The sequence below is a fragment of the Dreissena polymorpha genome, chromosome 2, assembly GCF_020536995.1.
Source record: "Dreissena polymorpha isolate Duluth1 chromosome 2, UMN_Dpol_1.0, whole genome shotgun sequence".
Classification (NCBI taxonomy): domain Eukaryota; kingdom Metazoa; phylum Mollusca; class Bivalvia; order Myida; family Dreissenidae; genus Dreissena; species Dreissena polymorpha.
In genome coordinates this window covers 145,664,991-145,809,169 of record NC_068356.1, presented here as the reverse complement: position 1 = coordinate 145,809,169, position 144,179 = coordinate 145,664,991, and the positions used below count along the sequence as shown (strand labels likewise).

The 144,179-nt window shown below is 35.2% G+C and overlaps 4 protein-coding genes, 1 long non-coding RNA gene and 1 pseudogene across 5 annotated transcripts; 2 read left to right on the top strand and 4 right to left on the bottom strand.

Annotated features, from left to right (window-relative positions):
* Positions 1-4,797: 4,797 nt before the first annotated feature.
* Positions 4,798-8,321, top strand: LOC127870160 (uncharacterized). Its single transcript, XM_052412817.1, has 6 exons — positions 4,798-5,201; positions 5,858-5,950; positions 6,218-6,419; positions 6,556-6,757; positions 7,684-7,772; positions 8,150-8,321. Exons 1-6 carry the CDS (start codon positions 4,955-4,957, stop codon positions 8,319-8,321), a joined length of 1,005 nt encoding a protein of 334 aa, XP_052268777.1. The 5' UTR covers positions 4,798-4,954.
* A 34,627-nt stretch (positions 8,322-42,948) lies between these two features.
* On the top strand, positions 42,949-46,859 carry LOC127870466 (ATP-dependent DNA helicase Q1-like). The gene is made up of 3 exons (XM_052413054.1): positions 42,949-43,017; positions 45,477-45,585; positions 46,550-46,859. The coding sequence occupies exons 1-3, from the start codon at positions 42,970-42,972 to the stop codon at positions 46,768-46,770; spliced, it is 378 nt and encodes a 125-aa protein (XP_052269014.1). The 5' UTR covers positions 42,949-42,969; the 3' UTR covers positions 46,771-46,859.
* Positions 46,860-51,412: 4,553 nt separating this feature from the next.
* On the bottom strand, positions 51,413-95,125 carry LOC127870159 (uncharacterized; annotated as a pseudogene).
* An 8,396-nt stretch (positions 95,126-103,521) lies between these two features.
* On the bottom strand, positions 103,522-106,194 carry LOC127870465 (uncharacterized). Its single transcript, XR_008044834.1, has 3 exons — positions 105,194-106,194; positions 104,581-104,847; positions 103,522-104,459 (listed from the first exon to the last, which is right to left on the bottom strand). It is a non-coding gene; the product is annotated as an uncharacterized LOC127870465 (long non-coding RNA).
* Positions 106,195-114,780: 8,586 nt separating this feature from the next.
* Positions 114,781-116,178, bottom strand: LOC127870158 (uncharacterized). The gene has a single exon (XM_052412815.1). It carries the CDS (start codon positions 116,176-116,178, stop codon positions 114,781-114,783), a length of 1,398 nt encoding a protein of 465 aa, XP_052268775.1.
* Positions 116,179-131,994: 15,816 nt separating this feature from the next.
* Positions 131,995-132,903, bottom strand: LOC127870157 (zinc finger protein 862-like). Its single transcript, XM_052412814.1, has one exon. It carries the CDS (start codon positions 132,901-132,903, stop codon positions 131,995-131,997), a length of 909 nt encoding a protein of 302 aa, XP_052268774.1.
* Positions 132,904-144,179: the final 11,276 nt, after the last annotated feature.

The following is a 144,179-nucleotide window of genomic DNA, read 5'->3' as shown; positions in this document are numbered from 1 at the left end:
ACAGAAGAGGGTAAAGCCGGTTTGATACTAGTATAAGGTTGATGTAACCAAATACTGCCATTGTTGCGATTCGGAATACATGAGGCAATTTGGAATACCTGACATCTGCTTAGAAGATGCATATCGGTGGATGTTTTTTATGATACTTAAATATGAATTGTTTATTTAATACAATGACATTTGACGCGTTTTACCATAACGATACTGATACATGTATGTGACTTTGATGTGACACATTTTGGACGACCTTCTTTTAAACCAGTTATGCGTTGGCCACTATATTATAATCGCAAAAAGTGAATTTGTAGTGGATAGAAAGATTTGTGCAAATGCAATACACGATATGATTTCAGTAGAAGTGATCAATATAATTGTTATACATGTATGTTTTCTCTTTTATACCTATGTGAATACATATTATTTATGACTGTTGTATTGAGGGAATAAAGTATTGGTTCACTTAGAAAAATTATTTCGTTTGTTCATAACATTGCCTTCTAATCGTAAGTAATGTTAATATGTCAAATGCATAACGAATTAAATCCGACCCAAATCTTTTTTATCATGTATGTAAGTGCTGAATACAATTGAAAATTTATGCAGAGACGTCGTAGGAAGAAATTACGTAACACAGATAATGGTTTATTTTCATAACAAAGTAAGGAACTAGCATCATGACATATACGGAATAAAACGTGTAAGTAAGTTGCACTCATAGCAATTACCGGTATATGTCAGACGTGTCTATGTAGACTTTATAAATAAAACAAAAACACTACAAACATCAGCTGTACATGTTTTGTTATGTTCATGTTTTTTATTTGCTGTTTTAGTCCGGCTCTGTTGAAGGATATTTTCTTGCATATTCTACATTTAAACTCATGTGGTCCATGAATGGGGCATGATATCTCAATACTCCCCTGATGTAAAATTCCTCATAACATATACTGCAACGTAAGATGCACTTATTTTCGCCCTTTAACCTGCATCATCTAAAAAGACAGTAAAAGAATGGTTAAAAAAAAGTTCATAGCAGAATAAGTTCGACACGTAATAAAATACATGAAATTAATTATAATATTTCTGAAAGATAAACGTTCTATTATTTCGTACATCAGCCACCACACAACCCATCTTCTTGAAAATAGGTGAATTGATTCAATTGGTCGGCAGGTTTTTCGAACAGCATTATTATTATTCTACAGTAAGTAACATGATTAAGAAAACACGTATATTGCACCACGTAACATGCTATAAAACTATAATATTGAAGTACACATATACACTTTATTTAAGATGGGTAGGTATATCATGTCAAGCTCTTTTACATATGAAAGAGCTGTTTGTTATTTGGAAGTCAGGTCCCAAAATGTGCTTAAAAGGAAGTCAGTTCCAAATAAGGGGGTTAAACCAATAATGTTTGCCAATAAAATGATTATCAGTGATAAAACGGCGTCGGTAAAATAAAAAATTCATGATTTTATTTATACTTTACTGTTCACGTGTGTTAATACTGTGTATTATAAGAGAAAATGATATTTGTACATCCAATTTCTCGAACGTCCCGTAAGTAGACAACAGATTTGTGGACGGTTTTCCTTCAATAACTTTTGTATCCCGCCGTCTACGATCTTGAAACAAAAAACCGAGGGAAGCACACACACCGGAGAGCCGAAACGGCGTATTTATTTAAAATAATTATAAATACAAAGGAGCTTACCGGGTGAAAATATCCTCCCTTCCTTTAAGAAAATCCAACAAACGACGCCATCTTTGAAGTTTTGCAACAAATTTCTCACTTAAACGCGGTAAGTTCCCGTATACGCGTGCCCCCCCTGATTATGGGCATCTAACAGTTTATAAGTGTCTATCGTAACCGTTTTTAATTTTTTGTGTTTTCACTTCATATACACTTATATTTGTTAAAGCGGGTATATACGATTTTTTATATGTGTTTAATTGTAATATATTGATAAAATATGTTACAATAACATAAATGGGAAAGAAAAATTATACATTAAAGCCGAATTTCATAAAATGCAGCAAAGACAAATTAGCGCCCCGAGCCGATTTTGACGTACATGTTTTCCTACAATAACCGAAGCATTTGTCTTTGTATTAGGATCGGAGTTAGTGTTCGTGTGTCGTATGAATAGATATCGTTGCGGGAAATCAAATAAACCGTTAAACTAAGTTTAGATTCACATCGTACATGTATGGTATACATGCTGGCGAATTCGGCTGTACAGCCGTTTTCAATTTCAGAATTAAATATCTGGCTAATTTCGCATTTTTCGACACATGTTCTTCTTAACTTTTATTTTAATTGATATTGAAATATATATATGACGTGCGACGTGACAAAGTCCACCTTATGGTCAATGGGAAGTAACTGAGTAAATCGTCATGAAATGACGTCGTTAAATTCAAACACAATTTATAGCGCCATTTTAAACACGGAAGTGTATTTCTGTTTTCGTTCACTGTCAAAATTTCAAAGAATATGTCACAAGAAGAAGAAGAATTGCAGGTAAGACTTTATGTTTTTTACTTGTTATATTTAAACCGTGAAACCTTTAATTGCCTCTAAAAATAAACAGTATTTGTTTTTTTTGCAAAAAAAATCAGGTACGAAACGCAGTCAATCAAAAACATGTTTTGTTCGTGTTTTTATATATCGATTATTACAATATATTTTAAATTCGGTATAGCAAAGCTCTTTTAGCCTATGGATGTTGTTCAAAAGTAGAGATCTACTTTTATTCAAGTTGATTAAGATCGGACTAACAAGACAAGTTATAAATCTTAAATATACTGCTTACTTTGGAATGTGTTCATAGCGCAGTCGGTAAGCGCGCAGTACTTAGGTATAATGAAGATATCGCGTATTGTGATATAACGGAGATCATGGTTCGTTACTCCGCTGTGACAATTTTTCTTTCGTGTATTCATTGCAAACCGCGTTGAAACAAAATTGTTCACCGTCAAATGTACACCATACATAATATTTTACATTTTGCTTTCGCAGGGACTGGAACCGCTACTCTCGGATCACTTTGGAAGGACGCCCGCAAATTCCCAAGAAATACATGAAGAAACATCCGAAGACAGGGATGAACAGTCGTGACTTTCCTTTAGAAGGGGAGTGTGAAGTTGTCATTGGGTGTCGTGCTAGGTCGTACCTATCCTCTGTAGACCAGGATTCTGCTGAATGTAGCAGCGATGTAGAGTATGAAACCCATAATGAAGAAGTTAGTGCGAGAGATTTTATTAGAAATGTATGCGGCTGTCAATTACGTTGTAATACAAAATTCAGCTATGAGGACGTCCTCTCCCATATGCTTGATGTACAGGCGTTAGAAACCCAGGAAAAGGAGTGGAGTATAATGGCACTTCTTAAGGTACCAGACACCGAGAGGAATTCCAAGGGTGACAAGCGACAAAGGATTCGGCCAACATTTCGGGTAAATGGAACGGTAGTATGCCGACAGACATGCTTACTATTGTATTGTCTTTCTGTAAACAAACTTAAGGCTCTCTAAAAACATGTTCGTGAAAAGGGTGTTGTGCCGACAGTCCACGGCAATACTGGAAGAAAACCCGCTCATGCCATTTCATATGACGATGTTCTGCGCGTCGTTCGATTTATACAGATTACGTCTAATGAACGGGGTATTCCTCAGCCTGCTGTTCCGCGAGGCATTGACAATTTCCCTTTTGTTTACCTGTCTGCGGAAACAACCAAATTAGCCCTGCACGAAGAATCTTTTACATTATGCACAAAGCAGCAGGTGCGTGCTCTTCGACGGACGGCCTTCAAAGATGTGTGGCGTACTTGTTCGCCACATGTGCGCATCGCCTCACCAAGAAACGACGTATGCGCAACGTGCGAGAAAATGCGCCATCGCGTTATGGATGCAATTACGGAAGAGGAGAAGCTGTTGGCAGTCGACGCATTGAAAACGCATATTCTACAAGCGCAAACGGTAAATAAAATTTAATAAATTGTTTTTGCTTATCGTGAACACAGACCTGCTTTCTAGGATTTTTAAAACGGATCAATCACGACATCAACACAATGATCATCTAGAAATATCAGTAACTTATATCCTGAAAAACTAACTGCTTCAAACCTTTATCACACATGCCATCTTGGTACGGGTTATTTTAAACTTATTTATTTTAGCTCGATTGCATCGAAAGCCGTAGGCTTATGTAAACGCTTTCGAGTCCGTTTCCTGGGACTATAACCAGTACTTGGTGTCTTTGAAGGAGATCAGAGGAACGCTCCCAGTGGGGTTCGAACCCATGACCTCCCGATCGCTAGGCGGACACCATATCCACTACGCCATGGCGATCTTGGTACTGGTTGAAATTGAAAACATGAGCATACACAACAATGCATTGCTTCTAGAAATAAACACACATGGTTTTGTAATAGTATAGAAAACATTGTAACAAAAGAACGAAATGCTCATTATGAACAACTCCTTCTTTAAACACAATTTGTTTACTAAATAAATTTACTCTTTACTATTCATTAAAATTGCAGTCTATGACGCTATTTTAAACGTTTTGAAGAAATCAATTTCACAATGGAAATCTGGATTTCTCAGTCACCGCGCGTATCATAAATCTCGTTTGAGGAAGACGTTATGGAAGCAAGCGAATGCGAATTGTTTTTGTCTAGTCATAATTGCGAACAATCTTAATTGAATAGTATATAAAAGACTATATTTTCAGTGTCGGTCGGAAATGACATAACCCCAGCTTGTTGCAAGCTAGAGTTACGTCCTTTTCGATCGAGTCAGGTAGTTTGAAAGACACTATATTTTAACAGTAATAGGTATTGCTCATACCATTACAGGAAAGGGAAGTGTACAACGAATGCCTGCGTAAGAGTTCGGAAGAAAATTTTGTCCACTTCACCTTTGACTTCAGTTAAAGTGTGACTATGCCCCACCATGCACGCCAGATGGATACGCTGTACTTTTACAGCTTGCGGAAGGTCCATATATTTGGAGTACGGATAGATGGCCAAAGGAAACAGATCAATTTTCTGGATGATGAGGACCAAACCATAGGACAGGACGGCAGCCAGGCTCGTGGACCGGATTCAGTTATTTCTATGCTAGACTGGGTAATGTCAAATTATGAAACGGAAAACGACGTATGCTCCATCCATGCAGATAACTGTCCAGGTGCGTGATTTATTTGATAATGTAACACTATGGAAGTTTGAAGATTTTACTTATTTATTAATTCATTTAAAATTAACTACACGGTTTTAATAGTATATTTGTCGTTTTGCTTGATTATGGAGTCACTTTGTTTTCCGATGCAGTTAATGCAGTTTTCTTTTAATGAGTCTGATGTAAAACACCTTATACGGCCATCCAAAGTCATTTTACTCAGTAAAGCGGGCGGGCCATTCTATTTAGGATCGTCCTGTCTATTGTTTGATAGCATTAACGTGACAGACACAGTTTAAATGGCGTTTAATGCATGCGCGTAAAGTGTCGTCCGAGGTTAGCCAATGCAGTCCGCGCAGGCTAATCAAGGTCGACACTTTCCGCTTTTATGATATTTTTACATTTAAAGAAAGTCTCTCTTGAGCAAAAATCAAGTTTAGGCGGAAGTGTCGTCCCTGATTAGCCTGTGTGGACTTCACAGGCTAATCTAGGACGACACTCTACGCATATCCTCATCTATCCTTTTAAAGTGCATGCGCTAATTTATAAAAAGACCGACTAAGATAAGACTTTAAATGTAATTCATTTAAATAAAGAACATCCTACATATATCTAAGACAAAACCGTGTTGAGAAATTAATTGATATAGCATTTTTATTTTCTAGGGCAGAACAAAAACAAGTTTGTCGTGGGTTATTTAATATGGAGGGTCATGACAGGGAAACACAGGAAGATAGAATACCAAATGCAAATTCCGGGTAAATCGTTTGCATAAATAGTATGTCCATTGCTTACAAATATAAGTAAAATCCTTGATGCAATTAGTTTAAAATAAATGTTCAAATCACATTTCTTTATTTAGATCAAATACTTTTACAGATATAATCAATCGATAGGTCATTGCAACAATAACCCATGTGGTGTTAAATTGTGTTAGTATTGCACTTGCCTGACATAGTGTGTATTACTAATACCTTAATGTATTAAATAAATATAAAACTAGAATGAGTCGTACCATTTTACAGGACATGCTAGGTGTTTAGTCGACTCGGGTTTCGCGCAGATCAAGATGAAGTACCGCCGCCATGATTGTGAAACCAGAGAACAGCTTGCAGAAATATTAAAAGGGTCTTCCGTAGGTAGCATGGCTGTATCTAATCCACCATGGTCCTGGCGCGCTTGGAAGGAGTTTCTTGGACAACATTTCAAGTCCGTAATCGGCATACGGTAATTATTTAACATGTCAAAACAGATCAATGATTTAAGATTCATAAAGACATATAATAATTTTATAGAAAACGTAACGCAGTACTTGCACATTTGATTTATCTAAAATAGTTAACGCATTCTTGTCTCATTCCAGAAAATTCCAGTACTTCAGGTTTGAGGAAGACAAACCAGGTGTCGTCACTGTCAAAACAGCGACTGGTGCGGAGGAGACAGAAGTTAACATTCTAAAAAATAAAGACGTTTCCTTTGAATCTCAAGAGATTCCACGGGTTCTTCAGCCGGGTGGTTTGAGTGCAGCAAGGAAGACCTACTTCGAGAAGACACTGCGACCTTTTGTGCGGAATGCGAATAAAAAAGCCTACTAAATATCGATTTTGACTTAGTATTAAATAGTATTAAATTGAAAATACGGTTAAATCAGTTCATAGTGTGGTTGACTTGGAACATTTCGCAGCTCAGTGTGTGTGTGTGCGTGTGTGTGTGTGTGTGTGTGTGTGTGTGTGTGTGTGTGTGTGTGTTGATTACAAATGGCTATCACCTGTTATGGATTGTAACGTATAAGATATAGTCATTAAATCTGTAGTCCATGTGCCAATAAGCGAATCTTTTATCAATAACGTCAGTTAAAATAACGTCGCGGAGAATTTAACGTCACTTTGAAAATACGTTAACAACGTTTTTTTTATAAACGTTCATATCAATATCAATATTGAACGCATTAACAAAGTAGACATACCGTTGTAATCAGAAATCATTGAACTGCTCGAAAAAGTATAAAACTTAAAATCGATTTTTTTTTAACAAAAGGTGTATTTTCTCACGTCGCTTCCCATATATAATTTTTTACACATTTTATACAAATTCATAAATATTTGACAAAATCGTATATACCCGCTTTAATGCAGCATCAACATACTAAACAATATCCCGGAAAGAGAAAAATAATGCATTTGAATATAAACCGTACTTTCGTGTTGACAACTGATGACAGAAATGAATCGATCTACGATGTGAATCTTTATTTAGTTTAAGTGCAGATTTGTTCATACGACACAAATACACTTTTGTGTTTAACGGATCTTTTCGGCTTGGACTGGGTGAGTCATGTAAAATATCGAATATAATATATATTTTATATAACTGGTAGCAAGATGAGTTGCAGATACTTGGTTAGTTACCACATTTTAACTAACTCTTTTGACCTGCTAATTCTTTTGAGCTCAATTCAACAGTGAAAAATGCCCATAATATCACTTAAAAGAGAAATCCACCGCGAGTAGTCGTGTCCAGCGCTGAAAGACAAAGTGAAGAAGTACATGCGCACAAGGTTCCAGAAGACGGACTGAAAAGGTAGGCTTATGGCGCATTTTTTCAAGCATCACGTGCCTTTCGACCAAGCGCCTTTTTCGTGTAGTTTGTGCAGTTTTCACTGCCAGAATCAACGGAATCTGATCGACAATATAACGTAGAACGCGCCCCACGTTTAAGAGGCGAAAGCAATGAGAATCACAGACCTTATTAGATACCTGAACCGGTCTAAGAACCCTTACACTGTCTCGGAGGCTGATATCGAGAGAATATTTGGCTCTAGCCTGGAACAGTACATTGAGGATACCGATTAGGCGTGGTTCGCCGTGCAAGAGGAGACACCCCTGTTGCCAGACCGGTTAACCAGGTCACAGCCACCATGGTACAATCACAAATCACCCTTCCGTTACGCCCCGAAGCGAGCAGCAACATAGCAAGCAGACCACGCACAACATCTCCACTCACTATGGGCTGGGTTGTTCCCAGTTCTGTTACGGCTCATATCTACAGGCCGACACCAAAGGCAGCATGCCCCACGTTTGCACAAGTACCAGCTGTGAGCGTTGCTATCCCGACATCCGCTACACCTAGGACTCCTGTCCAAGACGAACCATTTTCGAGTCAAGATGATGATTTTAACCTAGTTTTTCTTGAGGAGGAGCCGCTAGTGCCATAGCTTTTACGGCATCCAGTTCAGCCACTACGGAGACCAGAAGGTGAGGCACACTCCAGCCAGGCAGGCTCGACTATCACCCATTTCAACAGCAAACGCCTGTAACGTAGAACCTAAGTGGTCCCAGGGTGATGCGACTGACGTACACGAGTCGTAGAAATTGCAGATCCTCCGCAACCTTCAAAAGATGGCCTCCGAAATGACCTCCGGAGTGGAACGCATAGCATGAGACATGAGCCTCCAGAACAGCCTGCTTGACAAACAAACCGACATTCTATACAGGATCACTAACGGAGTTCTCCCGATATGCGACGAAAAAGAGTCGCAAGGAAAATCGACCTCCTATGAAGAGAGTGGCATAATCTGTAAGGGATTGAAGTTTTCGTAATAAAGTTAGTATGTACAATCAGTTCATGTACTGTTAATACATTAGTTCAAAATTTAATTTAAATGTTTATTTATAAAATAAAATAAAACATTTAAATATGTATACTTTCATTCATGATTAACATACATAAACGTTGAGAATTGTGAATTGACTCAGGAGAGCCAATTTTGTGAGGGTGATTATGAAATGACCCAGCATTTCTGAATGACTTTGAAGATGTTTTTAATAATAGTTCTTACCTTTACAATGTTGTTGTTTTGTCATCTTAAACAGGCACCCACTGCGAGTAGTCGTGTCCACCGTTGTTTCAGTATAAAATATGCCCATCAAATTTTATTATTGTTTAAGCACAATTTTATAATTTTGTATGTATTTTATCAGGGGCTTGTTTTTTTTTTGTTTCAATTTTTCATTGCAAGTGACATTACGACGCGCGAAAAGTCATTGCATTGATCCTTTAAGCATTCACTCAACTTATTACTGACATTAGTGATTGGTTATATCCATTGCATGTAAACAATTCATACTTTGTCTTTTAATATGTTTTCTCCTTTATGCATTAGATCTCATTATCCCTATGCGATCGTAAAATCTCATTTGTTTGATATCACAATTGTTTGAAGTCGAGGTTATCGACAATGAATAGAAAGCGCCCATATCATTTCACGGTATAATGCACCGCTCTTGTAAATTGTCATAATTTTAACAACGCTCATTGCATGTTAACACAACCTACTTTGTCTTTTAATTTGTTTTCACCTTTCTGCATTAGATCGCATTATCCCTATGCAATCGTAAACTCTCCTTTGTTTGAAATAACATTTGTGTGTGCCGTCAGCCACCTTACTTCCTATTCGGAACGGTTTAATTGTTTGAAGTCGAGGTTATCTATGGCAAGCGAAATGCACATTAATTCCTTAAACCACGGTTTAACAGTTAACTATATAGTTAAGAGACTTTGAACCCGGGTTCAAAGTGCCGTTTGCACATTAAATCCTTAAACCCGAGTTCAAGACTTTGAACTGCAGTTCAAAGTCTCTTAACTCTATAGTAAAGAGAGAACCAATGAAATCGCGGCATTAACCTTCTATATATAGCTAATTAAGGTTTAAGCTCCGCTGATTGGTTGTCTCTGAAATATGTAGATAAGAGATTTGTATCTATTTTTAGACACACTTGCTCTGGGGCGGTCTCGCTCAGTTTTTTTTATTTGAACCACTTTCAATATAAATTAAAATAAAAGTTAAGAAGAACGTGTGTCAAAAAATGCCAAATACGCCAGATATTTAATTCTGAAATCGAAAATGTCTGTACAGTCGAATTCGCCAGCATGTATATCATGCATGTACGATGTTAGTCTAAATTTAGTTTAAAGTCTCCTATAACGCTCAAAATCAACGAAAATTTCGTTAACTGTTTTGTAAAATAAAGTTAACAACTACACAACCAGTGCTCCTTATAGCGATAGACATATTTTCAACGCTTGATGTGTAATGATTTTTGTAGATAAAAAATGCTCGTTTTTATTTATTTGTGACACATTTAATTCAATTTTAATTTCCCACGAATATATCTATTCATATATTCACAACGGAAAACAAAATCAGTTCAATCCTATTCGATGACCAACGAAATGAATATGTTGTCTGGCGGTTTGACCTTCTACTATCCAGAAGAAATCTTATTATTTAAATGTGCGATTTTCAGGCATTCTGACTAACGACATCAGTTAAAGCCTCTATAACGCTCACAATAAACGGACATTTCGTAAAGTATTTCGTAAAATAAAGTCAACACCTAAACTATCAGTGTATCTATAGCAATAGCCACACTTTCATTAGTATGATTGCATAGATTTGTGTAGATACAAAGGGTCTACCGCAACCGTTGTTTATTTTTGGTATTTTCACTTCATGTATATCTACTTATATTTGTTAATGCAGCATCAACATACTAAAACAATATCCCGGAAAGAGAAAACTAATGCAATTTAATATCAACCGTACTTTCGTTTGACAACTGATCATGCATGTACCATGTGAACCTTAATTAAGTGTGCAGATTCGTTTATACGACACAAAGACACTTTTGTTTTACGGATCATTTCGGCTTACAGGACTGGGTGAGTCACATAAAATACATAATATAAACTATATTTTTATAAACAACTGGTAGCAAGATGAGTTGCAGGTAATTATTCAGTAACCACTTTTTAACTGACTCTTTTGACCTGTTTATTCTTTTCAGCTCAATTCAACAGTGAAAAATGCCTATATTATCACTTTTAAACGGGTATATACGATTTTGTCAAATATTTATGAATTTATATAAAGTGTGTAAAAAACGTATTATATATATATTTCAATATAAATTAAAATAAAAGTTAAGAAGAACATGTGTCGAAAAATGCGAAATAAGCCAGATATTTAATTCTGAAATTGAAAACGGCTGTACAGCCGAATTCGCCAGCATGTATATCATACATGTACGATGTGAATCTAAACTTAGTTTAACGGTTTATTTGAATTCCTGCAACGATATATATTCATACGACACACGAACACTAACTCCAATCCTAATACAAAGACGAATGCTTCGGTTATTGTAGAAAAATATGTACGTCACAATCGGCGCGGGCCGCTAATTTGTCTTTGCTGCATTTTATGAAATTCGGCTTTAATGTATAATTTTTCTTGCCTATTTTGTGTAATTGTAACATATTCTATCAATATATTACAATTAAAAACATATAAAAAATCGTATATACCCGCTTTAATTCAACTCTACGTTGAGTGCAAAGTTTTGCATGAAACCAAGGGAATGTTTAATAAATAACAAATTGAATAAATTGGTTTAAATAAGGGCTTTTACCCACCTAAAAGACTGTCGTATAAGATACAATTGAATTAAGTTATTTTCAACATTGTAAGATAAGGTGTCTTCTCAAACAAAACATTAAACACGCAAAAAACCTTTGAAAAAAAAATTGAATTTGTTGTTTATGTGCATGTCATTTCAAATCACGTAAATAAGTTGGCGTGTATTATTATTGACGGACAATAGTGTATAATTCATGTGTGAAGCTTTCGAAGAGGAGTGGCTAAGAGCTGGATTTCTCAAGTCAATGATACAAACCGAATTCTAAGAGAACTTAAGTGTACATGCAAAAGCGAAAAGATTCAAAACATTCTTATCGAGCGCATGTTAAGCCCGTTGTTGCCATACTGTAATGTACATTTCACGTATTACATGTAAATATCACCCGAATTCATTCCAGATTTGAATATCGGTGCACAATATTTTTGTTGTTCGCATTTAGTCTATACAGTGTACTGTATTTAGCAAGATAATATTCTCCAAGATCTAATATATATTTATATTTATTAATTTATATATTTGTATTTACCTTGTGTTTAGTCCATTATATGTTATTGTTGTTAGAATAATCCAACATATTTGAAATTCATGTACTGTCATAATTGTTGCAGCAATTTATATTGATGACGTCATACGTAAAAATATGGTGGAGTGTTATTTCATGCGTTTGACTTTCAAAATAAAGAAATGAAATAGGCTGTACAATTCGAATATTTACTCCTCTATATGTATAAAAAGATTATATTTATTATAACTTGCAAACTGTTCATTCATATTTATTGATAACACATTATAGTTTACAGGGAACTATTTGAGACGCTGACTGCGTAAGAAATACTAAAGTTTTCATGCTGCAGCATTTAATATTGTATTGTTATCATGCATATTTAAAGATGTTTATTGTTTCAAATCATCAGACGTATTGCCTTCTGTGGTTTAGATGTGATATTTATGATGATTTTCGATTTGTTATAATTAAAATTCTATTCTTGTTTACACGTGGCCGCATTACTTCCATATATGCTGCAGGATTGTGATTGGCTGCAGACAAATCTTTGGCTACAGCCAAATCTGCAGCATCCGAAGAGTATATAAGGAGGTTCTTCGCATAGTTTTGGCAACAGTTGCTAACAACAAACATAACTGTTCGTTAAATTGAAAACCAATCAAAAAGTAAGAAACAATATAAAGAAGTGAAACTCCAGCTGCTGGAGCAGTATTGAATTTTCATTAAAAACAATTAGTTGGTCCTTTATTTAAGGCAAGTGACCGATTGCCCAAACAGTACAAAACAGCACAATACAGCACAATACAAACCAGCATAAACACAAAATATGAATAAAGCTAGGGTCACCGCCTTGGAACGGTCAATGCAAAGCATTGGGGGTTTAAACCTGGTTATAGAGCGCTCAACCTCACACTTGGCCCAGCAATATTCTTAATACATTTAAGTGTAAATAAAATTAAACGTCATAGCATTGTAACTCAAATTAAACAATAATGAAAGGGAATCAAAACGCATTCAATTTAATTACTATTTAATTACTCAATTGCATTGAAGATACAAGAGTAACAGAATTACAACTTTTTGACGAACGATCAAATAAAACTATTAACAATTGTCAACTACATTCCTTCTTTATAGAAAAGATTTGAGAATATAGAATCATGGAGTTAATATCTCAGATAATCATCGCGCGAATACAGAAAGAAGCAGCAATAATGGGTGTAAAAATTTCATATTACATAGCTTGGTTGTTTATGTGTCTGCTAAAAAAAATAAAAAAAAAAAATTAATAACTAAATCAAACAAGAAACGCCTATCAGAGAGAAAATATAAATAAAATGGAACGTTATAAACCCAATGACCTATGCATGTAGATTACAACTGGGAAAGTCGGTCATATGACGTCACAAAAATCCATAATGACATAATGACGTGAACAAATTCCAGGGGTAGTACTAAATAAAAATATAAATGGGGCTGTGCTACTAATAAAACAAGTTGAGGTTATTTAATATTAAGAAGCAAATGAATAAAAATGGTAATTCCATTAAAGCGACATTATTGGAATCAAACAGTATATAGGTGTTTTGACAACTGAAGACAGAAATGATTTGATGTACGATTTGAGTCCAAATGTAGTTTACATGCAAATTTGTTTATACGACACAATGACACAATTTTATTCAACAGTGAAAAATGCCTATAATTTAGTATTCATGCAGATTTGTTGATAAGACACAATGACACAATTTTATTCAACAGTGAAAAATGCCTATAATATCACTAATGATTCCAAATTATAAGGGAAGAAAGATATAGTGAATCAAAAACCATCAAACACGTGTTTTTAAGTACATAAGCATCGTATCCTTTTGATAAAAACAAGTTAATTAAATTGAAAAGTTTAATATGAACATTTGGTTTAACATATTTTAATTTGCGGACACGCTTCAAAACATCTCCGTAAAATGATGGATGGGAGATTCCATTATTTAAATGCCATTTTAAAGAAACATTATATTTTGAAATTAAATCACCATACTTAGAGTAAAATCTAGCAAATTTATTTCTTAGATTATGAAACATAAAGCCTTGTTTTAGCAATTTTTTAGTTAATATTATATTACGATCCTTTAGGGATGTTGCCATCTAGAAACGGAAAATTCACAATTTCAAAGTTAAAATCGTCCCGTTTGTCGTATAAACTAGTTTTGATCAAATTATTATTTATAGTTAAATGTAAGTCTAAATACGCAGCGTCTGTATTGGATATACACGATCTATTTAAGACTAGTTCTTTTGGGTAGATTTTGTGAATATATTGTTCAAATAATGGATTATCTAAATTAAGTATGTCATCAATGTACCTACTAGTAAGGTTAAAACAATTAATCAAATCTACTTGCTTAGTTTTAGATAATTCTAACATAAATTCGCTTTCATAACAATATAAAAAAAGGTCTGCTATAAGTGGCGCACAATTAGTACCCATAGGAACGCCAATAATTTGTTTAAATATTTTACCATTAAATTCAACAAACAAGTTATCCAAAAGAAAAGTAAGTGCTGCACAAAAGTCAAGACCAGTCCAAATGATGTAATTATCTAATATCTGATTAGTAAAAAAAGCTGTTTTAGTGTTTTAAGCTAGATACAAACACTTTTCTTTAGCAAAAGTTTTTTCAATCAAAGAAACAAGTTTGGATTTTATTAAAGCGTGAGGAAGCGTTGTATATAGTGTAGAAAAAACATAAGTACTTACCTGTGACACCTTATATTTTTTATTTTCAATTTTATCAATAACTTCTAAGGTGTTTTTTATTGACCAAAATAGGTTAATATAACTATTTTCATAAACTTTAGTACAAAATTTAGCTTTATGATATCTAATAGCACTCAATGCAGATGTAAGATACACTGATAATTGTTTGGTGGTACAAGACACTGAATTAGCGATAAAACGACTTGTATATGGCGTCTTATGTAATTTCGGTATCCAGTAAAGTGATGGCAATTTCTTGTCAGTAACATTGACTATTACATTTAACTTTATGCATTGGGCAATATGGTCGGTAATAATTTCATTAGGTTGCTTATTGTACTCACAATCTGATGTAGTTTGTGAAAGTTCTGCATTATTACTTCATCAAAATAACATTTTAATTTCACGAATTAAAAATATTAATAAGCATTTTTGTTACATGAACTTCTAACTACTGGTATTATAAGTAAAACGGAAGTTTAAGTATTTCATAAAATATCAGTACTATTTTATGATATCGACAATTTTAAAGCAGGGCAACTGTTCGCCAAACATCCATCATTTATTGGTCAATATCTGGGCATAATAGTTATAGAGCTAATATTTTATTAAAAACATATTTCATGCTTGCAAGAACAGGGCTTATTTTAGAAATCAAAAGTACGAGTCCCATGGACTGTTTTTAATATATGGGTCCCAGAGAAAAAGTATGGGTCCCATCTTTGAGCAGACGAAAAACTTAGTGTATCAGGGTATTTTAACAGCGTTTCAGATTGGCCTAAATTTCTTCAGGGCAGGTGTCCTAAATGGTATTTTTTCCGGACATTTGTCCTGAATCATGAAAATACTTTTACAGTTAATAAAAAAAGTCAAAACTAAATCCAATAACATTTTACATCCAAAAACACTTACCTATAGACTTAGGATAGTTCAATTTTTCATGGTCAAATCAATTTCCTAAGCACAGCTCTTTTCCATGCCTCTAAGACCGCTTCAAAAGAGGTCCTTAAGCCTTGCCACTAATACTTATCCATGCCCTGAGTGTATGGGTTTAGCCTGTGTCTCTCAAGGCTTTAGAGTTTGATTTTTTAACCGAAAATCCCCATTCACAGCCTGTTTCCTGGACATGTGATGGTAAACTGACCAATTTAAGAGGTTAGGAAATTTATCAATATGAAACTTTATTACCAAGTACCACAATGTAAATTCAATTGCAATAATCCAATTTTCAGCTATTGACCTTTCAGATGAGCTGTAGTTGTGTACTTATAAAAGCTCAAAGCATTCGAGGACAACTAAATGTAAAGAGAGAATTTCAAGGATACAATTAGTAGTGAGGTCTCTCTTCTGATGTCAACAGGTATCAGGCATAAAAACGCACCAGAATGCGCCATTTGATGCTAAAATTTGAAAAAAAATCAAGGGAAGTTCCCAGAACCCCCACCAACGGGAGAGACGGGAAGGGGATAACCCGTCCCATACCCACCCCATCCGCCGCCCCAATGTCAATTTGCTTCCGACGCCCCTGATGTGTAAGAGTTTATTTTATTCAAAACTCCAACAGAAAATAACTAATGCTTATACGTAGATACATATAACCCTTTATCCTGCCTCTGTTGCAAACATTGACATAATAAAGCAGGGTCGGCTAAACTAGCTGATCTCTGGCAGTACCTCACGTGACCGCGATCCAACCGTAAGTTTGTATTCCTACGCGCCGATTAACATGTTTTAATATTTGACCTTTTAAATTTATTGGGACGCATCATGAATTTTATCGTTATAGTATATATATTATTATTATATAATTTATATAAATTATTATTATATATTATTATAATTATATAATTTATATACACACTCCTATTTTAAATATATTACCGAACCAGCTTTACCTATTTATCATTTTCATTTACTTGATTACGCAATTTATGTCGTATCTAGTGTGACGTCATTTCTCAGATGAAACATACTATCTATTTTATCTCATGATTTTAGGGAAACAATTTTGACGTAGTAGACTAGTTTTAATAACAGTATTTTAAAAATATTTTTAAAGCATCGAACGACTCATAAACGTATTTCGGATTGTGTGTTTGCCATTCATAATTGTTAACTTCGATAAATGGATGTGTATATCGTTGTAACTTTATTGTTATACGCATTGGATTAAAGTTGTTATTGGGGTAAATAAAATTGAGTTTTTGTTTTGCTGTTGCATTTTTTTTTCAATTTTTACAAAGAAAAGTATCACATTTTCCATTCATTTGTTATTTCTTCTCATATTTTTAATTGGAAAGTATTAAAAGGAACAGTTTAATGTAAAACTATTTTTACGTGACACAATCGGTTGTTATTCGGTCGTCAAGAATGCTGTGTACATGTAGGAGGTCCGACCAAAATAATTATTTTATGTCAATAAATCATGTGTCTTTGATAAACTGTGTTAACGGCATAATTTAAATTAACGTGAAGCAGGATAAATCGAATACATGGTTTATGCCGAAATAACGAAAGTTTATCCGGTTCGGCCCGAAAAAGAAAAATAGGATTCGCTAAAGATCGCCTTTTTTTCTTTTTTTAAGCCTCACCGGTTAAACTTTCTCAATCTCGACATCAACCATGTATTCTCTATATCGTACGAATTGATCGATGGATGCAAACATGTTCCAACTCTATCCATTACCCATAATCCAGGCACGTTTACATTAAACGTCAAACATTAAAATTCTGAGGATTTTTTCAAATTACTAATTTTATTATGCCCATTTACGAATTAAACAAAACATTTACAGTTATGCAAAATCAATTCAAAGATAATTTGTTAAAACGCTTTACGCGTCGAATAAATGTTTCGACAATATTACGCATGAAATGCACAATTTCCACGAGGATTACACTTGGTTGCCATCATCAGTTTTCTAAGTAACTAGCCACGATTTAATCGTGGAGGTGTAAAACTTAGCGTCAGGTTAGAATGGTAGGTCTAACAAAGCAAACAAACTGTCACAAAACCAAACACTTATGTCAATTACGTCACGCGTGTTCTGCATAATTGTAATGCAGGTATAGAAGTTACTTACGAGTGCTGTCGCTCACCCAAAGCGTGCGCTCTCATTGGTCAATATTGATTTTCCAACACAACGACGCTCCGCCAATAGCGGGCTTAAGTTGGGTAAATAGATGCATGTTATTGACAGACGATCGTATATCGGCTCTTTAATTTTTGGCGAATTTAATATCGCTTTGATCTTTAAAAATACTCAAGGATATCGAGCGCACGAATTTTCTCGCACAGATGCGGCAAATGTGCGCGATCTTTGAAAAAATAGTGCGATTCGTTAATCGCGCGGTCTAGAATGCAAACTGATATTTGATGGTCCAAAAGACTTGACTTATTCCTACAGAAATGTACCGGTCACATTGTCTGAGGAACGTTTTTTTTTTGGTCCGCCCGATTTTCGCACTGAATTAAATTGCTTCGGCCATTTGTAAATTTTATCGACCAAATCTGAAACAATGCAACATTAATGATGACATCACATGGCTATCTAGTCGCAATTAAACAGGAAACTTTAATAGGCAACTCAACAGTTTTATGACTAGATTATTTTCAAGACTTAAACAGGCCATTGTACATCACATTCACGCGTATGTAGTGCGACAAACAATAACCCCACTTGACCATTATAATAGATGAGCAGTTTTACTTACATATCTCAACGACTGTAGCCATTAAGATGCAGAGTAATTTACATAAAAAGCTTCCACTTTAAAACAAAGCACTATGAGTTTTTACTCATCATTCAAATTAAAAGCCCAGGCTTTCCCCGAGGAAGAATTCCATGATTTCTTATTTTCGCATGTTTTACATGAAATGCACGAGCACTGTTAATTTGTTGCTTGAAAATAACAAAATTGTAAGAAAATATAGTGCTATGCAATCCATGCTCCGTATCATAATGACGCTTCCTTTTGTTTAATACAAAATTAAGCTTTTCAATGACCCGGATTATTGATTGCGCAATAGTAAAATGGAGGCCATTTTTGGTCGATTTGAAAGTTTTTTTGGTCTTAAATTCTGTTTTCTCCGTTCGCGAAACATTTTTAGTATCATAATTTATACAATTTTAGGATTTCGCGTCCGCGGGACGCATGCATAGCAAATGTTTGCGTCCCCTGCGATTTCTATGCGTTCAGGACGCAGACCTAAAATTATTCCTGCAAGAATAAAGAGGTAATATTTACTCAAACTACATTTGAGCGCATAGAGATGAGCGCATTTTCAGCAACTGTATCGTCCATGTAAGGTAGCTTACAAATTGGTGTCAGAATATGGGGATCATTTTCTAAAGTGATCCTCTAGAACAATACGTCTGGAAATAAAGAAACACCTTTACACAACAATAGACTAGTCTTTGCTATTTTTATTAACGCTATACAGACAAAGTAATCTTTATAATGGCTTCTCCTGATCCTGACGTTTACTTCAATGTCCCGTCGGACATAAAAACCGTTGATGAATTACGTAGTGATGCATCGAGCAACAGTGCGCATGTGCATGACGCACAGTCCCGGCGACGAAGCTACGATGCACCTCGTGTTTCTTTGATGAATGCACACAGTCCTGCGATGAGACGCTCGAGCTTTGATCGAACAAACAACAATCCACACGACTCACGCAGCACTTCTTTTAACCATGGCGACACTAGTTACACTCATTTCATTCCACCACCACCACCCATGCACCACACACTTATGAAACCGGACATGTATGACGGTAACAGTTCACACGAACGTATTGTTCGCATTTCGAGGACTGTTCGGAATTATCTGGTTGGGACAATCGCACAAAAGTATTAATATTGGCATTCAGTTTGAGAGACGTAGCCAGAAACATCTACATGAGCCTCACATACGACGAGCGCCGTAATTATTGTACGTTGACAACGCGTCTTTCCGAACGTTTCGGTAACGACAGCAAACATAAATGGTTGTGTCGGAATAAATTAGAAAACAGACTACGTGCGAAGGGCGAAAGCATTGCGTCACTTGCAGACGATTTGCGTCAGCTTTGTCAAGAAGCTTACTCCCATCTTGATCATCGCTCGCAAGAAAAACTAGCTCTGAAACAGCTTTACAAACTCGTTTCCACCGAAATGAAATGTCGCTGTATGGATCACAAGTGTTTAACCGTAAACGAGGCCGTCTCCGTAATTGAAAGGTACGAATCCATATTGGGAACGCCTTAAAATTCAAACATAAGGGCAGTTCATTCAGATAAATGATCTGACATTGAATCCGTTTTTAAGCGAATTGAAGCGCGCCTTGACAACATTGAAACGTCAGTCGTGCGTAAACAACAGGTAAACAGCAAGAGTGAAACATCTTGCTCCGAATGCAACTCTCGTGACCAGCTCTGGGCATCGTGTCCACAAAACGCAAATCGCGGCGTTATAGGGCAAATAGTACCCAAAGTGTAACCAATGACAGGTCCACTAAACTACAGCATCCAGTTAAGGGCAACCCATCTGGGGCTCTCGTTCAGGGAAACTTTTAAATGCTGACTCTGAAGGCCGACAGTCAGCATTAGTACAAAATAGGCCTACATCGTCAAGTAAAGCTAGCGAAATTCACACGGCGCGAACAGGTTCACAATTTAACAGGTTTGATTATGGTTTTTATGTTACATGTAACATAGGTTCAAAACCCGTGAATTTCTTAATTGATTGCGGAGCAACAACATCTCTTCTTTCTGATAAAATGTTTTCATCACTTGGCTCTGAACGTTCTTTTCAACTTAGATTGGCGCCAAATGTACTAAAACCAGTAAACGGGGAACCTATGGCAGTGACCGGAAGTGTTGACTTGATCGTTGAAATGTGCGGCGAGCGCTTTGATATTTCATTCGTTGTATGTGCAATCGACGCTGATGGTATCTTAGGCCAAATCTTCTTGAAACAGATGTTGATTTATCAATTATAAGAGGTCGTGTTTGGTGATCGGCAATTATGCGGTTCCACTGTGAACTGGCGGTGCAGCCAATCAAGTGTGTAGAATTGAAAGCATGCAAACCATATCTGTGCCAGCTCATACAAGGATGTCTTTCCCCGTCAAAATCCCCGTGAAAGAACATCTAGCTGAACTTGGCTATGAAGAGCCTTCATTTGATCGTAAGGCAAAGTCTAAAGTTGCTGTTATCGGTGGTATTGTTGATACATCTTCTAACACTCCGAATATGCATTTACTTAAATATGGAAATTCTGATGTTAAAATCCACAAGCATACAAATTTAGGTTTTTGTGAATCTTACTTTCAGCATGATCGTCCGTTTAAACGTATTGCGTCTGTACAGAAACTCAGTGATATTGTTTCTCTCCCTGACTATCTTACTGCCTAGTATGAACGGAGTTCCACACACCTGTCTGATAAACAAGGTCTTTATAAACTTCTTTGTAAATATCACACTAAATTTTCAAAAGACTGTTGACATTGGGCTTGTCCAGCACAGCATTAACACACAAGATGCTGCACCCATTCGTCAGCCACCAAGACGTCTGTCTCTGGGCAGGCGTGAAGTCAAAAGAGAAGAGATAAGTAAAATGTTGGAACGTGGCATTATTGAGCTATCAAGTAGTGCATGGGCAAGCCCAGTTGTGTTGATTACCAAGAAAGACGGCACCCCAAGGTGTTGTATTGATTATCGATAGTTAAGTGACGTAACTGTTAAAAATGCTTATCCACTCCCCAGGGTTGATGATTGTATAGATGCATTGTCTGGTTAAAAATATGTCAGTTCACTCGACTTCAATAGTGGATACTGGCAGGTTACCATGAAGCCTGAAGACAAGACAGCCTTTGCTACAACAATGGGTCTTTATCAGTTCACAGTCCTCAGTTTTTGTTTAGCAAACGCTCCGAGTACTTTCGAGCGGCTAATGGAGAACGTATTAAGAGGTTTGCAATGGGTTGAATGCCTTTTGTACATGGATGACATAATTAGTCCAAGTAAGACAGTCAGTGAAGGTTTATCCAGGCTTTAGCATATTCTGCAGCGACTTAAACAAGCCAATCTTAAGTTAAAACCTGCCAAATGTGTTTTGTTTCAAAAACGGGTGAAGTTCCTTGGTCATCTTGTTTCTGAGGATGGTGTAGCAACTGATCCCGACAAAATTACTGCTGTCCAAAACTGGCCTACTCCTCGTAACGCACAAGATGTCCGATCTTTTCTTGGACTTACTGACGGTTTGTCGAAAACTTTGCCAAAACTGCACGTCCATTGCATAAAGTTACAGAGAAAAACTGTAAATTTCCATAGTCTGATGAATGTTCGAAATCTTTTGACTCTCTGAAAACTGCTTTGACTTCAGCCCCAATCCTTGGTTATCCTACCCCAAATTAACAAGAAACCGTCGGAGACGGATGATGCTCCCCAAAGGTTTTGTTGTCACAATATTACACTATATATTCAGATAAAAGGAAACGTCTAGTAATTGGGGGTACAAGAATTGCACTATACAGTTACAATACAATACTTGTACAGTTAATGGAAATTTTCAAAGGGCAATAACTCTGTGAAAAATCATCCGACCAGAACCGGCTGATAATATGCACATCTCCACTTGGTAGTGAAGCTTCCCATAAAGTTTGATTGAATTCCGGTCATAAATTGCTGAGAAATAGCCCGGACAAACATTGTGCACGGACACACGCACGGAGGGAGCACAAACGTTTGTATTGGAAACTGATGCATCAGATAAGGCCACATGAGCAGTTTTGTCACAAATACAGAATTTTCAAGAAATTGTTATTGCATATCACAGCAAAAGTTTAAATAAACACGAGAAAAAACTACTGTGAAACCCGTAAAGAGCTTCTTGCAGTTATTCATTCCTTAAACGCTTTCCATCACTATTTGTATGGTCAGCCAGTCTTACTTCGTACAGAAAATGCAGCTGTATCATGGATGCGAAATCTGAAGTGTCCTACAGGCCAAGTTGCAAGATTTCTCATGACTTTAGGAACTTACAACTTAATAGTAAACCATCGTGCGTGTTCGAGTCATGGCAATGCAGATGCGTTATCACGGTCTCCATGCTCAAAGTGTGCCACACAGGAGTGTAGAAACACCACTAGCGATGATGCTGACGATCACTGTGAATCTGAGGTATGCATGGAAGTTCCTGTTGTTGCAGCAACAGTCATTGATCCATCAACAACGTTGCCCGATTCTTAAACTGCACGCGCTGTAACAAGGTCCATGTCCACGTCTGATTCCATTCCAAAACCCACCCCAAGGGTGCAGTGGCACGGTCCTTATTTGGTCACAAAACGAATTGACGATCTTGTGAAGAGGTCACTTAAAGCGGATATATACGATTTTTATATGTGCTGAATTGTAAAATATTGATACAAATATGTTATAATAACACACAATATGCAAGAAAAATGATACATTTAAGACGAATTTCATAAAATACAGCAAATACAAATTAGCGCCCCGAGCCGATTGTGACGAAGCTAATTCGTAATTATTTTCCTACAATAACCGATGCATTCGTCTTTTTAGTAAGTGTTCGTGTGTCGTATGAATCGATATCGCTGCAGGAATTTCAAATGAACCGTTAAACTAAATTTAGATTCACATCGTACATGCATGATATACATGCTGGCGAATTCGGCTGTACAGCCTTTTTCGATTTCAGAATTAAATATCTGGCTTATTTAGCAGTTTTCGACACATGTTCTTCTTAACTTTTATTTTAGTTCATATTGAAATATATGTATAATAAGTTTTTACACATTTTATATTAATAAATAAATATTTGACAAGATCGTATATACCCGCTTTAAGACTCCAGCCTGGGCCATTCACATCGATAGGCTAGTTCGGTATCTAGGGTCACATGTATCCGCATGGTTTCACAGAAAGTTCCTGTGCAATAAACCAAACACAAATATGCAATGCGTAAATGAAGCAAAATATCATTATTAGTTTTATTTAATGTTTTAGTAAATGCTGTTCATGTTTTATTAAAGTATTGTTGTCCATAAGTATAGTTAGATGATGCTTACATACATCAACATCCTTTTATTTTAGAACTAAACAACACAAGTCCATGTATTGATTGCGTGTAGTGGCATTCATTGATCAGGGATAAAAAACACACATATTGCACATTTGGGTACTGCGTCTAAGAGAGACACCTTACTTTTGAGCAGTTGCGATAATAGTTCGGCTGTGAGAACGGTTTATGGTCAACCGAGAAGGCAGCGGCCTGATCAACCGTGATCCTTTTTTAACTGTATTTGTCGATGAGAAACCGTTATTGCGAACTTGTACAGTATACATGCGTTTAAATGGATTGTGGAGAACGCTTCTATTAATGATGGATACTGCGAACAGTTGCTCAGTCAAAGGTTATGTGCATTTTAAGCCTCAAAACAATGTCATGTGCATCTCATGATATGTTTTTTTCCAGATTCTACCATGGATTGCGATGTGTGCAGCACTGCTTTCCACAGCAAACGAGACCTTCGAAATCATCTCGCAAAGACTGACCATCGTCGTATGAGATTCAGCTGTGTGTGGTGCATTGGAAAACACCCTAGGGAGTTTAAGTCTGACGGAGATCTACGGCGCCTCATTAGGGGTCAACGCCCACACGAGCTTGACGAACATCTTAATGAATTCCCGAAGTTGTTTTCGGAAAACACGTTTTTCTTCTCCACCAATCCTAAAGTCCACCTTCTGACCACTCCCGTCCCAAACCCATCTGCAACTGAGGCCATTGAAACCAGACGACAAGTAACAAAATGGGCTACCGGACGTGTTCCAGGGATCAACCAATGGCTGAGAGGGTGGAACTCCCTTTCATCATCTTCATCGACAACATCATCCACTACACCTTTAGCACATGTAAATTCTCATCTAGCCCTGAAATCGGTGAACATGGACAACACTGGCAGTACCACTATTTGCGCTACAGAATCAACCTATATCAAGGCCACTATTTCACTGTCTACGTTGACTGATGCACGTGTTATCAGCCGTCTAGTTCAGAGAATGAACGCTCTTCCTAAGGATGTCTTCATTCCTACAGGACATTGGGAGCCAGGCAACTCAACCTATCAGGCATCTGTTGCAACATTACTCTGACTTCAACCTGATCAAAGTCAGTCTGTAGCAGTACTCCACGACCATCTTTCACGACTGGCATCACATACAGGAATTCTACTGTTCCTGCCACTACAGTGTCTACACGAGCAAATAGTCTCGCACCCCATACCAGCGCCTTTGTTCCAACAACTGATAGTTCTGATCAAGTCACTTTACCTTTAACCCATCCTGCTTCCATCTCCACATCCTCCATCATTACTGATGTCACTACCTCATCAACGACCGATGTCAAATCCTCCAAATCTGATGCCCTTACAACTGCCGAATCTTCACATGCAACATTGGACACTACACCGAAACGTTTAGTTATCGAGGAACATCCAAATATTCAACCTGATCTAGATTACGACATCAGAAGTCCCATTCCAGTTTCTGCTGTCTCTCCAACAGCACTACTATCCTACTTGAGTTCTCCTTTCTACAACCCAGTTTCACCTTTACCCTGATATATGAACTCCCCAGCACCCACTCCAAACTATGAGCCTGAAGTATCGCAGCCATAATTACAGTCCGCAGTCGTGTGTCGTATCAATAGATATATTCACAGGAAATTAACATGTAATTTAGTGTGGTCACAAATAAATAAAAACGAGCTTTTCGTATCTACAAAAATCTATGTAATCATACCACATCTAGCATTGAAATTGTGGCTATGGCTTTAAGGAACACTGATTGTTTAGGTGTTAACTTTATTTTACGAAATACTTTACGAAATGTTCGTTGATTATTAGCGTTATAGAAACTTTAAATGTTGGAACTATTTGTAAAAATAAATCTTTGTTCTTTAGATACCGTTTCTCTTAGACGTTACAAAGGATGCTGTTAGCTATAGTTTCAACTCACAAGTTATTCAAACGCAACACTATATGGGAAAAACATAAAACTTTACTAAAAACCAAATTAACATCAAACATCAACGTTATAATATGTGACCTCTACCTTGCCGTACTCGACCGTGACGATCTGCCTACAGCAAGCGCTTCTCCCGATACCGTTCTTTTCATTGGCCAAATGCTGACGTCACAAACAATGACTCACTCGCTACGGTTCGGCCCGTGAAATGTAATCCGAACTCAAATGTAATCAACGTATGTAACTTGCAAATTTCGTTAAAGCGGATATATACGATTGTTATATGTGCTGAATTGTAAAATATTGATACAAATATGTTATAATAACACACAATATGCAAGAAAAATGATACATTTAGGACGAATTTCATAAAATACAGCAAATACAAATTAGCGCCCCGAGCCGATTGTGACGAAGATAATTCGTAATTATTTTCCTACAATAACCGATGCATTCGTCTTTTTAGTAAGTGTTCGTGTGTCGTATGAATCGATATCGCTGCAGGAATTTCAAATGAACCGTTAAACTAAATTTAGATTCACATCGTACATGCATGATATACATGCTGGCGAATTCGGCTGTACAGCCTTTTTCGATTTCAGAATTAAATATCTGGCTTATTTAGCATTTTTCGACACATGTTCTTCTTAACTTTTATTTTAGTTTATATTGAAATATATGTATAATAAGTTTTTACACATTTTATATTAATTAATAAATAAATATTTGACAAGATCGTATATACCCGCTTTAACCTATCGATGCATAATGCAAAACGGTTTCAAAAAGTAACAGTAACAGATATAATAACGAGATTTTAAACATCAATAAAACTTAAATGTGAATTCTTTGCTGATTTGTTTGTTCATCTTCGCATTTTGGGCACACGAACTTCGACTGACGTGTGACGACACGAACGGTTGTGCAGAAAACTAGATGCACCCAACAGTCGCATTTATCACACTATGCCCACTTGAAGAGCTTCAAATGTGGATGGAGACTTATGTTTAGAAGTGTAATCTGCTTGCAAACGCAGCACGGTACTGGGTCGTCGAGCTCATCATCATCAGTATCCGTCTCCATGGCAACATCGGGTCGATTTATTTGAAGACCACTCGTGGATGGTAGTTGACTGCTGAGCGTTATCTTGCTGATGTCGTTGAGCTCCTTACTCTGGCTAGTGTATGTTGCGAGCTTATTTTTATACGAGTCAGACGTCATTTCTCGTCCTCCTGACTTTGGTTTGTGCGTCCGTGGTTTTGTAATCAGTATTGTTGCACGAAGGGCATTTCATTTAGGTGTGGCAAATGCTGCATTTCTTTGATGACGCTATGTCGTTTTTTTTTAATTAACAAATGCGAGCACCGCATCTTTCCCGCCCTTCAGTGACGCTACTTTGCGAACAGGACTTGCTTCGCGGAATCCCTCACAAGTTATCAGCTTTTCTGCAGATATAGCGTTGCTTGACAGGGGATGTATTCCGGTTTTTCTGAATGCCGACTGGATATTGAGCGGCGTAATTGCCTTCAGGTATACCTTACATGCTTACTTGTCAAAACGAGTTATTTTCTGCCCCATGTGAGCATTCATGAAAGAAGCGCATTCATTGTAGTAGTATGATTTCAAAGGCCCAAAGATACCAACATCCAAGGGTTGAAGAACATGAGATGTGTGGGGTGGAAGCACAAACAAAACCACCCGATTTTTGCTTGCCCAATCAATCAGCTCTTGGTTCACATGAGATGCGTGGCCGTCGTAGATGACAAGAACTGACTGCTGCGGTCCACGGGCAGGGACGTGTTCAAGGAAGTGCGTCTTCAGGTACTCCAGAAATACGTCACCGTTAGACCATCCGGGGTCTGATATAACCCCACTGGCCCCCGGAGACGTACCTTTCATCAACTCCGGATTAAACATTTTGCCTTTGAAAATAAAATATGTGGGAGTGAGTTTTCTGAGACATTAGCGCACGCAATAACGGTTGTTGTTATGGATCTGGGAGATGTTATGGCATGTGGTTTGCTGCCGACGGGAGGGATAACATTGGGTGGTCTGTGTTAAGGCTGAATTCCAGTTTCGTCAATGTTAAATATAAGATGTGGCTTGTCAAGGAGATTGTGTTTCAGAAGGAAAATTTTTAAATTCTTGAAATACTGGTCTATCACGTCTAGGGTTGTTTACTTGGCGCGGTTGCTGTCTAATGCTCTCGGCTTTAATGAGACTATTCTGTCGTCCCACCTTTTTCTAAATCCGTATAGCCAGGTGTTGCTTATTGATGTGTTATCTGGGTTTTTTTCCAAGTAAGTGAAGCAATTCGCCGGCCAGCTGTTTAAGTTCAGCATTCGTTATACCATACCCCAACTGGGTCAACGTTGTGATGCGCTCAATTAGGGTTTCTTCTTCTTGGGTCAAAGCTCTCCATTTCTCATTCGGATTCTCTGAGTTTTTACAAGACCCTTAACGCGATCCCTCAATGTCTAAGTCGGAAATCCGAAATTGCGCAGTTTTAATTTTTAGACCATTTTCTTTTGTGATATTATGGGCATCTAACAGTGTATAAGTGTCTATCGCAACCGTTGTTTATTTTTTGTGTTTTCACTTCAAAAAATATTTTTATAAACAACTGGTAGCAAGATGAGTTGCAGATAATTGGTCAGTAACCACATTTTAACTAACTCTTTCGACCTGTTAGTTCTCTTCAGCTCAATTCAATAGTGAAAAAATGCCCATATCACTTTAATATCCCTTATTCTTCCGAAACCGTTGTTCTCGAGATACCATTACGTCACATATATTTCACGAATAACAGCGCGTGCGAAATTTTCATTTACCGACAACTACGCCATTTTTGTTTGACCAGTCAGCGCTAGGCAATTTAGCAGTTTCACGGTAGATATTTCCAGAAATGCAGAGCTTGTAGAGAGGTATTCTTAAAAAGTCCATTGGTATAGGCACCGTGAAAGTGCTCATTAAATATCTTGATACATGTAAACTACTTACATCGCCTACAAGTACTCACTGGGTTGACAACATCCGCGCATGGGTTCGACAGGAACCAGGATAACTGGATCAAATCACTGCCTTCATTACCAACTACGTGATGATAGCTTTGCCACGATGAACAATCGTTTTATCGTTGTTATTTTATTTATTTTTTTCAATTAAGGTAATTTATGTTTTCTTATGCAAACTTTTACACTATTTACAAAATATAAAAGATCATAATACTTTTCATAATATAATGCTTAAACAACAACACTACAAATCCTACGGGACCAAATCTGGAAATATTTTGTTTTGATGGCAGAGATTGTATGTGAGGGCAAGAAACGAAAACTCTGCGTGGAGATTGTGCATTTGACCTTTAACCAGAGGTAAAAGGCAAAACAGTAGTCCCTATGATCATGTACTACTAGTCAAACCAAGGCTCGCGCTCGCAACCTAAAATCCTCTCAATTAAACGCTTACCTTGTATTCTATTTAAAACCTAATATATACGTTCGAAAGCACGAATGTCATTAAACCATAGAAACAATGAACAGGAAAACCCAAAGTTACGTCTATACTTTCTTCATCAACATGAACCACTGTGAAAATGACACATGCATTTTAATGTGAAAATACTCCTTCTTGAAGGTACTGCTATGGATTAATCGAGTTAAAAAACTATAAAATCATTTTCATTTCGCATTTACGCCATTTTTAGAAAATGTTTTAAGAAGATCGCCGTCAATAAATCGCGAGAGGATTTTTCGGCCGTTCATAAACACGTGAGTAATAGCCTAATAAGAAAAGATAACCGCATTGAAAACATTTAACAAATATCAATTCACACTTAGTATGCATTTTAAGAATGTATAGCAGTCCTACCCGACTCAATTCCTCGATTCCACGTGACATTGTCCTTTAATCAATATCCTGCCTACTAATTTGCATCATTAGTGTCATGAAGTCTTACTTTTTTCTACAAAAAAATGGGTCTGTCTCTCGTAATTGTGTGTTATCTAAGCAAATATATGTTTGCGTCCGTTATTACGTAAAATACAGGATCATACATGTACATTGTAAGTATATCATTGTTTCGGCACGGCAACGCATTTGTTTTAGTATTGCATTATTAGTGTCTGCCTAGGAGAAGTAATTGGAGTGACCTTGTCAAATATGTAGATATATTGTCCCCAACAACATGTCTGGTATTTTATTAATAGTAGATAAAACCCAAAGAAAAAAAACTTAGGATAAATTGCCAGAGACAAGTGAGAGCAGAATGTACCTTCATTGTATTTATACGACTGATATCTGAAAAAATAATGAGCAATTAAACAAAAGATTTCCAATCAATAGGGTCCCCTACCGGTGAAACCTAACCATTGTCGGTAAATATTGCTTCATATATTTGTTGCCATAGCAATCAGAATTCTTAACGTAGGAACACAATAAAATGACGTGCAAAATATCCATATTGTCCTCTTTCCATGTCTCAAGTTTCATGAACAAATATGAAGAACTTTTAAAATTATCGCAGGATCCAGAAACATGTGACGGACAGACTGATAAGACAGACAGGCAGACAGAGCGCACACCATAAGTCTCCTCCGGTTTCACCGATAGGGGACAATAAATGTAGTTAATTATGTTGTGCATTATTATTCTTATTGATTAAAACGTGTTTATCGATAGTACTTAAAAAGAACATAATTACATGTTTTGTCGAAATAAAACTCCATAAGCCATATCTGTATATAGTCCAATCAGTAATACATTAAGCTCAGCTTTTTGTAATGAATGGAACGTATAACAGACAAAATGTTACCAAAAAGTAGCCTCTGTAAACAAAAACACTCATATTTAACCCGTATAAACAATGCTGTCTATTGTCGCCCTGCTAACCATACAGTGTTCAAATTGAAGCTTTAATCCGGAAAAAAACGGATACAAAATGTTCTTTTTTGTTTTTATTGCAAAACAATATATTAAGTGCATCTTCATATACCTAATTAGTGTTCGTGTGTCGTATCAATATATGTGTTCCAAGCTGGGAAAATCTGTCTTGTGTTAAAAAACATAATTTTGACAATTTTCGACTCTCTAAACATTGTAGTTCACAAAGTCGATATAGATTTTTATCACATTCAGATCTAATTTTATGACCTTCTTAACCCTTTACCACTTAGATATGTATTTTCACGCACTTGTAGTCCATTAGAAAGTTATATTTAATGTAAGACCTTTCTTACTAGATTCAAGTTTTAAGGCTTCATTTCCAACCCTTTGATACTGATGAGCAGCAAACAGCACAAAACCTGAACAGACTGTGAGTTACTCGCAGGCTGTTCTGGTTTTATGCTGTTTGCATATAGACATTTTCACTTCGCTTCTAAGTGGGAAAGGGTTAAGTGACCAACCCTACATTTTAACGTCACGTCATTTTATAAAAAAACAACGAAAACATTATTCAAATAACAAGCAAACTGTTTTAATTAAAACAATAATCTTTCTTTAGTCAAATACATAATTATAATGCAATAAACTGACAGCAGCATTACGGATTTTAAAATGTACCATTTGTGTTGCTGTGGTAATCTATCTACATGTTGATAATCACCAGAGCACACAATCACGACTTTTATAAATATATGAATTAACTTTTTTAATGAGTGCTATTGTAACGATCCGTCCCTTATATATATATATACAACAACGGCTAGCTCACCGGACGAATCGTACAGAATGGTTATAATGAATTTTCCTCGTGGCTACCTTGCCAAGTTGATTGGAGACAAACACAAATAACAACGATACTACACTACTCTAAACAGAACAAATATAATCAAAACCTATCTCCCCAAACTACTACCATGATTTCTCTCTGATAAATTTCGACCAGGAACCCTCAAGTTCGAATCTTTTACCATGAAACTGTTAGTATGAACTCACATTATACACAAAAATGATGGGCATTTAAACCTTTATCTAAAACATCATACACAAAACCACTCACACTAAACCCTATGTACTAAACGTCATGCATGAAACCCTATGCATGAAACACCATGCATGAAACCATTGGTATCAAACCCTATGCACGAAACGCCATGCATGAAACCCTATGCATGAAACACCACGCATGAAACCATAGGTATCAAACCCTATGCACGAAACACCATGCATGAAACCCTATGCATGAAACCATAGGTATCAAACCCTATGCACGAAACACCATGCATGAAACCCTATGCATGAAACCATATGCATTAAACACCATGCATGAAACCATAGGTATCAAACCCTATGCACGAAACACCATGCATGAAACCCTATGCATGAAACCATATGCATGAAACGAGGGAAAAAGACAGGTTCCTTAATTTCACACACTGACTGAAAATACTTCTAATAATGTAGTTCTTGTTAAGACGGTGTCTCAATGACCCAAGTCCTACTACCGAACCACGGGTTTGAAGGCCAGGCTCTCCTAAATGCTGCACGTATCGCAATGATCCGTACAGACACTATAACCAGGATTCCCTTCGTATCAGCCAATAATGTTAACATAATTCCCCTTCTTTCCGTAATGTGTGTGTTAGTGTATATGTAGTCTTCACGATGTTAATCAAGCGTCAGCTACGTTCAGAGAGAGAGAAATGACTGTCGACCCGCGCTTATATACCCCGAGAATTACTGGGCGATTCCATTATACGAGTCAAGTCTATTTAGACTGGACAGGGAGATCAACTTTGTGGTTGCTAATTGTGTAATTTAATCAACATTCCCTATGTATAAACGTCGATTGGCATGTAAATTACTGTTACAATCAATCTAGACATATTTTAAAAAGAATTTTATATAATTAAATAGCATTTCTAGTATTTTATTTGTCCTAGATCCATTTATAAACAAACGAGCAGTCAGTTACTACTTCGCATGATTTATCACCTTAAGCAGAATAACAACTGTAACGAATGGTATGATGATAATAAAATATGAATAATTAACACTTACGACTAGATTCTTTGTCCCTGAGTCCATCTAAAATAAGTTTTATTTTCAAGAAAAGTCTCCGTTTTATCCGAATTCTATGTCAGTTATAACGTATATAATGGATTTACGACAATGGTTTTCGACAATCAATTTCCGGATTTGGGGTTACAAGCCACCAAGAAAACAGTTAAGTGACTGGCAGCGTTTTCGCTACATTACCCACGCCTCCGGGAACATGCGTCCCGCATGTATTTAAACACACTGGTTTTGACTTTCCTAGCCATTTTAGTTATCAAAGATTGTAGGTTTGATAATTCGGGGGTCGGTTCTGGCCGATCAGCCGTCGTGACCCTCACTTGTTCCTGTTGCCTTCTTTCTGTACGAAAGAATGCCTCAAGCTCCACAGCATGCCTGGCTGCGTCTTTTAGATAAGTAGGTCGGGCCTGGTTAACTTTAAGACGGAGATCCGAATTGACCAGAGAATTAATAAACTTCTCCTAAGCAAGGGTATCACGGACTTCCGTAGGAGCACTTGGGTAGGCAAGGTTCGCAAATCTTCGTATATCCTGACCAAGCTCAGCCAAGGTTTCCGATGCTCGTTGTCTCCGGTCTCGTAACTGAACACGATATAATTCGGTTTGATTGGCAGGAGTAAATCTATCCTCAAGCGCTTGTGCTAGTTCGTGATAGTCAGTTGTTTTTGAGCCTAAATTGCCAAATACGCCTTGAGCCTGTCCTCGTAGAGAGACCGACAGATACAATCCCTTCTGCTCTTCTGTCCAATCATTTATTTTGGCACAAGCCTCGAAATGTGCCCTGTAATCATGCCATAAACCACTTCCATCATATGTGGCTGGTTTTTTATAGAATTGTAGCTTCGCTTTCTTTTATTTAGGAAGTCTTTTTCGGGCATATCTATCGGTTTGTTTTTATTCCGTCGGTGTGTGACAAATCTGTCCTGCCCCATAGCCGCCCCAACTGGTGTCTCGTTATGGTTGCCAGTTTCTATGATCCTTGAATCATCTGGCCGTCCATGTGGAACGCCTGTGTTACGAACAGGAGTTGATGTAAACAAGTTATTATACTGTGCCCTGGTACGATTTATTTCTTCATCTAGTACCGCAAGCTTTTTTTCCAATTCCAACTGCGTACTTTCTTCCTTGATCGCAATCGTTCCGCAACCGATTCCCGCATCAACTCCTGTTTTTCTTGGCCTTGTGCCATTGTCAGTTGTGGGTAAGAGCGTTTCTCTTAAAACACGTCTTGTGCCCCACGTTGGGCGCCAAATTTTTGTAACGATCCGTCCCTTATATATATACAACAACGGCTAGCTCACCGGACGAATCGTACAGAATGGTTATAATGAATTTTCCTCGTGGCTACCTTGCCAAGTTGATTGGAGACAAACACAAATAACAACGATACTTACACGATACTACACTACTCTAAAGAGAACAAATAAAATCAAAACCTATCTCCCCAAACTACTACCATGATTTCTCTCTGATAAATTTCGACCAGAAACCCTCAAGTTCGAATCTTTTACCATGAAACTGTTAGTATGAACTCACATTATACACAAAAATGATGGGCATTTAAACCTTTATCTCAAACATCATACACAAAACCACACACACTAAACCCTATGTACTAAACGCCATGCATGAAACCCTATGCATGAAACACCATGCATGAAACCATAGGTATCAAACCCTATGCACAAAACGCCATGCATGAAACCCTATGCATGAAACACCACGCATGAAACCATAGGTATCAAACCCTATGCACGAAACACCATGCATGAAACCCTATGCATGAAACCATAGGTATCAAACCCTATGCACGAAACACCGTGCATGAAACCCTTTGCATGAAACCATATGCATGAAACACCACGCATGAAACCATAGGTATCAAACCCTATGCACGAAACACCATGCATGAAACCCTATGCATGAAACCATATGCATGAAACTCTATGCATGAAACGAGGGCAAAAGACAGGTTCCTTAATTTCACACACTGACTGAAAAGACTTCTAATAATGTAGGTCTTGTTAAGACTGTGTCTCAATGACCCAAGTCCTACTACCGAACCACGGGTTTGAAGGCCAGGCTCTCCTAAATGCTGCACGTATCGCAATGATCCGTACAGACACTATAACTAGGATTCCCTTCGTATCAGCCAATAATGTTAAAATAATTCCCCTTCTTTCCGTAATGTGTGTGTTAGTGTATATGTAGTCTTCACGATGTTAATCAAGCGTCAGCTACGTTCAGAGAGAGAGAAATGACTGTCGACCCGCGCTTATGTACCCCGAGAATTACTGGGCGATTCCATTGTACGAGTCAAGTCTATTTAGACTGGACAGGGAGATCAACTTTGTGGTTGCTAATTGTGTAATTTAATCAACATTCCCTATGTATAAACGTCGATTGGCATGTAAATTACTGTTACAATCAATCTAGACATATTTTGAAAAGAATTTTATATAACTAAATAGCATTTCTAGTATTTTATTTGTCCTAGATCCATTTATAAACAAACGAGCAGTCAGTTACTACTTCGCATGATTTATCACCTAAAACAGAATAACAACTGTAACGAATGGTATGATGATACTAAAATATGAATAATTAACACTTACGACTAGATTCTTTGTCCCTGAGTCCATCTAAAATAAGTTTTATTTTCAAGAAAAGTCTCCGTTTTATCCGAATTCTATGTCAGTTATAACTTATATAATGGATTTACGACAATGGTTTTCGACAATCAATTTCCGGATTTGGGGTTACAAGCCACCAAGAAAACAGTTAAGTGACTGGCAGCGTTTTCGCTACACTATGTTTTCCCTAAACATGATAGCCGAAAATGCATCACAAAAGCATGGCACTGCTTCAACGTTGGATACAAGTTGTTTTTTTTTTTCATGACAGGTAAATTCAACGAGAGCCGGATGTACAAGAAATTCTACCACGGCACGTGACTCGTTTTCTATATACAAAGTGACTTGTTTTCTATATACAAAGTGACTTGTTTTCTATATACAAAGTGACTTGTTTTCTATATACAAAGAAGGAAAGTTCGTATCTGGAATCACCTAATCTGATGGCAGACCTCTTCGCATGTTTTGCCTCTACAGCCAGTTTCTGAACAGATAATGCAAATGCTCTTTATGATGGTCGATCATTACACGTTACCGATATCACATTTTCTATAAATACATTTGCAATCAGGGTAATGATACACTGTGTCTCAGCTGCCTTACAAAATCTATCACTTTCAGAGGTCCGAATATCTCTGTCTATGAGCAGGGATGTTGTCTCATCAACTAATGTGTTTTCAAGAATAAAGAAATAGCCGGTGGATAATGGTACATGAGAAAGGACTTGTTAATAATTTAAATGTACTTTCTTCCTTCATTAGTGTGCATTCAGTCTGTGTAGTGATGCTTTTAGCTATCTCAATGACCTGCAACAACTAAGTATTCTAAAAAGCATGCACAGCAATCTATCTAAGCATTGCCATACAGTCATTGAAATATTTTAAATATACCGTGCTGTCTCCATTTAAGTGGAATCTGCTATCCTTTATATTTTAATTGAGGCTTTCATGTCCAAAAGTATACAATAACCAAAAAATAATTTGAGAGGAATTTCGAATGACTGTATGAATGGGTGATTAGGAGAAAGAAGAAAAAGCGGGGATGTTAGAAGTAAAAGCAGTGATAGAAGTAAAAACAGTGATGTTTCTACAAAATTGATCTACCACAACACCAATATTCAGTTATTTTATACGACGCATAATGATATAATAGGTTCTCTGGTTATATTTATGCAGTATGATACGCAATCAGAAACACACTACTGATTATTTTGTACGACACACAATGATAGGTTCTCTGATTATTTTTTTCAAGTCAACAGTTTATTAAAGAAACAGAGGCCTCCGGCCCAAAATACTTATCATGTAATATACAGGAATTGCAAAGTTGTGTCCTAGTGGTATTATACAGATGTAAATGTTAGTACATGTATCTTGTCTTTTTTTCTAGAATTCATAGGAACAAAACATACATTGCAGATTTTCTACATACATATCATGTAATATATAGAAATTACAAAGTTGCGTCATAGTAATATTATACAGATATAAAGTCTCTAGTCTTTTCTAGAATTCATAAGATAGAAAACATACACTACATATTTTCTACATACATATCATGTAATATATAGACATTGCAAAGCTGTGTCATAGTAATATTGTTCAGATGTAAAAGTTAATACATGTATGTATATCTAGTATTTTATAGAATTTATGAGATAGAAAACATACATCAACTCTAGGCTCAGACTGGAATTCAAATCTGCAACGACAAAAATCTGCCGATACAATTTACAAATACATTTTGTTATAACAGCAAAAAATGGTCATGATCTGCATTAATCAAAAGGGCTTAGTATATATAAGATTTGTGATTATACACATAAACAACTATATCAATCACTAGATATTACGAGTTGCCTGCATTTGCCGATGATTTGGCCTCTTTTACAACATCGCGAAAACATGTAACGGGACAAACAATCTGTTACTTCCGGTTCGACATGACCTAATTTTAAAGGCCTGCCCGAGCCTTCCCCTCGACTTATCTGTAGTTTAAACCATTGATATGTAGTTTAGGGACTTTCTGGGGAAAACGCTGTCCAGTTAATTTAAATGATTTAAATACAAATTTTTGCATTACAAATCTTATTTTAACTAAAACTGGTATTTCCATTGAGTCAGAAGGGGATTTCAAGATGGCGGAAAAGTCCAACGTCACTTATAACGCAACACTCAGCTTTATAACCCAGAGCCGTCACAGCAATAATGATTATTTAAAAAAAAACTCTGGCAGTCTGTTAAGTACACGTATCTGTGTTTTTCTATGGGTATTGTTTGTACAAAAAAAAGGCTTACGTAAAGTTTCGCCGCACCTGGGATACCGGACAATCCAGCCGTGGTTTTGTAAATCTCGATTTTTATAGAGGATGTTGACCTCGGGTCACTTGTCGGTCCTCCGCCACCCGTTTTTGCCGACTTCTTCTTGTAATCGCTAAAATATTTTTTAGCATTTGGCGCCACTTTTCTTTACTTTCAATCCCCGATCGGAAGTGATTTCCAACCGGATTAACTTTATCTGCGATTTGTTGTTATTTTGGCATGGGTAACCTTATCGGAAAGATTACTTTGCAATAAGGAAAGGTTCTCAGCAAACTCCCTTCTAAAACTTTTAAGTTCAGAGGCCGTATAATTCGATCCTCTTTTTTCGTTTTTACCCCGCCGTATCAATATTTCAAGATAATGACGTCTGGGCCGATTTTCGTAACGCTCCTAAGGGGAAATTTACCTTAGTTTTTTTTTAAATAACCTAAGTTTTAAGTGAAATTTTCCTCAAATTTAAGAAACAAACTTAAGTCTTATTCACACAGAAATTAACCTTAGAAAAATCCTTAAGTCAAGCGTTTTCCTTTAAAATTGTTAGGCAGTTGCATAACTACCTTAACTTTCACAGAAAATCCTTAAAAATGACAGCCACGCAGACGACGTTTGGTATTTGATTCATTTTATAGTGTTTTCGTCACTATAAGGAACATTTTTACGAACTAACATTCGGCTTTTGATGTTACTATCGATATATTGCAAAGGAAGATAATTTTATAACGTAATACCGTTATTTCTGAACACCGGAAGCAAAATGGCGTTTCGCAATGTACACTTGGCAAACAAATCTGAAGGTACGATAACACAAACCTTATCGTTCGATTTTATTATTTATCAACGAATGATTTGGTATGTCTTTTGTGCATTCTGGAAACTCAGCATTGTGACACCAAATATCCGAGTCATTGACATAACAAAGACATCGATGTAACTTCATTTACTTGTAAGAATTTTCTTTATTTACACGTTAAAGTGATATTATGGGCATTTTTCACTGTTGAGTTGAGCTGAAAAAAATTAACAGGTCAAAAGAGTAAGTTAAATGTGGTTACTGATCAATTATCTGCAACTCATCTTGCTACCAGTTTTGTATAAAAATATATTTTATATTCAATATTTCACGTGACCCACCCAGTCCTGTAAGCCGAAATGAACCGTAAAACAAAATTGTGTCTTTGTGTCGTATAAATGAATCTGCACTAAAACTAAATTTAGGTCCACATTGTACATGCGGGATCAGTTGTCAAACGAAAGTTCGGTTGATATTCAAATGCATTATTTTTCTCTTTCCGAGATATTGTTTTAGTATGTTGATGCTGCATTAACAAATATAAGCGTATATGAAGTGAAAACATCAAAAATAAACAACGATTGCAATAGACACCTATAAATTGTTAGATGCCCATAATATCACTTTAATCAATTGTAAAACAAATCCCTAAAAAAGCGTAATACATAACAATTGTCAATGTTTAATGTATTTTTACGCTTCAACGTACTGAAATAAAATATGCGAAAATACTACTGGTACTATTGTGGTGCTTATGTTGCAAGTTTTTATTGGGTTCAGTTTTAGCATAGAGTATTTACATAATACAAACGTTTTTTAATTAAAAATGTAAATCCATTTCTCGCTGCCATTGTCCCTTTAATTGATCAAAACTTAAGGAGTTGCATTTGGCAGGGAAACCAATACTTCGAACTTGCTTGTTATATCTTATCAATACTAATCTTATATTTTAGCAAAAGTTAAGTTAATACTTTCTAATATAAACTTTTTTTTTGAAAATCATACACATTCAAAATGCCCATTAAACTGCCCTTCTCTTAGTGAATTGTGATAGGTAACATGTATCTGTAGCATATAAATCAAATATGAGCTGTAATAAAATACCTCGTCCAATTTTCAAGTACAATCTGTTGATGTACTGTTCATTTTCATCCATTATCTGAATACAGTCTTGATAAGCAGCCTTGTTGTTTAGACTGACAGGAAAGACACATATCTCGGATTTGTACGCCCCCGGATCGAAAGATCGGGGGCATATTGTTTTTGGCCTGTCTGTATGTATGTCTGTCATTCATTCATTGTATGTGTGTGTCCCAAAACTTTAACCTTCGTTAAAGCTTTGCAATAACTTTTACATTATTGAAGATAGCAACTTGATATTTGGCATGCATGTGTATCTCATGGAGCTGCACATTTTGAGTGGTGAAAGGTCAAGGTCATCTTTAAAGGTCGAATATATGGCTTCAAAGAGGCTCAATAAGGAGCATTGTGTTTCTGACAAACACATCTCTTGTTGTATACATGTCTTCTTCAATATCGTGAACAATATGAAGCGGAACAACACCATTTATCTATATGAAACCATTACATTTCAGAAGATCTCTGGCTATAAGGAGTTCAAGTGAGTCCCCGTAACGTATTTGTACTCCTCTTGGCTTGGAACGAAGTCTTTTGACTGACACGTTAATTTTGTCTATACTTGGAGTCACTTGACTCAGGCCTGTAAAGTTCACCCCATCTATTGTAAAGTCTGATGTAAAGAAGTGGTAATGTTTGTCCTTAGATGATAATCCGACATCATTGGTTTGAACTCTGTGAATCACCATGTTGTTTCTTAATTATAAATGTTAATGAACCTATATATATAACAAGATACTATATATTATAATGCTTATATTTTTTGTCAATTGAAATGTTTGTTGAATGTAGTCATTAGATATTGACATTGAGATATAATTTTATTTTGTTTTAAAACTCAACAAATAATTCTTATGTTAAATGTCAAGGTAACTGATAATATTTTAAATAGATGAAGAAAGAAAACTCTTTTATACAAAGTATGACATATATGATATTAAATTAAAAAAAAAAAAGAAATTCAAACTACAGAATATCAAAGTTGTCTCCGTTTAATTTGCCATCATTTCCGGCTAAGACAGCTTTGAGAATTCTGTCTTCAGCCTCATCTCCGTACATATTGACGAGGTTTCTCTTTGAGTGCTCTGTCAGTGTAAGATGGACAGTGTTGAGCTTTGTCAGCAACTGAAAATATTGGATGTGTTAATGTTTTAGTAAAAGCTACAGCGCAAACGTTATTTATTTTGAAATAAAGATAACGTTAAGTTCGATTTTACCTTTTCCCCGTACAATTTTAACATTGCCTTTTTAAGATAAAAATGGCATTACACCAGTTTTGAAGAAACAATTGCAATATAATTATTTTATGTGTTTAGGTCGTTCCTGAACCCATCGGCCATCGGGTTGCAGAGAAGATACGGGAGCTAGTACAGAACAAACATAATTGAGCCTGGTGTGATCAAATTACAAATCGGCGAATGTGTGCGCACAATATGCACGACACAACCACACCCATCAAACACAAATTTCTATCCGTAAGAAACCATGTTTACAAAGCTAGAACCCATACACTGCAAGACGAACAGAGCAAACTTGCCTGTTGGGTAATATATTTATGTGTCCAGTGTCTTTTTTTAAGTTAAATATCCCATATAAATTAGTATTTTTCAAATTTTGACACACCAACTGGGTTTAACGGCATGTTGTCTATCCAATAATGCAATTTACCATATAAATTAGTGAGGGTTTATATTTGGTATGTCACATGTTTTCTTATTTAACATAAACATGTGTTTCAGAGTACAATACAGTGTACCCGTTATAAGAATGTATAAATGTCTTTGGAACGAAAACCACAAAACACATCGAACTTTTAACCAAACAATTATTTAAAAAGCAGTCAAACAGCAATTGCAATAAAACGGATTTCACACATCTACATGCGTGAATCATTAGCATACATTCGTACACACGCACTCACACACGCATAAAATGGACGTTTGGAGTTCAAAATTCTTACGTTTGGCAACGCTTATGATTCATACTATATATATATATATATATCGACTGTTAACGAGTATCTATTAATAGATCCCATAAAACGGAAATAACGTTGTTGTGCAATCGGGACACCTCGGACAATTCCGCCATATCGGCGATCGTCTCTCGGGTGTATTTGGTGGAAGGATATGTCTAACGCCTCTAGGCGGAAGATATTACATCGAAAATATAGTTCTCACAACAACAACAATGGCGTCGTTTGAACATTGCGTGAAAGTGTCATTGACGAAATTGAAAGCGAACATTGAGCTTGAGCAGCAACAGCTAGATGTTCTTCGAGCTGTGTTCGATGGAAAAGACACAATAGCAGTCCTACCAACTGATTTTGGTAAAAGTTTGCTGTTCCAGATGCTCCCATATTTGATGGCAGTACGTCTACAAAAATTTCATTTTGCAATCACGATCGATTTCATTAACCCATTTATGCCTAGTTGACTCTCTCATCCTTCTAAATTGGATCAATTTATTTCCAAAATTAGGGATGTCAAGTATATTTATTTCTATATTTAGAATATTTGATTATTTCATAAAGAAATTCTTTTTAAGCAAACAGCGCAGACCCAGATGAGACACCACATTTATGCGGCGTCTCATCTGGGTCTACGCTGTTTGCAATGTCCTTTTTTCAGGACGTTAGGCATAAATGGGTTAATGATTAAGTCGAAATTATTAGATATTGTGTATTATTATCAACCTCTTATTAATAGGAATTTTAACTAATATGGCAGTAACAAAAACAAACTTTAGTTTGGTGCCTACTGTTATCACAACTTATGCCCATTATAATATGTATAATTATGTGTTGGGGGTCGTGACTAATAAAACATGTACCTGTGCTATAATCTGTATTGAATTTACAATTAAATGTAATAATTATCATCTCGCTAATGGAAAAACCAACTGAGACATTGAGACAGTGTAGCAATTTACAAAACAGTTTTAACTGATTTTTGATGCGGACTCCTAAAACCATACTTATGGAAATTTAGTTATACATATTCAAAACAAAATGAACTAATAAGTGTCTGAACTTTTTCTGTTGGCAATGTTGTGAACTTTTTATTCTTTCTTTTCTCAGGAAAAGTTCGGAAAGTCAAAGCCTATGATAGTTATTGTCATTGCACCAATCAATGCAATAATGGAAGAACAGGTAATGAAATACTTCTAAAATAACCAAGCTATTTAGCATGTTACCTGTTCTATGATCTGCAACTTAAACCTGTGTTATTGGTTGCATATTCAAAAAGCAGTATGTTTAGGGGCAAAATATTGTGCATTTTATGGTTTATGAAGATCGAATTGCAGTCAGTGATTCATGATAACATTTACTTTAATGTTTAGTTCTTAGTCGTTTATCATTTATATTTGTTCAAACTTGTTATAAATTTTAAAATAAACTATCAATAAAAGTTAGAGGTTAAACTTTTTTAGCCGGATTTTTTTCGAAAAAATCTCGGCTTATAGATTGATGTTGTCGGGCGGGCGGGGGGGCGGGCGGGCGGGGTGGCGGCGTGCTCGAAAATGTTAAAGTTCTTATTTCATGGTATAACTTTGGTATGCTTGGACCTAGAGTCTTAAAACTTGACATGAAGGTTGGCCAGGATTAACAGATGACCACTGGTCATTTCAAGGTCATTCATTTGAAGGTCAAGGTCACTGTGACCTTCAATATAAAAAATGTTAAAGTTGTTATAACTTTGGTATGCTTGGACCTAGAGTCTTGAAACTTGACATGAAGGTTGGCCATAACTAGTTAGTAACCACTGGTCATTTCAAGGTCATTCATTTGAAGGTCAAGGTCACTGTGACCTTGAATGTAAAAATGTTAAAGTTCTTATTTCATGGTATAACTTTGGTATGCTTGGACCTAGAGTCTTCAAACTTGACATGAAGGTTGGCCAGGATTAACAGATGACCACTGGTCATTTCAAGGTCATTCATTTGAAGGTGAAGGTCACTGTGACCTTCAATATAAAAATGTTAAAGTTGTTATAACTTTGGTATGCTTGGACCTAGAGTCTTGAAACTTGACATGAAGGTTGGCCAGAACTAGTAAGTAACCACTGGACATTTCAAGGTCATTCATTTGAAGGTCAAGGTCACTGTGACCTTGAATGTAAAAATGTTAAAGTTGTTATAACTTTGGTATGCTTGGACCTAGAGTCTTGAAACTTGACATGAAGGTTGGCCAGAACTAGTAAGTAACCACTGGACATTTCAAGGTCATTCATTTGAAGGTCAAGGTCACTGTGACCTTGAATGTAAAAATGTTAAAGTTCTTATTTCATGTTATAACTTTGGTATGCTTGTACCTAGAGTCTTCAAACTTGAAATAAAGATTGGCCAGTACTAGAAGATGACCACTGGTCATTTCAATGTCATTCATTTGAAGGTCAAGGTCACTGTGACCTTAAATGTTAAAATGTTAAAATTGTTATAACTTTGGTATGCTTGGACATAGAGTCTTCAAACTTGACATGAAGGTTTGCAAGCACACTTAGATGACCACTGGTCATTTCAAGGTCATTCATTCTAAGGTCAAGGTCACTGTGACCTTGAATGTAAAAATGTTAAAGTTCTTATAACTTTGGTAGGTAAAAATGTTAAAGTTCTTATTCCATGTTATAACTTTGGTATGCTTGTACCTAGAGTCTTCAAACTTGACATAAAGGTTGGCCAGTACTAGAAGATCACCACTGCTCATTTCAATGTCATTCATTTGAAGGTCAAGGTCACTGTGACCTTCAATGTTAAAATGTTAAAATTGTTATAACTTTGGTATGCTTGGACCTAGAATCTCAAACTTGACGTAAAGGTTTGCAAGCACACTTAGATGACCACTGGTCATTTCAAGGTCATTCATTTCAATGTCATTCATTTGAAGGTCAAGGTCACTGTGAACTTAAATGTTAAAATGTTAAAATTGTTGTAACTTTGGTATGCTTGGACCTAGAATCTCAAACTTGACGTAAAGGTTTGCAAGCACACTTAGATGACCACTGGTCATTTCAAGGTCATTCATTTGAAGGTCGAGGTCACTGTGACCTTGGATGTAAATATGTTAAAGTTGTTAATACTTTGGTATGCTTAGACCTAGAGTCTTCAAACTTGATATGAAGGTTGGCCAGAACTAGTAGATGACCACTGGTCATTTTAAGGTCAAGGTCACCGTGACCTTGAATGTAAAAATGTTAAAATTCTTATTTCATGGTATAACTTTCTTATGCTTGGACTTACAGTCTTCAAACTGGACATGAAGGTTGGCCAGCACTAGTAGATGACAATTGGTCATTTTAAGGTCATTGAAGGTCAAGGTCACTGTGACCTTGAATGTTAAAAATTAAAAGTTGTTTTAACTTTCGTATGCTTGGACATGGACTTTGCCATGACTAACAGATGACCACTGGTCAAGAGAACAACTGGTCATTTTAAAGTCTTTCAATTGACAGTGACCTTAAATGTGAATTTAAGTATTGCATTGACAAAAACACGAAAGGTACTTTCCTGTCATTTAAATCAAAAATCCGGCTTCAATGCGGTCATCTCCGACCGCGGAACTCTTGTTCAACATTAGAATGTATTTTTATGTAACAACATTTATATTGTAAGGTGCGGGAGTTGCGTGCCAAAGGGATCATGGCATGTTCCTTATCATACAGTGGTTCTGGAGCGACAACTTTTGATGCTGAAGAAGACATGGAAGACACGGATTGCGATGGTAAACCACATATAAAAAAATCTCAAATGGTGTTATTCTATATGCAACATGTTAAGAACATTTTAAGAAATCTTTCTATTTTGACTAGTCTGTTTTTATTATTGATGGGTTTTTTTTAAAGAAAATTGTCAGGCTATTGTGATAGCTTTGTCCTTTAGATGAACATGATGACAGAATATTTGTTGATCATCCATGTATGAGTATGTAAACAGAATTTACTCTTACAGCTATATTTTTTGAGAGTTAAGCCCATTTTTTACTTTGATTTTCTTTAAAATAAGCTATGGTATATGAGTGCTTGTAATGTTTGGATGCTTTTGTAAAAACAAAGAAAGCTAAATATAAAAAAAAAGATATATACTGTAGTTTTTATCAATAACAATTACAAATCCAATAAAATTGTTAATACTTCTTTGTTGTGAGCAGGATTGGAAGGAAAACAATTTGTGTTTTTAAAGAATTTATGTTATTGCAGCGTTTTTTTGTCCTATTGTGAAAAGTACCCGTACCAGTCCAATTGGGAAAAATTAAAGTCGTGAAAACCTCAGAATTGGGAAAAATCGAGTCGTGAAAAGTTTGAAATTGGGAAAAATCGCTATATGAAATCTTCAATTTAGGAAATCAGTGTATTTGAATTTTTGCTAACAAATACCTTAAAATTGAGAATAACTGATGTCAAGTTGTTTATATTATATTTACTAAGGTTCTAGCCATAGAGCTGCATAAGTAAATTAATTAAAGTTCATTAAAAAAAATAAAAAAAAATAACCTTCATTTGGGAAATATGTCATTTTTTTCCAGATTGGGAAAGTGCCATTTTCCGGTACTTTACAAAGAAGGAAAAAAATAGCTGTACTGCATCGCAATATAGTATGGGTATTATTAACATGCACTCATGCTGACTGGATATTGTTAAAAAATTATGTAGTACATGTCCTTTAAGAAATGTATTATCCTGTTTCAGACAAGGTGATTCTTCCTAAAGAAGTCACAATGAAGGAACTGATGGATGGAAAATACCACATCATCTATACACACCCAGAGTGTTTGTTCCAAAGCAAAGCCATTGCCAAGATGATCAGATCAAAGCATTACCAAGAGCACCTTTGCGGCATTGTTATTGATGAGGTCCACATGATATTGGAATGGCAAGTTTGTTTTAAACCTCATAATATCAATATATGAATAAAATCATATTAGCTCTCTTTTTAGCTCAACAAAATGGAGCTAATTTCGTGACCCTCTCTTTGTCAGGGGCATCCATGTCGCTTAATCTTTTGGTCCAAATTTGGTATGCATCTTAACTATCACAAGGGGAACATATTTCACAAGGGCATGTTACCCTAAAATACATGTTGACAAAGCTATGACACTAATTCAGCTTAGCAGGTCATTCATTTCCCTACATTTTCCTAGTCATTTCTTTCCATAGTTTGACAAATTTATTATTTATCCTTAAATTATTTTAACAATTAATCTTCATTTTCCTATAGTGGTCTAAAATCCTGTACAATTTCCACAATTGTGGTAAAATATGTGTCAGAATCTGATAATTGCTGTCAAAGTGTTTATATTGAGCGATCTATAACCAGGTTTAAACCCCCAATGCTTTGCATTGACCGTTCCAAGGCGGTGGCCCCAGCTTTATTCATATTTTGTGTTTATGTTGGTTTGTATTGTGCTGTTTTGTACTGTTTGGGCAATCGGTCACTTGCCTTAAATAAAGGACCAACTAATTTTTTTTAATGAAAATTCAATACTGCTCCAGCAGCTGGAGTTTCACTTCTTTATGTTATATAAATTGTCATGATTTGTGTAAGAAATATATTAAACTTATGAAGTCATGATATTGATGTATTTGTTTCAAACTGCAGGCATTTAAAACAACAAGGCCATCTAAGTGCTTGGTAAATAATGCATTCATAAGCAGAAGGTACAGCATTGTAAATTACATAAATAAATATATCTCGTTGCAGGGGACCAGAATTTAGACCTAAATTTGAACGGTTGGGAGAATTGACCTGCCTACACCCACAGATTGTCCATGTCGCCCTAACAGCAACAGCTAAACCAGAGAGTATTAATACCCTAGCACAGTAGCTAATGTTTAAAGATGTTACTGTTGTTGCTGTTAATCCAGACCGGCCAAACATCTTCATTGATGTAAGGAATAGACCTCCAAATATTAGGAAAGTGGATAAATATAATTCCTTTATTGAACCTTTAGCTCATGAACTGGACAATAAAATGGAAAAATTCCCATTAACAATAGCTTATATTGAAAATCTTGAGGCGCTGGGCTATTGTTATCAAGTATTGAACAGTACATTAAAGGAAAAACAGTATAATGGTAAAGAGCACATACCCGAAAATCGATTGTTTGCGCAATTTCATACTGATTACACAGCAGACATGAAAAAGCATATTATTACAGACCTGTGTAAAAGAACTCCAACCACACGCCTCATTTTGGCAACAATGGCCTTGGGAATGGGGTAAAATGCTCCTTCTGTTGAGAGAGTTATGCATATGAGGCCTCCAGTTTGTCTTGAAAACTATCTGCAAGAAATAGGAAGGACAGGCCGTACCGGACAACAGTCCTCAGCTGTGCTATTTTTTAATAATAGTGATATTGCATCTAATAGAAAAGGAATGACCAAAGAAATGGTTGATTTTTGTCAAAACACTGAAACATGTCTTCGACTTCAGTTGGTGAAATATTTTGGGTTTGACAATGTTTTGTATAGTGGAACAAAAGAAAACTGTTGTAAGAATTGATGAGAAAAATTCAAAGCAAATTGATAGTACTTTTTTAAAAATCGTCACCGTTATAGATTGCAAACCTGAATACAATGCACTGACAGGCATCTTCATTAGCACTTTATTCTACATTTACAGGGATTTCAATCGAAGCAAAATCCTGCGTTTTGATGCAAGCAAATTGCAATTTCTCATTTTTAACTCCAGCAAAACAATAGCCTTGCATCATTTTGAGACATTTGTTTTTCATAATCCAACTTTTTAAAGGTCAAGAAATGATCTTGTATGCTACAAACAATGCTTTTCACCATGATACATATAAATAATATTTTACAAAATAGTAAACTCTCGTAAAGGAACAAATTTCAAGATACTTGAGTATATTGACCCCAATAATTTTCATTTTGACCCCTGAAATTTTGAAGCCTTGGGTCATGTTGAGTGCTGGTTTTTTTAAATCTGTGAAATCCCTGAATTATGTAGGCTTTTACCATATTCTTATATGGATGTAATTTAAAAATTTCGGTAGAGGTTCACTAGAAAATGTTTCATGTCAAATATCTATACTCAAGGTCTTTCACGGTTTTGAAGAAGACATGTTTGAAGTGTTTACCATATACATATATGGAAAATGCATTGGCCACCCCCAGGGCTGGACTAATTTATAATTCGGGGCTTTTATTTCAACAATCTTCATAGTGGTCCACTTGACAAAGTTTCAAGCCAAAAATTTATGCTCTTGACGTTGTGGTTTCAGAGATATCTTTTTTTCTTTAAACATATACGGAAATTTTTACCCCTGAGCGGGGCTAAATTTGACCCCAGTGGCATAACATTTGAACAAACATGGTAGAGGTCTGCTAGACGATGTTTGATGGCAAAATATAATTAAGTGGTTTTGGAGATTCTTTTAGTTTTTACTTTAAACAAGTAAGTTTAATACATCATTCCTTAGGGCGTGGCTTATTTTGACCACTGTGCATAATTTGAACAACCTTGGTAGAGTTCCACTAGAAATGTGCTCTTTACCATTATACTCTTGCCAAATATCTATGCTCTAGACCTTGTGGTTTGAAAAAGCTTCATACATGTACCAGGAATGTTCCTGTCTAGTTTTACCAAATTGGCCTAAACGGTTTACGAGATAATGTGGGTAAAATAATTATTGTTATAACTTGAGATATGAAGCTTTTAAACCATACTCTTCAACTACATCTGACTAAAGAAAAAAAGGCCTGTAAAACAAAAACTTTTTTGTCAGTCTTCCTTGTACATGTCTGTGGAAACAATCCACTTATCTTATTGTTTTGAATTGGATATGTTTGGTGAAAAAAGTTCACTTCCAGTGCAAGCTGTTGTGATATATCTGTGTCCTTTTTATCAATAATTTTCCTTTTTTCTACAAATCTCAGAAACACAGGTTAAGTTGATGCTTGCTGCAATGCTCCTTGCATGACAATAGACAAATGAATGCTTCATGTTAATAGTTGCATACTTTTTTGTATTTTGTCATTCGAAAAAAAAATATTAATTATAATTTTCTGCCATCTTTGGTAATTTGTGCCAATCATATATCTTTTTAGCTCACCTGATTGGTCAGATGAGCTTTTTTGACCGGTCTTTGTCTGTCTTCCGTCCGTCCGTCCGTCGTCCACATTTGGTTTGTAAACACTAGAGGTCACATTTCATGTCGGATCTTCATGAAACTTGGTCAGAAGATTTGTCTTAATGATATCTCGATCAAGTTCGAAACTGGGTCATGCTAGGTCAAAAACTAGGTCACTAGGTCAAAAAAAAGAAAACCCTTGTAAACACTGTTGAAGTCACATTTCATGCCCAATCTTCATGTTACTTTGCCAAAATGTTTGCCTTAATGATATGTTGGTCGAGTTCAAAAGTGGTTCCGGTACGTTGAAAAACATGGCCGCCAGTGGGGCAGTTTTCCTTGTTTGGCTATAGAGAAACCTTGTAAACACTCTATAAGTCACAATTTTTGCCCAATCATCATGAAAGTTGGTCAAAACATTGGTTTTATTAATATCTCGGAAGAGTTCGAAAATGGTCCAGATCGGTGAACAAACATGGCCGCCAGTGGACGGGGCATTTATCTCTATATGTATATAGTGAAACATGTGAACACACTAGAAAGAGTCACATTTTTGGCTCAATTTTCATGAAATTTCGTCAAAAAATTTCTTTCCTTGATATGAGAGTTGAGTTCGAAAATGGTTCCGGTCAGTTGAATAACATAGCTGCAGGGTGGGGGGGGGGCAGTTTTCTTATATTTATATAGTAAAACAAGCTTGTGAACACTCTCGAATCCCTTTTTTTGCCCAATCATCATGAAACTTGGTACAAAAATTGGTTTTATATATATCACATAATTAATGCCATAATTATTGCCCTTAGATTGTCCAAATTTTCATTATTTATACAAAATCCTTGTAAACACTCTAGAGGTCACAATTTTGTTTCAGATTTTATAAATCTTGGTCATAATATTTATTTTTGTAAGCAAAGTTTGATGTTTGGTAAGTTGGGGGGGGGTCAACTCAAAATATAGGTCACCAGGTCAAATCTTACAAAAACACTCCATATGCCTGAGTTTTCGTTCAATAATGATGAAACTTGACCAGGATGTTTGTCTGGACAATATCTAGTTTGACGTTTGGTAAAGATTGAATGAACCGGCTCCTCTCAGGTGAGCGGACTGGGGCCATCTTGGCCCTCTTGTTAAGAGAAGACAGGAAACAAGATACAAGGATATTCAAATTGTTGTATTGAGCATAAAATATAAACCATTGAAACCAAAAAAATACGGACATAGGTATATATTCATGTATTCACTTGTGTAACTGTAAAAGTGTTATCATTCATAATTTGCATGAGATGTCAAGACCTAAAATACATTATTTATATTAGTAACATTTTAACTAAATAAGTATATTTGTTCCAATGAGATATAAAAACTGTTAAAATCCATCATTATAATGTATATAATTACAAATTGTTATGTACATATAACAATATTACACCTCAGAGATAATGGTCCTTCTATATCTATATAACCGGTTTCAGTCTGTAAAATGCCATAATGAAACTTGAGAGTATATGGACCACTCAATTTGCATTAAATTAACCAAAAATATAGATATAAAAGGACTAATATCTCTGAGGAGTAAAATAATAAAATATTTATTTCTGTTATTGTTAAACATTAGTTGTCATAACTTACAAAATATTCTAATGTTAAATAAATGTTTAGAAAGCCAATAAGTTGTTTCTTGAAGTGAAAACAACATTATTCAAATCTAAAAGAACCAGTATTTCTATTCTAAAATTATATTAATTACAACATAGCAGATGTACTGCGGGGCAACAAACTTCGGGATTTAATTTGTATATTTAGGTTGTATTCCATAAACAATCATACAACACTGTACAGTGGTGCAGGGAAGCCTCTTCAGTGTAATATAAGACATAGTAAACTCCACTTTGGTCCCAATTGCATTATAGTGACCAGCCAGGCAGTCACAAACTGTATATGGACTGAAGCCATATGACCCTCAGGGGGTTTACTATTTCTTAATTTACTAATTACAATTCGTTTTCTTTTCAATTGACATGTGTACTAGCTTCTGTCTATGTAGAAAATGATCCTAACAGAAAACAAAATGGAACTAGAGCTTTGTCACAGACATGACAAATACCACCACATGCCGCATTTACACAGAATATTTTGCACGTTGTCTTCACAAAATAAGAAAAACTTATTTACATGTTTGGTGATTTTTAGCACATCACCATTTATTTTACGTTCTAAAAGCAACAGTAATAAGCAGTATATACAAAGATTATAGCGTGATTGACCCCAAGGTTGATATATGGACTGACATACTGACAAAATTTCACTCCTATATACCCCCCTAAACTTTGACTGTGGGAGTATAATGAAGAAGAAAACGCGCTATATGTGAACGTATCCTTAAACAGAGATGTGTTTGTCAGAAACACAATGCCCCCTTATGGGCCGCTTTTTAAAAAAATTCCTTTGACCTTGAAGGATGACCTTCACCTTTCACCACTCAAAATGTGCAGCTTCATGAGATACACATGCATGCCAAATATCAAGTTGCTATGTTCAATATTTCAAAAGTGACAGACAGGCCAAAAACAATATGCCCCCGATCATTCTATCCGGGGGACATAATAATGTTCTAAAAGTGTTGTCTTGGGATGATATTCATTCATAATTGTCTGTAAAAGTAATCATACTTAACACAATGTTAGAAAATATTGAAAAAATGTTATTTCAACAAATATTTTCTTGAAGTACACAACAGTCTTATATATTATTTTGAAGTTGTTCTGCTTCAAAAGTTGAATAAGCCAAATTCCAGTCAAACACACTTAAACGTTAAATTGCCAAGATTCAAAATATTTAATTCATCTGACCATGTATTTTTTTTCCCTCAAAAATTAAATCTTTAACACAGGAAGCTAATTTTTATGTACTGTACAATACAAAGGTATCAAATATTGCAAAATAAACATGATTGTGCAAAATAATTTGAAAAGTGAATGAATTTTCAAAATCAAGTGATTCATGACTGAAGATGAATCTCTTCAATGTTTGCTAACTGATGAATGCCTGAAGATGAATCTCTTTAATGTTTACAATCAGTGGAATGGGAATAACAAATGTCCTGACCACCCTTTAAGAGAGACAATTATAATCACACATCTACTCATCTTCATCATTCTCAACAGTTGGAACATCCATTAACAGTCTCTGTAATTTAGACATGACAGTTGTTTTGAACACGATCAAATGCAAAGGGAGACTTTGAAAGCGAGTCGGGCAACATACTTGGTTTATCCTGATCCCATAATCGTAAACCCGCGAGTTTATTGGTCAGAACTTCAATATCAATCTCTCTGCTTTTCAGTTTGTTAGTGGTTTTCACTGTTTTTGATCCAGTCATTTCATCAAAATTTTCTGCAATTTCTAGGATGACTGGGCCGGCTTTAGTGATACCTACAATAGATTTTTCTGTTTTGTTTGCACCTAAAGAACGGATGAGGTTTTTCATGTATTTTACTTCATTTTCGTTCTGCATATCTGCAGCTTTGTTTTTTCCTTTTCTTCCTTTTGGATTCACAAAAGTCGCTGCACGAACTTTCAGGGACATGTATGGTGATAGAGTGTGCTCCGTTTTCAAAATATAGTCAATGCATTCAGCCATGTACTTGGACAAAACAGAATGACTGTAGAAGAATGGTACCATATGTTTAAGTGTAATGTTTACACGTCTCATATCCCCTTCTCTTATGGCATCTTTCATTTGTATGACAGAAAAATACCACTGAAGAAAATTTACTGCATATGTTTTCAATGTGTTGTCTCCGTCTTCATGTGATGACTTCAGATTGAGGGCAACACCACCAACTTGCACTGTTACACCTTTCCTGATGTCAGTTGTTGACACAGCTACCTGGCATTGTTTATGATTAAGGGTATTTTTAACATTGCACTATGTTCAACAGCAACTTCAATCTTCTGGTTCTGGACTGAGATGGTGACTCTTTCATCCGGTTCCTTGAAGAAAATTAGCAGATAAATGACACTCAATTTAAGGAAAAGAAAACATGTTCTAAGGGTGGCTTGATATGAATGGATGAAACTAAAAAAAAGAAGATCAATATAAAGAAGTGAAACTCCAGCTGCTGGAGCAGTATTGAATTTTCATTAAAAACAATTAGTTGGTCCTTTATTTAAGGCAAGTGACCGATTGCCCAAACAGTACAAAACAGCACAATACAAACCAACATAAACACAAAATATGAATAAAGCTGGGGTCACAAAGTCTTATGCAAAAATAAAACTCAGTGCAAACCAATACCTCTATACATGTAAACAGTAAAAAAAACAATGAAATATAATTTATGTTTGAAGTGCTATTAACATAAACAGGCATTATTAAAAAGACATTATTTTTGTAGCCGTAATACAGTAAAAATGTTACATAAATGTTGTGAATTATCTGCGAAGGAGCCAAACAGTTTGGCAAGCTTGAATGAAATCTTTTTCATATTTGTGTGATATGTGTCAGCTTAAAATACCAAAATATTCTGCAAAGTATTGCCTTAAAAATATCAGCACTGGGTGTTTGTTATATGAAAAAAATATGAAGACAATGCAGTATTTACCTCAAACGGAATGAAAAGGTCAGACAAAACCTCGTCCATTATCTTGTTGAAGACCTTGCGTTTTGGTTCGACCGTCCACATATTAATGGACTCTTTGATAGCAGGGTGTTTGGGGAATTTCTTCAGGGTCTCCATGTTGAACTTTGATAGGATGTATGAATACAGGTAACTGGTACCACATGTGATAATGAAGTCCTCATGAGCCTAACAAATATTCAAATTGGGTTACTTGTTTGTTGCCAAAATTAAATCTTATAATATATCTTCTCTTTTTCACAATAGCATGTCCATTTAATCTGTTTCTTAGTGTTATTCATGGAAACAAATTGTTTCTTAATGTTACTCATGAATTTTTTAAATTACCTTAAAACGGCTTTTTTACATTCCCATTCACATTAACCCTTTGAATTGCTATCTTCAGGTTGGCTAGTGTGCCTGGGTCTCTTGCCTTGCCAAAGTCCAAAAAATTCTTACACAGCTTCTGTAATTATGTACATAAAAAAAATTAAGTTAAAAGAGCAAACACAAGAGATATTTCAAAAGCATAATAAACATTTCATTCACATATTTATTACATTTCTTCTAATAATATTCATAATCCTTAAAAGACACAAAACAAGAACAGTGAACAGGACATACTTCAAGATAATCTTGTAGTGTGTGGAACATCTCAATAATGACTGGATCCAGATGATCAAATCGTTCTGAAGTAGTGTTTGCTCCAGCTCTCAATGACTTTGCTCCCTCAAGTCTTACGCGTGTCAACTGATCTCCACCGCAGGCACCGTTAATGCAGACAGCTCTGCTCCTAGTTTATAAATACACATACCAGTATTCATATATGTATAAATTAATGCAATTTCCTTAATACTATTATAATTGACTGATGTTTAAAACAAATTTCCTTTTAACAACAAAATGCAGTTTTTAAATGAAAAAGAAACAACACTGACTTAAAATAGTAAAAAATACATGTACAAGGTGTTCATGAATCTTGACAGGTAACATATATATCTTTAGCACATAAATTAAATTAAATATAGCAAAATACCTCTTCCAGTTTTCGAGTACCATCTGTTGATGTACTGTTCATATTCATCCATTATGTGAATACAGTCTTGATAAGATGATTCGTTGTCTAGACTGACAGGAAGAACAAATATCTTGGATTTTTTAGCCATGTCTTCTTCATAATCGTGAGGAATATGAAGCGGAACAACACCGTTCATCCATTTGAAACCATTTAATTTCAGAAGATCTCTGGCTATAAGGAGTTTAAGTGAGTCTGTAAATTATTTGTACTTCTCTTGGCTTGGAACAAAGTCTTTGACTGACAAGTTAATGTTTTCTTTACTTGGAGTCATTTTACTCAGACCTGTCAAGTTCACCCTATCTATTGTGAAGTCTGATGCAAAGAAGTGGTAATCCTTGTCCTTTGATGATAATCTGACATCATTGGTTTGAACTCTGTGGAACAAGAATTTGTGTATTAATTATAAATGTTAATGAACCTATATATAACTAGATACTATACATTACAATGCCTATATTTTTCAGTCAATACGTTTTTGGTTTAATGTTGTCAAATGATATTGACATTAAGATATTATTTTATTTTGTATAAAAACTCAACAATACACTATTATGTTAAATGTAAAGGTAACTGATAATATTTGTAAATGGATAAAAAATATACTCTTTTTTTATACAAAGTATGAGTTATATGATATTAAATTTAAAGAAAGAAATTAAAACTACCGAATATCCAAGTTGTCTCTATTTAATTTTCCATCATTTCCGGCTGACACAGCTTTGAGAATTCTCTCTTCAGCCTCTTCATATAGATTGATGAGGTTTCTCTTTGAGTGCTCTGTCAGTGTAAGATGGACAGTGTTCAGCTTTGTCAGCAACTGAAAATATGCATTCAGATTGTTAAAAAGCAAAACTAATACAGTACAGATATATTTTTTAACATTAAAGGGGCATATATATTGACAGCTAATTCTGTATCATATTTGCAGGAAAAAGTATTGTTTAAAAAGTATTTACTATACGTTTGCTTAATTTCAAACATATCTGAAAAATTTGTATTTTAAGAATTGTAAAAAGTTGTCCACTGATCACTTGTCGCGGACACAAGAAAATCCCAGTAAGCAGTAAAATACTTGTGAATGAAATGTACTTTAGCATACTGCTATATGCATGCTCACTGACAATAATAGACAAAATAATAACAAAACATCTGTGTAAAAATATGCACCGTGGGGCATAAGTTAAAGCTCAATTGGGACATTATTAGAAATAATCTTTTGTGAAGTTTTAGATATATTTCTAAAATTAGTTTGTCAATAAAGTATTGTTCCTCGTGATTTTGTATTCCTGTAACTGGGGCATTGTGTTTTTGAATATCTGCTTTTTAGGTAAATAGCTTCGATATGCCTCTGTAATGTTGTTACTGTTTTAACTGTTGATGAAAAACATAAAATGTTTCTAATATGATATAGATTATGCATCATCTCATTATCATAAACACAAGGGTATGGATAATACAGTATGCAAACAGCTAATATTTATGAATGTACAAGAATAATGTATTAGTAAATTAAGTGAATGAGTCTTAATGAACTATTAATGTTTTAATGTTGTAACATAAGTACAGGGTTTGTAAAGCTATTTAGAGAAATTATGTATATTAACATAAGGAAACATTACAATTTATTTTTATATGCAAATTATAATAATTTCTCTTAAACTACATGTATTCATTAGAATTAAAAACCTTTAATTCTTTGACACTTAAATTTTGCCTGACGCTTCTAATTTTTTTTTTTTAAGTTACAAATAATAGTATCTTTAAAACATAAATATTCAAACCCCCAAGTGAACAACCTGATAAAGTTCATGATATTTCTTCAGGAAAACTAGTCTACAAGAACTTTAACAAGAGGCCCCAGAGGGCCTGTGTCGCTAACCTGAATAAATTAATGCAATATAAAGTTTAAGTCTCACTGGCAGAAAGCCCTAGGACTTTCAGTTTCTTTTGAGAAGGAAATGTTTTTAGGATTTTACAGTATAAATATGAGGAAAACATTTTGGCCACCAGGGCGGGGCTAAATTTGACATCACAGTCATAATTTGAACAATCATGGTAGACATCTACCAGATAGTGTTTCATGCCAAATATCTAGGCTCTAAGCCTTGCAGTTTCATGGAAGATCTCGAAATTGTTGATATATACATGTAGGAAAAACATTAACAACCAGGGCGGGCTTATTTTGATCCCAGTTTTGATCCAATCTTTGTGGAGACCTACTACACCATGTTTCATGCCAAACATCTAAGCTCTAGGCCTTGTGGAGTAAGAGAAAAAAAATAAGTTTTTATTTTTAAAATATATTTTTAGCTCTGTTGACCAACTTATGCAGCAGACAGAACAATTTAAAAAACTGTAAGAGAGTCATCCCAGGATCATTCCTGTGAGGTTTCAATAAATTCTGGGTAGCAGTTAAGGAGGAGAGGTTGGTAAAAAGATAATGGCACTGACAGACAGATGACAGACAAAACAGTATCCTTAAAGCTCTCCATGAGCATAATTATTATTCCACGTTGAGCTAAAACTGCAACATAATAAAACATAACAAGAGCTGTCAGGAGACAGCGCGCTCGACAATTCGATAGCTTGACAGTATAATGTAAGCTGTCATGGGGAAATTGTTTATATTCAATAATGTTAAGATAATATAGTCATATTCTAAGTGGAAGAGGGCCATAATTGAAACATATTGATCGCTTCTGTTTTAAATTAGTTGTACTTTATAGACGATTCTGAGTTCAGGTATATTTTCCACAAGCTGTTAAACATTTGTAAGACATAAAACAAAGTAATAAGATTTTATTTCTGAATTCAAGTTTGATAGCAATAGCTTGGGTGGGATGGTCCTTCAAATATGAAATAAATATTTGTGTTTTTTTAACATGTTTCAAAAAAAATTCTTTTCGGGTGGAGGGTTGGAGAGGGGGGTGGTCATTTATTAGATTATCTTTTTTAAAAAAGAAAAAAAAAAGGAAAAAAAATATTTGGGGGGATCTAGGGTGGGGCTGGGGGATGGTTTGGGTGGAGTCCATTGTGGTATGTCAGGTAAGTGTTGTTTTGTCAAAGTATGAATCCAATCTGATTGTAAATAAAGAGATAATGGCACTTTAAGCAAAATTTATTAATTTGACCTTGGGAGTCAAGGTCATTCAAAAGGTCAAGGTCAAATTCAACTTGCCAGGCACAGTACCATCATGATAATAAGAAAGTATTTGAAGTTTGAAAGCAATAGCCTTTATACTTAAGAAGTAAAGTGGATCTAAACACAAAATTTAACAAAATATTCAAAGTGCCTAATTTAAAAACGGGCCATAATACTATTAAAATACCAACACGAGTTATGCAACTTTTCCTGTACAGTCCCCTTATGATAGTTAGGGAGTGTTCCAAGTCTGAAAGCAATTATAGCCAAGATACTTTAGGAGTAAAATGGACCAACACACAAAACTTGCCCAAATGTTCAATTATCTAAGTATAAAAAGGGCCATAATTCTGTCAAAATGCCAGTCAGAGTAACATAACTTTGCCTGCACAGTTCCCTTACTATAGTTTGTAAGTGTTGCAACTATGAAAGCAATAGCTTTGATACTTTAGGAATAAAGTGGACCTAAACACAAAATTTCAATTTTCTAAGAGAAAAAATGGTCATAATCGTTACACAATTCTCACGTTATGCCAGAGCATGTTCGTGTATTAAAGATTTTAATGATCGTAATCTAATATTAACTAAAAAATTGCTAAAACAAGGCTTTTTGTATCATAACCTAAGAAATAAATTTGCTAGATTTTACTCTAAGTATGGTGATTTAATTTCAAAATATAATGTTTCTTTAAAATGGCATTTAAATAATGGAATCTCCCATCCATCATTTTACGGAGATGTTTTGAAGCGTGTCCGCAAATTAAAATATGTTAAACCAAATGTTCATATTAAACTTTTCAATTTAATTAACTTGTTTTTATCAAAAGGATACGATGCTTATGTACTTAAAAAGACGTGTTTGATGTTTTCGATTCACTATATCTTTCTTCCCTTAAAATTTGGAATCATTAGTGATATTATAGGCATTTTTCACTGTTGATTAAAATTGTGTCATTGTGTCGTATGAACAAATCTGCATGAATACTACATTATAGGCATTTTTCACTGTTGAATAAAATTGTGTCATTGTGTCGTATGAACAAATCTGCATGTAAACTACATTTGGACTCAATTCGTACATCAAATCATTTCTGTCTTCAGTTGTCAAAACACCTATATACTGTTTAATTCCAATAATGTCGCTTTAATGGAATTACCATTTTTATTCATTTGCTTCTTAATATTATATCACCTTAACTTGTTTTATTAGTAGCACAGCTCCATTAATATTTTTATTTAGTACTGCCCTTGGAATTTGTTCACGTCATTATGTCATTATGGATTTTTGTGACGTCATACGACCGACTTTCCCAGTTGTAATCTACATGCATAGGTCATTGGGTTTATAACGTTCCATTTTATTTATATTTTCTCTCTGATAGGCGTTTCTTGTTTGATTTAATTATTTTTAATTTGTTTAGCAGTCACATAAACAACCAAGCTATGTAATATGGAATTTTTACACCCATTATTGCTGCTTCTTCCTGTATTTGCGCGATGATTATCTGAGATATTAACTATATGATTCTATATTCTCAAATCTTTTCTATAAAGAAGGAATGTAGTTGACAATTGTTAATAGTTTTATTTGATCGTTTGTCAAAAAGTTGTAATTCTGTTACTCTTGTATCTTCAATGCAATTGAGTAATAAAATAGTAATTAAATTGAATGCGTTTTAATTCCCTTTTATTATTGTTTAATTTGAGTTACAATGCTATGACGTTAAATTTTATTTACACTTAAATGTATTATGAATATTGCTGGGCCAAGTGTGAGGTTGAGCGCTCTATAACCAGGTTTAAACCCCCAATGCTTTGCATTGACCGTTCCAAGGCGGTGACCCCAGCTTTATTCATATTTTGTGTTTATGTTGGTTTGTATTGTGCTGTATTGTGCTGTTTTGTACTGTTAGGGCAATCGGTCACTTGCCTTAAATAAAGGACCAACTAATTGTTTTTAATGAAAATTCAATACTGCTCCAGCAGCTGGAGTTTCACTTCTTTATATTGATACAGTTGTCTGGTCTTGTTTATAGATTTGGGTCATGCTGGTAAAGAATTATGCAAAATATGAAAGCAATATGTCAAGAGACATAGAAAATATTTGAGGTGGTACGCAAACTTTGACATAGATTTATCAATAATATTCATATTGTAAGTGAAAAAAGGGCCATAATTCTTACAAAATGCTTGATACAGTGTCTGCTCTTGTTTATAGTTTGGGTTCATGTTGTTTAAGAAGTATTCACAATATAAAAGCAACATGTCAAGGCACATAGAAAATATTTGAGGTGGTACGCAAACTTTAACATTTGCACGCTAGCGTCGACGCCGGGGTGAGTAGGAAAGCTCCACTATATGAACATATATTTTATATATATATATATATATATATATATATATATATATATATATATATATATATATATAGTCGAGCTAAAAACAAAGATTTTAAAACAAAAACAACTTCATGCAATAGAAATAGTATAATATACAGAGTTTGCTATATGCATAATTCAATACATGTGAAGAATTTCTTTCCAAAAAGCTGTTCTATATCAAAGGATAAAAACACCACTTCTTTTTTTAATGAAATGCATGCAGGATGTTCTACTTTTTTATTAAATAACCCTTTGCATGCTGGGAAATTTGTCGTCTGCTAAAATGTAGTCTGCTGAATTTCTAAAATTAGCATTTTCTTTGATTTTTTTTCAAAGAATACTATCAGAATAGCAAACAGTTTGGATCCTGATGAGACGCCATGTTCTGTGGCGTCTCATCTGGATCCAAACTGTTTGCACAGTCCTTCAAAATTCGGTTCCCGCACTGAAAGAGTTAAATGAGGCATTGTATAATGTCTTTAACATTATAAAAAATGGGTGGAATGCAGACACATGCAGTAAACTTTCTACATGTTGCAAGGGTAAAAGTTCTAAGCATTTTTAACTGTTCTTCCTTAGTTTGTCCTTTTTTTTCTGAATAGATTTGTTATAGTATGCAAAAAAAGAAATTACATCATCATTATAACTTTTAAAATTGTAATGCAAAATTGCCAACTCTTACCCTTGGTCATATCAACATTCATTAACAATTTTTCAATATTTTAACATGTACCCTATTATCTGCACTGTATGCAAGAGCAACTATTGAGAACAATCGTTGTATACCAGAAACTTTGTTGTTTCGGCTGTGTAATATCATACCATATACTGTTGCCAGTGTTGCAATTTTTGAAACAGGGTCTTGAATTTTACTGAAGGCTATTAACAATGACTGAAAAAGTAAAGGCAAGTCTTACTAAATTCAATGACAGCCCTATTGAACAAATGTTTATCCGTCATAATTATTGACCCACTTGGAAACAAAACACTATGTTTATTTGCAACTGAGTTCATTTGATTCTCAATAAGTGTTAAATTTTCAGAAATCTCAGGATTTTTAACAATGATTTCTGCATCAGTTTGAAAATTCTCATTCTCATTGAGTTCTTCAACAGAATGTTTTGCATTGCCGTGCTCATCTCCAAATGAAATTCGTTTTCTGCTTCTTTTGTCACCAGTGCTGAGTGATGATGATTCTGTTTTTAAGTTTCATAAAACAAATCATCAAAATGTTAGTTAAATATGCATGATATCAACAAGCCCATAACATGGTACATTGTAAAGCATAAAGCATACTGAATGTTCTGTATCTCTGACTATTAGAATACACAAACAGTAAGCAGTAAGTTTATAATATATGTATGTAAGTTAATTTAAATCATTAAAAAAATAAACAGCATCAAATATCCACCGTGGTAATGTGTACTGACAGTACCGGAAATTAAATGGTGTAAAATCTACTGTTTTGATTTGGGTATAAAGATATATATCTTGAAATATGAAATAAATGTAAAGCATGAAAAGTAAATATGTCAATAATTAGCGGAAACCATGACGATTTGCCCAAATGTTGGTCATGTACTTAATCAAATACAAAGCTTCTATTAATTAAGACTAATACATAATTTATAATCATACAATGCAGTCTTTAATAGAAATCAAGGACCAACTAATTGTATATAATGAGAATACAATACTACTCCAGCAGCTGGAGTTTCAATTCTTTATATTGTACACTTGATTAGGAATAACTTTCAATGTCTACAGATTATTAATTTATAGAAGTTGGAAGATTATGTGTCCAAGTGGATGAAACTCATTATCAGTTATTTTTCTGCCCAGGAACATGTATTTAATGCCTGGCTATCTTAACACCAAAGTTTGTTTGATTTGAAAATGAAACACCTCTGTGATTACTGCAAAGTCTCTAGTTATAAATAGAACACTTTTTTATATTTATTTTCCAATAAGTCTTTTATTATAAATTAGGATTGCTCTGATGCTCGTTGAAGGGAATAATGGTATTATCATAGTAATATCCTTGTTTGAACTTGGTTACATATACATATATGCTACACTGTAGCATTCAATTTTCAAGGAATGATATTGGATTTTTTTTTCTTAAAAGATGATTGGCATAGGACAAGTGTCATGGAATAAGGTATGCGCCAATAAATAAAGTCAAGGCACGATGCTAAACAAATTTTGGTCTGAAAAATAAATTTTAAAGGTGAAAGTAAAAAAAAAATAATACAAAATAGAGGTTGTAACTTGTGTATTGTCTATTAAGAATATATCAAGATAATTATTCAGCTGCATCATTTTATGTTATTTAAATAAATGCTGATATTATTACATGTGTAAGTGCAATCTAATCTACTTTTAGTGACAACATTAATTTATATTTGTATTTTAAAAATGCAACTATTTTAACTTGCGATGCTTTAATGAATAAAACTCTGCAAGTCAGATGCGTCGCCAGACAAAAGATTAAGAGCCAACAATAAAACTGTTTATTAGTTCTTTGTTTCTTTATAATCATTGTTGTTTTGTTGCAGTGTTCATGACAACTTTAAATACCTGTCAGTCATTTGGTCTGACAGAATTTGTCAGTCTGAACAAATCATTGTCAGTAAAACAAAGTTAAAGCAAATAAATTTCTAAAATTGCTAAATACTATATTGCTAAACTGTTATGAATAATTTTTATTGTATAAAACTTTTACGTTGTAGTATGTTTCTATTGATGCATCTGTACATGACTTTTAAAGGATTATTTATGAACAAAAGATAAATTTGCTTCAGATTTTCTAGTCAGTCTACAGGGAACATGACTGACAACGCCGAAGAGTCACCCCTTCAGGTTGCCTTTTCATTATGCATTTTTGAATACAGTGTAATCTATAGTACTCTTATACATTACAATTACCTGTCAATTTTAGTTGTTTCAGCTTCTCCACTGACAACAGTATCTGGTCGGAGACCTTTTGTCTTGGAGAAAGGAGGCCGCGCTTCGTTCGTTTGACATTTTGAATGATTTGCCTCACGTTTTCATATAGGAGTTCAGTTTTTGTATTTAAATTTGTAATATAGTCAATACAATCACAGCACAGAAACAGATGATTTAATATGATCTCAATGTCAATACTGGTATCTTTTACTTTTATCAAGTTTGTTAATATATTGTGAGAATTTGCAGATCTACATTTATTATTATTTAAACAATGCAATCTTAATACTGACGAGCTACAAAAGACGCATTTTATTTTATCTTGTTTACATGGTGTTTGAATGGTTGAGGCCGCCATCTTGTTTTCAAAAGTAGTTTCAAATCCAATATGACGGCCGCCTACGTACATCACAGAGACGGTGTGGTGTAGCCCACTGTCCGATGCGTTCAGATTGGCAATCTCCACGCAGAGTTGTCGTTCCTTGCTCTCACATACAACTCTTCGAAAGGCTCAGCCCTCAATTTTGTCTATAAAATAGATAAAACCGAACAAACGCATTCAACGTATATTTGATTGGATATTTAAGATCGCATGCATTAAATTAAGAAATATGACTTTTAAATGTACGATAAATCGTGCAAAAACTTGCGAGTTTTAATGCAACTCTTTGGAACTAATTTATTGCCGATTTACGCAGATGGAATCATTCCATGCACTTCACAAATGTAAACAATTGAACATAATTTTTTGAGTGACTTTAGGAATTGCTTCGACGTGTGTATGTATGTTGGTTTCTTAACATAAAAAAACCATATCAATTTTATAATAATGAATTAAGACTGATATAAGATATCATGGTATGAGACGGTTTTCTTTAATGCAGTGAATGCAATTTAACCGTCGTGCAAGAGATTGTTTAGTATTCTGTAACCTCAATGATGAACGCTTGGAATTATCATGACATAAATGAGACGCTTTCATAACAATAGTCCGTTCTGAGCCCAACACAGAGGTCAATGTAATGTAACCGTCGTGCAAGAGATTGTCAGATTGGTTGTTGTGAAATATAATTATCTCCCTTGAATCACACAAATACTCATAATTTCACTGTATCTTCTAGATCCAACGTATTTCCGCTTTGTCTCTTACATAGTGTTAGGGTAGTTTATGAATCCTTATCGGATCCTACCCAAATACAACTATGAGTTTATGTTTGTAATAAATGTTCATGCAACTGTCCCTTCTGTGTATGTAAAACTGTTCCAACATTGGAAGATGTGTTGCGGTAAATGTATGGAGTATATAACTGTGAATGAACTATCTTTTTTGGGGATGGGGATTTCACAGTATGTCTGCTTCATTCTGCACCGTTGCTAGGCGCACACGCCGAAGTCTCCAATAGGAATATGTTTGTCTGTCTGTTTGTATGTCTGTGTATCTGGTTGTTCACGCATATCTTTCTCCATATATCGAGGAGTGAACGGAGGACTGTTGTAACTCATATTAAATAAAGAAGGAGATACTGCAGTTTTCCGTTCAGCACTCGATATATAAACAATCGACTGTGAACGAGTATCTATTAATAGATCCCAGAAAACGGAAATAACGTTGTTGTGAAATATAATAATCTCCCTTGAATCACACAAATATTCATAATTTCACTGTATCTTCTAGATCCAACGTATTTTCGCTGTGTTAGGGTAGTTTATGAATCCTTATCGGATCCTACCCAAATACAACTATGATTTGTGGCTGGGAACGAGACTTGGACCCCTTCGGCGCTGACGTCGTTAACGAGAAAAAACGTTACAAAGTTGTGACAACTTTTTCGCGTAATTTTTACACGTTTTTACTGTGATATATATCTGATTTATTTTATTTATTTTCCGAAACAATCTATTTAGTACCCAATGAGTGATTATGTTACGTTTTTTTTACGAAAATATTAGTATAGTTTAACCATAGCTGAATTATAACCCATCGTAAACTACGGCACCGTGTGACTGCATCAATTAGCTACTGGATAAACTTCCTGCTTACAAAAAAGTTAGTTGTTCTTTCTTTTTTGTTGTATTTCCGTCAAATAATGTGAAATTGGTTGGCAAAGGATGTATCCCATATTCATTGAACTACGTCTAGTGTTTATTGCCACTGTTAAGATTGGTTTGGCTTTACGATTCATGATTATATGCGATAATTGGAATTTTCACTGGGAAGTTGTCAAAAAATGTCGTTTGGTTTTGATACAATGACAGTTATGTGAAGTTTTCATATGAATGATGAGCCACACTAGTGAACTTTATTTCCAACAATCTTTCGTTCCATACGAATTGTCACGGACTGATGACGTATTTTTAAATGAACTTGTTCAAGATAAATTGTTGATCAGTTATACCACATTAGTGATGAATCGTTTGCAAAATCAAAAAGAAGCAGAAATTATTTCAAATTTCACGCGTAAAACATGACAATGTAGTGTCTTTTATGGAAGTGAACCATGTTCAACAATAGTTGGTGTTGATAATCTGCTTGAAAATAGGACCCAATGCAAGGAACTTTCTTCAAGAGAAAAAGAACTGGTAGTTAAATCCCAACTTTGTTCCCCACTCCCGCTGAACTACGTTACAATGAGAGGTGCGCCTGAACGACAACACGATACGGCGTCATAACTACAACGGTTACGGCGTCTTGACGTGTCACTTCTTTATATTGACATTTATAGGCATACACACGCGTTGACAAGGTAAAGTCTTTGTTTAAACTTACAAGTAAAAAGGGATATGGCATTTATTTCCATTTAGGCCTAAATTAAAATTGAGTTTGTTTGCCCTTTACCGACCGACCCACTTTTTACCCCCCGACCCAAAAAATTTTATTGCGATTTCCGAAAACTTATTTTTTTTATTTTCGTTTTTTTCGACGATGAAAAAAGAGCCGAAAGCAATATTTATTCATGCGCGTATTTATATCCCTGTCTATTATTATCGCCCCTGACCGATCTAGGTCGCTCCGATGGTTGGAATTTCATACGCCCCAGAATAGACAGTAATGCAAGCGTCTATAACCAGCATCGCGATCGGCGGTGTTCCGTGAAAATGGCCGAACGACATCATACTTAACCATTGGTTTGCGAAAGTAGTCGAACATATACGAGTTTACGTTCGTTGTACACATGTTGTTAACGTGATCCAAGATGGCCGACAATTAAAAGAAATAACGATGCTCAGCGAGAACAAATAACTATCGAATTTACGACGGACATCATATAATTAGTATCGATTAATGAAAAGAGCGTGTCATTCTACGATTGAGCATAGGTTTTAGATACAAATAAAACTCTCTTTTTTTGCAAATGTATGAACTGAATGTCACAGAACAAGTGATGAAGTGTTTGAAAATTGGAATGCAGTCTACTCGCAAAGAAAAATGCATCTAACAGTTACAGGATTTTTTTGTCGAAAATGCAAAATAAAAGACAAACATTTGATTTATATGCAAGTGGATCTGTGTTTAATCAGATTCATGTGCATATTCTGCTTTATTATGTTTGCCACACTGAACAGTTTACTGTAATGGCATGTTAGTGAAATGGATATGTAAAGGTAAACTTATTTAATTTATTAATGTCTCTTAGCTAAATACATCGACAACACACAAGTTTATATGTTTAAAGCGTTAGTATATCCACAAACTGAAACTAACACCCACTGTCCTACAGTGGGACTAACCACCCTCTCCCCCGTTGCGCCTACACCGAAAGGTCCTGCAACGTACCTATCCAGATCCAGAATTTATTTCCCCAAATCAAGTTTTCATGCTTATGTTAGTTGCAATAATACAACTCCCAGCTATTGACCCTCTGAGCTGTACGTATGTACTCATAAAAGCTCAGAGCATTCAAGAAGAAATAATGCTTTATAATAATGTTCAGTTTGCACTTTTATGAATTTACTTTTCCATGCTGAGACTATGCACTAACCGGTCAAACACTTAAAATTGAGGCCTGTAAAAACTTCAACAGGCCTGTGAATTGTTTCTCCTGGTAGGCAAGTCTGGCCTGTAAAATGTGATGGTCTTTCGCCACGTCTGAATTTTTCCATTAAAGGCTTTGGGCTGTCTTTCTACACTCCTTCAATGCTTGTTGCATGCTAATTAAGCCCAATTTAAGGGAAAGGTTTAAGTTAAAAATAAAAGCTGTCTGGCTGTTAAATAATTACAAATGCATTTGAGCAATTAAAGTCATATAATGAACAAATATTTGATGTAATAAATAACACACAAGCATGCATTTGATATTAATATATGCAAGAAACAGCAAACAAGATAATGTTAAGCTACATAGGGCTTCGTACACTGCAACAGTGCTTTAATAAAAGTGTTTTAAATATTCATAGACTATTAGTGTATTAAAAATATAATTTCTCAAATAAAATAAAATAATTTTCCTACCTACCTACCCACCTGTAAAATTTAGGGTCGGTAAAGGGCAAACCAACAATAGTTTAATTGTGGCCTCACTAAATCAAAAAACAAGCTCACATTCACTCCACATAACAAAATGATTTACAAATGATAACTTAAGAACACTGACCCCTAAAATCAAGAAGCTTCATACATACATTGATCATGACTCACCAATGACCCCTGCTCGTCACTAGGTCAAAGGTGAGAGTCACAGTGATTCAAAATACAATATTTAGTTTTCAAATGATAACTAAAAAACACTTTTACCTAGGATAAAGACTTCATAGGTACATTGATTATGATTATAAAAATACCCCTTTTGAGTTTCAAATCATTACATCAAAGATCAACATCACAGTGACTCAAAACAATAAAATTGTTTCTTGATATTTACTGACAATGCTTACGCCTTGATTCATGATCTTCATAGTTACATTGATCATGACTAGCAGATGACCAATATAATGTTCAAGTCACTAGGTCAAACGTCTTAATAACAATGACTCAACACGGTGAAATGGTGTCCAGATGACAACTCAAGAAACCAAGGTCAAAAGTCAAAGTCACAATGACTAATATATTCATATTCACACAATGGCTGCCATTACAACTGACAGCTCATATGCAGGCATGCATGTTTTACAAACAGCCCAATACATTTGGTAATAGTTTAATGAACACACTCTTGTCAGGTAAGCGAACTAGGGCCATCTTGGCCCTCTTACTAATTTATATAATGTTTTGGCTATTGCATTGTGTTTTTCTAGGCTGCAGAAATATTTAGATGGCTTTTCACCTTGTAAAGTCCATTAAAGTTTGGATCTGAGCATACTTCCTTTTAAAATTGCATTCTGAATATTATTTATTTAAGTTTTTAAACGTTCTAGTTATGAGACGTTTTCTTCCAGCTCTTTTATTCTTGTCAGTAATTTGCTTTCTGTAAGTTCACTTTCCTTTTTTTTATAAGAACCATATGCAATAGATTTTTCCCCTTAATTCTATGAGCAGAGTTTCTAAAAAAAGTTGATCAGTTATTGTAAACTGTAATTCACAGTCTGGAATTTCCTTTATAGTTTGATATTTATAAATTGGTAGAGCATATTGAAGTTTAATATCATCATTGTTTTTGTTTATTTTCTGTACATATTCAATGTCTGACAGCAGAGAGTTAATATGTTTCCCAAGACCATTTTATTATGGGAACACCAATCGTTACACATCAAATTTGCTGGTTTGTATGATCCTCAACTATCCTCCTTAATGAACAATGCCCACTTGGTGAATTAATATTTTTTCTCCTGTAACAAATATGATAGTTTGCCCCTATTTTAAGTCCTTTATTAAGCATTCATCCCAGTGCACCAAGTAAATAAAACCGCAACTCAATTGCTTAAAATATGTAAATTAAACCCCCCCCCACCTAATATCAAAGTATCCGGAAATACATAGTTCAAAATACACATTAACATAAATAACAAGATGTGTATGTGAAACATTATGTACCATTCATATATTTGACCTTTGACCTTGAAGAATGACCTTGACCTTTCACCACTCAAAATGTGCAGCTCTATGAGATACACATGCATACCATATATCAAGTTGCTATCTTCAATATTGAAAAAGTTATGGCCAATGTTAAAGTTTGACGCAAACCAAAAAACAGGGCAAAATAATATGTCCTCCGGTATAGACTGGGGGGGGGGCGGACATAAAAATATGACACTAATTAAAAGCATGTTATAAAAATGAACTAGACGAGTCGTTCTCTGATTGTTAGTGTTTGCATTAATTGTATAACAGACATCGCTTGTATCTAATAACAAAATTAAAAACACGCAATGAAGTAAACCCCATTGTAAGCCCCAAAAAGGAACTCTGAAAATTGATTAATTCATATTTATCTGAGCAAAACAAAATTAATATAACAACTGTCCGAATAACTACATTACATCGTTTTAAATGATGTTACAAGTAAAATAACAACAATATAAAAATAATTATTCTGCAGTTACGTCATCCACACTATACACCAACGTGTAAGAAAATATCAAGCACCAACGATAACTGTACACACACACACCCTGATTCAGAAAACGTAGCATGTACGTTATACAAAAAAACAATCAAAACAAAAACCAGCTTTTCTCGTTCAGTCGGCACTACATACACGTGTTGCACACATTTATTCATATTATAAACAATATACACTGATTACTTTCAAATACAGCTGGAAATATTTACTTCCTCGGGAAGTTTTCTTCCGTTAAAAAAGCACGTGGTAGACTACGTCAGCACAGCCATGTTTAAAAGTATAAACAATTTAGATTTACCCATACAATTATTTGTTCATTCCCAACTGCAAATTGAATCGTATGGTTGTGAGATATGGGATTATGAACATAAAGGTGTTATTGAAAAAGTTCAACCTCTTGTCCAGAATATCTAAAGCAAAACTCACAGTTCCGAAATATATATACACTGAGGGAGATCGATATCATATGGAAATATTTATTAAAAGACACATGGTCATTCTTTTAAACAATGCGGTTTTTGTAAACAAACAAACATCATTAAATATCTCACTTCAAGTAACATTACTATTCAAAATCAATGAAAATTTCGTACAATTGTTCGTTAAATAAACTTACCCAATTAAAAATCAGTGTTCCTTATGGCAATTGCCGAAATCTCAACGCCAGATGTGGTCTGGTAAAATAGATGTTTGGAGATACAAAATGCTCGTTTTTATTATTGTTTTGCATATCTATTCATACGACACATGAACACTAACATGGTGTTCGTGTGTCGTATGAAAAGATATATTCGCGGGAATTAATTGTGGCCACAAATCAATTAAAACGAGCATTTTGTATCTACAAAAATCTATGTAATAATGCCACATATATCGTTGAAATTTTGGCTATTGCTACAAGAAACACTGATTGTTAAGGTGTTAACTTTATTTTACGAAATACTTAACGAAAATTTTCGTTGATTTTGAGCGTTATAGAGACTTTAATGGTCATATACACATTTGATAATATTCCCAATAATTAATTGGCACAATGTAACCTACAACACGGTTTCCTCGCGGTACTTATGGAATATTCATGTGCGTCTAGAAACGATCTTCATATATTAGATACAAGTCGTAAAAAAATACATATGACTGAACTTATATTGATAATGGACTTTGTATGACGAAAATCCTTTTATTTTAAGTGCGGTAGCAGCATAAGAACACCGCTCTCCGCCATTGTTATTTATTTTTGTGGCGGGTTGATCCGCGGTAAATAGGCTAAACAGCACTTATATTAAAGGAAACATGAATAAACAAAGATCTGACATATCATTCAAAAGAAAGATCAATTACGTTATTAAAGCGAGATTATTCGATTTTGTCAAATATTTATGAATTTATATTAAATGTGTAAAAAAACTTATTTTACATATATTTCAATATAACTTGAAATTAAAGTTAAGAACATTTGACGAAAAATGCGACATAAGCCATATATTTAATTTTGAAATAAAAAATGTCTGTACAGTCGAATTTGCCAGCATGATGCATGTGGGATGTGACTCTAAATTTAGTTTTAGTTCAGATTCGTTCATACGACACAATTTTGTTTAATTTTAATTTCCTGCAACGATATATATACAAACACACGAACACTTACTCCGATCCTAATAAAAAGACGAATGCTTCGATTATTGTAGGAAAATATGTACGAAATATCTTCGTCACATTCGGCTCGGGGCGCTAATTTGTCTTTGCTGCATTTTATGATATTCGTCTTCAATGTATATTTTGTCCTACCTTTTTTGTGTTATTGTAACATATTTTTATCAATATATGACAGTTTAAAACGAAAATCAGCGCAGTTACCTAAATGTACCTAATTTGCACACACGCAACATTCACCCCATTTAAAAAACACTTTTCTGGCACACGCAGTCACTCTCCATGTCACTGTCAAGAGTGGACTCTGACCCTGAATCAAGCGGTAGTTATCGCTCCGGTTTTGCTTACGTTCTAGATGTAGATTGCTGTTGTGCCTGCTGTTGTTGTGTGGCCTGAGCTTTTTTTGTCTCCTTTAAGGCCTTGAACTCACTCGATGCTTGCTGTCGGCGCAGCGAATCAGCATTTGCTTCAGTGTTAAGATTGCCGACCATCTTCACTGGTGGGAAAAAATTCTTCTTTGGACGTTGCACAACTTTTGTAATTTTTGCTACAACCACCTCAGATACAGAGTCGCTCTCATCAATGTCCACATTTGGGAATATAGATGCTGGGCTGTCTGGACATCAGTAATGGTGCTAGCACAAAATGGGTATATGTCAGACTTTTTGAAAACCGATGAAATGTTATCTGTGCAAAATGCCGTGGTAAAGGGCTCAACAGTAAGCCTAGTAACGCCTCTTGTAGTTGAAATATCTTGGTTGGAATGCATGAAGGCCATACATTCCCTAATGCAGAACGCCTTCATAGGTCATAACACCCCAATGTGAAAGGGCTGTGAGGTTGCTGGAGTGTGGGGGAAGAAAGAACTAAATAATTATTCTGTCCAATGCCCATGCGGTTAGTGTCAGGGAAAGATGACTCTTGTGTCCATCATAAGAGTATAAATGTTACTGGGTTGTCATCCACGTTTGCATTCAAGGCTGCATACCGGGCTCGTCACATTCTCTTCAAATATGCCCCGGTTAATACAACCACTCTCTGACATTTTATCCACGGACCCTGCAACCGCACTTTTTATGAAGTTGTCTTGCCACCTCTTTCTTGGAAAAATGTAAAAGGGTGGTGCATGGTTGCCAAGAGCTTTTATATCCCCGATCATTGTGACTGTTTTAGACCGTAGTGAGGTCAATGCTTGGGTCTTCGAAACCTGTCTCGTCAACATTCCATATCCGCTCTGGAGCATTAGTTAGACCATTGCGATACAGCCACGAATCTTACATCAGTGACAAAAATACCCATAACCTATAGTTGCCATACAAACTATATGGTCAGCTAACTTTCTTTCCTCTTCGCATGTCAAGAGTTTCTCTGCTCCATGTCTAAGGTCAATGTCAACATTTTACCTTGTTCTGTCCCTAAAGGTTGAATCAGGGACATTGTAGACTAGTGAGGCTCTGTAGACGGACATTCCACCAAGGGTATCATTAAATGATCTCTTGAGGTTGTCCTTATCATAAGGCTACTATCTCTGATTCGAATCTCGAATCAACAAAAAAAAATTGAGTTTCTGCTAAGTTAAGCCCTGAAATCGTCTTTTCAGTAACTAAACATTGGCATGTTTATAGGGCCTGACAAAATAAAAAAAAACGGTGGTGAGTAATCCCCTCAAAAAAAGAAATAATATTGATAGTGTGTGGCCTTACACTTGGAAGCAGACGAACACAGAAAGTGACAAAGTTGAACGGACAATTTAAAAAACAACATCCAGATGGCGCTTATGAAAAACCGACTCGCGAAACAGTCGGGTTTGAGTATATTACCCGCATGATAAACTTAACCGGCCTTGCGTAGATTTTGTTACATACTTGTGTTGAGTTTAGCCTCTGTTTTGTAACCTTTTTGCGGTTTAAGGATTAACTCCCCAGAACGTTATATTGTCACTAAAGAATAACGTTTCGCTCATGTCGCTCAAAGCGTCTCCAGAGACACTTTTTCTCCCTTTGCGGTCTTACCGTCTATAGTCCAGGACATATACTGTTTAACCTCAAACAAATTGCAACAGAAATAAAATCAATTGCATCATGTAGCCCATGAATAAATACATATTACCAAAAAAATCGCCATGAAAATTCGAAGCCTTTTAAAAAATATTAATAAAAACAAATCGTCTTTACCGTGTTTGATTGTTATGGCCATTATTTACCACCATACTCGCGTTTACTATGCCGAAAGTTTTCACCGGAAGTTACAACCAGAATCAATAACGGATCCATCGGTCAACGATTGTGATCAAAATGTAAGTAACTTTGTATACTATTAACATACAAAAAATGCAACGCTGTAAAGATAAAACATTTACCTTTATCCCTCGTAATTTTACCCGCTTTGTATTAAGATTTATGCAATATTTATATAGTTACTACGTCACGATCGGTATTGTTGACGTCATAATACACGAGGCTTGTTTTTTTTATCATTGAAACAAGATTAATGCATTTATTTGTGTCAGTTTTGTTGTATTATGGTGATAATTTACAAGCATGCATTGGATGAGATACCATTAGTATGTACTTGTTGAAAAATAAAACATACAGTGCATTATTTTCAAAAAAATAAAACTACGGAATCCTATTCGGGTCAATTTCTTTTAAATCAATCATCATTTATACGCGCAAATCATCCACACATTACATTTCTATGACATGTTAGTGCAGTTTATTATAACTGCAATACATTTAAACATTTTGACGAAGCGTATGAAAAGAAAGCTTGGGTATTTTCATTTTAAGCGTCATCATGAAAGATCCAAAATCTCATTCGTTCTTATATCTTGTTATCTGTGGGATATTTTGCACAGTTAACGATTTTTATGTCTATTTCAGGGTCCAAAACTGAGTTGCATATTCTGCGACGCCTTTATAGAAGATGGACAGCCCACAGTTGTTCTACGCCAGAAAGGATGTGATGCTATCAACGCTTTAGCACATACACTGGGTCTCACCTTCACTGTTATACCTGGACAAACCGTACATACAGTGTGTCGGCGAGACTTGCAGACAAAAAGAACTTACAGAGCTCCAGATATGGTTTTGTGAAATTCTTAAATTACTACCAGATTTTCAAAAAGAATTCTTAACTCTGAAATTTTATTCTTAACGTTACTACCAAGCTTTGGAAAATAATTCTTATTTTTTCTAAATGACCTAAAAAAAATAATAATGGTTATTTTCATGCAAAAAAATCAAAATAAACATACTAGCAACATTATTTATACGAGTTCAACAGTGTCTTTTCAGTATTATACAATTTTATTTTCAAATACCTTCATATGCCCAAACTGTGCTTAGATTGCATGCCTTAGATGAATTTTTACATATTTCACAATTAAAACGGGTCTTTCCTTCAATCTTTTCAACGATTAGCCACGGGACTTGTCCCTTCCACTCGTTCAATGTTTTTTTGTGTTTAAGTTTGGACCCGTCGTGTCGCGTTTTTTGTTTAGCTTTTCCGACTGTGTCGGCAACTGAACATACAACATCGTATAAGATCTTTTCTATAATGTCTTTCTAAACATTTAACTTCGGCTCACTTTGCGTACAATATGTTAAAAGTGTGTTTTTGGACGCTTTGCAGTTTTTAGGACGCTCTCTGGGCGCCGCCATTGTTTTTTGACAGATAGACTATATACGCCGCTTTTATTGGAAAAAATGCGCTTTGTTAAACAAACCCGATAACCATTCTATATAAGCACTTCAAAGATCTTTAATACGCGAACAGAACTCAATAAAAATCGATACGAACCGATGTAAAAATAATATTCGTAACTTGATTTTGTAATTCTTAATGGTACGACAAGATTTTAAAATAAATACGTAACAGACTTAAAAATAATTCGTAATTATGAAAATACGACCCTTATCTGGAGCTCCGAACTTAGGCGTTCCAAAAACCCTGATCAGAATTTGTCAGAAGAGTATAAACGTTTGCGATCGGGCGGTGGATTTGACTTTGAAAAAACATTGTTTATTTTTCGGACAAGTCGGGAAAACTAGTGGAAACAAATGGTGATTTGATGTATTTCCAGTTCGAACGTTTGATTTCCAAAATAAAAAACAACAACAGTCAATAAACAGAGATGATGAATGGGGAAATCAGGTGCTGGCACGATTGGGGTATGCACACGATTTACCAGCTGCAGATGCACTAAATCATCAAACGTGCAGTGTTAACTTTCGAACTGGACGACAAAACAGCTGTCGAATGGGCTACCAGAAAGAAAGCGACACTGATTTGTGAAGACACAGACTTATTGGTGCTCCTGTGCCACCATGCAGTGCTAGAGGACAATGACATAGTCTTCCGGTCTGACAGACACGTTGGTCTAACACGAAAAGTTAAGGTTTGGAGTGTAAGAAAAACCAAAACTGTTCTGGGTAAACGCATCTGTAATTTACTTCCAGCTGTGCATGCCTTAACAGGGTGTGATACAACTTCGCGAATTTTCGAATTGGCAAAGGGGCCGCGTTGAAAAAAGGTTAGATCGTGTGAAGTGTTACAGAATGACATAAGCCACTTCCAGGAATGCATACATCAAGAACAGGTGACGTGCGTAGGTGAGAGAATTATAGTAGCACTATATGGCGGGTCAAGCGTTGAAAATTTAAACAGCCTACGCCTGCGACTTTTCACGGAAAAGGCCATCAACAACCGCAAAACTGTGGAAATCCATACCTGACAACCTACATCTGCTTCCGCAAAGTTTTACTGTCTTCGCGCCCGTCTTCAAATAGGAGATTGGATAGTAGAGTCGACACAAGATCCATGTTGCTGGGGATGGAAGCTGGATACTTGGCTCTTTGTTCCAATCAGGACAGACATGCCGCCCGCACCATCAGAACTCGACGCAATCATCAGATGGAAGTGCAAAACGAACTGTGACACGAACTGTGACAGTAAGCGGTGTTCGTGCAAAAACATGGACTTGAGTGCTCCATAGCGTGTAAAGAATGCAAAGGATCGAGTTGCTCGAATAGTTTGCAAAATGAACTGGACGTATCTTATACCGATGTATAAAGTGGACAATGTACTATTTTTGGTTAACAGTCCGCGGGTTTGCCCAAGGTCAAATTCTCAAGGTCAAGGTCATATCACTAAATTCCATTTATGTTTATTACATATGTATTACTCTAAACATGCAAATGCAGTGTCACAAGTTCGCATCGCGAGGAACATACAACAACGACAAATATGTAAAGAACCGTGTACATAATATTCATTGTTATTTCTAAAAAAACTCTCAAAATGTCATATTTTAGAGGCAAAAAACTACTTTTTGCTCTTGATCTATCAATGGCGATTTTTTATACGTAATAGTTAGCATATGCAAGAGTCCAAATCACTAAAAACATTTTCTGTTGCAATTTGTTTGAGGTTCGGTAAAAAAATCGAATATCGGTCCTGGACTATATAATGATGTACCAAGTCGTAAATTCTTGCTTCTAAATAATCATGTTAGAATAACCATAGCATATACCTGATTTTTTTGTGTAATTGAGGTTTTACTGGGTTAATACCAGTCTTCTATAACGCTCAAAATCGATATCTATTCATACGACACACGAACACTTACTCCGATCCTTATGAAAAATACAATTAAGAGGACTGGGTGAGTCACGTAAAATATCGAACATAATGTATATTTTTAAAGAACTGGTAGAAAAATGAGTTGCAGATAATTGGTCAGTAACCACATTTTAACGAACTCTTTTGACCTGTTAATTCTTTTCAGCTCAATTCAACAGTGAAAAATGCCCATGTCTCTATAACGCTCAAAAACAACGAAAATTTCGTTAAAGTCTCTATAACGCTCAAAATCAACGCAAATTTCGTAAAGTATTTCGTGAAATAAAGTTAACACCTAAACAATCAGTGTTTCTTATAGCAATAGCCACAATTTCAACGCTGAATGTCGTATGATTACATAGATTTATGTAGATACAAAATGCTCGTTTTTATTTATTTGTGGCCACAATTAATTCCCGCGAATATATCTATTTATACGACACACAAACACCAGTTTAGTGTTCATGTGTCGTATGAATAAATATGCAACACAATAATAAAAAAAAGCATTTTGTATCTACAAACATCTATTTTACCAGACCACATCTGACGTTGAAATTTCGGCAATTGCCATAAGGAACACTGATTTTTAATTGGTTAAGTTTATTTTACGAACAATTGTACGAACTTTTCGTTGATTTCGAATTGTAATGTTACTTTAAGTATTTCGTAAAATAAAGTAAACACCTTAACAATCAGTGTTCCTTATAGCAATAGCCAAAATTTCAACGCTAGATGTGGTAAGATTACATAGATTTTTGTAGATACAAAATGCTCGTTTTTATTTATTTGTGGCCACAATTAATTCCCGCGAATATATCTTTTAATACGACACACGAACACCATTTTAGTATTCATGTGTCGTATGAATAGATATGCAAAACAATAAGGAAAACGCATATTTTGTATCTACAAACATCTATTGTACCAGACCACATCTGGCGTTGAAATTTCGGCAATTGCCATAAGGAACACTGATTTTTAATTGGTTAAGTTTATTTTACGAACGATTGTACGGGATTTTCGTTGATTTTGAGTAGTAATGCTACTTTAACATTTATTCAAAGAACAAGAGGAATGTCTGTAAATGTTCTGGAAATACCATATAGACAATAACACACGACACAGCTGGGTCGGACGCCTATAATCGGCCTGCCGACATATCGCTAGTTCGACGTCCAGCCCAGCTCTGCCTGTGTTATCGTTCATATTGCATATCACACTAATTTTGTCCTTCACAAAATTTAGAAAGAACCAGCTTTCCGTACTTTTATAACGCTCAAAATCAACGAAAATTTCGTTAAGTATATCTTAAAATAAAGTTAACACCTTAACAATCAGTGTTCCTTGAAGCAATAGCCAAAATTTCGCTAGATGTGGTATGATTACATAGATTTTTGTAGATACATAATGCTCGTTTTCATTTATTTGTGGCCACAATTAATTCCCGCGAATATATCTTTTCATACGACACACGAACACCATGTTAGTGTTCATGTGTCGTATGAATAAATATGCAAAACAATAATAAAAACGAGCATTTTGTATCTACAAACATCTATTTTACCAGACCACATCTGGCGTTGAGATTTCGGCAAGCCATAAGCAACAGTGATTTTTAATTGGTTAAGTTTATTTTACGAACAATTGTACGAAATTTTCGTTGATTTTTAATAATAATGTTTCTTTAATCCAATTGATTACGCAATTTATGACGTATCTCATGTGACGTATTTTCAGTGACGAAACTAGATACCCTATGTATTTTAAGACAACAATATGGACGTGGAGGGATTTTATTTAACAGTTAAATATTTAATAAGCAAGCAAACGATTCCAAAACGTATTTCGGATTTTGAGTTATAGAAATAAAATTATTGTAATAGCTTCTACATTCGATTTCGAAAATCGTTTTTTTGGTGAAAATGTTTAGAATTCAATACAGTCGTTTAAAAATGTGATTAACAATCAATATATAATGAGGTTTGGCACGGGGTATCGCTTAATTTTTGAAAAGGCTGTGTTAAGCGAGTTGTTGGGTTTTTGTTAGTGTGCATTTTATAACGAATGAAACGTAAATCGGTAACACAACAAGTATGTATTTAAAAAAAGGTGATAAGTATCACGCCTTTTTTGGCGAACAAAATAATTAAAACATGTCAACATATATAAACTTTAACAATTCAAAGAAACATACTAATTTGATATTCAAGAATCACGAATACAGTGAAACTCCTCTCCGTGTCTTAAAACTCTATTTTTGTGGCAGAATGCCAAGTGGACCCAGTGTCCGCATACGTCGCATTGGCCCCAGCTGACAATATTAAGATAAGGTCGATCATTTATAGTTGGAAACATCTGTAATCCCTTTAAAAACAAAACACTGACTTCATGGATTAATATTTACATTAATTGTTAATTTTATTATATATCATTATCATATATAAGTATCATATGAGAATAACAAATAGTGACCAAGAACAAAAGAAATAAGTACATGTTTTACACTTGTCTTCACCTTCAGCAAGGAAATACTTCGCAAGCAAATTCTTATTAACAAAAACGAAACAAAACATATTTCGGTTGTGGTTAATGACCTATAAATATAAGAGAATTCGGTTCAACAAAACACATATTCCCAGTTTCAAGAATATAAATCAGGGTGGAAAAAACAGTACGCAAACTGATCGCAGGTATTATAATTATACCTAGGAATTATAAAAATCTATTAATTCCAGTTAATTGGTCACTGATTCACCAGAAATATATACCTAGGAACTTACCAAAACAGGAGAAACCGATTAATACCAGTAAGCAGTTTTGTGGAAAAAAATCTTACGGAAAGCCCGGAGATAGCCGAGCTATCACGATCGAAATCACACCCCTATTATCAGTTTTTAATCTTCGCGCAAACAGTATTGTCTGTCTCGCTTTACAGGTATGGTTTATTTACATGTTTGATATGCATTTGTTGTTTGAATTATTTTACTAAGTGCGGTAATTTATAGTTAATTACTGATTTTAGCTGTATTTTGATGTTATTGTGCTAATTAAAAATATTATATTGTTAACTCTTATTCGGTATGTAAAGAATTGTGTACAATTTATAATAACTGGACCGAAAACTGATATAACAAATATTAAAATGTAGGCTTATTATTGTTAGTAATTGAAATTCTATGTTTCTAAAAATTACTGTAGAAGTATTTTATTTCAAATGCTATATAAAATGCTATCATAAACTGTGCTTGTAAATTCTCATGTATATTATTTGAACATATTAAAATATTTCTTTGTCTCGCTTTACAGAAATAAAATTGAACTGCCTTGGAAAGATCGTTGGTTTTGAATTATTCTTATCAAACCATCAGGCAAAGAATATTCTCCCAAATCGGAAAGCCATCTCTCCGGCATACTTCTGCATTTGATAACCCATAACCCACCTCGGTACATTCGACGAGATCTACTCCTCTTCTTCAGTAGAGGGTTTCTCTCCCGAATTTATCAGGGTCAATGTCGACGCTTATCCTGCCACGAAGCGTCTGGTATGGAATACCGAACTCCATAGCCGTCTTCCGTATGGATTTATTGTTGAGACGAATCTCAGATACGGCCTTAAACATGGTTTCCGGACAATTTTCTGCACCTGTTATGGTACCTAGATGGATTTGTCTAGCAAAGGTGTGTGATAATTTAATAACGGACTCAAATTGGATTTAAATTGTTAGCGCTTATTTTTAGCGGATTACAGAAAACCCTTAGACGGGCCTCAAATTAATCGCTACAGTAAAAGAGAGGAAGTCACTTGGCCCGATATAAACATCGACACGCTGACGAGTTATGGAATTGTGAAAATATTACGAAAAATAACAATTTAGCAGCAGAATAACAGGTTTTCCAATTCAAAAAATTCTTGATTTCGTATTACAGCCCCTTACCACACGGAAAAAGGTTGATAGTGGCATAGTACATATATATTGTTTCAGTCAGCTAAGTATACAAGAAAGAGGTTCTTGTCCTAAAAATTAAATTTATGAATACAGTCTACATACTTTAAATACAATCCGGACGATACATGTGAACCCTGGCAAAGATGTTAACAATATCCCCCAAAACTCAGTGTCCGTAGTATTATTTGAACGCGCCGAACGTACGAAAACGTTTACGTAACTTAAATTGACCAAAGTACAACCATAATGTAAGCGAGTCTTAAAGGGGCCTTTTCACAGATTTTGTCATATTTTGAAGTTTGTCATTAAATGCTTTATATTGATAAATGTAAATATGTGATCTTAAAAGCTCTTGTAAAAAATCAAGAATAAAATTCAAAAAAGGAAAAAAACGTAGCCTGTACCAGGGCTCGAACCAGTGACCAACGAAGTCCTGGAGTTAGTCTCTAGTAGAAACGCATTAACCCTCTCGGCTATTCCGCCGTGTATACATAGTATAAGTATTTTATACCCTATATAAGCAATCTTTGTAGTTTCGTAAATTTAAACGACAACAACATAACTCTCCAAATTATTCAATCGTTTCGCGTGGCAACGCTTTAAAAATGTTTGGTTTTCAAATCGTCAAAAGATACATATAATGGCTATATTGTAATATGATAAATGTTCAGTAATATTGCTTCGACCCCCTCGTAGCTAACATCTTGCGTTTCCTTTTTCCTTTCTCGCTGCGATCTAGCATCCGTGCCCGGGTCCTCCACCTGTTGATCCATCCGTCTATTTCGTTTGGTCTTGGTTTCAATGGTCGCCTTCCAACCGGAGTTCCATCCGTTCAAAGCCTCTCGTCGAAATCCGCACAATCCGTTTAACGTTTATGTTAATGTTGATTTGAGTTTGAGTCTAGCAGCAAACTCTAAATATAAAAATGACTGAGATTGCTTTAATTATGAAAATACTTTCTTTTTATTTCTTTGTGCATAAAGTATATTTGAATATTACAATATGACTAATCTCAGATGTATCAACAAATAAATGACGAACGTTTGACGAAAAGCTGCTCTGCTGTGTGAACTGTTTTTTATTACGATAAAAGTTCTAAACTTCTTACTCAGTAAACCTTCATTGATACTTATTTATTTCAATAATCCTCACTTAGTAGGCAATGTGACTTAAATGTCCAAAATGATTTAATACGCTTAATTCTTGACAATTTTTATTTTTATGAATTATTGAATGTTTGTTTTTTTACTTTTACAGGGTTTTCTTTATATCGAACAGTGATGTTTGTTGTTAGCAACTGTTGCCAAAGTGTGTGAATGTCAGAGTTTATTTACAGGTCTCGCTGCGTCTTCACGACTGACTTATGTGCGGACCTGCCCCTGTGACCTTTAATGAGAAAAATATTAATTTTGGGCCTAAGTAGGTCAAATTTACCCCCAACTGCTCGGGTTTTCGCCGAAGGTTTATTTTTTTAATACAAATACACCAGTGCACGGTGGCCAATGAGACCTTATCGTTCACTGGTATAAAAAAAGAAAAAAAAGGGGAGCTCAAGAGGCTCCCGTGACACTCGTCGCTGTGGCCAGTCGGTTACCCCTGTGAGGGGGTAACTATTTCCAGGTGCAGTCCGAGCTGGCCCGGAGGAGAGGACCGTTAAAACTTTTTGAACGGCCCGTCGTCCGTGCCCGCCCGGGTACACCCTTCACTGCCAAGTCCATGGATCGGGTAACTGTTGCCAAAACCTTATATACCCTTGGGATGCTGCAGATTTGTCTGCAGCCATATCATAATCGTGCAACATCCTGCAGCATATATTGTAATACGGATGCATTTAAACAAGAATACAATTTTAATTATAACAAATCAACAATCATCATCAATGTCATTTCTTAATCGCAGAACAGGTTAAGCTTGATACATTGAAACAATAAATAGCTTGAAATATTCATGTTTAATAATACAACATGAAATACTGCATCATAAAACTTCTGTATTTGCTGCGCAGCTAGCGTCTCAAATAGTCCCATGCAAAGCATTTTGTTTTAACAATATCCATGAATGAACAATATGTAATTTATCATTAAAATCGATTTCGAATACACAAAAGAAGAGTGATCATTAGAAGTGTAATACCTATTTGAAATCAAATGCATGCAATAACCCTACACCGTATTCCAACATATGACGTCAGCTGTGTACATTGCTGCATCTATTTTGACAGTGCAGGAATATCAGTTAAGTTGTTACAATTGGACTCATCATACAATAACAACATACAATGGAATTAACACGAGGTAAATACACAGATTTAATTACATATAAACTGATAGATCACTATCTTGTTAAATAAAATGCATTTTGAAAACACCATTAAAGCGACAGTAATTGTGTTTATTGGGTTTATATAAAAGAGATAAATTCTCCTGAATTTTGAATGTTTACTACAATAACAAATCTTAAAGAAAACAATAACAATGTTAATGAGGTATCTTTACTTATGACACTACTTTACTTTGAAAATGGTGTACCGCAGTATGTTGAAAAAATTATTGGTATATGTATTTCAGAAAAAGGACAAGACATTCTGCTGTGAATATTATATTCATACTAACATGTGTATTCATATAATAAATATCATAACATATAAATGAGTGAATTTTTAATTTTCCCCTTTTCCTAAAAAACGACGCAGTTTTCCCTTTGGACGGGCCCCGCCGCCATAAGTGAAAAAACACTGCATAGAGTATGATCGTAATACTGCTGGTGTTGGCTGATGATCACTGGTCTTTATGTTTTAGGTGCGTTGCCGAGAGGATAAGGAGATTGGTGTGGGTTTTCGTAGGTCATTGTAGTCAAGATCGGGTTGAGTTGGATGTTCATCAATAATCAGATATTATCGAACCGGCGTTGACTTAGATGTTCGAGCAGTAACAAGATCAGATGTTGATTTGGAAGAGACACCATACATTGTAGGGGAAGTTGTTGCATCAGGTATGACAGACAATGCGGACACGGGGACAGGATCGGTGGAAGACAAATAGACTGCAACAAAGGCTTGTGTAGGGAGTGCTGGACTTAAATGTAAAGATGATGTGGCAGCAAGATCAGGAGATTTTCTTGACGTGAAGGTCGGAAGACTACCACAGATTGAGTCTGGTTGGATTGAAGTCCAAGTAATGATGAAATAGAAATATGATGGGATAGATTTCCTAGTTCCCAACAACCTGAGGGAATATATATTACCTTAGGCAGTGCCTTCATACGTCGTACCAAAGGGCTTAACAGACAAGCACCAGTCAATGTGGATAGTGGGAATTTTGCTTTGATGTAAGTAGTGTTAGAAAACAAATGGTGGGTCATCCAGTGATGTCCATAGTCATGAATTTTAGGATTAGATCTGGGTTGTTGATTGATGAAGTTGCCACGGATGATGTTGAAGAAGATGAAAACAGCGAATTCCAGCCTTCGACCCATCGGGTGATCCCAGTAACGCGTCCTTCCGCCCATTTAGTAACAAGTCGTCTAGCTCCTATGGCCTTTGAAGCAAAGGATTTGGAGAGGAATTTGTCAAAAAATGAACTTTGGGATTTGTAGAGAAGTAGAAGGTGTTTTCAGAAGATAGAAGTCGTGGAAGTACTCTAAGCGTATGATCATGTTCGTGTTGATGATGAGCTCTGATGTGGCGCCGCAGGTCTCAGTTGGACTTAAAATTTCTTGCATGTTTACCGACGCACTACACGAAGATATACGTCATGCGGCGATGGTCGGTTTTTGCCAGATGGCTCCAAAAGATCCGTCTTACTTCGGAATGATGATTGGCAGACCTCGCAATCCATTGTGTGATCTGGGAAACAGTTATTGAGATCCTCATAACATTTAGTCCAAATTTGTGACGCTCTTAAATATTAAGCTACTTTTTATATGGGTAATATTTGGAGCGTACACAGGGGGAAAGATCAATGGTGGGAATTTTTCGTTCTTTGTCTATATTGTTGCGCAAGGATTTTGCGCGCATTATTCAAGCCCCGATATAAGACACTTAATATCAACGGATTGCAATAATATTTACATACCTGTGTTGATAATTCATTTCTCGATAATGTTCCGTAGAAATTATGTAATGACACTTTGAATTTTGCACGCCTGATCAATTTAAATCCAACCACTATTCAATTTTTCAATATCTTTCGATTCGCTCGCTGTGTCGATATTATTCGATAACACGACGATGTAAAGCATCTTGTTTAAAGTGGGAGAATAAACAGCGTACAATACAGTTTGCGTTCGTCTGTTGTGGTGCAAAGCGTTACATAGTAAACCGATGTTATACTTTTCTGGATTAATTTAGCATTGTTTTTTTCTAAATTGACAATTAAAAAGTTCTGAAATAAATTACATCTTGTATCTTTATACTGTACACAAATAATTTTGATACAGATCGTACAGTATACCGTCCTCCTATGTAACGTAGGATGTAAGTAAATAAAACAACACAGAGGTGCGAAAAAGACATGCATAACAACTTGCTGAAACTTAGAACAGTGAATAGAAACTGTACCATATCTGTTTATTAAATCGACAAAGATTAGCATACTAGATCTAGTGAGGTAAAAGTCGTCGGTGTTAAAAGCTCATGTTAAATAAAATTACGTACCGTAATGCCTTCTTCTGATTGGTTCATATTCAAAACAGTTTCATTTCATGGCTACAGGTCAGCGATTGGTTTGCGATTTAAGCAGAAGTTTAACTGAAGAATTTATGCCTTTTCAACTTCAATTCGACGATATTTGAGATAAATATTGACTTCTGAACTAAAACTGAATGAGTTGGTAATGTTATTTTGAAATTTTACGCAAATCGATGAAAATTTAAACTCTGGTTTCCAACACATTTTTGACTTCCCCGATAAGACGTTCCAAAGAATTTAGCCCATATAAAAAGTATCTCTTAATTCTTTGCGCGTCTTATAAATAAGACTACATAACATTATGACTAAGTTTTACACATACATTGGCTGAGCAACTAATCGCAGTATTTATCATTTTCAGAAGCGATCCACGCCGTCCATATAAACGCATTTATATTGGACAAGTTTCTAATAACAGTTTGTTTTCGTCAAAAACAGTTGAGAAAGGATCTCGGGTGATCAGGCCGCTGCCTTCTAAGTTGAGCGCGCTCACTAGAAAATAATTCTATAAACCGTTTTCACATCCAAACTATTATCGCAACTGCTTAAAGTTAAGTGTCTCTATTAGACACAGTGCCAAAATGTGCAACACAGGAATAAGCTTTTTATATAATTGAACTTTTTATAAGTTTGTAACTAATTTACAAAGACGTTTGTGATAACAACACCCAACTCGATACACTATTGTGATGGGAAGCTCATCTCAATACATAGACAACATGCTGCAAAGTGTACAATTGACGCGTTCCTCTATGCCATCGGCTTGAGGGTGTTTTGTGTAGTGGATTAAGTAGAATGAATTTGTAGTAGATCACGCATATTAGAAAATAGTTTTGATGTGAAGCTTGTTCCAAGATCAGAATGAACTATTAATGGAACACCACACCGTGAAACAAAGTGATCAACAAATGCCTTAGCCACTGTTATAGACTCTTGATTGGGTAGTGCAATCGCTTTAGTCCATTTAGTAAAACAGTCACATATAACTAGTATGAAAGCATTGTTTGAGTCTGTTCTATGGAGTTGCCCATAAATATGGTCAAGAGCCGAGCGGTAGCTGTGATTGTTGTCTAATTTAATTCTGTATGATTGTTTTACAACATATTTTGATGCATATTTTGACTTTGACATGGAACACAAATAAACAATAAACACAAAACTATATGCCCCTTGTCCCTTGTGATGTTACAAGAAATGTAAACTAATGATTGATAACATTTCTACAATTTATTTATGTTTAATACTTTCAATATTATTACTCCAATAAGACATACAATTCATGAGTAATTCATCATAGAATTGCAGCAATATCCAAATTCAGTTAGTACAGTAAGTATTTGCATTCACTTTTTAATATGACCTTAAACAAATATATTCATTCATGTAGCTTAAATTCTTAAAGCCAATATTTATCATTTAAATGAAATGTCTTCTTATAATAACAAAATAAAATAGGGTTCACACCTAGGAAATCAAAGTTCAGAGTCCACAAATGAGAATTTTCAGTGCCTTTTATAATTGTCATAAGCGCACGCATTACATTGTGCAATTTTAACATAAAAGCGCACATATGAAACAAGTACAATAGAATTAGAGCGTTCTTGACACGGTGACAATTGTCTTAACATTATATTTCGGACGATATTAGAATTAAACAATAGTGAAATACATATCAGTTACATAAATAAATCATTGATAAAGACGACCATTACCTTGCCATTAGATATTATTGGTTGATTATGAGTTTTGAGGAAATAATTTCATATGACTTACTTTTCAAAACTTGTAGCAAGTTGAAACTAACCAGAATGCATTTATGTCAGCATCAGGAAATCAACTTCCCGTTTATCCAAAATGGCTGCAATATGAACAGACGCTAATACAATGAGACATCAAAAAGGATAATACAAATAATAAAGAAGCGCAACTGGTAGGAATCGGCTGTTATCAGATCTAACTATCACAGAGAATCTAATACAAGTATTAAATAACAGTTACATACTCATTTAGATTCCAAATTCTTACAGTGAAAACGAACATCCACAAGTCATGTTTAAATGATCGATCTAGGGCATGGCTTGACCCCTGCTTCAGTTTCAAAGGTCCTCCATTAAATTTGCATGTTGAACACTTAAATTGAGATTCGTTTTCAGCAAAAACGTTGATTACAATTTATAACAATAAATTGCAATGCACTGTGTACAGTGTGATTTTAAGTTACAACACATTGTTTAGTGTGATGTCTAAACACACTGTATACATTAGAACAGTAAATGCTATTGAAATGCTGTAAAGAAAATTGCATACAACACAATATTCTATGTACAACAATAAATTATTGAGATCAGATAATGTAAATAATTTAACTGATTAGTTCAGCAATATTTTTACATACAACAACAAAATTGCTCTCAAGAAAATCTTGAATACCAATATTTACATGAATTCCAAAGTTAATTAGTCAACATGCATTCACTTTCAAACATTTACACTTAAATAATTTGTATTTAACCTTCTAAAAAATGACTAGATAATGTAAGGCATTGGTTTAAATAAAAGTGATATTATGGACATGTTTCACTGTTGAATAGAGCTGAAAAGAATTAACAAGTATAAAGAGTTAGTTAAAATGTGGTTACTGACCAATTTTCTGCAAGTCATCTTGCTACCAGTTGTTTAATACTGTCCTGAATAAGCATTGCTTTTTTTTAAAGAAGGTCACCCATGTTAAATGACAACGTGTACATGTTTCAATCAAAACATTAATCTTATCAAATACATTCTATGATTAAAGTGATATTATGGGCATCTAACAGTTTATAGATGTCTATCGCAACCGTTGTTTACTTTTGATGTTTTCACTTCATATACACTTGTATTTGTTAATGCAGCAACAACATACTCAAACATTATCCCGGAAAGAGACAAATCATGCATTTGAATATCAACCGTACTTTCGTTTGACAACTGATCATGCATGTACGATGTGATACTAAATTTAGTTTTAGTGCAGATTCGTTCATACGACACAAAGACACAATTTTGTTTTACGGATCAATTCGGCTTACAGGACTGGGTGAGTCATAAAATGCCCATAATATCACTTTAACATATCGTAGCTCTCGATGGTTTTCCTTCGCATGTCTTGTATCGTTATTCCTGGATCGAACTGGTGATAACGGATGGTGGATGATTGGGTAGAATGGTCTAGATGGTGATGATGGTTGTTGTAGGTGACCTCAACACGAAACGATGTTTGTTGGTGACGGTCGGAAGCTGGTTGGGTGGATTGATTTTGATTGCGGAGAAGGTCGGTAAGTTCTGTCATGCTTCTTGCAAAATCGTAGAGTTGAACTGGTACTGTTTATTTATTTCCGAATGAAGATTCTTTAAAGTGATGTTTATTTGAGATAATATATACATAAAATTTACTTGTGTCGTTAAGCAGAAGAGGTGGATGAGGCCGATTATAAAGAGGATAAAGACGAAGAGCGGCTGGTTTTAGATGCGGCTTCAGAGGCCAGGGCGCGACATGTATCAATGGTTTGGAGAGTTCAGGGGATCTTCGTGGTAGGATGATTCTTGTTGTAACACAGGAGACGAGTGGACGTTTTCGGTGTTAGGCGGTGGAGGATTTAGCGTGTGGATTGATGTGGTGCTGATGTTGGATATGTTTATGTTCCCAGGACATTCAGAAGTTATTGAAGAGGGCCAACGCTATCAGACACGTTGATATAAGTGAGGGTCTGGTGTTGCTGACGTAGTTGAGATTTAGGTAGATCAGTTTGAAGTTGAGTTACTCTGATCGGCTAAGTAATAATTTTGCCAGTGCTCATTGCAATATGTATACTAACATTATCAGATGGTAAATCAATATCTACTGATGAATATACTTCCACTTTGACTTCCAAAATCCAAAACGCCAGTCAGGCTCGAACTAAGTGTGGCCAGTTACCATCATCGCGTATCACATTCGAGTGTGAAGCCCGAATTGAAAATGTAAAGGAATATTAACATATCATTTTCACAATCTGTAAAAAAACTAATAAAACTTAAACACAAATATATTGTCTTTATTAACCCCTTTTTATTTGTTAACCAAGCAAAAAGCATTCCCAAACATTTTTTAATATCAAAGATTCCATTTATATGAAATCTTTTTTAACATAAGTATATATTTTTTGTCCAAAATTTTATCCTTTAAAATGCAAAAATGGTCCCAAGTTTTCATGCAATAACATTGTATGCACAGGTAAAAGTTCTTACCAACAATAACTTTCCACAATACATACCAAAGTACACAATAGTTCTAATTTTGTCCAGCACAGTTGTCAACGGGGAAAATTGCCTCTTTCTCCCCTAGACCATAGTGGTGAAGGTAGTGGTGCACATAGCTAACAACAGTGTTTGTGCCTTTCCCGGGTGAATTGTTCTCATTCGCCATGGTGCACATAGCTAACAACAGTGTGTGTGCCTTTCCCGGGTGAATTGTTCTTATTCGCCATGGTGCACATAGCTAACAACAGTGTTTGTGCCTTTCCCGGGTGAATTGTTCTCATTCGCCAAGTAAAGCATCTGTTTTCCTGCAAAAGAACAAGAAAAGAGCGAACTGACTACAATTTTGATTTGATACAGAAACATGTTTTTTTTTCTGAACAGTCTGACTCATAGTTCATGTCTTTATCAGAATCTGAAGAGGGCACATTTTCATTAAGTTCAATTACATCGCTTGCAATATTATCACTTATAATGGGCTAGATTGCACTTTACCGGTACGCAGTCGTTTACCACTATCGTCAAAGTGGGGGTATGGGAGCGGTAGCCCCCGATACGAAGGAAATATATAGGATAAAAAGGATTATTTATAGGTGTTCAGTTAGGTGTTGCGGTTTAGGGTAAGGGTACGCTTTTCGTACGTTTTTAACGTACCGGTAAGGGCCAATTGCCCCCTTATAATGCTTCGTGGTCTGTTTTGAAAATAAAGTATGTCAACCAAATTCAAATTTTCAATAAAAATATCATCCTGAACCTGTAATATGTCATATGGGATCGTGCTTGCTGAGCTTTTTTGTGACATATTTACAATTTAAATAAGTGCGCCATTGCATATGTGTAACCAACAACAAAGTTTACTCATAGTTATGAGTAAATTTATTATTCTCTATTCTCAAAATACTATTAAAATCTCATCATCTTTATAACCCATATCATCATCATTATCATTAAAATAATAAACCAAAGACAAAATAGGAGTGAGTGCTTGTATTTGACAGGACTTTCGACATATAAATGCAAAAAACAATTCTTCTGACGCCCGCATGTGTTGTATGTGCAATGGATATAGACCTCAACGGCACCGCTCAATTGATGAGCCTCGAGACGACTGGAAACGGTGTAACATCTTTGTTCAGGTGTATAAAGAACTGAAACGATACTATTTAAATGCTGTAGGGCATGTTATAATGAATTCTTCACATGCACATGTGTGTCATGTGAAAAAATGCAAATTTATTCATAAAAGTTAGACGTCATGTATATATCTCAAATAAAGAGTTACTGTTTAAATAAACTGATCCCGGCCGATGCCCAAAGTGCACACAGGACGCCCCCAATGCCAATCAATCACGCTAACTTGCTTAAATATTATAAATTAACAATTGTGAAACATTAATTTGGTCAAAGAAGCTGCTAATATCTGCAAGATTCATCCATCACCACCAATCAAGAGAAGTGTACATGACTTCACGTACACCCCATACAATAATCAGTAGTAATAAACGATTCAGGTAAAACCGCGAGCGGGATACGCAACCCTACTGCCATTTTTGTTTTCTTATTTTTTCTTTTAATGGCAGGGGGACGTATGAGGACCCATGGCTCGAGACCGGTGTCTAGGTGCCTTCATCACCTCCCGAAACCTCTAATTTTAGAGAAATCTACAAATAAGCAGCTATTATTATACTGTAAACATTAAGTATTATTTAGTAAAAAATGTAATTAAAACATTATCAATTTCATTGCGCAAATTAACATAACAAACAAACATCAAAAGCATCCCGCACACACCCCGGACATCAACACAAAAACAAACAAATCACTCAAACCATAAAATCCATAAAGCACCTAAAAAGAATGTTGATAAATCATAAGTATTCCGAGAAATATATAAATGCATATGGCGAACAGCTATATTAAACCGACTTCAACATCTAACCAGTCACACCAAAATGAAAATATTAAGTAAACGTACAATAAGAATGTCTTTAAAATTAAACGTTCATTACGAAAGACAACAAAAAATAATAAACATACCAATATTTCAATAAATATGCTGGAGGTACTATCTCCAGGAAGTGAGAGTCTCGAAAAACATGACACCCATAACTTAAAAAACCTCATTCAAACACAATATTTAGTAAAAAATGAGTCAAAATAATCAAGAAAACTTAGCTGCTTCAGACTTAAATGAAAATACACCCACCGTCTTTCCCAGTAAAGAAATCGGTTTGTGTTAAGATCCCATCTCCCATGGACTAAAAACCGAACTGAAAATATACTAAATATAGACTTTATAATTGCAAAATTATAAACATAAAAGCAATGTAACCAATTATTTAACCATACATTTGCTCATTAAGGGCGGGCGGGCGGGGTTATCACCCTTTCGTTTTCTTGTTCCATAACGTTTGCCTGTCAAATACACCCTCGAATGGCGACTCAATAGATGTGCAAATCATATATACCCCAAAACGAAAAAATCGTGCGCTTTCGCGCTAAAACATGCACACAAAACCCGTGCATTATTCGCGCTAAACCATTACCATAATCTCTCTTCTAAATAACCGTAATAAACCATACTATACCGTATTTATCAAACCGAAAATAATTTCATAATCGTGGCGAAGTATTTTACTTCCGGGTTAACAGTTTTATTTTCAATGTTCTCTAAATAGGACACTTGTTTACAAACATTAATGATTGTCAAGTTTATTAAAAGATCTTACCTGTTTTTAACTACGATCCTTCAATTGAAGAAATAATTTTCAGGATTAATTGACAATTTATTCCAAAGAAACTCGCAAACAAACGCTGGAAAATGTCAATGCGTAATTACGACACGCCATTTTTAGTAGAGGTCTCTCAACAAAGCAACGGTTATTTCCAACTAATTAAACAATTATGAGTGTACATTGTCGATCACAGCTCGGGGTCATCTCATTCTTTGAACATATGCATATATATCAAGTTTCAATAGTTTTTTCAGAATATAATTTTATTTCTATTTTAAAAACGCCACGCTTCAATCACGCGTAGCTAAAAATAACGTAACCGCGTTTGTACGGATTTCTGCTGACGACGTCACACACACACACACACACATATATATATATATACTTATGTATATATATACTAAACCATATATATATACCATTATCATAATGGTATAATAGCCTAAGTGGACCTGTCCGAACTTAGTACTGTCCGAATTATATTACAAGAACTTTGGTCACAATTGAATAGTACTAACAGTATATTAAAGTGATAATATGGACATTTTTCACTGTTGAATTGAGCTGAAAAGAATTAACAGTTCAAAATAGTAAGTTGAAATGTGGTTACTGACCAATTATCTGCAAATCATCTTGCTGCCAGTTGTTTATAAAAATATATTTTATAATCGATATTTTACGTGACTCACCCTGTCCTGTAAGCCGAAATGATCCGTAAAACCAAATTATGTCTTTGTGTCGAATGAACGATTCTGCACTAAAACTAAATTTAGGTTCACATTGTACATGCGGGATCAGTTGTCAAACGAAAGTACGGTTGATATTCAAATGCATTATTTGTTTCTTTTCGTGATATTGTTTTAGTATGTTGATGCTGCATTAATAAATATAAGTGTATATGAAGTGAAAACACCAAAAAAAAAACGGTTGCGATAGACACCTATAAACTGTTAGATTCCCATAATATCACTTTGAGCATAGCTTTCCTCTATTCATCCATTTCTTTGATGTGTTTCATGTGGATACAGCTTATATTTAATGAAGCCATCCATTGTTTAATATAAGAATTTTATTGTTCCAGCATCTTAGGCTGGCGCTTAAGATTGTGAATCAGATCGCGATTTGCATTCTTAAACTCTGACGTAAGAATATTGTTTACGTTGACTTTTTCACATGTCATAGCTGAAATTATGATACTTGTAATGTGTGTCTCCATATAGGAATTTTTATAATAATTTAGCATAACATGTCAATCGAATCATTTTTAAGTCCGTTAAAATCACACCTATGCAGCACTAGTTTACAAAATGTGTGGCGTAATGCTGGAGAGTTTTAGACACCTCAAACCTTTAAAAGTTTTTATAACTGGGAAATGTTTTGTGTAGTTATTTTAATGTTTTTGTTACCTATGAAAAACGCTAATTTATATTGCGGCATATCTTAATTAGTGATTAAGTATTGTTTACAATATTATTGTTTTTGTAATAGTTTAACCGCCTCGGTACTTCTGGAATCTTATTGGCTGCCAGCAATGCAGCATTCAGTTGCAGCATCTTGATGCCTGCAGCATTCAGTTCCAGCATTTGGATGCCTATATAAGGCGCTCAAACCAGTCAATCGTAGTCAGTTAGCTTGCCAGCAACAAGTGTCATTTATTATTATTATTAATACGTGTCCAACCTCTTCACTCTTTCAGCATGAAAATCAACCAGAAATCAACCAGAAGTGGCAATGGTAATTCATCTGTTTAGTAGCAATAATATTCGCGTATGCTTATTTGAATTTCAACACGTATTTAAAGTATAGTCAATCAATGCAACAAGCCCCATTGACAACTTTGAACATCCTATACTTTGCAACATAGATAAGTTATATGACTTTTATTAAAATATGGTAAAATATGGTAAAATATGACTTAAACCATGATTATTTCATTTTCCCGACGCCGTTTTTATTTTTTATAACTAATTTATTGCCAAAAACTATTGGTTTAACCCCTCTTATTGGAACTGACTTCCTTTTAAGCACATTTTGGGATATGACTTCCAAATGACCAACACAGCTCATACCCATGTAAGAAGGTAATACACGAACTTTTTTTCGTGAATGAATTTACCATTGATATGAATGTTTTAAAGAACGTTTCCTCTGTTTAAATATATACCTCTTTCATACTTTTCAAAGATACGAAACCTCAAGCTACATTACAAAAGATGAAACATAACTTTATTGTTATAAACTGCGACATTATACGTGGGGAGCTTCACTTTTTGCAATATACATGTACTATTAAGCAGCAGAGTGCCCTTTTTGGAAGGGATATTATGTTCTGATTTTATGTAATCGACCTACCGGTTTGAAATCCATTTTACACTAATTGGCGGGTGCACACATCAGTGGATAATATGCAGGTCAAAAATAGATTTTACATCCGGTGATGCTGGATTTGACACCCGACGCATATATACATTTATGAATGAAAGGCTTCATGAACGTTGACGTCGCTCTTGGTTACCAGAAAAATTCCCACGTACGGATTTCAACCGTCATTGTTTACCATCTATTAAGTGCACAAGTATTGGAATTGGTATAGCGTTTTTTAAAGGTGCATGTCCAGTGCGTGTGCCGAGAAAACAGGGCTTAATGTGTTTTTTTTTGTTCAGCTGTATAATATGTATATCAAATCTGTATGAAAAAATGTCTGTGAACATTAATCCGGTGTTTATTTTTGAGGCGTTCATTAATTATGGATCTAAAACGGAGCATTACTCCGCATATTAAAAAACAAACACCGGGCGTATTGCATACTAGTTCGGAGACATGAAATTATTTCGAAAGAAAGCAATAAGAGGTTCAATTCTATATGAGAAAGCTTCGCTGCGCACGATTACGCTCTTACTTCTCGTATATATTCGACTCTTATGGATCTTGGCAAATACCTAGTGTTTTATTTTGCATCATCTAAATTAAGTTATGCATCTATATGTACTTTAAGCAGCATAACATGACTTCCAAATGACCAACAGCTCTTTCATATGTGAAAGAGATTGACACGAAATACCTACCCATCTATAATAAAGTTTATATGTGTACTTCAATATTATAGTTTTATAGCATTTTATGTGGTGCAATATAAGTGTTTTCTTAATCATTTTTCTGTAGAATTATAAAAACGCTGTACACAAATCCTGCCGACCAACTGTATCAATTCACCGATTTTAAAGATGGGTTGTGGGGTGGCTGATGTACGAGATAATATAATGTTTTTCAGCCCTTTCAGTAATATTTTAATTAATTAAATGTATTTTATGACGTGTCGACCTAATTCTGATATGACATTTTCTTTAACCATTATTTTACTGTCTTTTCAGATGATGAAGGTTAAAGGGTGATCATTAGTGCATCTTTCGCTGCAGTATACAATTATGTAATTAGGAATTTAAAATTAGCGGAAGACTGGGATACCATTCCCCATTCATGGACCACATGAGTTTAAATGTAGAATATGCAAGAGAGAGTCCTTCAACAGAGCCGGACTAAAACAGCAAAAAAAACACAAACGAACCAAACAAAAAAATGTACAGCTGATGTATTATGTGTTTTTTTGTTTGTTTTATTTTATTTTTTCTACATAGACATGTCTGACATATAATTGCTATGAGTGCTATTTAATTACACGTTTTGTTCCGTATATGTCATGATGCTAGTTTCTCACTTCTTTTTTGAAAATAAACCATTATATGTGTTACGTCATTTCTTCCAACGATGTATCTGCATACATTTTCAATTGTATTCAGCACTTACATAATCAAAAACAGATTTGGGTAGGAATGAATTCGTTATGCATTTGACACATTAACATTACTTACGATTAGAAGGCAATGTTAGGAACAAACGAAATAATCTTTCTCAGTGAGCCAATACTTTACTCCTTCAATACAAGTCTTAAATAATATGTATTCACATATGTATAAAAGAGAAAAAAGTACATGTATATATTGATGACTTCTACTGAAATCATATCGTGTATTGCATTTGCACAAATCTTTATATCCACTACAAATTCACTTTTTGCGATTTTAATATAGTTACCAACTTAGAACTGGTTTAAAAGAAGGCCGTCCAAAATGTGTCACATCAAAGTCACATACATGTAGCAGTATTGTTATGGTAAAACTTGACAAATGTCATTGTATTAAATAAACAATTAATATTTAAGTTTTCATTAATAAAAACATCCACCGATATGCATCTTCTTAGCAGGTGTCAGGTATTCCAATTGCTTCATGTATTCCGAATCTCAACAATGGCAGTATTTGGTTACAGCAACCTTATTCTAGTATCGAAACGGCTTTACTCTTTTTAGTTTTTCATTACACTTATATTGCACGTATATCTGATTGTTTGGCGTGGTACTTCGACGTAATCTTTTTTGTTTGATTGGTGGGTTTTCATGTACCTTTCGCTTTCTAGAGCGGTATACACTTCGTTACGCCGTCTTTTTTTAAATCTCGGCATCCTCGACATATATAACTGGCGTCTTGATATTTGGAAATAGTAAGCATAGTATTCCGTTTAGTAGGCATAGTATTCCGTTTGATGCATATTCAAACATAAGTATGTGCATATGTGTTAAAATAAACAGGTAAGAATTACACTGTGTTAATAATACCGTCGAATGTCTTATATTACACTCACTAAATGTTAGCGTTTAGTACGCGATAAAGCATATAATAATAAAAATTAATAATATAACAATTATAAAAAAAAGATAACTCTTGATTTCCTCATTAAAAATGTTTTCCAAAACATTCGCACCAATGCGGAATTCATTCACGAAAGCTATTTCGCATAAACCCTTCTATCAAAGGAAAGAGCTGTTTATCATTTGGAAGTCAGGCCCTTAAATGTGCTTAAAAGGAAGTGTAGTTCCAAAAAGGGGGTTTACCCGTTATAATTCAGCATTAAATCAATTAATAGACATAAACACGCGTCGAGATAATAAAATAATCGTGATTTATGTTATATTTTGCTGTAAACATGTACACATACTGTTTATTGTGAGAGAAAATGATATTCGAACATCCAACATCTTGAAGGGCAAGAAATTAAACAACAAATTTGTCGACGGTTTTGCTTCAATAACTTTTTTATTCCGACGTCTACGGTATTGAAACAAAAAACCGAGGGGAGCACAAACACCGTAGAGCCGAAAGGGCTTATTAAAGCGGGTATATACGATTTTTATATGTTCTGAATTGTTAAATATTGATACAAATATGTTATAATAACACACAATATGCAAGAAAAATGATACATTTAAGACGAATTTCATAAAATACAGCAAATACAAATTAGGGCCCTGAGCCGATTGTGACGAAGATAATTCGTAATTATTTTCTTACAATAACCGATGCATTCGTCTTTTTAGTAAGTGTTTGTTTGTCGTATGAATCGATATCGCTGCAGGAATTTCAAATGAACCGTTAAACTAAATTTAGATTCACATCGTACATGCATAATATACATGCTGGCGAATTCGGCTGTACAGCCTTTTTCGATTTCAGAATTAAATATCTGGCTTATTTAGCATTTTTCGACACATGTTCTTCTTAACTTTTATTTTAGTTCATATTGAAATATATGTATAATAAATGTTTACACATTTTATATTAATAAATAAATATTTGACAAGATCGTATATACCCGCTTTAATTTAAAAGAAATATATATATAAACTGGCTTACCGGGTGAAAATATCCGCTACTCCTTCACGAAAAACACTAAAACGACGCCATCTTGGAAGTTTTGTTCCAATTTTCTCACTTAAACGCGGTAAGCTCCCGTATACGCACCCCCCCCCCCCCCCCCTGGTACAGCGGAGAAAGGATATTCCAAGCCACGTTGTCATTTGTACATAATGATCTGAACATATGTTCGCATGGCATATGGTGCGATGTCCAATGATTGCAGTCACATCAAGGATAACTTCGATCATCGCCAAGATTAACAACAAATGACTTCACTTGGAAAATGTTGTCAGCCTCTTTCTTCACTTTTGTGTGAAAATTTTGTTAGACATAATGTCATTTTAAGATACAAAGCTAATTAACGAATTATCCACAGAAATACTTTACAGTGCATACAAGCCATTCATGTTTTGTCCGTTTACGACACTGAATTTCCAGAATTTTACCCGTTTTTCTCAGACAGCCGCTAATAAAGAGGTCAATTGTTTACCACGAAATAGATATTTATTAAAGCGGGTATAAACGATTTTTATATGTGCTGAATTGTAAAATATTGATACAAATATGTTATAATAACACACAATATGCAAGAAAAATGATACATTTAAGACGAATTTCATAAAATACAGCAAATACAAATTAGCGCCCCGAGCCGATTGTGACGAAGATAATTCGTAATTATTTTCCTACAATAACCGATGCATTCGTCTTTTTAGTAAGTGTTCGTGTGTCGTATGAATCGATATCGCTGCAGGAATTTCAAATGAACCGTTAAACTAAATTTAGATTCACATCGTACATGCATGATATACATGCTGGCGAATTCGGCTGTACAGCCTTTTTCGATTTCAGAATTAAATATCTGGCTTATTTAGCATTTTTCGACACATGTTCTTCTTAACTTTTATTTTAGTTTATATTGAAATAAATGTATAATAAGTTTTTACACATTTTATATTAATAAATAAATATTTGACAAGATCGTATATACCCGCTTTAAAGTGGACGATTGCAAATAGATGTCAATGCTGTTTGCATCTTTCAATTCACAAACAGTTAGTGTACATATGTTATGTCAATTACTTTTGGATTTTTTTTCAGAATATTTTCACAAATACACTTTTTTTGACAAATTTTTATTGCATAAATTAATATTTAATACATAAATATATAAACAATAACGTCATTGTTTGCTCAACACATTTACAAAATGAGTCATTTCACTCTGTTTTTCAACAGTTTAAATGTTTACACATATTTCTATTTAAAGGCATGTATATATGTGTTTTCCAAAACATTGAAATGTAGCAACTGCTAAAGGCAAATACATCGAAGACAGCAATATCACCTCCTAATATCTTTCGCAGTTTCCATGCGTTCGAGACAATGTTTTACAAAACTTCATGGAGGATTGTACAATTGCTCTGAAACCTCGACACAGAGTAGTTTTTGAACTTTTGTGAGCTTTAAACATTCAAATCCTGATAGCTGCAAAGACGAGAAAGAGGCATTTACATAACTTAACAAAGAGGTATAGCTCAAACATTAAGAAAATCTAGAGTTATGGATCTTAGGTACTGAGCTCTCCCTCATCAGCCACTTAACAACTATGATGTTTGACGTCATTTTCGTCGAGTAGTTTTTGACACAATGCTCGAACAAAAAAGAAACAAATAGATGGGAAGAACTTAATCACCAGCAAAGCTTAAAGCGGGTATATACGATTTTTATATGTGCTGAATTGTAAAATATTGATACAAATATGTTATAATAACACACAATATGCAAGAAAAATGATACATTTAAGACGAATTTCATAAAATACAGCAAATACAAATTAGCGCCCCGAGCCGATTGTGACGAAGATAATTCGTAATTATTTTCCTACAATAACCGATGCATTCGTCTTTTTAGTAAGTGTTCGTGTGTCGTATGAATCGATATCGCTGCAGGAATTTCAAATGAACCGTTAAACTAAATTTAGATTCACATCGTACATGCATGATATACATGCTGGCGAATTCGGCTGTACAGCCTTTTTCGATTTCAGAATTAAATATCTGGCTTATTTAGCATTTTTCGACACATGTTCTTCTTAACTTTTATTTTAGTTTATATTGAAATAAATGTATAATAAGTTTTTACACATTTTATATTAATAAATAAATATTTGACAAGATCGTATATACCCGCTTTAAGTTATTGAAATATCAAACTGCACCATCTCTCACAATCCTTTATGCATCAATCAGTTAAATAGTTTTGTACCTACGAAGTTTGAAGTCAATCCGTTGATTTGTTTTTAGAATAACGGACACACATCAAATGTAACAGACCGACGGACAAACAAAAGGGAAGACAGAGAAAAAGATAAACGGAAAGACAGACGGACGGAAATACAGATGAGAAAATAGATGAAAGATATACGGATGGACAGACGGACCAAGTGCCGACTATGTTCCCTGTCGGAAAGCACACAAATTTAGTTTTGCATATAGAGACATTACAGTGTAGTTTGATTAAAAGCGTAAATTAGTTGCCGTATTGAAATGTGTACATACGCTCGGAAACGAGACGGAAAGACAAGTAGCATGTGGTAAAGACTAAACGTTGTTTTCCGATGCAGGTAGCTTTTCCTGAAGATTTTATGTTGAGACTCGATTCCATTTGATGTGCCAGCAACGATGTTTACTTCCCATTTCTGAATGCCTTTGATCATATCCGTCATAAACAACAGGAAACACATTGTGTAAAATGTGAGAAAGAAAAAAGCGAATAAAACAACTTCGTGCAATATGAATGGAGACCCATGCACTTGCATTGCTTTTATTGTGTATTTTGTCTTGTCATTTGTAAGTATAAGTTGCAACGACCAAGCCCATGTTCGTTTCTAACTGCAGTTAAGTGGCCTTTTACTGCATTTTACCAGTTGTCAAATGTTTTAAAACATTTGAGCATTTATTCTGCATTAAGGTCATGTGATAATTAATACATTTTCAAATATTGCAAGGATAACTTTGATAGCTCGTGTAAGGCTGGTGATGGCATTGTCATAAAGATTTGCGGAAAATACCGTAGCAACCTATGCACATTACAACGTACTAGGTAACTCATATGAAAAGAATACCGTATAAATGTACCCACTTCAATATTTATGTTTATGACATTTATGTTTACGTCGATTAGGTATTAACAACAAAGAGTTCGTGTAATATTATATGAAACACTGTTTCAAGACAGAGGCTTTAATAGAGAATACAGTTGTTTTCTGACGCAATAACGAGCGTGCGAACATAAAGACATTTGTGATTAACTATACCGTATGGTGAGGATACCACACTCTTTCGAAAATACCAAGGACGTATTCGTCCCAGGAATTAATGGATAATTCCGTATTTTAGTGCATAAACATACCTTCAAAAACGTGTTCTATGGCGCCGATTTCACTTTCGTCGAAGTCGGTTAGAACGTATTTAGGTTAATGCGTAAAGAAATTCTTTTGCATCACTTGTAGGGCTTCGGCGATTGACACTGTCGTTTCATCCTCCGTGATAAAGCACCCAACGATTCGATAGTCCTCGTTAGTTTTCACCGCGAGGAAAAACAACGACGGTTCGTATCACTTAACATGCCTTTCTTTGTCATGATAAATGAAACTTTAATGAAACATTAAATGACTTGCATCTCCGGGTATTTTGGCACATAGCATTCCTCGCCCCAAAACCCTACAAATGGCGCAAACCTGAAGTCATCCTTTGTCTACTATCTGTCCCTTATCTGTGAATAAATCGATATATATATATATATATATATATATATATATATATATATATATATATATATATAGATAGATAGATAGATACCAAATTTAAAGATATAGCCTCATAACTTACTGAGAATCTTTTATTTAAGTAACAGAACTGCAGAGGTTTTTTGACGTTAACAACGTTTTTAAGTATAAATCGCATTCAAATGTATGTTACATCAAAATCCACACTTATGAGCAAGACATAAAATTAAATTTAAGAACACATTTATTTTGTTAAATATATGTTATCAGATATATATTCGTTCTAAAAATAGTTGTGATACACGTTAAACTGTAATTTTACATGCGTTGCTTAGCAACAAAGTCCACTTATATTTACATCGACCAGCAAACCATACAGTTTAAATCATTTTTTTATAAACCAATCTCACATATTTTCAAAACATATCATTTAGTTTTTCATAAGAATACAAACATCATGTTTAAAAAAAACACTATCAATTACACCATCAATACATACAACAACAATGTCCAAAACACAACAACAAATTCCATTGTGTTGAAATGCTAGATTGTAATTTTCCAAAAGTGCTTTTCCTAAAAATTAAGACTCGAGTAACATTTAATAATATCTACTTTTTACACTTATCTATTTTCTTATAATTATTTTTAGCATGTTCACAATTTATTTATTATACAACTTATATTGTTAGTAGAATTCTTCGTTTGACATGATTTCTATAGAAACAAGCAGAAGGGCATACAAACATTTCATTTGATATGAAAAAGTGTTATTTAAATGTGTTATTAATAAACCGATGTATTCAAACAGACATTTAAGGATATTTAAAAAAGTTCAAGAGAATAATTTTGAAGTTATTTGTCATTCGCCTGTAAATATTGATATTTATAATGTGTGCAATCTTTCGCCGTAGATGCCATGGATGCGAAAACTCAGTCTCCGCCAAACTAGTCAACTTTTTACAGGACAGTAGGTCCTATAAACTGGGAAAAAATACAGTACCTCCTCTTTTTTACAGGACCTACCAACTACATATATATATTAATAAAATAACACGAAAAGCGGCCATACATGGTACTTGTTTAGTTTGATGAAACATGTTCTGAAAACTATTGAACACATTTATCATTATAATTGCACTATGAACAAAAAGATTTAAGGAGCATTTCATTTTCATTTTAAAAATCCACAACACAGTCTGAGTCATCGTCTTGCACGCCACAATAAACTGCATTCAAAATGTCAGTTTCACTTGGCGAGCTTTCATCTTCTTCCAACTCGACATGGCTAGTACTCGCAACAACACTGACACCTTCCTGTACATTCTTGCGTGCATAATTGACCCGCCTATGTCCATGTGGTCTCTCTGCTGCACACTGGAGAACAATTCAAAATTATGTGTAAATATTATTTTTATATGAATTAGCATTATCAATAAAGTAAATGCTTTACAGTTTATATACAAATTAACAATGAATTTTCAGCAAATTTGTTTACCAGCCAATAATCAATAACTGGTTTAGGATCAAAGTCAGCAACATCTGATGACAACAACTTGATCTGCATGAGGCTGTTTAATGTCGTGTCCTCATGTTCAATCTGCGTGCTGTTTTAATCAGCTTCATTTGAGAGGAACTGGTCTAACAGGACACGCTTGTAGGAGGGAGGCTTTGCACCAGGTCATTGATGAGGTTGATATTAGGGAAGTCCTCTTCAAACACCATATCCCATTTTATGTCACAGTCAGTAAGCTTTACACCATGCCTGTACAATAGTTGTTGATTAAAATCACTACATATACCTTATTGATATTTGGGAACTCCACATATCCTCAGTAGTACAAGAATGTTTTTATTTCTTCATGATCTTGTGTGACATGACTTAATGAGTATATACATATTGTGTTACATGAATGATTAATTTTACATAGTCATAATATTTGAGTTGAGTGGTCACTTTAATTTAAATGACAATACAGAGCAAATCAGTATAGGTAAATTTTAGTACATTATATTGTTAATGAAATATGATGCATTGCAGTGTTATGTTCTAAGTTAGTAACTTATGGGCATTCTGTACATTTTAAGTAATTGAATGTGTAAAACAATACTTTTTAACAAGCATCTTCTTGAGAGTCTTCCACTCTGTCATCACTAAATCAGCATATCAAAGCCCTCTCTGCCAAGGGTTTCAGGAAAGGCAGCTACAATAGCCTGCACAGTGTCATCACCAAAGTCTGCAAATAGCATTGAATACTTAATTTATAAAAATAAATATTCTTCTTGATATATTATTCTATAGGCTAAATGTTAGTGTCATACAAACACACAGCATTACAATAAGTATTATAATGTTATCCTCGTTACTTTAAACATGTACTGACATGCAAAGTATACCTCTCCAGTGGCCATGAGTTACATTACTTTGTACATGTTAATTAACTTAGTTACTTTATTTTAATAAGGTTTCATATATGTCTAATTTTAAGCACAAAGTTTGATTTCTATCATTTAAACCTTCAGCCCCAGGATAAACAATATATTAAAATAAACCCTATTAAACATTCGGTCAGAAACAATGGCAATATATATTTTTCAGGATACAAATGTAACTTCAAACACAACAGCAAACAAGCTAGTCAGCGGGCAAATGGAACTACTAACAGAACTCGAACGGCAATATCAATTAATCAGAAGGCAAATGAAACTTGCAACACAACTCCCATTGAACAATTATAAAAACCTCTTATTTTGTCTTCATCTGCGACAGGCCATTTGCTTAGACCTAATGCCTGAGTGGCATTAACAACACATTTGCTGTTGTTGCTAAGGTCAAAGCGACAGCGCATAGCTTCAGCCACACGTGTTTTTATGCCATCTGCATATGACAGACTGGGTGTGCCTCCTTTAAGTTCTGTATTGCCTAGCTTTCCAGTGGCCAGCAGAATTATCAGTGTTTCACATTTTCTGTATAAACGTTGCTATTAGTTGCAATTAATATAAAGAAGTGAAACTCCAGCCGCTGGAGCAGTATTGAATTTTCATTAAAAACAATTAGTGGTTCCTTTATTTAAGGCAAGTGACCGATTGCCCAAACAGCACAAAACAGCACAATACAAACCAACATAAACACAAAATATGAATAAAGCTGGGGTCACCGCCTTGGAACGGTCAATGCAAAGCATTGGGGGTTTAAACCTGGTTATAGAGCGCTCAACCTCACACTTGGCCCAGCAATATTCATAATACATTTAAGTGTAAATAAAATTTAACGTCATAGCATTGTAACTCAAATTAAACAATAATAAACGGGAATTAAAACGCATTCAATTTAATTACTATTTAATTACTCAATTGCATTGAAGATACAAGAGTAACAGAATTACAACTTTTTGACGAACGATCAAATAAAATTATTAACAATTGTCAACTACATTCCTTCTTTATAGAAAAGATTTAAGAATATAGAATCATATAGTTAATATCTGAGATAATCATCGCGCAAATACAGGAAGAAGCAGCAATAATGGGTGTAAAAAGTCCATATTACATAGCTTGGTTTTTATGTGACTGCTAAACAAATTAAAAGTAATTAAATCAATCAAGAAACGCCTATCAGAGAGAAAATATAAATAAAATGGAACGTTATAAACCCAATGACCTATGCATGTAGATTACAACTGGGAAAGTCGGTCCCAAAAATCCATAATGACGTAAACAAATTCCAAGGGCAGTACTAAATAAAAATATTAATGGGGCTGTGCTACTAATAAAACAAGTTTAGGTGATTTAATATTAAGAAGCAAATGAATAAAATGGTAATTCCATTAAAGCGACATTATTGGAATCAAACAGTATATAGGTGTTTTGACAACTGAAGACAGAAATGATTTGATGTACGATTTGAGTCCAAATGTAGTTTACATGCAGATTTGTTCATACGACACAATGACACAATTTTATTCAACAGTGAAAAATGCCTATAATGTAGTATTCATGCAGATTTGTTCATACGACACAATGACACAATTTTAATCAACAGTGAAAAATGCCTATAATATCACTAATGATTCCAAATTTTAAGGGAAGAAAGATATAGTGAATCGAAAACCATCAAACACGTGTTTTTAAGTACATAAGCATCGTATCCTTTTGATAAAAATAAGGTAATTAAATTGAAAAGTTTAATATGAACATTTGGTTTAACATATTTTAATTTGCGGACACGCTTCAAAACATCTCCGTAAAATGATGGATGGGAGATTCCATTATTTAAATGCCATTTTAAAGAAACATTATATTTTGAAATTAAATCACCATACTTAGAGTAAAATCTAGCAAATTTATTTCTTAGGTTATGATACAAAAAGCCTTGTTTTAGCAATTTTTTAGTTAATATTAGATTACGATCATTAAAATCTTTAATACACGAACATGCTCTGGCATAACGTACCAACTGCGAAATGTAAATACCATAGGAAGGTCCTTTAGGGATGTTGCCATCTAGAAACGGAAAATTTACAATTTCAAAGTTAAAATCGTCCCGTTTGTCGTATAAACTAGTTTTGATCAAATTATTATTAATAGTTAAATGTAAGTCTAAATACGCAGCGTCTGTATTGGATATACACGATGTATTTAAGACTAGTTCTTTTGGGTAGATTTTGTGAATATATTGTTCAAATAATGGATTATCTAAATTAAGTATGTCATCAATGTACCTACTAGTAAGGTTAAAACAATTAATCAAATCTACTTGCTTAGTTTTAGATAATTCTAACATAAATTCGCTTTCATAACAATATAAAAAAAGGTCAGCTTTAAGTGACGCACAATTAGTACCCATAGGAACGCCAATAATTTGTTTAAATATTTTACCATTAAATTCAACAAACAAGTTATCCAAAAGAAAAGTAAGTGCTGCACAAAAGTCAAGACCAGTCCAAATGATGTAATTATCTAATATCTGATTAGTAAAAAAAGCTGTTTTAGTGTTTAAAGCTAGATACAAACATTTCTCTCTAGAAAAAGTTTTTTCAATCAAAGAAACAAGTTTGGATTTTATTAAAGCGTGAGGAAGCGTTGTATATAGTGTCGAAAAATCATAAGTACTTACCTGTGACACCTTATATTTTTTATTTTCAATTTTATCAATAACTTCTAAGGTGTTTTTTATTGACCAAAATAGGTTAATATTACTATTTTCATAAACTTTATTACAAAATTTAGCTATATGATATCTAATAGCACTTAATGCAGATGTAAGATACACTGATAATTGTTTGGTGGTACAAGACACTGAATTAGCGATAAAACGACTTTTATATGGCGTCTTATGCAATTTAGGTATCCAGTAAAGTGATGGCAATTTCTTGTCAGTAATATTTGACTATTACATTTAACTTTATGCATTGGGCAATATGGTCGGTAATAATTTCATTAGGTTGCTTATTGTACTCACAATATGATGTAGTTTGTGAAAGTTCTTGTGAAATAGTTTGAACATAAAACACTCGTCATATTATGATAACATTATTAGCAGCCTTATCAGCAGGAACTAAGACGAATTTAGATTTTAAGTCTTCAAGCAATTTACAGAGATTTTGTTTATTAAATTTAGGTGAATGTGGTAGGGTCAAAGGATGTGTATCATAAAAACATATTTTATTCATGGCCATACTAAATATTTTTGTTTTCCAATCATTGAGTGCAGTAATTTCAGCATTTTCCTTTTCTGCACCATTTAGTGCAATAATCATGTAAGGATGTTACGATATTCTTAATGCAGTCATCAAAATCAACAGGAATAGGCAGTCTGTACTTAGGGCCTCTGCGTAGCAAATTTCTAAGGTTTTTATTTTGAATGAAATTAAGGTCCCCAGTAATAACATGTCCAACTGGACCATATATATATTTAGAACTAGTACAGTCACATAATGTAGGACAATTTCTTATTACATTTATATCTGTGGAAATAGAATTATAATTAAAAACGATACTTCTTACAGGTTTACTATATTTGTAGCAAATAAGTGGTGATTCAGTATTGCGGAAATAAGGGGGAATCAACCGACGTACATTTTTATCATTGAATATTTTAGGAAGGTCAATTAAAGGGATCTTTTCACGCTTTGGTAAATTGACAAAATTTAAAAAAGTTGTTTCAGATTCGTAAGTTTTCGTTTTAGTTATGATATTTGTGTGGAAACAGTAATACTGAACATTAACCATGCTCTAATATAGCCATTATATGCATCTTTTGACGATTTTAAAACCTAAAAATTATAAAGCGTTGCAACGCGAAACGATTGAATAATTTGGAGAGTTCTGTTTTTGTCGTTAAATTTTGTGAAACTACGAAGATTGCTTATATAAGGTATAAAATACGTCAAGATTGTATACTCGGCGGAATAGCTCAGTAGGCTAAAGCGTTTTTACTTCAGGACTCTGGCAGGACTCCAGGGGTCACTGGTTCGAAACCTGCTCCGGGCAATGTTCTTTTCCTTTTTTTAAATTTTTTTCTTGATTTTTTACTGGAGCTTTTACATTCCAATGTTTACATTTATCAATATAAAGCATTTAATGAATAAGTTAAAAAAATGCCAAAATCTGTGAAAAGGCCCCTTTAAATCAAGACCTTTGTTACAAAACTCAATTTTGATACGATTTCTAGTTTTGTTAAGTACATTTTCAATAAAAGGTTTAAGATAGTAGTCAGTGAAAGATTCAATAATACAAGCACATTCATATAGAGGGTCAGATTGAAGTAAAATAAGTTTACATTCCTTATCAATATGCGCCAACGAAGAAACAGAAAGAGAGCAAAGTGCACTTAGTAATTTATGTTTACCCCCATTTTGTAATACTGTGAAGCAATCATTTAAAGAAAGCAGACGTTTAAATTTACGCCTTAAGTTACCATTTTCCTAATGCCATGTGAACGTTTATTTCTTAGACGTTTACTAAACAGAGAAAATGAATTTATCGATTTATTTTTAGAAATTGTTCCAACATTTAGAATATTATCATTTAATCCAAGTGGGTAAACTGATTGCAAACGTTTAATCCATTCAAATTCTGACATGCACCTTGCTTTTAATTGGCACTGACTTGAAGTACTATCATTAAAAATAAGTTGCTTCACAGATTGAATTGAAATATTTGTTACGCTATGACCTGTTTTATTAAAGTGCTGGTAAATGAAGTAATACAATTTATTGTTATTTTTAATTTAAAAAAAATGTTCCCTAAAACGTGTTTTAAGTGATCTACCCGTCTGCCCAACGTATTGCGCACCACAACAGGGTACATTTCAAGTAATAACATAAACCACATGCATAGAATTTCATGAGACATCGGATTTAATATTAACTGAAAATTTGCGGTTATTAACCGATGAAAGAATAAAAGAGGACACATTTAAAAACTTGCAACATAAACACTTCCTGGAGTTGCACTTATTTATTGTAGCATACCGATTACACGGAGCTAAATTACGCTGCGAACTAGAACCCAGCCCCATTGTACCTCCAATGAAAGATGTTCGAAGTAAACTTAATTTGACTGTAGGTTTAGAAAAAAGTAATTGTCTATAATTTAACGGCAAATGAATACTACGTGTATGCGGAATTCTCAATGGTGAGAGAACAACTTTCGGGTTTTTTGTAATCAATCTGTCCATAGGTTATTTATTTGGCGAAACAACCAATCTTATAATCACATTAATACACATTGCCAAGTCAACATACATAAAAGAGTAAGAGGCAGCTTGTCAGATAATGGTCTGTAAAAATTCAGTATAACCTGCAGAACTCTCAATTGATGAACATACACGTTTACTTTATAAGTACAGAGAATGTATAAGAATCTAAGTATAAGAAAGGTCTTAAACAAGGTTTCTTAAAAAATAATAAAAACACAATACCGCCACCAGCCTTTGAAGGCTGAAAATATAACAACATCGAAGATATGTACGGGGATACACGCTACTGCATCCACGCAGCACACATCAAACTGTTGTGCAATGCAATATAAAGAAGTGAAACTCCAGCCGCTGGAGCAGTATTGAATTTTCATTAAAAACAATTAGTGGTTCCTTTATTTAAGGCAAGTGACCGATTGCCCAAACAGTACAAAACAGCACAATACAAAGCCTTCTTTTGCATTCAAATAATAACAAATTCTCAGTATCACGATTTTTGATTTATTTAAAGTCTGGCCATGTGTTGTAAAATCTAAAAACTAAATATTTAGGATTAGGAGAAGGGGCCTTTAGCCCTTATGTGGGGGAAATTTTTACGCGGGATTTTCCACTTTGGGGAAAAAAGTGCGCGTGGGAATTTTCGTGGCGTTTCCCTTTTTGGGGGATTTGTTTACTTACCTTCTCATTATTACAATACATTTGTACATGTTTGAACTATATTCATTGTTTTTTTCATAATTTATTACGTTTGGCAAGATTAAATTGAAATAGAATTGGGATAATATAATCATGAGACGCATCTTTCTAAAAAAAAAAAAAAAATTTTTTTATTTTTTTAGGGGGAATTTTTGGTTCTGAGAGGGGAAAACCAGCCTAGTTTGGTGGGGGAAGACGCCAATATTCGGCGTCTGTTATATAAGGTTAAAAACACCTGATTGTGAAGATAACCATAACATACCTGTTCCTTCAGCGCACATCCCAAACACATGGCACTTTCTTTGTGTGGCAAAGAAGATCGGTCCCACTTGCATAGCGTGATGAGGGTATTGCACAGACTGGGCAAAATACCATGAGTAGTGTAGTGTGGCATCTAGTGAACATGGTTCTGCACCTGTAAACAAAATGAACCAAATTGTATTAAGTGAATGCAAAACAGAAAGTTTTCTTACAAATTTGCTGACCATGGAACAAATATTTTTGAGATGGTCTCGTTCGAAACTTTTTAGATTTTTTGTTTTCAGATGTAAAAGTACTATTTTCTCTTTGGGAACACTCCCGCTGAACTACGTTACAATGGGAGGTGCGTCTGTACGACAACGCGATACGGCCTCATAACTACAACGGTTACGGTTTCTTTACTCAGTTTGTTGACGATACGGGATTTTGTTAAAATAAATGGTAAATTACGGTAAGTTTGAATAGTTTTTGTATGTGTAAGCCAATGTTTATTTAAATACGGATACTGTGCATCTCTTTCATAGCTTGCCATGTAATTTATTGCTATATTATCGATAAAATGGAAGTTTTAAAGACCTGTATAGACAACTCATAAAATAATTGGAATATAATTCAAAGTCTGACATTAAACAGAAGAAAATGCAAACACAGTTAAGCAAGAAAGAATTTTGAATCAATCTTATCAAGATCTGTCTCAAAATTAACTGCATGTAAGTGTAACGAAAGAAATTTTGATGAATTAAAATGTTACGGCGTCTTACAGAGAGTGTTACAGTGCATTTACTACAACATTTTTAAGGTTACGGTATAGTATCGACATTCAATTTAGTTTAATGCTATTAACAAATGTTCAAAGTCTTGTAAAATATTGTAGTACTGATTTATTTAAAAACAAAACATAAACAAATATGAATGAATTTGCGGTTCTAAGATTAATTCAGTCTTTATTTAAATATTTTTACTATTATTTTATCTAAAAATAATTGAACCAAATCTTTAAAAAAAAATGTATTACTGATTGATTATAAAAATGCCATAAAGAAATACAAATAAATATTACCCAAATGAAGTCTTGGTTTTAAATGACCTTAATATTGTAAGCCGAGCGGTATCGATGATGTTGCATTTTATTTATTCAGAACTCAAACGCATTAAAAAGAAGTCAGGATGGTTTCTGTAACTATTTATTTATTAGGGCAGAAGCTTAACGTTTGCCATATAAACAGTACTATGAGTGGTTAATTAAACAACAAGTATGATATTAACTATTTGAACAGCAGTTCAGATTAAATAAAGCGATGAAATCAGTCGTCACTCTTTATAGTTTTTCATAATAGTATTTAATGCAGATGCAAAATGTCAGTTAGAACTAGTCAGAACTATGACGTACAGATGTAGATTAAACGTAGGTAAGTGAGTCGTATATGTTAGTGTTTACCTTTGTTGGCTTTCGACATCTTAAATGGGTTGTTAAGTAATGAGCGACTATTCTGGGTCAAGTCACTACTAGTACTGACTAGTGAGTTACGACTGACTTCATCATCAACCACAGCTCTATTTATAAGCAGTTGCTGAGGCTGGGCGTTGCTGGCGACCAATCAGAGCCAGACTTTCATTAAAGTATTTAACTATGTAAAACGGTTTAAGCAACATTAACAACATTTGCATTAACAGCATTGCAAGTCTAACAAGAAAGCATTACATCAATAAAAAGCTCAGAAAATAGTATGCATAACTATACAATGCTTTCATTACATTTCTCAATCATAATAATAATATTTCATCTAACACATAGTGAAAGCAATGCGAAAGCATTGCGCGAAAATACTTGAAATAGTTCCCCACCAGCATTAATATCTGACAGGACTACTAACTGTATAAGTAACATTGTAACAATAAAACAGTTAACAGGTCATAATACTACACATAAACATTGGGAAAACACATTTCTTCGATAAGATATAACTTATTCGCGTAGAATTAACTTGCTATGTCATAACCTTCGACATTGCAAATGGCGGACATTTTGGAACATTTAACCCGCGTTCGATTCAATGCTGGCGATTCAAATTACAAGTAATGGATATTCAATAATGGAGAAAGCATTAACTGGATTTAACAAACATTTGATAATGGTTGTTAAACCAGATAACAACAAGGAAAATTTGGATTATTAAAGTTAAACAGGTAAGGCATTCTTAAGTGTACATATTTCGGACGTATATAGTATTCGGATACAGGGTATTACACTTACCCCACCTTAAAGACATAAACTTCTCCTGAAGTTTGAAGTAAAAATTTAAACTTACAGATATATACAAATTTGAAATGAAAGAATAACAATTACTGAACAATTAACACATTAATAACAATGCATAAATAACACTACATTTCTGTTTCAGGTACAATCAAGTCTTCTCAGTGCTTTGATTTCAGACACAGTTTATGAAGCTCACCCTAGTTTGCAGACTCAAGGACAATTATGCAAGAACTAGTATCACGTAAATGTATTTGTTTTACCCAATTAAAGGTTACGTTCTTTAACAAAAAAAAAAGTCAATAAAAGTTATTTATTGAAAACAGAATATCTCAAAATATTATTTTAAAACACTTAATTACACATAAACATTTAATCAATTACCATACTTACAATATAGTATGAGCTCATACTTTAAACTCACACACAATAATGTCTATGCAAATAATTAATCAATTTTGAAATGTCAGTTCGCGAGGCATCAGCAAACTGGCACATGGCATCAGAGATCACAGGCAGGATTGGAACGAAACGTCAGAAGGCAGGAACAGAGCATCAGGACAGCAACAGGGCATCAGGGTCTTTGGCAGGGCGTCGGTTAACTGTCAGGGCAGCAAGGCAACAGGACATCGGAATCAGGGCAGCAAGGTAGCAGGACATCAAAATCAGGGCAGCAAGGTAACAGGACATCGGAATCAGGGCAGCAAGGTAACAGGACATCGGAATCAGGGCAGCAAGGTAGCAGGACATCGGAATCAGGGCAGCAAGGTAACATAATGGTTTTATTCAGACGTTAGCCTCAATGGGACGGCAGCAAACTTCACCATGTCCACAGGACTTAAAGGTTGAAGACATTCAAGAAACTGCTTCTGGAATTCCTTTGGGAAGGTACTTATCCCAAGAGCAATGTCCCGAACTGTTTTGAAGTTGAAGAAAATCATTTGTGTGTCCTTGTTTGGAGGAATCATGGCTCCAGTCAGTGAAAGATAGCTGTATTTATACAAAAGGACTTGGCGCTGGATCGGGTGAATTCCGCTTGCCATTTCCAGCGCACCAGCAGCATACTCAGTGAGGACACCCTTTTCTTCTGGTGAAAATGATGTCCAATTCTTTGGTGGCCACGATAGACAGGGGGTCAGATGAATGCTTTCATCAGGGACCAGACTCCATTCTCTGGGTGCTGGAGGGAGGACTGGCATATTTCCAGTAGACAAGAGGCTTCGAGCCATTTGTTGCAGGTCGTTATTTTTAGGAGTGGGGATGTAGATGGGGGCTGAAGGAGAGGAAGGAACAGTTGGTGGTGCGAAGCGGACTCTTGCTTGTACGGGCCTGAAGGATGTCATCGTTGTAGGATGATAACTTGGCGTTGCACATGATGATGGGACGTAGAGTAAGGGAGTACTGCAGTCTGGAGGTGGTCTGTAAAACAACGGAGATACTTGGGGAATGGTCGCAGCAGCAGTTGTACTGGAGTCTGTTGTAGTTGTGTGAGTGCTGGAGGCTGCATGGACATTTGTTGAAGGGGTAGTATTCTCAAGGTCGATTGGTGAAGGAGATCCTAGAGAACAAGGTGATGGTGTTTTCAGATCATGCAAGGATGATGTTGATGATTGACTACGATCTGAAACAGGTGAGACAGGTTGCGGAATAGGGGTGATGGATGGGGTCTTCGATGGATGTGTAGGTGGGTGAGAAGGCGGCAGTGGACTGGCACAAATCTTCTTGGCTATGTGGGTTGTATGGATTGGGAGGGACCTCTTCAATGTGTAGGGCATCTGACGGACTGTGGTTAGATCATTTGCGTCGATGGCAAGCAGTTTGGAGATGTGTTTCCGTGCTTCGTCATCAGGACACAATTCAAACTTTGCAGCAGGTGGGGCGATAAACATTTCTACGGTTGTAGCGGAGAGGGTCACAATTCTCCCTATCACCTCGGGTCTACTACGAGCCTGCTGAAGCAGCCTGACCTGATAGAGGTGGGTTTCCGATGAAACAAAAATCTTGACGGCCCCATTCGAAATGTCGATAGATTTCAAGATGAGGGGGAAGGACGGTGGTAAAGTGGTGGATGAAGGAGTCTTGGAGTGGTCAGTGGTTTTCTGAGATGAAGAGGCGATCACTGATGATGATGAAATCTGGGGATTGGTGGAGGTGGACTTGGCAAGCTGCCAACCTGTCATCCAATGTGAGGCCCCAGGAGTGCGACCAGTGAACCACTGGGCAACACTCTTCATGGCGAACTGGGCTTCTAGGGACGTGAATACAGACACAGCAACAAAAAGTTCCATGTACTGTGCTGGCACCTTGGAGAAGTAGAAACAGTTGGCTGCTGTCAGGGTTCGTGGGGGCAAGGAGTGGTAGACTTCAAGATGCTGATGTTGGGTATGCCTGCTGAGATCCGCGGGATAACGGAAGAGATGCTCAGCCTTAATGCACCATGGACACAGCAATTCGCAGGACTGGTGCGCTTTGATGGTGTGGTGCACCACATCCCGGTGACAAGTAAATATTTCGTAGCAGTAACTACATTTGTGGATGGTCTTTCCTGCAATATACAAAACATTCAAGGTTTCTAATATGGTGTTGCCTGTAGTGTGATATATGATACCAACATAACATTGTTATATATTTATATGTAAATAATAGACTACCAAATTTTAATCCTAAATTGTTTGTATTAAACAAAAACAACTGAATCCATCGCCATTAAATATGAATGCTGTTATGTACAACTATCCCTGTTTTAAAAGCTTTCCTAGCTTTATTGTATCCATCCAGAGGACTCTTTCCTTATAATAAAAAAAATCTGTTCTTAAACCCTAGATCTTGTATTAACATTGTTTTCTATCTATTGTTGATTCCAGGAAATAAAACGCATTGCGGACCTCACGTCTACGCAATCTCATTGCAAAAATGAAAAGCCTCGTACACAACTTAAGACAAATATCCTGTGGTTGATCAGGCCACTGAATTGTCGTCCGGACTATCAGGTAACTTTACACAAGCATAAAAAAAATATTCTCCTACAGGAATCAACAACACACAATATTCAATGAAAATACATTAGAGTTTAGATCGACTCATCTCTAACAACTTTAAAGAGTTCCTGGATATAAGGATATGTTGTATGCATCTATGATGAACATCAGTCATTTGTAAACATGGATTAAAAAAAATATTGTGGTTTAAAACTGGTAAAGAGGCCTGATTGTGCTAATAAATAATATTATAATAATTCTTGGTTGTCATGTGAACATCTATTGTGTTTTTCTTTGGTCAATTAACCAACTTGGTAGGTTTGTGCACTTGTATGCCGTTAGACGGTCAATGTGAATTGACTTAATTGGTCCGCTGGCAGAAGACTTGATTAGATAAACGAGGTCATCTATCCTTTTGACTATCATGTATGGGCCCTTCCAATTAGCTCCCAGTTTAGTACAGACTCCAGGTTTCCGAGAGGTGTCATGAACCCATACAGCATCACCTGTTTTGAAAGCTCTACTCTTGGCTGTAAGGTCATAATGGCGTTTCCGATACTCTTGTTTCTGTTTCAGGCTGACCCGAGCAAGCGAGTGGATTTCTTCAAGCTGCTCACGAAGCTCTTTCACGTAGTCATCTGTGGCCTCCAAGTCAGTGTTGCCCGAGTCTTGCGGTGGAAGACCGATGAATGCCTGAACAGGTAATACGACATCCCTTCCATAAACCATTTTGTTTGGGGTTTGACCAGTTGTTTTATGGGTACTTGATCTGTAAGCCATCATAACTTGAGGCAAATACTCATCCCATAGTTTTTGATTTGTTTGACAATACATGCTAAGCATGGTCCCTAGTGTGCGATTGAATCTTTCCACTGAAGCATTTGACTGTGGATGCATAGGAGTTGAAAAAGTGTGATGCATTTGAAGTAACTTGCACATTTCTGCAAATAATTTGGACACAAAGTTTGTGCCTCTGTCTGTGTGAATTTGTAATGGGACACCAAATCTGCTGACATAATTATTCACAAACGTTTTTGCTACTGTTTCAGCAAGCTGATCCGGGATGGCTATGGCCTCTGTCCAATGAGTGAACAAATCAGAGATCACTAGAACATACGTGTTGCCTTTTTCGCTGCGAGGCAGAGGACCTAGAATGTCAAGAGCGACTCTTTCTAGAGGGGCGAGGACAGGCTGAGAACCAAGTGGAGCCTTCTTTGGCTTAGGTTGTTTTCGGGCGCCACAGCTGTGACATTGACTGCAATATTTTTCCACATCGGTAGTCATACCAGGCCAATAAAAAGTCTGGCGGAGTTTATCAAGCATCTTGTCAGTACCCAAATGTGCTGAGGAAGGAATGTCGTGCATGTACCTCATCAACTCCTGGCGCCTTATTGCAGGTACAATGACCTGGCGTGAAGATTTGTTCTTCTCAAACCAAGAACGCATTAGACATCCATCAGTGATAGAAAGCCGGTCCCACATTCGCCAGAGACTTTTGACACACTCACTCTGAGTTGAGATTTGTTGCCAAGAAGGGCGGATAGATGACCTTTCTAGTGACTGTATTATGAAGAGCAGCGGAGGATCTAACTTTTGTTGTGAATTGATATCACCCAAGGACCACTGTTGAACTGGGTAGGATGTCTGCTTGAAGACAATCAATGGATCATTCTGACTTCTTGTGATCATTCGCACAGTGTCAGTGTTAACCACTGGAGATGTTTCTTCTCCACATGGAGTGTCGTCATTTATCAAGTTTTCATGTGTGAAAGTCTCCGTGATCCCTTGTTGTTTGGCACACCTACTGCATGGAGCTCGTGACAAGGCATCTGCATTCCTATGTTGTGTCCCGGGCCGATGTACAACAGTGAAATCGTATGTTCCCAAGATCTGTAACCATCTGGCGACCTGACCTGTTGGCTGTTTTAGGTTGCGCATCCAAGACACAGCTGCATTGTCAGTCCTTACAAGAACAGACTGCCCATAGAGAAAATGATGAAAGGCGTTGAAGGCGTTTAATACAGCGAGAAGTTCTTTTCGAGTCACACAGTACTGTTGCTCATGTATGTTGAGGCTTTTGCTGTGATAGGCAATCACAACCTCCTTGTCATTTTGCAGTTGTGACAAGACAGCACCCGTTGCAAAGTCGCTTGCGTCAGTGTCGAGGACAAACGGGGCGTCATGGACTGGATATCCGAGAATGGGTGATGTCGTCAGTGAGGTTTTGAGGTGCTGAAAAGCACGCTCGCATTCCTCAGTCCAATGAAAAGCAGTACCCTTGTCAGATATTTTATGCAGGGGCCTTGCAATTTGTGCAAAACCAGACACAAATCGACGGTAGTATGAGCATAGTCCAAGAAAAGATTTGACCTCCTTGACATTTCTTGGAGTTGACCAATCTCTCACAGCTGATATCTTTGCTGGATCGGTGGCAACACCTTCTTCCGAAACTAAGTGCCCAAGAAATTTAACTTGCTTCTGAAAAAAGATACATTTTGAGGGTTTACATTTCAAGCCTGCATTTTTGAGCCGTTGAAAGATTTTTTCCAGTCGCTCAAGGCCCTGATGGACTGACTTGGATGGGACAATGATATCGTCCATATACAATAAGCATTCAACCCATTGCAAACCCCTCAAAACATTTTCCATGAGGCGCTCAAAAGTAGCCGGGGCATTTACCAGACCAAACGACATTAATGTAAATTGATACAATCCCATTGTGGTTGTGAAAGCAGTTTTCTCTTTATCTTTCTCATCCATAGCCACCTGCCAATATCCTGAGTTAAGATCTAATGAGGAGAAGAAACGAGAACCAGAGAGGGCATCAATGCAGTCGTCAACACGAGGTAGAGGATAGGCATCCTTTATGGTGACTTCATTGAGTTTGCGATAGTCAACACAGAACCTACAACTGCCATCTTTCTTTGTGACCAATACGATAGGCGATGCCCATGGGCTAGAGGATTGTTCAATGACGCCTCTGTCAAGCATTGTCTCAATTTCTTGTTTTTCTATGGCCCTCTTGCCAAAAGGAAGACGCCTAGGTGGTTGTCTGATTGGGACGGCATCACCTGTGTTAATTCTATGCTTGACCAGATTAGTGAGGCCAATATCCTCTGATGACTGAGAAAATACGTTTTGATATTTACACAGAAGATCAACAAATTCGGATTTTTCCTGATCATTTAAGTGCTGAGAGCTCCTCTCATAGAGGTCAACAAGATGGTCTGGCAAAAATTCTTCATTATGTTGTTCTTGGACACAGGCAACCCTCTCAATAGGCTGCATAGGAGGTTCAAAATAAGACTCACATGTCCCCAGGTTTGTATTTTTATACAGTCTGACAGATTAATTGCCATAGTTAAGTACAGTCATTACTGGATCAGAAGAGATGCTCACAACACCACCCATCAAGCTTATCTCTTTTGTAGCCATCAAATGAAAAGATGGTTCAACCAAACCAAGCTCGGATAAATGCTCTTTTTGTGGAATTTTAATAGGAACCATCATCGTGCTGTTCGCAGGAATCTCAACTGTTTGCTGTAATTCCACTCTACAGATATGCAAAGCCTGACCACCAGTCCACAATGGTACTACATCACCACCCATCATGAGACATGAACGTTTGTAGTTGATGCTATCAACATTAGCCCTCAGAAAATCTTGACCTAATATCCCATCAGCCTCTATGTCACAGACCACAAATGACACATCAAAACACTCGTTTCCTATAGGAACTAATAGATCAACATTTCCAACAACTCTCATGGCCTCACCGTTTACTGTCTTAAGCACGTTTAATTGGGGACGGACGTGAAAAATGTTCTTAGGATCAAATTTCTTTAAGCTTTTCTCAGACAAGAGAGAAGTTGTAGCACCACAATCTATTAAAAAGTTGATTTCCACCGACCCAACATGAGTCGTCAGGTAAAATCCGTTGTCAAGTTTGTTGAATTGAGATCCCGATCTTGCAGTGTGCACATTATTGGAAGGAATATTATCTTTAGGCCGTTGAAATGACTTCGTCGACTCCTGGCCCGTGGAGCCGACGGCAACTAGTTTTCCTGGTCGTTGGGAGTGGCATTCCTTGTGTAAGTGTGGGTATCAATGGTGTTGGTGCTCGGGACGTTGGAGTCTTGTCGGTCTTCATTGCGCGAACGATTTGCATGTAGCAGTCGCTCATTCACGTATTCTTGTGGCGGTTGGGCATTCTGTTGCCGTCCGTGTTGATGAACATGCGGATATGGACCCCCGTAGTGCGATCGGTTGGTGTTATATGACATGTTCATATGATTGTTCTGTGGTCTAGACTGCGGCTGTGGTCGACCAGATGGGTGTCTAAAATGTGGGCTTTGGCGTCTTGTGTGATTCATGCTTTGTGGGCACGATTTCCAGAAGTGTTCAGTAGAATTGCACCCATAACACTTCTTTGGTACTGATTGTGGAGAGTTGCGGGACTCAAGGTTGCTAAGTCTATCGGTTATTTGTTTTAACGCCAATTCGACACTAGTGTCAACATTGCATGCCCTAATATTAGTTGTTGACGTTCCGATGATGGACTCGTAGCGCTCAATGACGGCTACGGCCTCAATTATGTTAGTGCAGTTACGGTCAATGCATCTGCATTTCATGTCATTGGGGATCAGCTTGTACAGTTGGTGTAACGCTAACTGCTCTTGTGAGCGGTGATCAAATTCACTGTATGCTTTTTGTGCGAGCTGACGTATATCATGTGCTAGCGACGAAATGCTCTCGTCCTTCACACGCCTGCGTTCCTCGAATTTTGTTAACCACATATATTGATGTTTTCCTGCGGTGCCAAATCTATTGTTAAGTCGTGAAGACAATATGCGGTAATCGCGGCGTTCCTGTTCTGGGAGAGACATGTAATACGTTCTGGCAGTGCCACGTAAACTGGAGGAAAGCATCAACACTTTAGTTCGCATGTCCCACCCACTCAATTCAGCGCAGTCCTCAAAGTGTGACACGTAAGACTCAAAGGGGCCAGAGCCTTCGTAAGTGTCTGGTTTAACGTGCATGTGGTGTGGTGATGACATGTAGGCGTGTGGAACATTGTCGCCGTGCCCAAATCGTCTATCATTTTGATATGTGACGGGAGTGTCTCTGGTATAGGGGGCGTTCTGTTGCGCTGCGTGCCTGTTGTTATTTGACGCGTCGCGGGTCTCTACACTTCCGGTATACGGAGTGCTTTCATGCACGATGCCCGTGATTATTGGTTGATCACCCCTGCATTCACGTCGAAATATCGGTCTACATTCATTAATATCATTTTCCCTTAGTAAAGACTCCTCGTGTGCGGACCCATGTGTGCGTTGAATATCAAAAGATATATCGGGATCTGGCGAAGAGGCCATGATAAAAAATTGTATTGTGTCTTGAGAGACCAGAAGGTTATTAATCTTATTGTCAATAAACTATTATTAAATTACTGTTGTTCACTTATTATATGACAGTGAAAAAAAAATGCAAGGTGTGAGCCGTGGACAGATGCTAAAAATATATCCGTATCCCACTTCTGACACCAAAATTGTAAGCCGAGCGGTATCGATGATGTTGCATTTTATTTATTCAGAACTCAAACGCATTAAAAAGAAGTCAGGATGGTTTCTGTAACTATTTATTTATTAGGGCAGAAGCTTAACGTTTGCCATATAAACAGTACTATGAGTGGTTAATTAAACAACAAGTATGATATTAACTATTTGAACAGCAGTTCAGATTAAACAAGAGCACCGCCTTGCGGGTGCAGACCGCTCATCTATTTTCTTTTTAAAGGTGAAGGGACTCTCATTTTCAATCACAAAGGAGGGAGGAGTGGAGTGAAGAGGGGTGTATAGTGTGGGGTTGTGGACATTTATTACATTATCTTCCAAAAAAGCGAAAAAAAAAAAAAAAAAAAAAAAAATCGGGGGGGGGGGGGGTATAGTGTGAGGGTGTGGTGATAATTTGTGAGATGATCTTAAAAAAAAAAAAAAAAAAAAAAAAAAAATCAAAAAAAAAATTTGGGGGGGGGGGGTGGGGGGGGTGGGGTGGGGGTATAGTGTGAGGGTGTGGTGGTCATTTGTGAGATGATCTTATAAAAAAAAAAAAAAAAAAAAAAAATTAGGGGGGGGGGGGAGGGGGGGAGGGGGGGGAGGGCACGGGGGATGGTTTGGGTGAAGTCTATTGTGGTATGTCAGGTAAGAGTAGTTTCATCAAAGTATCAATCAAATCTAATCATAAATAAAGAAGTTATGGCAATTTTAGCAAAATTTAATAATTTGACCTTGAGAGTCAAGGTCATTCAAAGGTCAAAGTAAAATTCAAGTTGCCAGGTACAGTAACCTCATGATAGCATGTAAGTATTTGAAGTTTGAAAGCAATAGCCTTGATACTTCGAGTGGATCGAAACACAAAATTTAACCATATATTAAAAGTTACTAAGTCAAAAAAGGGCCATAATTCCGTAACAATGACAACCAGAGTTATGCAACTTGTCCTTTTACTGTACCCTTATGATAGTTTGTGAGTGTTCCAAGTATGAAAGCAATATCTATGATACTTTAGGGGTAAAGTGACCAAAACATAAATCTTAACCAAATTTTCAATTTTCTAAGTATAAAGGGCCCATAATTCCGTCCAAATGCCAGTCAGAGTTACATAACTTTGCCTGCACCGTCCCCTTATGATAGTTCATAAATCTTGCAAGTATGAAAGCAATAGCTTTGATACTGTAGGAATAAAGTGGACCTAAACACAAAACTTAATCAAATTTTCAATTTTCTAAGTATAAAAAGGGCACATAATTCTGTCAAAATGCCAGTCAGAGTTACATTACTTTGCCTGCACAGTCCCCTTATGATAGTTAGTAAGTGTTGCAAGTATGAAAGCAATAGCTTTGATGCTTAAGGAATAAAATGGACCTAAACACAAAACTTAACCAAAATTGTCAATTTTCTAAGTATAAAAAGGGCACATAATTCTGTCAAAATGCATGCCAGAGTTATCTAACTTTGCCTGCCCAGTCCCCTCATGATAGTAAGTAAGTGTACCAAGTTTGAATGCAATAGCATTGATACTTACTGAGAAAAGTGGAACTAAACGCAAAACTTAACCAAAATTTGCAATTTTTTAAGTACAAAAAGGGCACATAATTCTGTCAAAATGCACGCCAGAGTTATCTAACTTTGCCTGCCTAGTCCCCTCATGATAGTAAGTAAGTGTACCAAGTTTGAATGCAATAGCATTGATACTTTCTGAGAAAAGTGGACCTAAACGCAAAACTTAACCGGACGCCGACGCCAACGCCAACGCCAACGCCAACGCCGACGCCAAGGTGATGACAATAGCTCATAATTTTTTTTCAAAAAATAGATGAGCTAATAAAGCGATGAAATCAGTCGTCACTCTTTATAGTTATTCTAAATAGTATTTAATGCAGATGCAAAATGTCAGTTAGAACTAGTCAGAACTATGACGTACAGATGTAGATTAAACGTAGGTAAGTGAGTCGTATATGTTAGTGTTTACCTTTGTTGGCTTTCGACATCTTAAATGGGTTGTTAAGTAATGAGCGACTATTCTGGGTCAAGTCACTACTGACTAGTGAGTTACGACTGACTTCATCATCAACCACAGCTCTATTTATAAGCAGTTGCTGAGGCTGGGCGTTGCTGGCGACCAATCAGAGCCAGACTTTCATGAAAGTATTTAACTATGTAAAACGGTTTAAGCAACATTAACAACATTTGCATTAACAGCATTGAAAGTCTAACAAGAAAGCATTACATCAATAAAAAGCTCAGAAAAAATTATGCATAACTATACAATGCTTTCATTACATTTCTCAATCATAATAATAATATTTCATCTAACACATAGTGAAAGCAATGCGAAAGCATTGCGCGAAAATACTTGAAATAGTTCCCCACCAGCATTAATATCTGACAGGACTACTTACTGTATAAGTAACATTGTAACAATAAAACAGTTAACAGGTCATAATACTACACATAAACATTGGGAAAACACATTTCTTCGATAAGATATAACTTATTCGCGTAGAATTAACTTGCTATGTCATAACCTTCGACATTGCAAATGGCGGACATTTTGGAACATTTAACCCGCGTTCGATTCAATGCTGGCGATTCAAATTACAAGTAATGGATATTCAATAATGGAGAAAGCATTAACTGGATTTAACAAACATTTGATAATGGTTGTTAAACCAGATAACAACAAGGAAAATTTGGATTATTAAAGTTAAACAGGTAAGGCATTCTTAAGTGTACATATTTCGGACGTATATAGTATTCGGATACAGGGTATTACAATATGTTATTGAATTCCTCACTTAAGATGTGTGAAATATTTTCTACATTCCTGTTAAATTATTTACAGTAATTGAGGTAATTAATAACTGAATAATTATGTTAATGATTTACTCAATTTACTCAATTGAAGGAATGCACTTTTTACAAATTGTGCATGAAAGAAAATAAACCCATGCTATTTTTTATTCTTTTATTTTATTTATACATATATACATTTACATATTTTACAACATGCACCATATAACAGTGAAGAAACATTTCAATAATATAAGTCAGTCACATAACAATATTATAAATATAATATAATATATTGAATTAAGTACTACCCCACATGTGTCGCATTTGTGTTCCTTTTTTGGTACTCTGCTGTTGGCAAGTCTGCATGTGTCGCCTTAAGCACGACTTGTAGCCAAATGATGTCCCACATTTACATGAATAGGGTTTCGAACCTATGTGTTTATTCATATGCCCAATGTACGCTTCCCTTTCGTAGTATTTCTTTCCACATGTTGCACAATTGAACTTGCATACGGCATGTTTCACATCACGATGTCTCTTTAAAGCAGCGCGATTATTAAACCTCTGGCAACACGATTCACACAAAAATGGATTTTCTCCGTGAACAACTCTAACATGAGTCCGTAGATCGTATGCTGAGGCGTAAGTTTAACCACACGTGGGACACTCTTCCTTCTTCTTCTGGTGGACGGAACGCTTATGGCGGTAAAGATTGCCCCTAGAGTCTGTATTATACGCACAGCTGGGGCATGCGAACAGATCTACCTTCTGTTTTTTTACAATAGGCGTCGATGTAAGCACTTCGTTGCTGTTGAAGTCAATCACGACCTCAATGCTCTCGTCCAAAATGCTTGAATCGAGGAAGGAAATCTCCATGCTTGTAATTTTGCCTTCCTGCAGGCGCTGTAACGCTGTAAAGAAGACACCGTAACATGCCTTAGTCGTAAGAGAAGATACCGTAACATGTACACGGAGTTGACATGCTACAACTATTTTGCAAAATCTGATTGGAATCACCAATAATAGTATACTAATGGGCATCACATGTTTGTAAAAGAGTGAACTTGATACAAATCATTGAAAATAATCATCGTGACAGATACTGCAAGCCTGAAACAACGAATTAATTGGAGTTTCTATGTTTTGAACTTTAACTTCTTTCTTTTATTATGATTTCACGCTAGAAAATGCCTCGATAGCTTAGGTAGCGAGTTAAGAAACATTACTACAGATTCCAAAATCAATAGGGGTCATATGCCAGTCATGATCAATGTATGTATTAAGTTTAATGATCTTAGGCTTAAGCGTTGTTGAGTTATGATATGGGAACCATTTGGTGGACGGGCGGACTGACGGACATGTGCAATACAATATATCTGCTGTTTTTGAAGTGGGGCATAATAAGACAGCATTTGTTACATGCAGGTGGCAATCGGGTGTAAAGGTAGGGAAATTGTGTATTCAATGTATATACTAGTTTTGTGAAAAGAGTGTTTATAAATGTAACAGTTTTTCGCATTATCATGAAATTCATGATCATGATCCTAGGCCTAAGTGTTCTTGAGTAATCACCAGGTAAACATTTTACTGTTTCGTGTCGAAAATCAATAGAGGTCATCTGCCAGTCATGATCAATGTACCTATGCAGTTTCATGATCCTAGGCCTAAGCATTCTCGAGTTATCATCCAGAAACCATATTACTGTTTCGAGTCACCTTGACCTTTGATCTAGTGACCTGAATATCAATAGGGTTCATATGCCAGTCATGAACAATGTACTTATAAAGTTTCATGATCCTAGGTGTAATCATTCTTGAGTTATCATCCTGAAACCATTTTGCAGTTTCGAGTCACTGTGACTTTGACCTAGTGACCTGAAAATAAATAGAAGTCGTCTGCCAGTCATGATCAAAGTACCTTTGAAGTTTCATGATCCTAAGTGTAAGAATTCTTGAGTTATCATCCGGAAACCATTTTATTATTTCGAGTCACCGTGACCTTGACCTAGTGACCTGAAAATCAATAGAGGTCATTGGCCAGTCATGATCAATGTACCTATGAAGTTTCGTGATCATAGGCCTAATAGTGAATCCGGTTATGTGCGACAATTTATGCCTTCGGGTTTTTTTTATGCAGCATACACTAAAATATTTATATGAATTGCGATGTAATTTTGCATTTTTAGACAGAAGTTAATAACCAGAAAAAAATTATATGAATGGTTAAATGCCATTGACATTTAACATAATTACCGTCCTGATATCATAAGTTGACAGAATATGCATGTCTTCGCTAAAAAAATGTGTTCGTAATATGTACTTCTTAAAGAAATTGTCAAGTTTTAAAAGTGTATTACTGTTCACAATATGTTAGTAAGTTGTCTTAACTTGATAAGAAATAGATATTTGACAGAAGTGAATATTTTATAAAAAAGGTAATGTACGGATGTCTTCAAAAGTGCAACCAGTTACGAGGCATTGTTTTAAAGTGCATTAAAATATCTGAGACTGTAACAATATGTTGTTTTAATGTCTAAATTAAACACACGTCATCATGTTCTTAAGTTCAACTGTTCTTTAACGGTCTAATTTTGTAATCTATTTCAAAATTAAATGTCAAATATTTTAAACAAAAAAAGGCGTAATAATTGAAAAGCCATTTATGAGACAGTCATATAATTTAAGAACAAATGCACGTAACTGTATTACTTCTAGGAATAATTACGCTAAGGACTTAAAGAAGGGTAATGTTTCACTGAAAATATAACTTCTATCACAATGGGATGATTTATTTCGTCATTTTTACGATTTGATTGTATCTATAAACCATTTACGAGCCACCAGTTACGAGTCACAAAACATAGCAAAACGGTTTTAACCCATTTCTTTCCAGTTAATACAGTATTTTCGGATCAATTACGTCATATTTGAGTTATATATGACGTCATAACATAGGATCGGACATTTTCTTGAACTTGGTGTCCAATATAGAAAAAACGCATGTTTTTATCATGTTTTATGGTGATTTTCATATGTAAAGCTGGATTATATTCGATATTTTTTGTATTAAAATACATTATATGAAAATTTTAGATGAAGAAACATGAACTATAAATAATGTTTATTAAATAAATGCTTATTATATCTTGTGTCCCGTAAATGGTCATTTTGTCCCGTAAATGGTGAAGTTTTGATGCCCATTATACGCATTAATACGCGTTCATATATTGAACGTTTACAACATATTTTTATGTCCTCCCACCACTAAAGTGCGGGTCATATTGTTTTTGCCCTGTCTGTTGGTTTGTTTGTTTGTTTACTCCACCTTTAACATTTGCAATAACTTTTTCAATATTTAAGATAGCAACTTGATATTTGCCATGCATGTGTATCTCATGGAGTTGCATTTTTTGAGTGGTGAAAGGTCAAGGTCAGAGGTCAAATATATGGGGCCAAACTCGCTCATTTTATGAATACTTGTGCAATATTGAAAATAGAAACTTGATATTTGGCATACATGTGTATCTCATGGAGGTGCACATTTTAAGTGGTGAAAGGTTAAAGTCTTTCTTTAAGGTCAAATATATGGGTCAAAATTGCTTATTTACTGTCCCTTCTGCATTATTAAAGCTATCAACTTGATATTTGACATGCATGTGTATCTCATGCACATTTTGAGTGGGGAAGGGTCAAGGTCATCCTTCAAGGTCAAACGTCATGTATATGGGGACATAGTGTTTCACAAACACATTGCTTGTTTTATGTTTACATTTGCATGCATGTGATATTTTATGATTATACAATATAAATTGCCCATTATAATGTTACAAATGGACGTATTTATAGCAATAATAAGACAAATGTAAACTACATGATATCCTTTAATTGTATAATGGCGAAGTCGAAGGCCCAAAGAATGAAGGAGTATCGTTCAAGAAAGAAAGCTGAACTTGGTGATGCATGGCTCAAGCGGGAAAACCAGAGATTAAAGGGGTATTTTGTTTTAATATCAGAGCTAAGTGAAGAGATACAGATATCGTACGTGCTTTTACTTGTTATTTCAATGTTCCTTGAAGTTTTCATTATTGCCATTTAATATAATTGGTAACGGGATCTTCATTTACGTACGATACATTATTTAATTCTTAATAATTAATTATTCTGTCCATTACGGTCTTAGTGAATGTTGTATTTGTAGTGTTTCATTTTCAATTAGCATTAAATATTACCATTCTTCAATTTATGCGAATTAGCGTTAACCGCTAATATTCTATAATCCATAATAGATGTAAATAATCAAAGAAGTCGACAGTGTAAACAGCCCATTTTATTCTCTGTAATATCCGGAAAAACACTGTGTTAATTTATTAAACAAGATAAACATTTGCATGCATAAATATCATTTATGATATATACGTACATATGCAACGATATTGATTCTTAATATATATTAATAAATCACACAGAATATTGTTCAATTTCACTAACAGTTTTCGGGCATTAACATTATTTTGTTAAATCATAAAATAAAGAAATTATTTATTTATGAGAAGACAGTACTATTTGTTTTACTAATATGATACTTATAAAATAGCAATTATCATTAATACACAATATATATTTATTTGGATATTGTGCAGTCAAACAACTTTCCTAAATACTCTACATTGAATGTAGGTGAAACAAATTAAAGTAGTAAACAATAATTTAAGTATGAATATATTTATTTGCAGCAAACAATAATTTAGGTTTAAAAATAAATAAGTATCAACAGCTCACCTGTAATATCCGGAAAAACACTGTGGTGAGTCCCCCACAGTGTTTTCTTAAATATTCTTTCAGATGCAACTTTCTGAAACCTGATCAGACTTTTCCTAATACGTTTCTCACGTGATCCTATGTGGTCTCACGTGGTACGCTGATTCACCTACTTTTTTTATATTTGTTCGGGTCAAAGTTGTTAACCCTTGGTCATGGAACTTTCTAGAAGTTTCTACTGCTTACGTTTGCGTTCTTGATTTGGTAAACAATTAAGATTGGAATGTGCTATTCTTTGTTAGCTTAGTAAGCTGTTTTCTTATAGTACATCAATATGATAGAGTTTGTAGCTCACCTGGCACAAAAAAGTATTCCGGTGTAGTTTTGTGAAAACTGGGCTTAATGCGTGATATGAACTGCGCAATTCCTTAAGTATTTCTAACAATGTACAATAGTTATTCTAAACAATATGCAATAGTTATTTTGAACAATATGCACTAGTTATTTTAAACAATATGCAATAATTATTTTAAAATTTTGTTAATTGAAATTAATTAAAACTTTATTAATTATGATTAATTAAAATTATTAAATAAGTTAAAGTGAAAATTTAAATATTACAAATATTTCATAAGATTGTGATTTTAATTGGATTACACAAACACATAAACGACAATTAAACAAGAAACACTGTGAAACATATCGAAAACAACTAAAGAAAGTGGCGTGTGATGAAACTAAGCTAGGTTGGCGGTAAGGAAAAAAACTTAGTAGCCAAATCTAGGGGGGTCCGGGGGCATGCCGTAAAATTTTTGGATCCTAGATCGTCTGTGGTGCGTTTTGGGGCTATTTCCTGAGCAAAATGAAGATATTTTTTTTCTGAAATAAGGTATTTTTTGCTTGAAGTTTTTTTCTTCGCTGGTGAACCACTTTTTATGTGTGTGTGAGACTTACCAAACATCAACAACAACATAAGTATTATCATCAATTTATTAGTATCAACAAGCATTGAAGTAACATATAGCAAAACAATATTTTATTCAAGAGCACATAACTTCATAGCGTGGATCAATCATAATAATATATATGTAGTTCACATATAAATCAGTGAGAAATAAACAAACCTGATTGATGATCTAGTAATAGTAAAACTTCCCAATGTAATTAAATTTTTTTTTAGTTTTTTAAGTTTTTTTTATGTTCCAGCACATACACACAATCACATTTACACTATTTTGCTTTATTGCCAAACCTTCTGGCCTTTGAAACCGCCCAAACGTCAAAGGCACGTCCAAAGTTGAACTGGTTCATGTCCGAAATGTCAGGCGTGTCAACAGTCATCATCATGAGAGTGTTTACTGTTGAAACATAAAGGCGGTTCCGTTGTTTTATTTTAATTAAGTTATATCGAGAGAATCCCCGTTCACAGTCCGCACTTGACACGGGTAGAATCAGACACACCCTTATAAGTTTACACACATTGGGATACACTAATAGCAAGTCTGTGCTATTTAAAGCACGCTCTGCCATGGCACTGAATTTCAATGACTGGAATTTGTCGAACATGTGGAACCGAAAAAAGCTCCACACTGCCAGCAAACTTTTAGAATCAACTGTTAATGACGATGCTCCTCTTCCGTAAAATGCAGCGAGTGCACGTATATCCTGGTCGCCTTAAGTGCCCAAAACATCAATGTCAGTTGGCAACTTCTCAGGGTCAAATATGACAAAGCATGCAATCGTGTCCTTGTCCTGAAACCTCTCAGAAAGATTGTCAAGTAGGGTATCAATGTACCCAGACATGATTGATTTTGACGTCTCGATTAATTCATCCCAACCCTTGATTGGGCATGTCTGAACTTCAGCGCCGTAATCAAAACCACTTGCGTAGTTATCCGGAAGGCCGACTATGAAAGTGAGGGTCCTGGCGATGTCCGCATTGCTTTCAGTGCACAGATCGCTGCACTGAGTTGACTGCTTTGCTCTGACACCGTCAAATCCCTACGCTGAAAATTTCGGCTCAGGATACCGAGCTCCGTAATGACGTCCATCATAGCATGTGTTGAGTAAAGGAACCGGTAATCCGATATGAATCGAAGAATTCCACTAGCGACAGGATCCCCGCACTCGGCAACGTCCATTTCCATGCAAGCTACTAACGCCGCATAGTTTTCAATGATGGCCTCGACGGCACCTTCAAACGACAACCAACGCGTTGGGAAAGTCTGCTTAAACTTTCTCTCCGCCATTTCGTACACCTGTTGGATTTTGTTCATTTTAGCCTGGTGTTTTGGCGAGTAGTGGTAGTATTTATATACCGTGTTTATCATTGCCTGATACTGCTGCAGGTATTTATTACTATTGGCTGCCTGTCCGCTAGCCAGTGCCAATCGGTGCGCTATGCAGTGAACGCTGAGCATAAGTCCGTTGCGTTCCTTCATTAGTGTGGTAACTCCACCGCGAACACCAGTCATAACACTTGCACCGTCCGTCGTTATGCATGCGATATTGTCCACACTTAAGTTCCTCATTTCGAGAACGCGGATTATGGTCGCGCACAAGTTTGTTGCCGTGCATTCGTCTCCGTTAAGCTCCGTGACTTCCAAAAACTTAGCGTCTGCCCGCGGAGTTCTCACGTAAAATATAAATGTCTTTTCCGTTGAGACATCTGTCGATTCGTCACACATGACAGAGAATACCCCACTTTGGCGAATGTCGTCAATCAGTTGCCTCCTAACCACCTCTATAATCGCATCCTGCATGTCACGCACGCTTTCATGATGCTCATATGGCAGAGACTTGTCAGCCCTCATCATGCTTCCAAATCTAAATACGCTGTGGTGCACTCGATGGTTCGTTGCGTTTAGCTAAATAATACAAATTTGTCATAAGTCCTTCAACGCCTTCGCGCTCCTTTTCTGCTGCTTTGATTGCCGCCTGTTCAATACTAACGGACGCGTTCTGCGCAGCAGTAAATATTTATTTCAGGGTGTTATTAAATATCCGGACATAATGCAGGTTTTATGGAGAAAATGGTGTACAACCATCCGTTCACTTTGATTTACGAACAAAACATTTTTATTGAGAAATAATACTACAAGCAGACATCAAATTAAATGCATACTTTACCTCGTCGTCGCACTTCTGTTTCTTATTAGGTCTAAAAAATGATCAGAGACTGCTGACGAGTGCAAGAATCTGCGTTTCTTTTATTTACATTTTTTTCCGACATTTTGAGAGATCGGCATTAAACGCTGACATGGAGAACTTCATAGCAGTCACATGATCAATGGCACAACGATGACGTCACGAAATTCGTGACGTCATTAGATCTTTCTTGACTTATTCACATTTTCACGAGTGTGTGTATATCGTATATAAGCTGGAGTGAATAGTAGAGAATATGGCAAATGTGTTATTTTGTTTATGAATAAACATTTAAAACCTGTATGTTTGGGTCATTGATCTCAGTGACGTATATTTGCTAAACTTTAATACTCGGGTTTATATTTATATTGCCGCGATACCGGGCATTGTTTTTCACAACTTACTTGTCATAAGTAATTAATTGCTCACCAACTGAAATTAACTTCTCAAAACTTACAATTGTTTACAGTGATTAAGTGTAATGATGATGCCCGAGACCGCCTTGAATGTACTGCTTAATTTACCGTTTTTATATTACGTATTAATGCTACAAATGCGATTCATTGTTAAACAACCTGCGATAAACTCTTACTCAGTGACCGACGTCAATCAAAAATAATAGTCACCATATAACCCCGCCTCCTTAAGCATTCTCGTAACCGATTGGACGTGTAACATCACAGTTCGGCGACTGGAAGGTACCCGAGAATTTCCCGTGATGCATCGGTGTCAGCATAATTACATACCTGTGTATTGTGGCTAGAATATACGATACGCGCGTCCGGTTATCTCTTATCAGTGGATTATCTACTACCACCTGGTGTTTTTATGGCAATTACATGTGGAAATCGGTACCGATTTCTCTTTTAAAGTAGGGAATATTTATATACTTATAGATAAATAGCAAATTTTTTTGCAATCGCCATTTTCATTCACATTTGAAACTTTAATCGCCAGCTGAAATATTCAATCGCCTTTGGCGATTTTGGCAATCGGAAACGCTAACATAGCTAAAGAGTCTGGAGAAAATAATAAAAAAATGGATGCACTTGAAAATGAAAACGGTGTTTCTAGCAGTACTGTTACATCAAATATTCAACATGAACATTTAGTTGTTAGACTGAGATGTGATACACCAAAAGAGTCAAGTAGACAATCGCGCGGAAGAATACGTGTGTCAAGAGCCCTGGCAAAACAGAACAGAAAAAAATGAAACATTACAGGATGAAATCGAATCATTGAAGAGAAAGCTAAACTCAGTGCAAAGACGGTTAAATATATTGGAAAATAAGCAAAGGAACGCGCATCAACACCAAGAAGTAAGTCAGACAAGATATCGAATGATGCTGGGTTAGAACCTAAACGTTTTACCGAGATAAGACAAAAGGTGCTGTTCGCCGAACGTTTGAGTGAAGAAATCAAGGAAGCAAAGAAAGTTAATAACCAACATGTAGTAAGAATCGTATCAGGCAAGATCATAAAAAATACAAAATAAAGAAAGCACTTGGCACACGCGCACTTCTTGATCGTAGAAAACTAAACAACTTATCAAAATCGGTTACACATGTGAACAAGCGCACAAGAAACGCAATGATCAATAGTAAAATAACAAAAGAAATACAGGAATTCCTGTCAAGAGATGACAACTCAAGAGTGTTACCGGGTAAAGCAGATGCAATTAAAGTAGGATCAGATAAAGTTCAGAAACGTGTACTGAATGATTACATGTATAATTTACACACAAAGTTTCTAGCTGAAACAAGTTACAAAGTCTCCCGCAGTACATTTTATAACAAGAAACCTAGATCGATTGCTCATGTGAACTTCTCATCAAGGAGCGTTTGCCTGTGCCAAAAGCACCAAAAATTTGCACTGAAGCTAAGATGCTTGAAGAATTATAAAGTGACATTAATAACGAATCGTGATAAATTTTTGGAAGTGCACAGTGATGAAGATGTTAATAAGATTTTGAGCAAAATACAGAAAACTAGTGTGCGCTATCAAGAGTGGAAAAAAATGAAAATGAAAGATGGAAAACAAAAGATGAGAGTAGTTGACTTAGAACTGCCAACCGAAGAGTTTAAAGAAATGATGACGAAAACACGCACAGAATTTGCAAGTCACATACACAAAGTAAAAAGTACAACAGTAAAAAGGTGTTACAGTAATGAAGGATAAGTTGCCAGCTAACCATGTCCTAGTCCAAATGGATTTCAGCGAAAACTACTGCTGTCAGAATATGGAAGAGGTACAAAGCGCGTAATGGAACGCTACAGCAATAACTCTTTATCCAACGGTTATGTATAAAAGAAACATAAACAACACTATTTAACACAAGAGTATGGTATACGTGTCAGAAATACTTCAACATAACGCTAGTATGGTATTGGCAATCGTTGAGAAAGTGATCGCAACTGCTAAGAAGTTTGTAGACGAGTTGGAGGCGATACATTTTTGGACTGACTGACCTACAAGTCAATACTAAAATAAGACAATTTTGAACTGTTCAAGCAATCTTGCAAAGTCACATGGCATTACTGGATCCTGGCATTTCTTCGAGAGTGGGCATGAAAAGGGTCCGTGTGATAGCATTGGGGGTACAACAAAGCGTAATGGGGACAATGCAATAAAGCAAGCAAAAGTTATAATACAAGACGCGGATGATATCTTCAAATGGGCCAGTGAAACCGATCGTCAAATTGAGTATGAGAAAATAGAGCAGGAAGAGTTCATTCAAAGTCAGGAGAATGTTGAGAAGGAAAATATGAATATCAAACCGATAAATGGTACAATGAAGATCCATAGTTTTATTGCAGCTTCCCCAGGAAGAGAAACAACTTGTGTGTGTGATAACTGTTTTAAGGAAAATGGTTTTGTTGAAAATAGCCAATGCCTATGGTTAGAACAAAACTTAACAAAACCAATATGAGAAATTCAAAACAGTGAAATACAAGTGAACATTGAAGATAAAGATGCTGATCAAGAGACAACTGTTGAACCTGAAACACTTGATGACAATGAAAATAACTCTGAATACCAGATCATTAATGAGGATCTGAAAGAAAACGCTGATAAGATATGGTTTAATAGAAACAATATATTGAAAGTGATTGAATCTCCTAAACCTACAGGATGAACACAACGGATCTTTAGTGTTAACGAAAACCTACTTGCATATATGTAAGAAAAAAATTGAAAGTTCGGACACAATGACAATTTACGGGACACAACAGTTTACATATGGTGTATGATTATTGTAACCCTTGTTCACACAGTTACTGTTAAGATTGTTTGTACAAATGTTTTCTTTAAATAGAATATGCTTTATAATCAGTTTATGCAGTTATAATTTCAAATAATTTGTGTTTACAAAATTCCAATTGTAATATTTGTACCAAGTGAACATTTTTATTAGATTCAACATACTTTTATAATTTGGTACAGTATTAAAATCAACAAAGTATAACGGAATACTCTTGTTTCTTTCATAGAGGTAAACAGAATGTTTGAACAAGTTGTTTGTCAAAATGTTAATATGCGTATTTTGAGATAAATGATGAATAGACATTTACGGGACACTTCTTAACCATTTACGAGTCCTCGGGAAAATTCAAAATAATGTCATAATAACAATATGTTATATCAATAATTTTTGTTAGATTTATTATCTTCTACTTTGATAAACAAAATGTATTATCTTGTTTTTGAACATATTTGTTTCATTGTTTTATTTTGTTTAAGTTAAACAAGTTGTAATAAGAACATGTTTTACTTTCGGTTATATAGTTGACATTTAACCTGTGAATTCAGTAAAAAAAATGTTCAAAAATGTTAAAGTACATTCAAATGTGTACTTTTGTTCAGAAAATAAATGGAAATTAAATATGATAAGAGTCTATTGATTTGTAGTTAAATTATAAAATCATGAGTCTTGTCCCGAAAATTACATACTATTTCTTTTACTGACTTTAATAAAACTCGAATTTTGAGCTAACTATCACAGATGTACTCATAAAAATTTGGATTTTAGTCACAAATATACAATGGATTCAAAAAATAAACGAACATAACAAATATTTCAAACTTTATTTTTCTCTAAAAAAAAATGTGTTAATGTCGCACTTAAGGCGGATCGAGCCCTAAGCGTTCTTGAGATATCGTCCAGACACCATCTGGTGGACAGACCGACAAACCGACATGTGCAAAACAATATACCCCCTCTTCTTCGAAGCCCCCATTCATATACAAAATAACATGCATTTTCTTCATACAGCCCGCTATATACATACCAGCCTAGCTGTAGCCTTTGTTAAGGACTGCATAATCCACATTTTAATGATCATCAGAATTCTATATAATGTTGTTTTGATTTCACATGTTTATTGGACTTTTGCTAAGAAAAGACTTTCTTGAAAAAAAACATATCATACAAGCATAAAGTATCATACCTGATAAGATTAGCCTGTGCCGACTGCAGATGCTTATCTGGAATTACAATTTACGCACATGCATTAAACCCTTATTCACATGCACAACTTATATACATGTACATGGGAGTACAAATGGTGTACAAAACTTAATACTATTACTAATGAAAAAGAATGGCAATGTTTATTTGAGCTACCCTTTTTAATAACTAGTGATGTAAAGGTTCAGTCGTTCCAATATAGGTTAATCAAATAAAATGTAGGACGTATATATTATATACTATAATTATATGCAACTATTATTGCTTCTCTGTGCCTTTCTCGTATGTTATTACAATGTACATATTCTTTTTTGTCTTTTCACACTGAACGATGTTGTTTGTTTTACTTATTATGTACTTTGTGATATATAATATATGTACCTACGTTTGCTTCTCTTTGTTGTTTCATCCGTTAATTATAACAGTGTACACATTCTTGGTTGATCTTTCAAACTGGAAGATGTTTTTTTTTCTCTTTATGTACTTTGTACATGTTTTCTTTCTTTCCAACACACAACTTCATATACTAGTAATTGTAAAGTTTTCAAGAGACTTCACTAACTTATATGCTTTTGTCTGTTGTTGACAACTACTTTACATAACATAAAATACGAGTTATGCTTTGTCTGTTGGTGACTACTACTTTACATAACATAAGATACGAGTTGGTATTGCATTATATGCATGTTCTTTTTGCTGTGTCGTATTGCAAATCATTATTGTTACAATTTATATTGTATATGTACTTGTTTGCAATTGGAAATAAAATGTGTTGGAAAAAAAATGTTATCATACTGTATGCTTTGGAGATTATGTCAGTTTAAAAAAAACTAAACAATTAACTATCGCTTTCAAAGCGGGATTGTTCAAGTGGGATGTAAACATTACCTGCCCCATAGTAATTAGTTCTATTATAATTATTTAACCAATAAACATAAAAGTTATTCTAATTAAGATTCAAGTAAAAGGATAAAATGAGTAACGTGAAATGCTTCTTCTTAATCATGCTTTGTTTGTTTTGTTATACTGACGATCTACATTGTGCAAGTGATAACAAAACTCGTGTTCTGTTAATTTAATAAGTAGTTCTTCAGATTAGTGTTCACAAAAACAAATTCCATCTGATTTAGTAAATATGAATGCGTCATGCCAATAATAAATTAACTTATGATTTCGTTTACATATAATGAAACAATTTAATGATCTGATCTAACATTTCTTGACATTTTACATCAGAATGAGAAAATGTGATAAAAGGCGAATACATTCATATTTGCAAATAATCCCTCTCGGTGGTATTGCTGGCAATTGCTATTGATCAAATTTATATAAAATCACCTTTATTACGCATTGACGTACGTTCGCAAAAATGCTTAGAGAATATTGTGGTCAATTACTTGCGAGGGCAGTTTCTCGGTGAGCAACAAAACCATTTATTTGTGTAATATAAGCGCATCAAACAACGCTTACAAAATGTATAAAGAATGTGTTCGTAAATCACAATTGTACAAAATGAACAAACAATTCCAAATTGATTTACATATGCATTGTAACTGAGATATACTTGTTGGGCAATGCCCTTAACCAATTTATGCCTATCGTCTAGAAAAAAGGCCTTGGCAAACAGCGTAGACCAAGATGAGACGCCGCATGATGCGGCTTCTCATCAGGGTCTGCGCTGTTTGCTTAAATTAATTTATGTATTATAATATTGAAATATACTAGACATCCATTATTTTGGAAATAAATTGATCCAATTTAGATTGATGGGAGAGTCCACTAGGCACACTACTACTACTACTACTACTTCTACTACTACTACTAATAATAATAATAACACTAATATTATTATTATTATTTCTATTATTATGTATTATTATTATTATTTATTTGTTATACTAATAATAATTATTATTTTATTTTTATTATTTGTATTTTTATTAATATTATTTTCGCATTTAGAAACTTTTATCCGACTTTAAAATTGTTTAAAATTGGAAAAAATCAAATTGGAAAAAATCCAATGGGAAGAAACAGCCCACAGTAACAAAACTCCCATGGGATTGTTTTTTCCAAACACGATTAACCGGATTAATATTGCGTAGATTGTTTATAATTTGATAAAATATAGTGCTTTTGGAAGTTACATTAATAAATCCCTTAAAATGGGATAAAATCCCATGAGACTTTTTTTCCCATACAAAATGGGATTTGTTTTCTAACAAAGAAAATTGAACGAAAATTATCATAAATACATTTACACAGCTTAAAATCGAGCATAAACAAATACATGACAATACATGTCCAAATCAATATGCAAAGTGAAGAGTTCAATGTAAAAGTTAATTTAGCATATATGGTAGAATGAATAAAGCATTATATAAACCAAACTTGTAATACGAAAAGACATCAGGATCGGTTGGGCTAGTGGAAACTACTAACTATTGGTACGCCCAATTAAAACGAAACTGTAATCGGCTTTGTCCACGTGTTGAATAGTCACGACAAAAATTTAATAAATATTGATCATTTCAACGCTTGTTGTCTGTTTCAGAAATATTTCTAGTGTATTTACCTGTTTTCCTCATACAGCAGAAACAACCAGTACTTATTACGCTACGGTTTGCGATATTCGACCATTAACATATATTGAACAAATGCGAGATATAATCCGTCTACAGTTATATCTTATATGTTCATGTATGTCGTAAAGAAGGTGATATTTTTATAACGTTGCTTACATAACTATTTAATTATTATTTTTAAATGAATCCGGAAATTGATAAAGAACAACTTATAACTATTCCGTCTGTTTGGTCAATATTACCGTTATTTTTCAAAACTATTTTTGGATATAACATGGCGTCTTCATATATAACCAAGCACACGCATAATCATCAGTTTCAATCTAAAATTACCCATTTCGGAGGAAAATACTCCGAATAGACGAATTGCTTATCAAGAAACGATTCATTTATGGCCTGCTGCTTAGAAATGATAGTCGTCCCTCCCGCCAGCCAAGCTGCCCACCAACCATAAGACCCGGTGGAGACAATACTATGGTCACACAAACTCAAAACATCCATATCCACGGCGGCAGGATTGCCCTCTAAGAAAGCCATCTTCAAGTTTGTGTCGTTATTAAAATTGTATTTAACCCAATCCATACCATTCGAACTAAAGACGAAAATGGTATTGTTTCCAAACATTTTAGTACACATTTGTAATGCACGAGTAATAAATTATTTTGTTACGGTGAAATGGCCGACCTCGATTTCTCAAGGTAATCACCTCTTCGGACATGTAAACCGATATATGTGTAATTTATTCCTGTGACATTAAACTGTTTCGCAATGTCATTTTTAATTATCTTTGCCTCTGTCAAGTTTCGGGGCACAAATTTGAATTCGTTTTTAATGTGTTTCTCAATATTGTGAAAATACTTCGTTGATACTAAGTACATGTATCCGTTTACGTGGACATCCTCTGTGTTATTGAACTGGGTAAGTCGTTTGTCAAAAGCACAACATAGAAGTTCATTTATAGTTCTTTACTTGGTTGATATTCGAGTAAAATTTACTCTTTTGTCAGAGAGTTAAAATGAGGACAACAGATCCTGACCTCTATCGATGACAATCTGTGTGAAGTTCATCATGTCGGCTAGGCCAAGGATTGAAGCATATTGAACATCTGATTTCCGAGGCGACCTATAATTGCAATACGCAATGTTCCGTTATGCCTCATTTTTGACGTGTCAGAGCTGTGAACGGAAGAATTGCTATTCGATACGATGTCCAACCTTTCCTCCTTGCGGCAAAACTGGAACGACTGTATTTAGTTTGGGTTGCTGTCCGTTTAATTCACGAATCAATGTTCCGTTGTGCAATATTTTTGAATTTTCTGAAATTTGAGAGGAATAATTAGCAGTCGTTATGATTTCCGCTTTTCCTCCATGAGGAAAGGCTGGAACAGCTGTGTTTAGGTCGGCTTGTCGGTACACAACATATCTTACACAGACAAATAGTATGATACACAGAATCGGAAGCTTCCATCGATATTTGCCTGAAAACAAAAAAACATTTACTTTGGTGAGCGTGTTACTTCCCGCACAAACAGGTTTATACTGAGTTTACCATGAATAATAATAAATAACACTAAAAACGTCTCATTTATAAAAAAATGAAATACATGTTCAAGGAAGTTCACTTTTATATTACTTACTCATTCTCCAAATCCTGTTTGATTCTCTTTTGTTTTGCAGGGTGCTCGTTAAGTACAAAAACACACTTAAACCTGCAAATTTGCAGTCAGCGAAAAAAAAAGGGTTAACCCTAACGCTTACCCTTTTTTGTTCGTTGACGCAAATTTTCCAACTTACACTGTGTTTTTCAATAGTAGGGTGCTAAATAAGTACAAAAACACACTCAAACCTGCAAATTTGCAGTCAACGAAAAAGAAAGGGTAAACCCCAACGCTTACCCTTTTTTTTCGTTCACGCACATTTTCCAACTTTCACTGTCTTTTTCAATAGTAGGGTGCTAGTTAAGAACAAAAACACATACCTGTTAAATTGAACGGCAATACAATAAAATGCATAAATCATGCAGGTACTCATATTTTAAACAGTAGATTCGAATAAATTCACAATTATATGTTCTCAGATAAATTGTATGACCAATCACAAATTATCATGCAATATATTTTATCAAACGAACAACTACAAAAAAATTAAACAAAATCTGCCCAAACATATTTGGGATATACAGTTAAAACAATTTAAAATAATCTTGATTTAATCAATCAAACTTGAAATCTGTTATCTTTCAAAATAAATTCACAAGCTAAATCCAATCCTTCCACGTCGAATCAACACACACTAATGTGAGGAGTTGATGATAAGGGCCAAGGCCACAACTTGTCTCATAATACATTAACCAATCACAATGGTTTACATGTCGTCATGATCATCTGAGGAATGATCATCTCTCGTACGAAGCCTATACCATTACCCTTAACCCTAACCCTTACCCTTTTTGAACATCATTTTATATATGATACACCGTGTATTGTTTTAAATCAGCTGCGTAACCTTTGTCACGTTTACCAAGTGACATGCCCTTAAATGTATATAGGTACAGATGAATTGACGTCAGGTAGGCGATAACATGCTGTTTGATGCTCATTTCCGTCGTGTTTTACACAAATGTTTTTCACGTACATCGAGTGATGTCCCTTCAGAGACTACTGATCTATCACAATTACCTTGTGTCAAGCAAACTTATATTTGTACACGTCACAGGGTATCATATTATCGATAACTCGCTGAGTCAACGCTTTTGGGTACCTCTTTCTGACACCTTAGTGTTTTCCTCGCATACCGATATAAGTCTCGTCGGAAACAGGATTTAGTGCAAAGTCTGTTTTTGTTTACATTCGTTAACGTGACAGGGGGTAAGTGTTGAGATAACGCGCTATTTTAGTTCTTATTAATTTCCCTTTTAAGGTTTTCATTTCCCATAGTAAATGACAAAACTATAGTACAATATTGTTTTATTCTAGCATGAAGTGCTATTTTTAACATATAATGCCATTGACCTTAAAAAGCTATCTGGTTGTTTTGTAACATATTTGCCTAATGGTAAATAGTGTGTCTCCTTGTATGAAAATATCACTCGAAAAAGCCATTTGCTGGCATTCAGGTTTTATAATTCGACTTTGAAGTAAAACCGTTACCTTAAATTTTGTGCAATGCATCGTCTGATATTGAGAAGCCTTTATATATATTGAGAATTTTTTCCGAGTTTGAAATTATTGAAATATGCTGATAATACAATTCGAGCCATTCATATTTTAGCACAAAATGCTATTTTTGTATATTTACAAATGCGACTTTAAATTTGTTTTTACATTTAAAATATGCCCTTAGGATAAGAAATATTTATCTGGATTAATAGCATGTTGTCTGATACATGTAGTATAGTAATTGTGAAATCCTTCGCATGCATACGTTAAAGTTTGATATAGTTGAGTTTGACTACAATTTGACCTGATTTTTTGTGAGAAGCCAAATTGTTAGTTAATCGTGTATTGCAAACGTAATCCATTTTAAGAGACTCAACTGCACGCGTCTGCAGTAAAATTTACTGTCCCTAATTTGAATACAACAACGTTTGAGAGACACTCAGGAGAAGTGCAGTATTGATGCGAGTGGAGATTCACTATACTATGTAAACTTCATTCGTGACAAGAAAAGCTGACATAACAAAACAGATTCAGATAATGCAATAATTTGTCCAATATCCGCTACTTATTAAGAGGGGAATAATACGCTAGCATTTATTAATAAGTGATATTGTTTTATGCATAACACCTCTACAGAAGCCTTATTTTCTTCTTAAATACTCATTCAAATTAAATGTATGTGATAATAAGATGCTTGCGCTTACTTCTTAATGGTTAAGATGAAATTCGTTTAAA

Coding starts and splice junctions, on each gene's coding strand:
- LOC127870160 (XM_052412817.1), top strand. CDS start 4,955: ATGCCCCACCATGCACGCCAGATGGATACGCTGTACTTTTACAGCTTG. Junction 6,420..6,555: donor AAGTCCGTAATCGGCATACG/GTAATTATTTAA, acceptor GTCTCATTCCAG/AAAATTCCAGTACTTCAGGT. Junction 6,758..7,683: donor AGAAGACACTGCGACCTTTT/GTGCGGAATGCG, acceptor ATCACTTAAAAG/AGAAATCCACCGCGAGTAGT.
- LOC127870466 (XM_052413054.1), top strand. CDS start 42,970: ATGATAGTTATTGTCATTGCACCAATCAATGCAATAATGGAAGAACAG. Junction 43,018..45,476: donor ATGCAATAATGGAAGAACAG/GTAATGAAATAC, acceptor TTATATTGTAAG/GTGCGGGAGTTGCGTGCCAA. Junction 45,586..46,549: donor GGAAGACACGGATTGCGATG/GTAAACCACATA, acceptor ATCCTGTTTCAG/ACAAGGTGATTCTTCCTAAA.
- LOC127870158 (XM_052412815.1), bottom strand. CDS start 116,178: ATGACAGGTTGGCAGCTTGCCAAGTCCACCTCCACCAATCCCCAGATT.
- LOC127870157 (XM_052412814.1), bottom strand. CDS start 132,903: ATGATGAGGGCTGACAAGTCTCTGCCATATGAGCATCATGAAAGCGTG.